At 44.1% G+C, this 127,374-nt stretch overlaps 4 protein-coding genes across 7 annotated transcripts; all 4 read left to right on the forward strand.

The window, feature by feature from the left end:
• The first annotated feature begins 18,627 nt into the window (after positions 1–18,627).
• On the forward strand, positions 18,628–40,214 carry LOC115376704 (H-2 class II histocompatibility antigen, A-U alpha chain-like). Of its 2 annotated transcripts, XM_030076465.1 has the most exons (6): positions 18,628–18,765; positions 19,037–19,282; positions 22,125–22,406; positions 23,234–23,361; positions 24,756–24,766; positions 40,204–40,214. In XM_030076465.1, the coding sequence occupies exons 1-4, from the start codon at positions 18,717–18,719 to the stop codon at positions 23,353–23,355; spliced, it is 699 nt and encodes a 232-aa protein (XP_029932325.1). In that variant the 5' UTR covers positions 18,628–18,716; the 3' UTR covers positions 23,356–23,361; positions 24,756–24,766; positions 40,204–40,214. The 2 variants fall into 2 exon arrangements, with proteins under 2 accessions (XP_029932325.1, XP_029932324.1); XM_030076464.1 differs by lacking the exons at positions 24,756–24,766; positions 40,204–40,214 and having other exon boundaries at positions 23,234–23,910.
• A 14,759-nt stretch (positions 40,215–54,973) lies between these two features.
• Positions 54,974–64,892, forward strand: LOC115376690 (H-2 class II histocompatibility antigen, E-S beta chain-like). 3 transcript variants are annotated; one of them, XM_030076445.1, is made up of 8 exons: positions 54,974–55,067; positions 56,215–56,487; positions 58,205–58,207; positions 62,263–62,479; positions 62,609–62,676; positions 63,178–63,291; positions 64,408–64,434; positions 64,503–64,892. In XM_030076445.1, the coding sequence occupies exons 1-7, from the start codon at positions 55,013–55,015 to the stop codon at positions 64,431–64,433; spliced, it is 756 nt and encodes a 251-aa protein (XP_029932305.1). In that variant the 5' UTR covers positions 54,974–55,012; the 3' UTR covers position 64,434; positions 64,503–64,892. The 3 variants fall into 3 exon arrangements, with proteins under 3 accessions (XP_029932305.1, XP_029932304.1, XP_029932307.1); XM_030076444.1 differs by having other exon boundaries at positions 64,408–64,892; XM_030076447.1 differs by lacking the exon at positions 58,205–58,207 and having other exon boundaries at positions 54,975–55,067; positions 64,408–64,892.
• Positions 64,893–76,363: 11,471 nt separating this feature from the next.
• LOC115376739 (H-2 class II histocompatibility antigen, A-U alpha chain-like) lies at positions 76,364–87,538 on the forward strand. The gene is made up of 4 exons (XM_030076514.1): positions 76,364–76,524; positions 79,085–79,330; positions 84,215–84,496; positions 87,339–87,538. Exons 1-4 carry the CDS (start codon positions 76,476–76,478, stop codon positions 87,458–87,460), a joined length of 699 nt encoding a protein of 232 aa, XP_029932374.1. The 5' UTR covers positions 76,364–76,475; the 3' UTR covers positions 87,461–87,538.
• Positions 87,539–96,831: 9,293 nt separating this feature from the next.
• LOC115376692 (rano class II histocompatibility antigen, A beta chain-like) lies at positions 96,832–114,097 on the forward strand. Its single transcript, XM_030076449.1, has 7 exons — positions 96,832–96,926; positions 100,282–100,554; positions 102,498–102,714; positions 112,569–112,636; positions 112,963–113,076; positions 113,934–113,960; positions 114,028–114,097. The coding sequence occupies exons 1-6, from the start codon at positions 96,872–96,874 to the stop codon at positions 113,957–113,959; spliced, it is 753 nt and encodes a 250-aa protein (XP_029932309.1). The 5' UTR covers positions 96,832–96,871; the 3' UTR covers position 113,960; positions 114,028–114,097.
• Positions 114,098–127,374: the final 13,277 nt, after the last annotated feature.

Below are 127,374 nucleotides of genomic sequence, written 5' to 3' on the forward strand. Positions count from 1 at the left end.
AGGGAACCCGTCTGTGTGGAGAGGGAACCCGTCTGTGTGGAGTGAAGGAACCCGTCTGTGTGGAGAGGGAACCCGTCTGTGTGGAGAGGGAACCCGTCTGTGTGGAGTGAAGGAACCCGTCTGTGTGGAGAGGGAACCCGTCTGTGTGGAGAGGGAACCCGTCTGTGTGGAGTGAAGGAACCCGTCTGTGTGGAGAGGGAACCCGTCTGTGTGGAGAGGGAACCCGTCTGTGTGGAGAGGGAACCCGTCTGTGTGGAGGAAGGAACCCTCGTGTGGAGTGAAGGAACCCGTCTGTGTGGAGAGGGAACCCGTCTGTGTGGAGTGAAGGAACCCGTCTGTGTGGAGAGGGAACCCGTCTGTGTGGAGAGGGAACCCGTCTGTGTGGAGTGAAGGAACCCGTCTGTGTGGAGAGGGAACCCGTCTGTGTGGAGTGAAGGAACCCGTCGTTGTGGAGAGGGAACCGTCTGTGTGGAGGAAGGAACCCATCTGTGTGGAGAGGGAAACCCGTCTGTGTGGAGAGGGAACCCGTCTGTGTGTGAGAGGGAACCCGTCTGTGTGGAGAGGGAACCCGTCTGTGTGGAGTGAAGGAACCCGTCTGTGTGGAGTGAAGGAACCCGTCTGTGTGGAGAGGGAACCCGTCTGTGTGGAGTGAAGGAACCCGTCTGTGTGGAGAGGGAACCCGTCTGTGTGTGTAGGACCCGCTGTGTGAGAGGAACCGTCCTGTGTGGAGTGAAGGAACCCGTCTGTGTGGAGAGGGAACCCGTCTGTGTGGAGAGGGAACCCGTCTGTGTGGAGAGGGAACCCGTCTGTGTGGAGTGAAGGAACCCGTCTGTGTGGAGAGGGAACCCGTCTGTGTGGAGAGGGAACCCGTCTGTGTGGAGTGAAGGGAACCCCGTCTGTGTGGAGAGGGAACCCGTCTGTGTGGAGAAGGAACCCGTCTGTGTGGAGTGAAGGAACCCGTCTGTGTGGAGAGGGAACCCGTCTGTGTGGAGTGAAGGAACCCGTCTGTGTGGAGAGGGAACCCGTCTGTGTGGAGTGAAGGAACCCGTCTGTGTGGAGAGGGAACCCGTCTGTGTGGAGAGGGAACCCGTCTGTGTGGAGTGAAGGAACCCGTCTGTGTGGAGAGGGAACCCGTCTGTGTGGAGAGGGAACCCGTCTGTGTGGAGTGAAGGAACCCGTCTGTGTGGAGAGGGAACCCGTCTGTGTGGAGTGAAGGAACCCGTCTGTGTGGAGAGGGAACCCGTCTGTGTGGAGTGAAGGAACCCGTCTGTGTGGAGAGGGAACCCGTCTGTGTGGAGAGGGAACCCGTCTGTGTGGAGAGGGAACCCGTCTGTGTGGAGTGAAGGAACCCGTCTGTGTGGAGAGGGAACCCGTCTGTGTGGAGTGAAGGAACCCGTCTGTGTGGAGTGAAGGAACCCGTCTGTGTGGAGTGACGGAACCCGTCTGTGTGGAGAGGGAACCCGTCTGTGTGGAGTGAAGGAACCGGTCTCCTGTCTCACACCAGGTTCTTCAGCTGGACGGGGCTTTGTGTCTCACCTCCCTCGCACTGCTGATCTATGTTGTTTGGGTTCTATGCAGAGTTATTACAGCTCTGTGTTTTTCATCAGTTTCAGTTCCCAGTTCAGTCTCCAGAGTTGGTTCTCTGGTCCCAGTTCAGTCAGCTGTTTAATTCTAATCTGGCTGCTGTTTGTCAGATTAGCTCTTCACTTTGTGAAGGCAGAGACTCCCAGCCACACACACACACACACACACACACGCACACACACACACACACACACACACACACACTGACCAGCAGCACTGAACACACTGCCACTGACTCATGTCAGTCAGACTAAAATGTTCACAGCTGCTTTTAGTGTTTAGTTCAGTTTCAGTGAACTAGAAAAACTGATTCTGTCATGTGAAATAGTTTTTAGTGTGGAACACCCTGACAGAACAGATCTGGGTTCTCAGTGGAACCTTCCTGGCTGAATAAAGGAGAAATGACATGAAATAAGAAAAATGAAATGAAATGAAATGAAATAAAGTCACTTCTGTTCGTTGCTGTGGCCGACTGCAGCTCCAGTTCACAGCTGGTCAGGGTTCGGGTTCCCATCTTAATTCTGTTCTTTAGCACAGTCCTTTTATTCATCAGACATTTTATCTGGAACAAAAACAAGATCAAAACTGAACACAAATGAATGTTTGTGGAGAAAAAACTGAGGAAAAATCAGGACGTTGTCAAATGAAATAAAATGCAACAGAAACAAACTCCTGAGCTCAGGGAGAACCGGCCCACAGGAGAACTTTCCTGTCTATAAGAAAAATAAAAACAAGAATAAATAAATAATCACACATACAAACTAAAAGAGGCTGTAATGAGGAAATAATAATAATTCACAAGGACTTTACAGAGAGAAGAGGAGGTTTTGTTGACAAAAGAATTGACTAAAACAAACAAAAATCCAAACTAAAATGTGATGAAACTAAAATGCACCTCAGCCAAACGGCTAAAACTAAATCAAAATTTAAAAAATATGGAGAATGCATCAAACAGTAGAGTGTAATAAAAAAAAAAATAATAATATAATAATAATGTCCAATAAAGGAAAAAAATCAAAAACAACAAAATAGGATGAAAAGGAGAAATAATCTGATCCCACCACCACAGACCAGCAGGGGGCATCTGAGCTCCTCCAGTCTCTGCTGCTGTTGAACTCAACATGTTGCCCCTAGCAACAGCTGACACATCCACATGCTGCTCTCTGATTGGCTACTGCTGGACGTGGAAGTGAAAATAAAGAGCTGGGACTCCAACAGGATTCACGGCCAAACGCTGCCAAATAGATTAGATCTATATTTAAAAAAAAAAAAAAAATGTAAAAATGCTGCGTTCATCATTACAAACTCATTTTCTTCAAACACAACTTTATTTGAAATTTTGGCCCAAGACACCAACAAATCACATCTGTCAGACAGAGACTTGCAACTGTCTGCTGTATAGTTCTGTTCTTAACACTGCATTACCAGCACCTTAACTGTTTTTGTACTTATTGTACATCACCCAGCACCTTAACTGTGTATTTATTATTTATTATCTGTATATTACAGCCTAAGTTAATATACACTCACACTGTTTTTCAGACTGGAGGGGAAGTGGATTCCTTAAGAGGCTGAATCAAGGCGGTTAGTTCCTTGTCCCAGTCCCGGGCGTTCAGGTTCTGCCACTTGGTTCTTAGTCTCCTGGTTTTCATACTAACTCTCCTTATCTATACAATCTATACAATCATGCATATACTTCAGCGCCATCTGTATATTGTCATGCTCATTCCATATGTATATTTTCACATCTCGTATCTCCTTTCCTTAGGTTAGCCCTTATTGTATTTTTTGAGTCTTTAGTCTTTATAGTCTCTATTGTATATTTTTAGCCTTTATTCTTTTTTTTAGTTAACTTTATTGTATGTTTCTACTGTTGCTGCTGGAACACCAGAATTTCCCTGGTTGGGATCAATAAAGTATATCTATCTATCTATCTATCTATCTATCTATCTATCTATCTATCTATCTATCTATCTAAGTCATGCTGCCCTACAGGGACATGTGTTGAAAACTAGAAAAATAAAGCCAGAAATACATCTCTAAAATAATAAACTGACTTGTGGCTGAATATTTGTGTGAACGTGAAGCTTCACTGGTGACAAGAGGAAAATCTGTTTTTGTAGCTGAGATGAAAATGAAACTAATCTTGTGATGTCCTCCTCTCTCCTCAACACTAAACACTGACATAAAATAAAATATAGATTAAATAAGATTAAATAATCTGGTCCCACCACCACAGACCAGCAGGGGGGGTCTGAGCTCCTCCAGTCTCTGCTGCTGCTGAACTCAACATGTTGCCCCTAGCAACAACTGACACACCCCCATACTGATCTCTGATTGGCTGCTGCCGGACGTGGAAGTGAAAATATAAAGTGCTTAGTGAGTACGTTTCCATGCACACCATATTCCGGTTCGGCTCAATATTCCGGTTAAGGTAACTGCGCCGCGGCAACTGGAATATTCCGTTTACATGTGACTTGGCCTGCCCCGTGTTTCGGCGTATTCCACTCTCTGACGTAGTGCGACACTCAGCCTGCAGGGGGCAGCAGCACGCGTATAGGCGTCTGGTCTGCCGGAAAAACAGACGAAGAAGTCTTCTTCTTTTTCTTCTTTTATTTTTTCTTCTTCTTCTGTCGCTATTTCTATGTTTTCTCCCATCGATATCCTCCGTGATATTTAAGTCTTTCATTAGCTGAAGGTGGACTGCAGTCTCCTGGCTCTTGCTGCTGTTCGCCCTGCCGTTTTCCCCGCTTGCAGGTAACCATAGCAACGAAGACGCCACAGAAGTCCTTGCGAGTCGAGCATGCGCAGTCGTGACTGAATATTCCGGTTCGGGGAGTTTTCGGACTAAGGTGTTTACATGCCCCAATATTCCGGTTGGAACAGGAATATTCCAGGGGGCTTATTCGGAATTCTCTCCAACCGGAATATGACCTTAATCGGGTTCGGTGCGTGTTTACGTGACACGTGCGCAACCGGAATATTGCGGATATTCCGGTTAATACAGGAATAAGGTGTGCATGTAAACGTGCTCAGTGTCTCTGGGAAGTCACACTGCAGGGAAACTGGGTGGGCAGCCACTAGGGGGACCCACGGAGGCCGACCCTTTAGCCTCCATGGGTCATGTGATGGTAACAATTTTAATTATAATCATTTAGTGGAGGTTTAAACTGCTGGGGTCAGATTGAGCCCAAACATAAAAGATGTTAGTCAATTTGAACAGAACAGGAGGGTTAAACAGGTCTAACTAGTCCTATCATAATGAACCAGCAGGGGGCGTCTGAGCTCCTCCAGTCTCTGCTGCTGCTGAGCTCAACATGCTGCCCCTAGCAACAGCTGACACACACACATGCTGATTTCTGATTGGCTGCTGCTGGACGTGGAAGTGAAAATAAAGAGCTGGGACTTTCCAGAGACGCAGCAAAGACAGAAAAGAAACTGATGAAAAAACTTGGATTGGATTTTTTAACCCTATAAAGCCATTTGTGTCATATATGATTCACATTATCAGTTCACACATTCTGTTTTCAGTTTAATCAAAATCCTGTTGTATACCTTTGGACACTTCCCCTGTTCACCTGGACCAATGGCACTTCAAGTACATATCATATACCATACACCAGAGATGTCGTGTAATAACATATTTTGAATTTTATATTTTCTTATAGCACTAAATAAAGGGTTCAATTTCAAAAATTGGAATTTTCTGGCAATTCTTTCATAATTCAGGCTTTATAGGGTTAAATTATTATTTGATATAGCAGTGTTGACTTAATCATCTGAATGTTTCTGTGAACGTGGCAGAAACAAGCGCCTGTGATATGAGACGGAGTGTGTTTGCAGCTCAGGTGAGCGCCATGACTCCACAAGCTGTCCAGGAAAGGTGAAAACACAACATGTTGCCCCTAGCAACAGGTGACACGTCCATCTCTGATTGGCTGCTGCTGGACGAGGAAGTGAAAAACAAAAGAGCCGCGACTCAAAGAGAATTCACAGGTTCCCAGTTTGACAAAATAAACCAACAAATACATCTAAACACAAATAAATACAGAAATAAAAATGAAAAATAGAAAATAGTTTCCACAGCTGTGTTGTTTATTACAAAATGATTTTGTTTACACAAACAGAACTTTATTTTAAATCTAAAATACACAGAAACATACATGGATGATCTGATTCCTCCTCAGGGATCAATAAAGTATTTCTGGTTCAGATACAGAGACACATCAGACTTGATATGATGGTGCAGACATGGAAATGCCCTTTTGGGACTGAATATTTCTGTGAATCTTTCAGCTTCAGTTCAGAGGCAGAACAAGCAGACTCTGTCCACAGCTCAGAGAAATGACATGAAGCCAGCTGAGGGTTGTGGTCTGTCCAGTTTAACCAGCAGCGTCGGTTTGAGTCTGCCCCAGTGCCTCTGAGCCATGCCTTCCGCTCTCTGCTCAACACACAACACTGATGACATCACATCACATCAAATAAAACACAGTAAATCAGAATAAAATCAATATAAAATGATATATGTGGTCTATTAAACAGGTCTAACTAGTCCTACCATAATGAACCTCCAGGGGGCGTCTGAGCTCCTCCAGTCTCTGCTGCTGCTGAACTCAACATGTTGACCCTAGCAACAGGTGACACACCCACACGCTGCTCTCTGATTGGCTGCTGGAAGTGAAAGTAAAGAGCTGGGACTTCAAAAGGATTCATGGACCAAACGCTGCCAAATAAACAATCTATATTTAAAAAAAAAAAAAAAAAAAAAAAACACTTTAAAAATGCTGCGTTCATCATTACAAACTCATTTTCCTCAAATCCTCACAACTTTATTTGCAATTTCAGCCTGAGACACCAAATAAGTCGTGCTGCTCTACACGGACATGTGTTGAAAACTAGAAAAATAAAGCCAGAAATACATCTCTAAAATAATAAACTGACTTGTGGCTGAATATTTGTCTGAACGTGAAGCTTCACTGGTGACAAGAGGAAAATCTGTTTTTGTAGCTGAGATGAAATGAAAATGAAACTAATCTAGTGATGTCCTCCTCTCCCCTCAACACTAAACACTGACATAAAATAAAATATAGATTAAATAAGATTAAATAATCTGGTCCCACCACCACAGACCAGCAGGGGGGGTCTGAGCTCCTCCAGTCTCTGCTGCTGCTGAACTCAACATGTTGCCCCTAGCAACAGCTGACACGCCCACATACTGCTCTCTGATTGGCTGCTGCTGGATGTGGAAGTGAAAATATAAAGTGCTTAGCGTCTCTGGGAAGTCACACTGCAGAGAAACTGGGTGGGCAGCCACTAGAGCAGGGCTGTCAAACTGGTGCCATGGAGGCCAAGAGGCTGCAGGTTTTCATTCCAACCAACAACTCCACCAGGTCATTTCACTGATTAGTCCCGCCTCTCTGTTTGGAGGTAGGGTGATCAGTGAAATCACCTGGTGGAGTTGTTGGTTGGAATGAAAACCTGCAGCCTCTTGGCCCTCCATGGCACCAGTTTGACACCCCTGCTCTAGGGGGACGCACGGAGGCCGGCCCTTTAGCCTCCATGGGTCATGTGATGGTAACAATTTTAATTATAATCATTTTGTGGAGGTTTAAACTGCTGGGGTCAAACTGAGCCCAAACATAAAAGATGTTAGTCAATTTGAACAGAACAGGAGGGTTAAACAGGTCTAACTAGTCCTACCATAATGAACCTCCAGGGGGCGTCTGAGCTCCTCCAGTCTCTGCTGCTGCTGAGCTCAACATGCTGCCCCTAGCAACAGCTGACACACCCTCACGCTGATTTTTGATTGGCTGCTGGACGTGGAAGTGAAAATAAAGAGCTGGGACTTTCCAGAGACGCAGCAAAGACAGAAAAGAAACTGATGAAAAAACTTGGATCGCATTTTTTAAATTATCATTTGATATAACAGTGCTGACTTAAAAGTGCATCTGAATATGTGCATTCCATGCAATACCCATACACCCCTGCCCCCTCATATGGACAGGTGCAATATTGGCTGTTCTGTGCACTATATTTATTGTAATATTACTATTTATCGCACATTTTATACTTATATACTTATATCTTTATATTCAGTTTGTGTTTACTTCTTTGTGTTGTGTTTACTTCATGTATTATTCTTGGCTCAGTGCTTAATTTCGTACCTCCTCATGTGCATGCATGTGTTGTTGGTATGACAATAAAGAATCCTTGAATCCTTGAATTTTTCTGTAACTGTGACAGAAACAAGCGTCTGTGATATGAGACGGAGTGTGTTTACAGCTCAGGTGAACGCCATGACTCCACAAGCTGTCCAGGAAAGGTGAAAACACAACATGTTGCCCCTAGCAACAGGTGACACATCCATCTCTCATTGGCTGCTGGACAAGGAAGTGAAAAACAAAGAGCCGCAACTCAAAGAGAATTCACAGGTTCCCAGTTTGACAAAATAAACCAACAAATAAATCTAAATACAAATAAATACAGAAATAAAAATGAAAAATAGAAAATAGTTTCCATAGCTGTGTTGTTCATTACTAAATGATTTTGTTTACACAAACAGAACTTTATTGTAAATCTAAAATACACAGAAACATACATGGATGATCTGATTTCCCCTCAGGGATCAATAAAGTATTTCTGGTTCAGATACAGAGACACATCAGACTTGATATGATGGTGCAGACATGGAAATGCCCTTTTGGGACTGAATATTTCTGTGAATATTTCTGTGAATCTTTCAGCTTCAGTGCAGAGGCAGAACAAGCAGACTCTGTCCACAGCTCAGAGAAATGACATGAAGCCAGCTGAGGGTTGTGGTCTGTCCAGTTTAACCAGCAGCATCGGTTTGAGTCTGCCCCAGTGCCTCTGAGCCAGGACTTCCTCTCTCTGCTCAACACACAACACTGATGATATCACATCAGATCAAATAAAACACAACAAATCAGAATAAAATCTATATAAAATGATAGAAGTGGTCTATTAAACAGGTCTAACTAGTCCTACCATAATGAACCTCCAGGGGGCGTCTGAGCTCCTCCAGTCTCTGCTGCTGCTGAACTCAACATGCTGCCCCTAGCAACAGCTGACACACCCACACGCTGCTCTCTGATTGGCTGCTGCTGGACGAGGAAGTGAAAATAAAGAGCTGGGAGTTTTAGCGTCTCTGGGAAGTCATGCTGCAGGGAAACTGGGCACCTGGTGTGTGTGTGTGTGTGTGTGTGTGTGTGTGTGAGTATGTGTGTGTGTGTGTGTGTGTGTGTGTCTTCTTCACTTTGACATTCAGAGCTCTGGGCAGGAAACACCTGAACATCCATGTTCCCCTGGTGTTCCAGCTGGTAGTCGTGCTCCTGGTACACCAGGAACCCAGTATCAGTACTCAGTGATGACCACTCAGCCTCCAATCACCCACCTGCTCACCCTCCACCCAACAAACCCCACCCCGCAGCCCCCAGCCCCCCTCCCTCCACCCTGGAGCCTCCAGCTGTCCTGTACCTCCACCCATTGATATGAGTAGAGCAGGTTTGGGAAGCGCCCGTCCACTGGACCTCTTCGAGGGCCCGGTGGTCTGGGGGCCGGGCTGGATGAAGCTCCTGTTGGAGGACGGGACAGCTGAGCCTCAGTCCAGCTGGTTGGATGTGGAGGTGGAGACCAGCGCTCTGCTTCATGGAGACGGTGTGGGCGCCGTCATCAGAGCCCTGCAGCTCATAGACCTGCTGGGCTGACATCTGAGTTCTGGTGGAGAACTGACAGCCGGTCCGGTTTGTCCTCCGGGGAAGAACGTTGGAGGTTCTCCGGGGAACTGGGAGGGGCAGCAGAGACCAGGAGCTGGGAGAAGGTCTGCTGTCCAGAGTCGGGGTGGGGGGGTGCTGAGGAGAGAGCTGAGGAGTTCACCCGTCTGTCAAGGATGTGATCTCTGCTGAGAGCTGTGAACTAATCATGTGATGGTTAACCAGCAGGGGGCGTCTGAGCTCCTCCAGTCTCTGCTGCTGCTGAACTCAACATGCTGCCCCTAGCAACAGCTGACACGCCCACACGCTGATTTCTGATTTGCTGCTGAATATTTCACAGCAGGGAGCAGCGGTGGTCAAAGTGCAGATCCTCCTGGTCAGATGTTCCTTGTCTGCAGCTGCAGGCTGCTCAGTCTGAGTTTTACTTCAGTTAAAGTACCAGAGTACTGGCTTTTAACAATACTCAAGTACAAAGTATATTTTCTTTTTTGTTGTCAACACACGGCTGTATGTTGTTCATGATGCATTAACAGAACCTCATAACTCTCTGTCTCTCATGACTGGTAGAGCCAAACTCCGTCCTGCACAAATCCAAACCTCAGCACAGGAAGGCAGTTACATCAAGCTGAGTGCTGATTAGGCTAGATCAGCTGTTCAAGCCCAGCTGGTAAAGCCTAGCTGTGCAGCTTGTTTCCAGCTGAGGACGTCTCTTCCTGTCTGTAAAAACACATCAAGCAGAAACCAGTGCGGTGACGAGGCTTCAGACAGTGACGTCACTGTCGACTGGACAGTCGACAGTAATGTCAGTCGTGCTTCAGGAAAACTCTTTGGTAAACCACAACTCAGCTTTAACCGTTAAAACAGAATCCCAGTCATCAGCCACGACTACAGCCTGAGATGTTTCCAATCCAAATGTTTAGTGTGACGTTACACCACGTGTTCCTCGGGGTCTTGAAGTTCTTGAAGGCAGAGATGAAGCAAGATGGCGGCGCGCAGTGGTGCAGCGGCTTCTCGAGCCAGGTTTAAGTATTTTTTTACCGACCTTTGAGGCCGCTTTTAGCACTAGTTTAGTGCTAAACTTGCGTGTAAGGTACAGCTCATCCGAACTGATGGTCATCAGAGACAGTTCGGTTACTACAATTTCACCGAAGCTGAAATCTGCACTCGGAAGACAGCGCCTCCTCAGGACAAAGGAGTGGCGCAGCAGAGTACGGCAAGCAGCGGGCAAGAGGAAGCGGTGTGCCCATAAACAGAAGAGGGGGAAGCGGGCGGGTGCGCTAGCCCAGCTAAAGGCTAGCAGACCGCCGATTCCAACTCTCTTTCTGGCCAACATCCGCTCACTGGATAACAAAGTGGACTCGTTACGTCTGAGGCTGAGTGTTTCTGCAGAGATGAGGAACTGTGCTGTTCTCTGCCTCACAGAAACATGGCTTAACAACAACATGCCGGACTCAGCCTTCCACATAGACGGCCTGCAGCTTTTCCGAGCGGACCGCGACCACCGGTCGGGGAAAACACGGGGAGGAGGACTGTGTGTGTACGTGAATGAAGGTTGGTGCACAAACAGTGGACTGGTGAAAACACACTGCTCTGAGGTGATAGAACTGATGACGGTGAGATGTCAGCCGTACTATTTGCCTCGAGAGTTCACCGCGGTGTTCATCACCATTGTTTACATCCCGCCGGGTGCTAATGCTAACGAAGCATTAAGGGAGTTACACAACACCATTAGCTCGCTGCAGACAAAGCACCCGGAGGCGTTTTAGGTGGTTGCGGGGGACTTCAATCACGTGAAACTGACGGACACTCTGCCCAGTTTTTACCAGCATGTCACCTTTCCCACACGGGGAGACAACACTCTGGACTGTGTGTACAGCAACGTTCGCGGTGCGTACAGAGCTCTTCCCCGCCCCCATCTTGGCCTCTCCGACCACATCTCCATCCTACTGGTGCCAGCATACCGCCCCCTGCTGAGACGGATCAGGCCAACAAAGAAGACAGTCACTGTGTGGCCCAGGGATGCAGCCTCTGTGCTCCAGGACTGTTTTCAGTGCACAGACTGGCAGGTCTTCAGAGAGGCAGCTACGTATGAGGGAGAGGTGGACCTGGAGGAATACACCTCCTCCATCTTCGGCTTCATCTCCAAGTGTGCCGATGATTTCATGTTATGTTATGTTATGTTTATTTATAATGCGCCCCCCATCCAACTATTACATTGGCCCGGGGCGCAGCCCGGGAACTAAAGAGACAATACATGACAAGAACAACAGGAAGACCCACACATTCATCTCACATACACTCCACAACACACAGCATACCAAATCAGAGACCCCCATTGAAAAGGTGAGTTTTGGCCCTGAAGGACTCGAGAGTGGGGGCAGACTTGATGTCCAGAGGGAGCCTGTTCCACAACTTTGGTGCCATTACCACAAAGGAATGGTCCCCCTGCCTCACTAAATTAGTCCGTGGGACCCTCAGGCACAGTTGGTCCTCAGACCTGAGGTTACGCCTGGGCCTGGAGGTGGAGGACAGGTCCAGGAGGTCCTTGATGTAGGCTGGGCCAAGATTGTTGAGAGCCTTGAAGACGAACATGCAGATCTTGAATTTCACTCTCTGCCTCACAGGGAGCCAGTGGAGGGAGATGAGGACAGGGGAGATGTGGTCCCTCATTTTGGTGCCTGACACCAGCCTGGCAGCGGCATTTTGGACTAACTGCAGGTGGGAGATGGTTTTGTCAGTGACCCCAGCGCGAGGGAGTTACAGTAGTCAAGTCGAGAAAAAATTAGCATGAGGACAACCCTCCGTAGGTCACTGGGGGTGAGGAAGGCTTTAATTTTGGATATGATGCGTAGTTGGTAGAAAGCAGATTGCACCACAGAGCTCACTTGTCGGTCAAAGTTGAGCGCGGAGTCGAAAATGACCCCGAGGTTCTTGACATAAGGTTTCACCAGCGTTGACAAGCTTCCTAAGTTGTTGGTGAGCTGAGTGACAGCGGTGGAGGGGCCAATCAGGAGGATTTCCCCCTTGCTGTCAATCAGCTGTAGAAAGTTCTGAGCCATCCATTCTTTCACGTCACCCAGGCAGTCCTTCAGGTGGTCCAGGTCGGTGGGGTCATCAGTGTTGAGAGGTAAGTAGAACTGTGTATCGTCCGCATAAGCAGTGGAATGAGATGTTATGGCGTTGGAAGACACAACTGAGGTGGAGCATATAGAGGGAGAACAGAATGGGACCGAGGATGGAGCCCTGAGGAACCCCACAGGAGAGGTTGGCTTGTCTGGAGGAGCTGTTTGCTATGTGGACGGAAAAAGTTCTGTTGTTAAGGTATGACTTGAACCAGAGCAAAGCAGTGTGGGAGATGCCAACCTCCTGCTGGAGGTGGTCAACGAGGATGGCGTGGTCAATGGTATCAAAGGCTGTGCTTAGGTCTAAGAGAACCAGCGCAGCACATTTTCTGGAGTCAGCAATGAGCAGGAGGTCATTCAGTACCTTTAAAAGTGCGGACTCAGTGCTGTGGCCAGGTTTGAAGCCAGACTGAAACTTCTCCAGGATGTTATTGTGTTGGAGATAAGGCCACAGCTGGCTGAGGACAGCCTTTTCCAGTATCTTAGACACAAATGGGAGCTTTGAAATGGGTCTGTAGTTGCTGAGGATGGAGGGGTCCAGGTTGGGTTTCTTGAGAAGTGGCTGGACGACAGCATGTTTGAAGCTGGATGGAACAATACCAGTAGCCAGTGAACTGTTGACAATTGACAGGATGTGTGGTCCGACAGCATCAAACACCTCTTTGAGGAGGGGAGCCGGGATGGGGTCCAGAGGGGAGGAGGCTGACCTCAGTGCGGCAGCCATCTTGGAGAGGGACGGGGAGTGTGATAGGGCAAAAACTGGGGAAAGTGGATGAGCATCCTTTAGTGATGGCTAAGTCCCAGGTGGAATGTGGGATGTTTTTTCTGATGGTGGTTACTTTGTCAGAAAAAAAGGACAAAAATTCCTCACACTTGGCCGGGGATGCATCCTGAATGGCAGAAGGAGGGGGTTGAACAACAGAGTTGATGGTCCTGAACAATACTCTGGGATTTTGTGCATTGTTGGTGATGAGAGTGGCAAAGTACTTCGCCCTTTCAGTCTTTACCATCTTCTGATAGGTCCTCTGCTTTTCTCTCAGAATCTCAAGCGAGATGTGTAGTCCGTCCTTTTTCCACCTGCGATCTGCCTGTCACCATGCCCTTCTCTGGGCTCTGATGGTGTCTTTGAGCCAAGGAGTGGCCCTGGGTTTTGGCCTCCTCAGAGTAGACGGCGCGATTGAGTCCAGGATCGAGTGACAGGAGGCGTTGAACGTGGAAGTGAGATCCTCTGGGTCAGATGAAGTCTCACCTGCCCTGGTATTATAGGCGGCCATGAAAGCAGAGGAGAATCTTGGGGCTGTCTGGGCATTGATAAACCGGGAGAGATAAGCAGAGGATTGAGTATTGACGGGGGGGATGAACAGGGATGATGTGAACAGCACGGCCTTGTGGTCACAGTCTGCATGGGCTACCATAATCTCCACGTCACTGATGGGAAGGTTGACTGAGAGGACAAGATCTAATGTATGGCGTCCTCTGTGGGTGGGGCCGGAGACATGCTGGGTCAGGCCAAAAGAATCTAAAAATTCAGTTTCAAAAGCCCTGGTAGGATTATCCACATGGATGTTGAAATCTCCCACGATCAGCACCTTGTCATGGCTGGGGATGATTTCAGTAAGAAAATCAGAGAATTGAGATATAAAATTCTTGGTTTCCTTAAAAACTTTGCTTTCCGTCGGACGGTAGATGATCATGATCAGGAGGGGGTCAGTTGAGCCCACTTTCACCAACTGAACCTCAAAACTGGAAAAAGTATGACAGTTCAGTTTTGATGTTGGTGGTGGCAGGTCTGTCGGGCCGATCAGCTGATAAATGACACATCAGCAATACGTCGGATGACGCTTCTGAGGAAGACTGGAGACAAAGTCAAAACTGTCAAGCAGGTATGAACAGCTCATTCTCTTGATTTTGTCTGAATAGAAGAAAACCAAACTATCCAAACAATTTGAAATAAACTGACGAGTCGAGATGTGATCACAGCAGCAGTCCTTAATGACACTACCGGCACAACAACTGGACTTGACTCTGGAGGGGCGAAATGCCTGAAATGCTGTAGTTCGGCGGACCAATCATAGCTCTTGTTGTCAGTGGGGGGCCTGCGTTGAGGGCTACGTGGGGTCTGCGTAGTTACAATTTTTCGGAGGTGCGCGGCAAGGCTCTGCGTCAGTTGCACAACCCCCGTAAGCTTCGCACAACCCCTGTACACTTCGTGAATGCAGAAGCATAAACCAGCCTTAACATGTCAAATGAGTTGCATATCAAAAACACATAACAAACATAACAAATGGAAAAAACACAAATGCAAAATCCACAGCAGCAGTGAACACTCGTTAGCTAACGAATTGTGTTTCACCTGCTTAGCATCGTCCACCGTAACTCTGGCAACATTCAGATTTCTGTTGTAATATTTGAGTATTTGTAGTGTTTGAGTATTTGTAGTATTTGAGTTCATGTTGTGGTTTTTGTATTTGTGTTCTTCTGTTTTTTGAGGTGTTTTTGATATGCAGCTCGAATAACAGCAGCCATAAAAACCGGCTGTCAAAAGGACGATATTTGTCTTTGAAACACAGCGGAGAGAAAGTCATCAGTTTAAAAAAAAAACAAACAAAACAATGCTCAAGTCAAATACAGATACTCAGGTAAATGTTTTTTTAATAACTTTATTTAAACAAATAACTCAGGTAAATGCACATAACTGTGCACCACCGACTGTGACATCACACCGTCGTCAGCCAATGAGGACACAGCCGCTGGGCAGGTCACATTCAAGGATTCAAGGATTCAAGGAACTTTATTGTCATACCAGCTCACATTTACACGTTAGTGGTACGAAATTAGGACTCAGGTCCTGGTATAAGAAGCCTAAGTAAATAAATAAAAGAACAAGAAATAATAAAACAACAAAGGTAAAAGTATAAAATATATAAGTATAAACAGTATATATAAAATATAAACAGTATATATATATATATATATATATATAAAAACAAATAAATATAAACAGTCACATGACCTCCTGTGAATGTGTTCATCCTGTTGTTTCAGAATTAGAAAAAAGTTGCCTGTTCCTGTTTATAAGGCAGAAGCTGGTCTTTGTGCTCAAATCTGAACCTCAGCAACAGAACAAGTTCCTTCATAAAAACATGCTTTTATTTTAGGTGAATTTTATTTTAGGTGAATGTTGGATTCACCACCACAGACATGAGTCTGGACATTATTGTTTGTGACGTGTCAGTTTGACATTTCAGGAGCTGACTTTGTGTTTAGAGTTTTAGTGAATCTGTATTTTATCTCAGTCTCTTTGAATCTGCTGCCGCTTCCTCTCCTGATTTTACTGTTTTTGTTTTGTATTGTTTTGTTTTGTTTTGTTGTATTGTTTTACCGTGTGAAGCTTTTTGTTTTCTATGTATTTGTATGAAGAGGTTAGGGTTAGCTTGACTGACTGGTTTACAGAGTGTGTTTGAACGCCACACACACCCTCCAGTCTCTGCTGAACTCAACATGTTGCCCCTAGTAACAACTGACACACCCACACGCTGATTTCTGATTGGCTGCTGCTGGACGAGGAAGTGAAAATAAAGTGTTGGGACTTTCCAGAGACACTGGTATGTGTGTGTGTGTGTGTGTGTGTGTGTGTGTGTGTGTGTGTGTGTGCGTGCGTGCCCTCAACCTGGATAGTCTTCAATCACAGCGCAGCGCCGTGCCAAACCTCATCCATGTTCCCGGGCTGAGCTCAGATCAGAACTTCAGGCTCTTTATTCAAATGACATCAGATGTGTAACTGATGTTTCAGTGAAATGTCTGTTGTATGACAGCAACATGTGAGAATTAAAAACCATACATACTGTATAAAGAAGCCCCCCCCAACACACACACACACCCCATCCATCTGATGGGTCTTTAAAAACCCCGAGGTCACCTGAGGAACCTGCTGGAACCGCTATGTCGTGTGGAGTCACCGCCATGTCTGCTGCGCCCTCTAGTGGCTCAGCAGCTGTTAGCACCTGTTCCGTCTGTCTCAACCAATCAGATGCAGCCCTGCAGCCGGACACACTGTGACGCAGGACAAAGACCAATGAAGAAGAAGTCGCTGACACAAGGAGGACAGACCAATCACACGGGGTTCACTTCGGAGACCTGGGAACCAAGCTAGCTAGAACCCTGCTCCTTTTAGCTAGCTGACGTTAGCAAACATTAGCTAGCTAGAACCATGCTCCTTTTAGCTAGCTGACGTTAGCAGACATTAGCTAGCTAGAACCATGCTCCTTTTAGCTAGCTGACGTTAGCAAACATTAGCTAGCTAGAACCATGCTCCTTTTAGCTAGCTGACGTTAGCAGACATTAGCTAGCTAGAACCCTGCTCCTTTTAGCTAGCTGACGTTAGCAGACATTAGCTAGCTAGAACCATGCTCCTTTTAGCTAGCTGACGTTAGCAAACATTAGCTAGCTAGAACCATGCTCCTTTTAGCTAGCTGACGCTAGCAAACATGCCCCCAGCAACAGCTGCCACACCCACATGCTGATTTCTGATTGGCTGTTTTCAGATTATATTGTTTAACTCTGTTCTCTAACTCTGTTCTCTAACCCTGTTCTCTAACTCTGTTCTTTAACTCTGTTCTTTAACTCTGTTCTCTAACCCTGTTCTCTAACTCTGTTCTTTAACTCTGTTCTTTAACTCTGTTCTCTAACTCTGTTCTCTAACTCTGTTCTTTAACTCTGTTCTCTAACTCTGTTCTCTAACTCTGTTCTTTAACTCTGTTCTCTAACTCTGTTCTCTAACTCTGTTCTTTAACTCTGTTCTTTAACTCTGTTCTCTAACTCTGTTCTTTAACTCTGTTCTTTAACTCTGTTCTCTAACTCTGTTCTCTAACTCTGTTCTTTAACTCTGTTCTTTAACTCTGTTCTCTAACTCTGTTCTCTAACTCTGTTCTTTAACTCTGTTCTTTAACTCTGTTCTCTAACTCTGTTCTTTAACTCTGTTCTCTAACTCTATTCTTTAACTCTGTTCTTTTAACTCTGTTCTCTAACTCTGTTCTTTAACTCTGTTCTTTAAACTCTGTTCTTTAGCTCTGTTCTTTAAACTCTGTTCTTTAACTCTGTTCTTTAACTCTGTTCTTTAACTCTGTTCTTTAACTCTGTTGTTTAACTCTGTTCTTTAAACTCTGTTCTTTAAACTCTGTTCTTTAACTCTGTTGTTTAACTCTGTTCTCTAACTCTGTTCTTTAACTCTGTTCTTTAACTCTGTTCTTTAAACTCTGTTCTTTAACTCTGTTCTTTAACTCTGTTGTTTAACTCTGTTCTTTAAACTCTGTTCTTTAGCTCTGTTCTTTAGATCTGTTCTTTAAACTCTGTTCTTTAACCCTGTTCTTTAGCTCTGTTCTTTAGATCTGTTCTTTAAACTCTGTTCTTTAACCCTGTTTTTTTTTAACTCTGTTCTTTGACTCTGTTCTTTAGCTCTGTTCTTTAACTGTTTCTATTGTTCTTTAACTCTATTCTCTAACTCTGTTCTTTAACTCTGTTCTTTAACCCTGTTCTTTAGCTTTTTTTTAAACTCTGTTCTTTAGCTCTGTTCCTTAACTCTGTTCTTTAGTTCTTCAACTCTGTTCTCTAACTCTGTTCTTTAGCTGTTTTTTAGCTCTGTTTTTTTAGCTCTGTTCTTTAACCCTGTTCTTTAACTCTGTTCTCTAACTCTGTTCTTTAACTCTGTTCTTTAACTCTGTTCTTTAACTCTGTTCTTTAACTCTGTTCTCTAACTCTGTTCTTTAACTCTGTTCTTTAACTCTGTTCTCTAACTCTGTTCTTTCTCTTCTCTAACTCTGTTCTTTAACTCTGTTCCCTAACTCTGTTCTTTAACTCTTTTCTTTAACTCTGTTCTTTAACTCTATTCTCTAACTCTGTTCCTTAACTCTGTTCTCTAACTCTGTTCTCTAACTCTGTTCTTTAGCTCTGTTCTTTACCTCTGTTCTTTAGCTCTGTTCTTTAACTCTGTTCTCTAACTCTGTTCTTTAACTCTGTTCTCTAGCTCTGTTCTTTAGCTCTGTTCTCTGTCCTCGTCCTTGTCCAGGTTCTCTGCGTCTGGGTTCCTCCTCCTGGTTCCAGCTGTGTTGTGGCTGTTTCCTCAGCAGCTCTGCTCTGTGTCTACCTGGAGACTGATGATGTCACAGAAAGCTGTGCTGTGATTGGTGGCTGTGTGTGCGAGCCAACATTTGGACAGAGAACTTGCTCCTGTTTGTGTTAGTTTCCAGCAGAGAGTGAAGTCAGCGCTGAGCCCCACACCGAGATGAAGAGCCTCCTCATCCTCTCCTGGCTGCTGTGTGTCCGAGCAGAAGGTCAGCACAGCTTCTCACCTGCTGCACTCTCACCTGACAGCTACACTACAACACAACAGCACAACAACACAACAACACAACAACACAACTAACACAACAACACAACAAACACTACAAACACTACAAACACAACAAACACAACAACACAACAAACACTACAAACACAACAAACACAACAACACAACAAACACTACAAACACAACAAACACAACAACACAACAACACAACAACTAATGCTGACGCATGTTTTCTTCTCATGGTTTCTGTCCAGGTACTCATGAGAGCATACAAGTCCTAGGCTGTTCAGCCTCTGATGGAGTGGACATGTACGGCCTGGACGCTGAGGAGCTGGAGTACATCGACTTCAAGAAGAAGGAAGCTGTCGATGCTCAGCCCAAGTTTGTAGATCATGTGGAACACACAGGATTTTATCAACAGGCTGTGGCTAATCTGGAGAACTGCAAACAAAACCTGGCAATAGCTGATCAAGCCTTAAAGAACCCACCAGTGAAACTCGGTAAAGACCAATAACATCTGACTGTCATGAGACTGTCTGTGTAACAAGAGATATGAGGAGCTGGTTGACTTCAGCAGTAACACAGATCAAAGGGTCAGGGTCAGTCAGTAACCGGTTAGGTTAGGGTTAGAATCAAAATCAGAATCATAATCAACTTTATTGGCCAAGTATGCATTCACATACAAGGAATTTGACTCCGGTAAACTTTAAACTCTCAGTGCAAATAGAAAAGTAAACAGTGCAAATAGACATAAAATAAATAACAGAAGAGAAAACAGCAGGGGCAAGAAAGAAATAAACAAGTAAACAAACAAACAACCACTATAACAACTGTATACAGGATGATGTGCAGTGCTGCAGTGTGTATGGACCCGACACTGTGACTATGAAGAGTTCATTAGAGCAACAGCCTGGGGGGAAAAACTGTTCTGTGGCGGGTGGTTCTGGCGGACAGTGCTCTGTAGCGCCAACCAGAGGGGAGAAGTTGGAACAGTTTGTGTCAAACTTTTATTCTGTCTAGCAGTCCATAAAATAATCTTAACATGCAACACAGATAAAATTTATACATTTATATGATATATAACCTCCTATAGTAACCTGTCTGTAGCAACCTGTCTATGGTAACCTGTCTATAATCACCTGTCTATAGTTACCTATCTATAGTTACCCGTCTATAGTAACCTGTCTGTAGTAACCTGTCTATGGTTACCTATCTATAGTTACCAGTAACTATAGATAGGTAACCTGCCTCATGCAGTATACAAAATATTTTTCTTCAGGCTGTTCTGCATCCTGTGTCATGTGTCTCCTCTTGGATGTCGTCTGTTAAATCAGACATTTCCATTTTTCAGATGTCTAGACTGTTGCCATGGTAACTTTTCCAGTTTTTCTAAACTGGAGTGAACTCTACTCGACCCCAGTACTAGTTGACATGTTACTCGAGTAAGAGTAAAAAAGTACTTTCTTTTAAAGGTACTTAAGTATCCAAGAGTACATGCTTTTAAATTTACTTAAAGTAAAAGTAAGAGTAAATTTCTTATTTTTCACATCAATGAATTACTGTAATTTTTTCAATTTATAGGACCTTGTAACTCGTTTCAGAGAATTAACTCTTTGAAACCTCCTGCACTGATGTGCCTGTGTGTAGAACCACAATGTTCTCCAAAGAAACACCTAGAAAAACAAATCAAATGAATGAGATCATCAGAGGATCATCAGACTGAGACTCGCAGTCAGCGGGTTCATCTCTTTCTTCTCCTGCTCCTCCATTGTCGTGCTCTTGTTTTGAGTTGTTGTGAGTCAAAAGGGCGTGGTTACTTTGGCGTTCTCCTTATATGGGCAGGGGATGACATATTTCCTCTTTTACGTAGATCCCAGTGGAGAACATGTTCTGTGATAGGTTTCCTTCTTTGACAAACAGCTTGTGTCCAATAGTATTTTAGAAAAAAAAACAAAAAAAAAACACAGCCAACCTTAAAGTAACGAGTACTTTTCAGCCTTCCTAGAAATTTACTCGAGTAAGAGTAAAATTTTTGCCTTGGAAATGTATTCGAGTAAGAGTAATAAGTATCAAAGAAATCTAATACTCAAGTAAAGTACAAATCCTTAGAGTCTGTACTTAAGTACAGTTCTCAAGTAAATTTACTCCGTTACTGTCCACCGCTGCAGAAACCCAACAGATATCGGCCAATTCCACAGACCAAAATCTGCCCTAAGAGCAGCGCAGGAGGATAGTGGCGAGGAAAAACCCTTGTTACTTTTATTAATTAATAAATGTGATATAGTGGTATTGATTACCCACCCTGCCATAAAGGGATGGCATGGTGGCGTCACTTCCCTGTTGTGTCTCAGGCTGCACAGTTTGGTGGAGCGCGTGGAGAAAAACAAACAGCAGGGAGGAAATGTAACAAAATCAAATTCCAAGCTGATTGTGAAATCTGTAAAAATGCACCTGATTGTTCTAACAGTGAATCGGCCAGACAGTTCGTTTGACTGATCAATCGCTCCCAATCTGTGGCTCATGAGTTTCTCTCTGCAACCAGATGTCCTGCCTTTCTTCAAGAACAAGTCTCTCATATCAGATCATATTTAGTTTCTTGCAGCAAAACACCCATAATATATGAATATATTAAATATTAATGAAAATGTATGTACATTAAATAATGACTGATGTTAATTTAAATTAAATTTGTCTTTGGGGCACCACCCTTTGAAAAGAGAGATGTGACAGTGGATTTGTTCAGACTCATTAAACACTAAAGCATCAGTCGGGTTTTTAATTAAAATCCCAGCAGCGTCTTCGTTCCTCCTGATTGGCTGGATGATGTGATGATGTTTCTCTGCCTATTGATTTATTTATTTATTTTAACCTTTATGTCACCCGGGTAAAACATCTGCCAGTCCAGACGATGTGATCTGCTGCACAAACCTGTCCCGCACCTTCACCTGTCCAGGTTTATTTCTGTAAAGATTTAGTCGTGTAACGGAACATCTACTTCGAATGTCTATGGATATTCTCATTTATCCAGGTCATCGTTCTCTTTGGGTAAATTGAATCGTTGGCAACTGGACTTGTGTTTGTCTTAGGAAGACGTTTCGCCTCGGTCTTTCTAACTGATGAAGCCCCTTGGATAAGAGGCGAAACATCCTCCTAAGACAAATACAAGTCCAGTTGCCTACAATTCAGTTTACCCAAAGAAAACTAAGCCGAATGGTTCGTTCTGAGTGAGCTGTCACGTTGTCGTCAGTTCAAACTTAAACACAGCAAACAGCCCAGTATCCTACTTTCCTGATCAACATGATGTTCTAAAGAGAAACAAACATGTTCCCTGTGTGTGTGCAGACGTTCCTCACAGCACCATCTACCCCCGAGACGATGTGCAGCTCGATGTGGAGAACCACCTCATCTGCCACGTGAGCGGGTTCTTTCCCGCTCCTGTCTCCGTCTACTGGACCAGGAACAACCAGAACGTGACCGAGGGAACCAGCATCAACACCCCGTACCCCAGCAAAGACGGAACCTTCACCCAGATCTCCACCCTGAAGTTCACCCCCCAGCAGGGAGACATCTACAGCTGCACGGTGCAGCACCCAGCTCTGGAGCAGCCGCTGACCCGAGTCTGGGGTGACGCACCTTTCTCACCTAGCTACCCCTGAGCTGAGCCTGCTGCTAACCTGTTAGCCTGCTGCTAACCTGTTAGCCTGACCCCACACTGCTGCTAACCTGTTAGCCTGCTGCTAACCTGTTAGCCTGCTGCTAACCTGTTAGCCTGACCCCACCCTGCTGCTAACCTGTTAGCCTGCTGCTAACCTGTTAGCCTGACCCCACCCTGCTGCTAACCTGTTAGCCTGATGCTAACCTGTTAGCCTGACCCCACCCTGCTGCTAACCTGTTAGCCTGCTGCTAACCTATTAGCCTGACCCCACACTGCTGCTAACCTGTTAGCCTGACCCCACACTGTTGCTAACCTGTTAGCCTGACCCCACACTGCTGCTAACCTGTTAGCCACACTGCTGCTAACCTGTTAGCCACCTGACACTGCTGCTAACCTGTTATGTAGCAGATTAAAGCTAAGCTAACCTGTTATCTAGCAGGTTAAAGCTAAAGCTAACCTGTTATCTAGCAGATTGAAGCTAAAGCTAACCTGTTAGCAGTTTAAAGCTAAAGCTAACCTGTTATCTAGCAGATTAAAGCTAAAGCTAACCTGCTAGCAGTTTAAAGCTAAAGCTAACCTGTTAGCAGATTAAAGCTAAAGCTAACCTGTTAGCAGTTTAAAGCTAAAGCTAACCTGTTAGCAGATTAAAGCTAAAGCTAACCTGTTAACAGTTTAAAGCTAAAGCTAACCTGTTAGCAGATTAAAGCTAAAGCTAACCTGTTAGCAGTTTAAAGCTAAAGCTAACCTGTTAGCAGATTAAAGCTAACTGGTGTTGGTGTGTTTGTTGTTCCTGCAGATGTGGAGCAGGACCAGCCGGGGATCGGACCTGCGGTGTTTTGTGGACTGGGTCTGACCGTGGGTCTGCTGGGCGTGGCCACAGGAACCTTCTTCCTCATCAAAGGAAATGAATGCAGCTGATTGGCTGTCGCTGCCTTTAATCTGCTTCTGTCTGCTGCTGATCAACATGGAGCACAGCGCTAACATGCTAGCTAACACACTGATAAAATTCAGTTAAACAAAGATTGTTTTCGAGAGATTCAGTTTGAAGTTGCTGTTGGTTCCTGTGATGCTTTAGCTTCTTACTTTCAATCAACTTTCAACACAGCGCTATCCCAAAGTCCAAAGCAACATCCAGCTCCTCGTGATGTGCGAGTCATGAACGAGTCGCTCTAAACTCAAGACTCTTTTTATTGACTCTGAAGAGCTGACTCCTCCTCTCCCTCCTGCCTGGTGAGGTGGACAGTGTGTCACTGCTGTGCAAGCCTTACATTAAACTGTAAACTTACATTAAATTGTAAACTTACATTAAATGACTTTACATGTGTCAACTAACAAGTTAGTTAATGTATTAACCAGTGACTCAGAGACTCAGAGACTCAGAGACTCGGTGACTCGGAGACTCAGTGACTCAGTAACTCAGTAACTCAGTGACTCAGTGACTCAGAGACTCTGACTCAGTGACTCAGAGACTCAGTAACTCAGTAACTTAGTGACTCAGTGACTCTGTGACTCAGAGAGTCAGTAACTCAGTAACTTAGTGACTCAGTGACTCAGAGACTCTGACTCAGTGACTCAGAGACTCAGTAACTCAGTAACTTAGTGACTCAGTGACTCTGTGACTCAGAGAGTCAGTAACTCAGTAACTTAGTGACTCAGTGACTCAGTGACTCAGAGACTCTGTGACTCAGAGACTCAGTGACTCAGAGACTCAGTAACTCAGTGACTCAGTGACTCAGAGACTCAGTGACTCAGTGACTCAGAGACTCTGTGACTCTGTGACTCAGAGACTCAGTAACTCAGTGACTCAGTGACTCAGTAACTCAGTAACTCAGAGACTCGGTGACTCAGAGACTCTGTGACTCTGTGACTCAGTACATCGTCAACCTGACTCTGTAGTGAGTGACTCAAACAAACTCCAGTCAGTAAAAAGAGTCGAACCTAGCGTCTGCTGTGACGAGCTAAAAGACGACCAGCTTTTGATGATGTTTTGATATTATGGCTTTTTCTTTCCTGTTCAATTAAAACACAAAAAGCCATTTCCTGGTCAGTTTTGATTTCTTTCTGTGTCACTGTTTGTATCCACACCTGAGCAGGTGTTCTGCTCAGTCCGCAGGCTGCACAGGTTCTGCAGCTTGGATCCTCCAGGTTTGGTGGACCAGGTGACTGGAAACTGTTTGGTGTAAAGGTATTTTTTTACATTTTTAATCTTTGTTTCAGTGTTTCACATTCTTCTGCAGCTGCTCTAGACTGTAATATACCTGCACATAGATCTAGAACAGATAGATAACAGGATACCAAGTGCCTCCTTCCTTTGTGAGTTTGATGTTGTGTTGCTGCCATCCTGATACAGCAGAGAAGCCTGGGAGTCTTAGGAACCTGATTTGTTGTTTTTATTTTACTGAATAATTTGTCAACAAATGTCAACATGATTTTAACATCTTCACATTATACCAATTATTGAAAGAAACTCATTATGAATCACCTTCATAAACTATGATTTGTGTGTATTGAAGTTACCAAGAATAAGAATATTGCTGCGTTCCATCAGCGACGTCCTTCTGAGAAAAGCTTCCAGGCTGGAGAAGCTTTGGGTGAAGTCGGTCGTGCACATGGAGCCATGAAGCTTCAGCATGAAAATGAATGATCAGAAGTTTCAGTGGCAACACAAAATTCACAGGTAATGCCTTCAGTCCCAAGCCGTTGGAACAGTTCACTGGGTAGAAATACACCATTCAAAATTTATTTTTTTCTTGAATAAATGGGGAATTTTAAATATTTAGTTTGTGGCATGATTTGAGTTTCTGTAAGGTACAGTAGGTATGAGATGGAATTAAACATATTTGTTTTTTGGGAGTTTGACTTCACTGTGTGGCGGCATAGTTTAGGAGGCAGAGCCTCACCTGGCAACCAGAGAGTTGATGGTTCAATCCCCAGATGGACAGTGTGTGTATGTGTGTGTGTGTGTGTGTGTGTGTGTGTGTACCTGGTATTGCTAATGTTGTGGGGACATAAATCTGTTTACACAGTCACGTTGTGGGGACTCTCCTCCCTTATGGGGACAAAAAGCAAGTCCCCATAAGGGAGCACCATTAATTTTAGGGTGAAGACTTGATTTAAAGCTAAGATAACTTTAGGGTTAGGTTAAGGTTAGGGTTAGGGTTAGGGTTAAGCAGGTAGTGGTTAGGGTTAAGGTTAGGATAAATCTCCAGGAAATGAATGTAAGTCAATGTAATGTCCTCTGAAGTGACGGAAACCAACTTGTGTGTGTGTGTGTGTGTGTGTGTGTGTGTGTGTGTGTGTGTGTGTGTGTATTAGACAGTGTATATAATAATAATAATGATAACATAGGGGCCATTTATCAAGAATTTCTCAAAATCGAACTTAAATCAAACTGCACCATGGGTTAGGGTTGTCCATTCTGAGTGTCCATGTTTTAAATGGTTTATTTCACAAAGACAAGCAAAGAAACAGAGAACAAAGAAATCCTGCTCTCTCCCTGTCTCTCTCGCTCTGCTAAAAAACCATACACCCACCCAGGTGCATCCTGGTCCTACACCTGCCCTCACCTGTATAGCCGTGGTGCCCAGTGTTAACAAACTCAAAATACACAAAACTAATTCTACAAACTAAATATGCCAAACAAAACAACAAAACATAAACTAAACAAATAATAAACAAAAGAAAAATATATAATAAAAATCTAACCAAAATAAAGCAATTATCTAAAATAATCAAACAATACTCATGGCTCCTACGCTCTGGCCCCTAATTGTGCATAGAATCACAATTACTTTTATTTTATACAGGAGCTATTCTCACTATAAACTATGAAATAGTTCCATGCATTGACCGAAGACGACTCTTCTTGTAGTACAAATACTTTGTTACTGTACTTAAGTAGAATTTTCACATATCTGTACTTTACTTCGTTATTTATATTTCTGACTTTTACTTTTACTCCACTACATTTCCGAAATAAAATGTGTACTTTTACTCCGATACATTTCTCTTAACCATCTTTGTTACTTGTTACTACAAAATAAAAGTTGAGTTGGTGATGTAATTCCTGTTTGTTATCATTTCAACTGCGGCCTCCAAGTGCGAAGAAGAAGAAGCTCCGCTTGCCCAGGCATGTCACACACGACACAAGCTATGATGGAAGCACCTGCAGCAGCAGACTCTGCTGCTAATGTTACCACTCCATTACCACTTCAGTCCAAGAAGAGCGAGACTGAATTCTTGCAATTTTGAAAACCAACTCCTTAAGATGAACAGACACATTTTCACTTAAGCAATAAGCCCCTTGAAGCCGTGGGTTACAGTGATTTTACAACGGCTGAGGGGCGTTCTAAGGCACGACGGCTTCAAGGGGCTTATTGCTTTTATAAAACGGTTACCCTACATATAGCCCATAAAATAACACACAAGAAAAAAATAAATAATGTATTGGTAATAATGCAACAATAAAATTGAGAACTATTCATTCTTCCACCAAGCAAGATAGAGTGGACAGAATGAACAGAGCGCAGACGGTAAGATTGCTTTTTCATCTAGCGCCATCATCATGTCACATCAGGCTATTTGGGCTCGTTAATGTTTAATTGGATATTTCCATTAATAGTGCAATTGTTAAAATAGTGTTCAATTATGTTTGGACTCCTCTTTGCAGGGACGGTGGCGAGCGTTTCGAGCCAGGTGCGTTTTTGCGCAGACGTATGCCTAATGTCGGTTGTAACAATAACAATAATAATAAAAGTATACTGTTAATTTAGATTTAAGATTCAAGATTCCTTTATTTGTCATTTGGCCCATAGTAAAAAATACACAGGTTAAAACGAAATAGATGTATGGTAATTTACCATACATCGGCGCTGTCACACTGTGTCTGCTTTGGGTGGAGATAAAAGGCAGGTGGATCAGGAGGCAGCAGGGAGAGGCACAGTGACACAGTGGGTTACCCGGCTGCTCATATATGAATCCCCTCAGGCTTTCTATGTTTTTTTTTTCGGAGGCATCTTTGTGATTTTTTTTTGTGCATTCGTTGAAAGACAGGGTGACATATTTTAGGCCATTTTCGTCGTGGCGAATGCTGAAGGAGTCGGGCTTTAATTTACGGTTGCCCTCGTTCGCCCTGCGTCCCATGAAGCTGCACGTCAAACCAGACTTTACAGACAAGCCCCCAAGGTGTGCCTGAGCTTGGTGCCTGAAAGTGCTTCATCTTCTGGCAGTCTGCCTCGGTTATGGCTTGGTGGTGGGATGATTTGTCACGTCCTTCTCGGCGGAGTTTCTTTACCACACCGGTGAAAACATTGTTGCTGGTGGTGAATTCAGCGTCTTTTAACAGACACCAAGCACCTCCTCCAACCACTCATCCAGGCTCAGGCCGCCCAGCAAATCAAAATTCACCACAAAGTCTGACATTTTGTTTACAAAAGTCTTGAAACAAATGTGACCTAACGAGGAAGTGGAGCGCAGAGTAGTTGGTTGCTAGGCAACGCTATGTTCGTTTACACTGGCGCAGGGATATTTTGTGCTGCGGTCTGCCAGCGGGTTACACTGATTTTACAACGGCATGGAACGCGGCTCAGCCAATCACATTTAAGGATGGGAAGCACCCGTCTTATAATTTCAAATAATAACTCGCTCTCATGACAGTTGTGTTGTTGCCAGTTGCCAAGTTCAGTTTGTCCAAACAGGGAGGCTGAGAGACAGAGAGCTGCTGATGGTGACAGAAGTTTAACGGTAATGTTAAAAAGTTGAAGCTTTTTTCTCCTGTACCCAGGTTGCTTTTACTGTAAGGAAGCCACAATAAATTCATTATCAAAATTCTAACTGCTCACTTAAATACTTTTACTTTTACTTCTAATACTTAAGTACAGAAAATATCAGAAAATTACTTTTGATACTTAAGTACAATAAATGTCAGGTACTTTAAGACTTTTACTCAAGTAATATTCTAAAAGGTGACTTTAACTTCTACCAAAGTCATTTTCTGGTAAGATACTTGTACTTTTACTCAAGTATCGCTTTCAAATACTTTATACAAGACTGGTATGCCATTTCGAAATGCACAGCGCAACTGGCTTGACAGGTGAATGTCAGGACTGGATGTCGGGATTGGATCCAATAGCACAATTCTGAGACAGGCAGTCTCTTCACTTCCGGCTTCAGCACAGTCAGGTCGGACCGAGACAACAAAGTCTGCGGGAAGCGGAAAGGAGGGGGGCTCGCGGTGTACGTGAACACAAGGTGGTGTAACCCTGGGCATGTAAGTGTGAAGATCTGCATCTGCTGCAGGGACATCGAACTTCTGGCCGTTAGTTTACGTCCCTATTACTTGCCCAGAGAGTTTGGACACGCCATTGTGGTCATTGTTTACATTCCGCCCCGAGCCGACGCGGAAGTCGCGTGTGACGTCATCCACTCCGCTGTTGACAAACTCACAACACAGCATCCCGAGGCGCTTGTGTTGATCTCCGGGGACTTCAATAATGTGACCCTAGACAATACACTTCCTGCTTTTTTCCAGTATGTGGACTGTAACACCAGGGGAAATAAGACTATTGACCTGCTGTATGCAAATGTAAAGGATGCATACAGGACCACCCCACTGCCTGCACTGGGAAAAGCTGGGATGTACTGCAGGGGTCGCACAGCGGGAACATCGAGGGGGTTGTAGACTGCACCAGTGACTACATTAACTTCTGTATGGACGTTGTTGTTCCTGTAAGAACGGTGCGCTGCTATGCGAACAACAAGCCCTGGATCACAAGTCACATTAAAGGCCTCCTGAACCAGAAGAAGAAGGCCTTCAAAGACGGTGATAAGCAGGAGCTAAAACGCATACAGCGGGAACTCAGAGTCCAGCTCAGGGAGGCAAAGGAGCAACACAGAAGGAAGTTGGAGCAGAAGATGCAGAACAACAGTATGAAGGAGGTGTGGGACGGGATGAAGATCATCACCGGCTGCAGATCCAGGCAGGGGGCCACCATTGAGGGGGATGGGGGGAGGGCGAACGAGTTGAACAACTTCTTCAACAGGTTTGACCACCCCATCTCACTCTCACCTCTGATCACCCTGCCCCCCACACCCTCCTCTGCTCGCCTCCCCCCGCTACAAGTGGACAGATGCGATGAGGAGACCCCCTCCCTGCCTACAATCACAGCAGCCCAGGTGTGTGGAGGGCTGAGGAGGCTTCGCGCCAGCAGAGCTGCAGGTCCAGATGGAGTATCCCCACGACTGCTGAAGGCCTGCGCATCAGAGCTGGGAGACCCTCTGCAGCACATCTTCAATCTGAGCCTGGAGCAGGGGAGGGTCCCACTGCGGTGGAAAACATCATGCATCGTCCCAGTCCCAAAGAAGCCACGTCCTGCAGAGCTGAACGACTTCAGGCCGGTCGCCCTGATGTCACATGTGATGAAGACCATGGAGCGGCTGCTGCTACACCATCTGAGACCGCAGGTGAGCCATGCCCTCGACCCTCTGCAGTTTGCGTACCAGGAGAAGGTGGGAGTGGAGGACGCCATTGTCTACATGCTACACCGATCCCTCTCTCACCTGGACAGGGGCAGTGGTGCTGTGAGAATCACATTCCTGGATTTCTCCAGCACCTTCAATACCATCCAGCCCCAGCTGCTCGGTCACAAACTGACTGATATGGGAGTAGGCTCACACCTGACGGCATGGATCATGGACTATCTGACAGGCAGACCTCAGTATGTGCGACTGGGGGACTGCAGGTCAGACACTGTGATCAGCAGCACAGGAGCGCCGCAGGGGACTGTGCTCTCTCCAGTCCTGTTCACCCTGTACACGTCGGACTTCCAGTACAACTCGGAGTCCTGCCACGTGCAGAAGTTCGCGGATGACACGGCCATCGTGGGATGTATCAGCGGTGGACAGGAGGAGGAGTACAGGAAACTCATCCAGGACTTCGTAGCATGGTGCGGTTCCAACCACCTCCACCTGAACACCTCCAAGACAAAAGAATTGGTGGTGGACTTCAGGAGGACCAGGCCTCACCCGGAGCCCATAAGCATCAACGGTGCCTGTGTGGAAATGGTGCAGACCTATAAATACCTGGGAGTGCAGCTGGATGATAGACTGGACTGGACAGCCAACACTGAGGCTCTGTGCAGGAAAGGACAGAGCCGACTGTACTTCCTCAGGAGGCTGGCGTCCTTCAACATCTGCAAAAAACTGCTGCTGATGTTCTACCAGTCTGTTGTGGCGAGCGCCCTCTTCTATGCGGTGGTGTGCTGGGGAGGCAGCATCAAGAAGAGGGACGCCTCACGACTGGACAAACTGGTGAGGAAAGCGGGCTCTGTTGTGGGCACACAACTGGAGAGCCTGACATCTGTGGCAGAGCAACGGGCGCTGAGCAGGCTCCTGTCAATCATGGACAATCCACTGCATCCACTGCACAGCGCCATCACCAGGCAGAGGAGCAGCTTCAGTGACAGGCTGCTGTCACTGAAGCTGCTCCACCGACAGACTGAGGAAATCATTCCTCCCCCACGCCATGCGGCTTTTTAACTCCACCCGGAGGAAATAACTCATTATAAACATACTGCAATACTGGTAGATAACACGTAAAGACTGGAGGGGAAGGGGTGATTCCATGAGGCTGGATCAAGTCTGACAGTTCCTGAATTCCCAGTACCGGGCGTCAGGTTCTGTCGACGGTCTTGGTCTCATGGTTTCACACTAACTCTGAACCTCGGTTGGAGCGTGTGTTCTTCAGGTTAGGTTATTTTCCACTGCTGTTTAACTGTTATTACTTCTGTTTAACTGTTAATACTTCTGTTGAAATTGTTCATATTCCTATCTTTTTATAATCCTTGTTTATAGTGTTTATATTGCTTACTGCTATTTATCATGTGTATACTGTATATTTCTTCTAAATTTGCACATTGACCTACCTCTATGCACATTTTATACACCCATGCACACGGTTTTTTCTGTTCTGTTTTTTTTGTTGCACATTGCTTTTTGCACACTGGGTTGTACTTAGGTTATTCTGCTGTACTCAGATCTTATTCTGTTGTACTTAGATCTTATTCTTTATTTCTATTTTTTTTAATTTACTTAATCTGTAATCTGTGGATACTGCTGAAAAAAATGTGAATTTCCTGCGGGATGAATAAAGTATCTATCTATCTATCTATCTATCTATCTATCTATCTATCTATCTATCTAATAACAATAGTCCATTGCAGTCAGGTAGGTTTTCAACAGGTAAGTGATCAGTGGTAGTCAACCCATACAGAATTACAACTTTTTCCAGACTGTCATGAGCATCAGCTGTACAGATTACATGGTATAGCCAAGATGTTGTGTGCCATGCCTCACTGATGTAAGTATAGCTGTCTACAGGCAGGAATTTCTTGCTGGAAAGAACCAGTTTACTGTCTATACAGAGCTGTTTTAAGTGCTGACCAAAGAGAGTTTTGTCATCAGAAATGTCAGCATTTAAATCACCAATCATAAATATATTTGCATATGCACTTTCCTTAATATAAGAACTTATAAATGCTAATCTGTTTAAATATTCATCTTCATTTTTGTAGCAATCATATGGGGTATAAGCATTCAGAATAATAAAAACATTTGCACCATGTATAACTTTAATTGCTATGCACCAGTCCACCTCCAATCGTATAATACTGATCACTGGGTCATATTTCTTGTGCCACAAAATTGCCACACCACCGGGTATTCTGCCACGCACCATTTTAATGTTTCTAAAACCATTTTATGTTCCTTTTACCATTCTTTTATAGAGAGTCTTTTAACTTTCTCTTTTATTTGTTGGTTTAACGGTCTGTCTGTGAAGGACAAGAACAGTCTTAATCAGATAGTCAGAGTCTGCTCCAGGATTATAGGAGTCCAGCTAACAGACCTGAGTGTGCTATGGAAAAAACATGTGGTCCAGAAAGCAAAATGTATTATGAAGCAGGGAGATCATGTCATGTCCAGTGGATTTACTCTAATGCCCTCAGGGCGGCGCTATTATGCACCCCTGAGGAAGACAAATCGCTACTCCAACTCCTTTATCCCTTCAGTCATCAGGCTGATGAATGCTAATTTTAAGGAGTAGGTTGTGCTTGCTGTCTTTTTACTTATTATTTATTATTATTATTATTATTATTTTCTCTATTTATTCATTTCCTGGATTGAATACTTAATTTTGCATACGAGCCATGTACAAGAAGTTGCTGCTGGGAAACCATTAGCTCACCTGTCTTACTGACAATTGAGCATTAGAGTTGTATGGCCAGTGAATAATTGTTGTATTGTTGTGCTGTGCGTGAACTGGGAGCTGTAAACTGAATTGCCCGTTTGGGATGAATAAAGTTTTCTGAATCTGAATTATTCTGGTGCTTAAATCCATTGTGAACTCTCCTGCCCCATGAAAATCAGTGTGGACAGAATTAAATTTATCAAGGTTGTGTTTGGCTAAAAACGTCTCTTGCAGGCAGAGAATATCCGTGGTCTCCAGTAGCTGGTCAACAACAACCCGATGCGCTCTGTCCCCTGCACTCTGTCCTAGGCGCAAGCCTTGTGAGTTATATGACACAACTCTGACCAACATAATTGTAGCTAGTACTAGGCATCATGCACTCTACCCCTCATTAAGTAGTTTGAGGCAACTTTTGATGTTTTTCGCATCTTTTTGCGGACCCGTGTGAGCCACAAGCTTGCGAGTAGTGCCAGGGCACAGTTCAAAAAGCAGCTTGGTGGAGTTCGCAATCCATTCCAAACCAAAATGATCCACAACCATCGAAACAATCTCGTCCTGTTTCACGGTTTTAATTTTGATAAAAAGAAAGTTTAAAAGTTCGTCTTCAATGACAATTTTACCAGTGTCTGTTTGGTAAATTTCAGGCTTTGTTCGAGTTTTACTCAAGTCCGCAGCACCTCCACCTGCTGCACCCGCCATCTTGATAACATCTTAATTTGGTTTAGCAACTAAATTAATCAACAGTAGTATTCTCTTCAGAGCTGATAAACCAGTGTTTCCCTTTTTTTTAATGCCGTGTTCCTTGTTCCTGCAGCACAGGTGGGGACTTACTCCCCAACATCGGTGGGTCACTTTCGGAGTCTTCCACAGGGATTGGAGAGTCAGAGGCCCTGACCTCAGGGGACTGCACTTGTTCTGGTTTCACAGGAAATGGGGTGCTCACAACCTGAGGTGTGCTGGGATCTGTATCAGGAACACCACTTAGCTCTCTCTTCCTGATTTGGTCAATATGTATCTTCATGACCTGTCCATTTCCGATGAGGACTGTACATGACAGAGGACCTGTGCAGCTCTCAGTTGTTCCAGGGATCCATTTGGGACCATATCCGTAGCTTCTTGTAAAAACTGGATTCCCGGGTGAAAAACTTATGAGCTTGGTGCGTTTGTCATGATTAACTTTTTGTATCCACTGTTTCTTTTCCACCTTAGACTTCAAGTCTGGGAGTAAGAGGTCAAAGGCAGACCTGGGCCACCGTGACATCAGCATTTCAGCCGGGGACAAGCCTGTAGTAGAGTGTTGAGTGATTCTGTAACTAAACTGGAATCTGGACACTTTTCCTTCCAAGCTCTAATTTACTCCTTGCATCCTCTTCATCCCCTCCTTAAAGGTCCGAACTGCTCTCTCAGCCAATCCGTTTGATGAAGGATGGAAAGAGGCTGAAGTCACATGCTTTATCCCATTTTTAGACATGAAATCAGCAAACTCAGCACTCGTAAAGCAGGTAGCATTATCACTCACCAACATCTGTGGCAATCCATGGACACTGAAACTTTGTCTGAGCTTTTCAGTGGTTCCATGAGTAGTTGCTGTATTCACAGGATACACATCCATCCATTTAGAATGGGAATCAACCAGTACCAGAAACATCTTACCCAAAAACGGACCCGCATAGTCCACATGGAGTCGAGTCCAGGGCTTCTCTGGCCATTCCCAGGGATGTAAGGGTGCTGTAGAAGGAGACATGCTATTCTGTTGACACGCATCACACTGGTGTACTTCCCTCTCAACATCCTGATCCATCTGCGGCCACCAGACATATGAGCGGGCCAGTCCCTTCATCCTAGACATCCCTGGGTGGGACTGATGCAGCAACTTTAACAGCATTTTCCTTCCTTTCTGGGGAATAATGATGATATATATATATATATTCAAGGATTCAAGGAACTTTATTAAATATAAATATGTAAATATAGAATATAAGATATATAAGATATATAACAGTATATAAATATATATATATATATATATATATATATATATATAGGTATAAACAGTATATATAAACAGTATGTGTGGATATAAACAGTATATGTGGATATAAACAGTATGTAAACTATAAACAGTATATGTAAATAAATGTAAACAGCATATATAAATGTAAATAAAAATATAAATAAAAAGATAAATAGTATATATATAATAAGTATAAATAAACAGGCTATATATAAGTAAGTGTGTAATAAATAATAAATATAATATATATATATATATATATATATATATATATATATAAGCAGTAAATATAAAAATATTGAAAAAAATATAAACAGCCTATGTTAATATAGACAGTATATACACTATATTACCAAAAGTATTCGCTCACCCATTCAAATGATCAGAATCAGGTGTCCTAATCACTTGGCCTGGCCACAGGTGTATAAAATCAAGCACTCAGGCATGCAGACTGTGAAACAAGACATTTGTGAAAGAATGGGCCGCTCTCAGGAGCTCAGTGAATTCCAGCGTGGAACTGTCATAGGATGCCACCTGTGCAACAAATCCAGTCGTGAAATTTCCTCGCTCCTAAATATTCCACAGTCAACTGTCAGCTCTATTATAACAAAATGGAAGCGTTTGGGAACAACAGCAACTCAGCCACGAAGTGGTAGGCCACGTAAAGTGACGGAGAGGGGTCAGCGGATGCTGAAGCGCATAGTGCAAAGAGGTCGCCGACTTTCTGCACAGTCAATTGCTACAGAGCTACAAACTTCATGTGACCTTCAGATTAGCCCAAGTACAGTACGCAGAGAGCTTCATGGAATGGGTTTCCATGGCCGAGCAGCTGCAGCCAAGCCACACATCACCAAGTGCAATGCAAAGCGTCGGATGCAATGGTGTAAAGCACGCCGCCACTGGCCTCTAGAGCAGTGGAGACGCGTTCTCTGGAGTGATGAATCACGCTTTTCCATCTGGCAATCTGATGGACGAGTCTGGGTTTGGAGGTTGCCAGGAGAACGGTACATTTCAGACTGCATTGTGCCGACTTTGAAATTTGGTGGAGGAGGAATTATGGTGTGGGGTTGTTTTTCAGGAGCTGGGCTTGGCCCCTTAGTTCCAGTGAAAGGAACTTTGAATGCTTCAGGATACCAAAACATTTTGGACAATTCCATGCTCCCAACCTTGTGGGAACAGTTTGGAGCGGGCCCCTTCCTCTTCCAACATGACTGTGCACCAGTGCACAAAGCAAGGTCCATAAAGACATGGATGACAGAGTCTGGTGTGGATGAACTTGACTGGCCTGCACAGAGTCCTGACCTGAACCCGATAGAACACCTTTGGGATGAATTAGAGCGGAGACTGAGAGCCAGGCCTTCTCGACCAACATCAGTGTGTGACCTCACCAATGCGCTTTTGGAAGAATGGTCAAAAATTCCTATAAACACTCTCCTCAACCTTGTGGACAGTCTTCCCAGAAGAGTTGAAGCTGTAATAGCTGCAAAAGGTGGACCGACATCATATTGAACTCTATGGGTTAGGAATGGGATGGCACTTCAGTTCATAGTATGAGTAAAGGCAGGTGAGCGAATACTTTTGGTAATATAGTGTATGTATATATAAATATGTATATATAATATAGACAGTGTAGTATAGAATGGACCAAGCCACAGAACCTGATGCCCGGGACTGGGATTCATGGAACTGTTGGACTTGGTCAGTGCAGAATTAGCTTATATATATATATATATATATATATATATATATATATATATATATATATATATATATATATATATATATATTTAAGGCTGTTCAGATAGTTGAATAATATTAAGCAATCTTCTGATATTGTTATACGAATTACGGCCCTTAATGAAGCCAGTTTGGTCCTCCTTTACTATAATTGGTAGAAGGCCCTCTAAGCGTCTTGCTAAAACTTTGGAAAGAATTTTTAAATCTACATTCAGCAGTGAGATTGGCATATATGAGGTGCAATCCTCAGGGCATTTCCCTTTTTTGAGAATCAGAGAAATATTGGCTTCTCTTAATGATGGTGGGAGGGTACTACATTCAAAGGAGGGGTTGAGCATATTTATCATAAGCTCTAATAAAAGACTATGAAAATCTTTACAGAACTTGCTACTGAGACCATCACTGCCTGGAGCTTTGCCTGTTTAAAGAAGTTGAATGGCTTCACGCAATTCTCCCGCTGAAATCAGGACATTTTATTTAGACTTCTGATCTTGTGATATAGTTGGGAGGCAGGGGCGAGCGGTCATAATAAGCTATAAATGCAGCGCATGCCCAAGCCCTTCAATTAAAAACTTCAAAATGTTGGTCTCCTAGTGTGTCCTTTTATAATATATCATATATCTATATATATATATCTATATATATAGATATATATAGATATATATATGTATTATATATCATTTTGGTTGCAAACCGCTGCCTATATACACATATCTATCTCATTCTGCTAGAGAAATGCTGGAAAGTTGACAGCTTGACGCGCGCATGCGCTCTGTGTTACCAAGTATTCACAGTAGTTTTGTAGCCGGTGTTTCTGTACGTGGGCGTTTTGAATGGAAAATAAGCTGTCTGTGAACCAGCTTTTCAGAAGACGCATGCGCAACACGAGCAGCTACGTAGCAGCTCGCTTGAAATGTTCAGCAGCAACTGCAAGTCATTCACTTGACAGCTTGCTACCGTTAACATCGTTAGCTGGCTAGGTAGTATGGGAACGTTAACGTTAGTTTGTTCTTTCATCTGCATCGTGCCAATCAAAACGGGTGAAAATACAACTTCAGTTGAGTCTTTGCGTTCTGTGCCGTTTTCCTGGAGAACTTTTCAAGTGGCCGACCGAGTCCTGACCTAGCTATCACAAAAACAACAAAGAATGGAAAGAATTCGTCTACAAATAAGGTAGGACATTGTGCTATAAGGAGCGTGTTTGTACTGTAACTGCTATTCATGACTTTCAAATGTAGTTCCAAACCTGCAACATTGAGGACCTATACAGGTGTATCATTTGTCTGATTGGCTCTACTGCATGCAATCCAATACAATCAGTATTGCCTCAAAATATCTGATCTGGCCTACAATGTGACATCAGCTGAAAGTCATGATAGGCCTTGCCTTGCTGGTTTTGCTGTCTATCTGCAGTGGTAGGCCTATATTTGTGAGGTCGGCTGGCTGAGGCCTGTCAGTGTGTGTGTGTGTGTCAGAGATGGGGACTCGAGTTTGCGACTCGGACTCGAGTCGCACTTAAGTCGCACACACAGAGACTTCAGACTCGACTCGGACTTGTGTTTTGGGACTCGTGAACAATCTTTGTTTTCTTTTTTTGGTGTAAACATCTGACGAGCTTAATGTCATTCCCTCCTTTTGTCATGGTAACCATGAATATTTGAAAAGATGAGTGAGTGTTAGTATGCTTGTCAATTGTTTGCACTGAGTGGTGTTGACATGACGTAAAAAATGGTTGGGTAATGGTAATCACATATGTTCCGCTGCCACCATCTACTGGCGTTAAACTAGAACCGCCAAGGAGTCATTGTTACCCCCCTGGTGTTTTTAAATAGGTATGTAAAACTTAGTTAAAACAAAACCCCTTACTTCTCTCAGTTCATGACTTTTCCTAAAATGGGTTCATTAATCTTCCAGTGAATTTTGAGGTCTGTGGGATAAAAACAAAAACAAATATGATCATTTATACCTCGAACCGCCGAGGAGTCATTTTCAGCAACGGCTTGCCTATAAGACGCTAGCTGTCATATCGCGAGCAAAAGGTTAATTTGATAGACAGATAGATGAACTAGATCGATTAGATTGATAGATAGAGATAACTGTGCGTAGTGTGCGTTTTCATTTTTCTCAGTTCTCACGGAACTCAGAACCACAGATAGCGCCTGTGTGTGTGTGTGTGTGTGTGTGTGTGTGTGTGCGTGTGTGCACGGCCAGCTTTTGGCATAGGCGGTATAGGCAATTGCCTAGGCTGCAGTGTTTCTCAAATGGGGGTAGGCTACGCGTACCCCCGGGGGTAGCTACTTGGAGGAACTCCAGGGGGTACTTGAGATTTTTTAAAATTCTACAACACGTAGAGGCGGCACGGTGGTGCAGTGGTTAGCACTGTCGCCTCACAGTGAGAAGGTCCTGGGTTCGATTCCCACCCAAGGTCCTTTCTGTGTGGAGTTTGCATGTTGTCCCCGTGTCTGTGTGGGTTTCCTCCCACCATCCAAAGACAGGAAGGTCAGGTGAACTGGAGAAGCTAAATTACCCCTAGGTGTGACTGTGTGTGTGAATGTCAGTGTTTGTCTGTCTGCCCTGTGATGGACTGGCGACCTGTCCAGGGTGTTTCACTGCCTTTGCCCTATGGAAATTTTTTTTCCAGCGGATATTCTAGTTACAACATGATTGAGCTACCAGAGCAGTTTTGTGTTGCTATGTTTGGTATTTATTCAGTTTCGGGGTACTTTGCCTGCTAAAATAATTCATGGGGGGTACTTCACTGAAAAAAGTTTGAGAACCACTGGCCTAGGGCGCCATCTGCTGGAGGGGCGCCATCTGCTGGAGGGGCGCCATCTGCTGGAGGGGCGCCATCTGCTGGAGGGGCGCCTGTAGCGGCCAGAGGGGCGCCAGCAGCGGGATTGTTGACCGTCACGAGGCATGGAAAGTAATTTTCTCTAGAGCGCCAACATAGGTAGAGCCGGCACTGTGTGTGTGTGTATGTGTGTGTGTGTGTGAGTGCGAGAGAGAGAGAAAGAGAGAGAGAGAGCACACTCCAGTTTATCCAGCGTTATTTATTTAAAAATGTTGTTTTCTTCTGCGATAATTAAATTAGCCAATGTCACTGTGTTAACTGTTTCATTGTTGTTGTGTTGTTTGTTTTTAGTTTACATTTTGACTTTCAACATATTTTGAGATTTTGACTTTGTAATAAAACAATTGTAAATAGCGAGCAATCCGTTTCTTTCTACCAACAACGTGTTGTCATTTAAAGTTGTTTTTTTTTTTGTTCTGTTTTGTTTTTTTGTTTTTTTTTACTTTTGCTTAATGGTCCTTTCATAAATAATTAAATTAGCCTATTTAAATGTGTTAATAATTTGTATTGTTTGTTGCAGTCTGATGTTGTAGTTTATTGATGGGTGAAATAAACCCAACTGCAAAATGAATAATTAACTAATAAATTGATATTTTTAAAGTTTTTTTTTTTTTTTTTTTTTTTTATCAAGCACTACTTATTATTAAAAAGAGAGGACAAAAATGAACAACTTTGTTGCTTCAAGAAAGTACATCCATGTGATTGATGACAGCGTGGAGCCGGGGGTAAAAATGACCCCTCTCGGCGGTTCTACGGGTATTGGAATGTTGGCGGTTCTACGTAGAAAAATACAGTTATACTGTCGGTTTACAGGCAGGGTACAGGCTTATTATTGACCACGTAACGTCAATGTTACAGGTTTATCAGGTTACCATTACACTGGGTTTGAGTGAGAGGATAGAGAAATGTGTTAATTTATAGCAGACTTAAAAGATGTCATAGAGATCCAGTGAAGTGCAGCATACAGTTACAGTACCAGACACTTGCATGATTTACCAGCATTTGGCTGGTAAATGGGGTTAATTTTGTGTCCAGCAGATGTAGCCTGCTATAACTGTGATTGGAAAAATGATTAGTTATTATTATTGATTGAATGATTAGTTATTACTTTTTATTCAGAAATAAAAGATTGGTATATAGCCTGCAACATTAGCTTAGAACCAGTTCTTTTCTCAGAAACATGTGGTTCCAGATGGGTTTTGCTATACATAAAAATGTTAGCTAGATCATCCAGATCTTATTACTATAATTAAGAGCCTAACTAATTTTCCATGTTGTTCATCTACAGATTTTCTGAATTCAACAAAGCAAAAAACTGGGCAGTGGAGAGGGACCGAGCAGCCTTGATTCTTTCTTCACTCAGGCAAAAAGTGTGCAGATATACAGCCAGGGCCATCCCAGACAGAAGGCCATTACTGAATCCATAATACAAGATCTCATCATTTCATGCAATCTGCCTCTGTCTTTGATTGACAAGCCTAGCTTCAAGAAGTTTATGTCAGTGGTAGAGGAGAAATACTGCCCAGTAAGTTGAAGCACCATAACCAGACGTCTGAGTGAGCTAGCAGCAGACAAAGAGTCCAAGATCAAATCCAAATTAAAAAAGACAGACAATGTGTCTGTCACTGTTGATATTTGGACTGACCGAAGCATGCCTGGCTTTTTAGGGCTAACAGCCCACTTCATGGAAATAGAGAAAAACAGCCCAAGCCTGCAGACAGTTCTCTTAAGTTGTGAACGATTCACAGGGTCACATACTGGAGAACGAATAAGTGAGAAATTTGAGGAGATATGTGACAACTTCAATATAAAACACAAATTAGATTACATTATCTGTGACAACGCATCAAATATGAAGAAAGCCTTCACAGTTTGTTTCCCCTCTGCAACAACAACTTTTGTGAAAGCTCTCCATAAGTCTCTGCAACACCGTTTCCAGGGGATGTTTGCAAATGTCAGAATGGATGACTCAGCTCAACCTGCAGGAGATCTTCCATTTGGAAATGTGGTCTACATGATGTCTGCACTACTAGACCCATCGTTCTGCTTTTTTTTTGGCTAGAGCAAGATGTCCTTGCACCAGATGAAGTCAAGAGTGAGGTGAAGGAGATGATAATAGGTAAGTGAATGCACACCATTTCCAAACACATTATCATCACATTATGCATCTTTCAGGGCTTGAATTTTTCAGGCACCAAATTAATACTTAATTCAATACATTGTATACATTTCCTCCTCCTCCCAGCTTTTCAGTCACACAAATCTTTTCTCGCTTTCAGTAACATCAGTAAAATCTCATTTAGACTTACTTATCGTTAATTAACTTAACCATCACCACTGTGAATAGTGTATATCAATCAATGTCATAATATTGTAACTAACCATGATTTTTGTGCAACTTTTTCAGACCTTGTTTTGGCTGAGGCTCAGAAAGTCACCATACTTGCTGAGAGCAGTAGTGGAGAGGATGAAAAGGATGAGCCACCTGCTAAAATTCCATGCCTTTTCACTGGCTACAGGAAGAAAAGCAAAAAGAAGGGTGACCATGTATCATCTGGGGGGTGGGTGGGCAGTGAGTATCAGACAACAGGGGATAGTAAGATGCTGAGCTGTCTGATACTGCATGTAGGTGGTGTTGTAGACTGATATAAAGTGTATGTGCTATGAGTTCAAGATCCGTGTGGCCTGGGGAAAGAAGCTCCTTCTCAGCCTCTCAGTCCGCTCAGCTTTGATGGAGCGAAGCCGCTTGCCTGAGGGCAGCCACTCGAACAGTCTGTGGTTGGGATGATGAGTGTCTTTTAAAATCCGATTTGCCCTGGACCTGCACCGCTGGGTGTAGATGTCCTGGAGGCCGGGCGGTGCCGTGTGGGTGTAGATGTCCTGGAGGCCGGGCAGTGCTGTGCGGGTGATGCGCTCAGCACATCGTTTCACTCTGTGCAGGGCCTTCCTGTCCTGGGAGCTGCAGCTGCCGTACCAGGCATTGATGCTCACAGAAAGCACAGACCCCACTGTGGCGGCGTAGAAGGTTTTCAGCAGCGTGGTGGAGATCTTAAATTTCCTCAGCCGCCTGAGGTGGTACAACCGCTGCCTAGCCTTCTAGATTCTGAGCGGAGTATAGTGGATCCTCTGCCTCTCTCGCCTGAAGTCGACCACCACCTCCTTGGTCTTGTCGACATTCAGGTCCAGGTTGTTGTCCTCACACCATGAAGACAGCAGCTCCACCTCCTCCAGATAGGCCGCCTCATTGTTATTAGAGATCAGACCTACCACCACTGTGTCATCCGCAAATTTCACAGTGATGTTGGATCGGTGTGTCGCTGTGCAGTCATGGGTGTACAGGGAGTATAGCAGAGGGCTCAGTACGCAGCCTTGGGGGGCCTCAGTGTGGAAGGTACGGGAGCTGGAGGTGTGGGCTCCAACCTTCACCACCTGTGGTCTGCCAGTCAGGAAGCTCTGAACCCAGGAGCAGAGTGAGGAACTCAGCCCCAGGTCCCTGAGCTTGGTGACCAGTCTGTGGGGAACTATGGTGTTAAATGCTGAGCTGTAATCAATAAACAGCAGACACACATAATTCCCCTTACCAGTGTCCAGGTGGGAGAGGGTGGAGTGGAGGACATGGGTGATGGCATCGTCAGTACTCCTATTGGGGCGATAGGTGAACTGAAGTGGGTCCAGGGAGTCCGGCAGTGATGAGCAGATGAAGTCTTTGATGAGTCTCTCAAAGCACTTCATCACCACGGAGGTCAGAGCTACAGGGCGGAAGTCATTTAGACCGGCTGGGTTGGTCTTTTTGGGCACAGGGATGATGGTGGACTTTTTTAGGCAGGTGGGGACGACAGAGTGGGCCAGGGACAGATTGAAGATGGTGGTGAACACCGGAGCTAGCTGGCTAGCACAGGATTATAGCAGACGCCCGGGGATGCCGTCTGGGCCGGCTGCCTTCCTGCTGTTCACTCGCCTCAGAGCTCTCCTGACGTCAAAGCCAGCGAAGAAGGTATTAAGCTCTTCTGCCAGTGAGGAGTCCACCACAGCCGAGGTGTTCACTCGTCCTGTATAGTCCGTAATCGTCCTCAGTCCTTGCCACATGCGTCTGCTGTCGCGGTCGCACAGTTGTTCCTTCACTTTATCCCTGTATCGCCTCTTAGCTGCTTTCACCGCTTGTCTGAGCTTGTAGGCTGCCGCTTTGTACGGTGACATGTCTCCGGTGATGAGTCCCTCGTTGTAGGCAGCGGTACGTGCTTTCAGAGCCTCGCGGATAGACTTATCCACCCACGGTTTCTGATTAGGAAAAACCTTCACAGTCACCATAGGAATAGTATCATCTAAAAGCTTGGATATAAAGCACGTAGCCACTTCCGTGAACTCGTTGAAGTCCCGAAACATGTCCCAGTCTACGTCACTCAGCGTGTCCTGTAGTGTGGCCTCTGATTGGGCAGACCAGCGTCTGACCTCTCGCGATACCGGGGCTTCCTGTTTTAGCCTTTGTTTATATTTTGGTAAGAGGAAAATGGCGTCGTGGTCAGGCTTACCAAAAGCCGGCAGTGATACGGCTTTGTATCCGTTCTTGAATGGAGTGTAACAGTGATCCAGAGTGTTGTCACCCCTCGTGGGACATGTGACGTGCTGGAAAAAGTTGGGCATAACCTTTTTGAGGTTCGCCTTGTTGAAGTCGCCGGCCACGATGACGGCTGCGTCCGGGTGTTTAGCGTGTTTGTTGTTTGTTGATGGTATCATGCAGAGTATTGAGAGCAGTGTCCATGTCCGCCTGTGGTGGAATGTAAACAGCAAAGATGATGACCGCAGAGAACTCCCTGGGCAGATAGAAAGGGCGACAGAGGATTGCCAGATGTTCGAGGTCCGGTGAGCAAGAGCGCGACAGAACAGAAGCATTCCCTGGATCACACCAGTTGTTGTTGGTTAGGAAACACACTCCACCACCTTTAGATTTACCGGATTCCTTCGTTCTGTCCATGTGAAACACTGTGAATGTTTCTGCTGGGCGAACGGCGTGGTCCGGCACCTCCGGCGTGAGCCATGTCTCCGTGAAACAAAGGATGTTGCAGTCCCTCACATCTCTCTGGAAGCGGACCCGGGCCCTGATGTCGTCCAGCTTATTATCCATGGATTGGACGTTAGCCAGCAGGATACTGGGAAGAGGAGGATGGTGTGCTCGTGCTCGCAGCCTGTTTCTGACTCCGGCACGTTTCCCTCGGTGTTTTTTCCTGCTTCTCCTCGGAGGCCTTTTCCCCTGGTTACACTCCGCGTCCCGCAGGATCTCCTTCGGCCAGGTGGAGCTCTCGTGTAAAACTTCAGAAAAAAGGTAAGTAGACCTGGTAGCAATGTTGAATAGTGTGCTGTGGTCGTAGGTAATTAAGCCAGAAGAAAGAGAGGTCAAAGAACTAAAGAAAGCTAAGAAAGTAACAAACAAAAAGCACAGTCTACGCGGAGCAGTCACGACGGCGTCTGGACTCATCCGTGCCATCTTTGTCTTAGCAGTGGAGAGGGTATTCAGTCACGGAGGCCTTATAATGCACCCTCACAGAGCCAGGCTTAGTGCAAAGACATTGTCCAACTTGATCTTTTTGAAATGTAACCATTCTGTTGCATAATACTTTTCTAGGTCTTACAGTAGACCACTGGAGGACACCTACAAGTTTGTTAAATGTATTGTGGCCCATACCCAGTGTATTAAGAGAATAATAAGGTAAACCATTCTGATCTAATTACAGGTTTATTATTGTTAAACAAATATTTTGTTCTAGGCAAAACAACACAGGTGATTGTTTCCACAAAAATGTTACTGTTTTGTTAGTAAAGGAGTCAAGATAGCCAATAACTGTATGTTCATGTTAAAAGAATACAGTTTCCTTTCTACGAAAGCTTTCATTGTGTGTTTTCTTCACATTGCATTGCAATAGCCTGTGTAAAGTGGTCATATAACAAACAACTACTCAGTACTGACACTGTATGCTAAATGATAAAGGAGTGATGATAATATAGTAAATACTTTGAATTTATTAGATATAGCTGTGCATTATTATTATTGTTAGCAGACCGGACGGCAGCACATGAAGGCTCATTACAACCAGTAGACACATGGGACTTTTATTTTTTAGAGACTTGAGACTTGACTTGGACTTGCAAAAAAAGACTTGTGAACATCTCTGGTGTGTGTGTGTGTGTGTGTGTGTGTGCGCACGCTCAGGCCTATGTTTGTGTGTGAGAGCTCCGCGAGGCCTGTGTGTGTGTTTTGAGCGTTTTTGTAACTGTTGGTTGTGTCACGATCCGGCTCATAGATCATGACAAACAAGAGGAGAGTCGCGGAACTATAATGTTCAAACAAATAATTTATTTACAAAATATATAACTAAGGGTAAACATAATAAAATGAGGTGTGGAGAGTAGGAAGATCAGTGTGTCTGCTGATGAATGCATGTGTGTGTATGTGTGTGTGTGTGTGTGTGTGTGTATGTAAACTCAAAACAAAAGGCCGTAGCCAAACCAAACAAAAAGAGCCCAGGACCCAGGCAGGACGGTCTGGTCAGCAGGAGAGGAGGGAGAGGGAATGGTTTAAGACTGCGGCTTTTATGGGGTTGTAAGGGAGACTGGCCAGGTGCTCCCGATCACCTTTGATGCAAACCCCGCCCACCTGATTACCTGCAAGGACACGAACAAGACAACACAAGGGGAAAACAAGGCAGGCCCTACAGGCAGGCGGCCGTCACAGTTGGTTGGTCTGCCGTGGCCTTGTTCAGAGTTTAGGGCTGTGTGGTGAGAGCGTTTTGGTCCACCAAGGCCAGAGTGTGTCTGATCTGATGTGTGTGTGTGTGTGTCTGTGTGTGTGTGTGTGTGTGTGTGTAGCCTGCCCGATGGGAAGTTGGGCATGTTTGTGTGTCATTTCATTGACCTTGTAGGCTAGCTGGTGACATTGCTGTGTGACATTGCTGTGTTTGCAGGCTAGCTGGTGACACTGCTGTGTGTTTGCATCGCCCTGTGGCACGTCCCAATAGTTCTGATCTCATGGTAAATTCCAACATTTTGTTGGTAACATTGTGAGCATGTTCATGTGTCATTTGCTCGACTCTGTAACTGGTTATTACTGCATCATCCGTCTGTTCTAATAATTTCCGCTTTCATTTACACTGTAAATTCCAACACATGGTTGTTGGTAACATTGGGGCAAAATGCACACGCGTGTCTATCAAAATCGAGTTGTCGAATTGATATAGTATAGTTAAAAACCATATTATGCATTTTTATTCATAAATAAATGCCCCCAAAATTTTCAAGCTCGCGCCCTTGCGGGCACTCGCATTAAATTGGGACCACAGCATGACTACACAAAAACGTCACCGCTCGCCAGTGTTGGGAGATAAAGTTCGGAGAAAAAAGCTTCCATTAGTGTTTTGGTATTGCTAGCTTGTTCAGACTATTATAATTTTGTATAAAAATTTCTGAAAGCATCATTAATTAGTGTAGAATCAGAAGAGCAAGTACCTGATTCATTTAAAATTGACTCAATAATTTGTGAGGCCCTTTGCTTTTTTGTACCTTTTTTTTTTTTGTACCAAGTACCTTCCTGGTTTGTCCCCATGTTCAAATAATCTTTGCTCCGCATATCCTAATTTTTCCCCAGCCTTCTTTGTTAACAAAGAGTCTTATGTGGAGCAAATAGCAGTAATTTCCTTTAATTGCTGTAGGATTTTTTTGACATATTCCTTCTCTGATGGGGGGGTGTTGGAGTTGGGTTTGGGTGTGTGTGTCTGGGTGGTGGGGGGCGAGTCAGGTGCAATGCGGGACTGCGTTTTCCTGGAGTGTCTTTTCTTTCCTTTCTTCCTTTCCGCACCGTCATTCTTCTAATTTTCCCCTGATTTGGGGGATTAATTTATTAACCTCAATTTGATCACCTCTAACCTTTTCTTCGGCCTCCTCTCCTCTCCTCCACAGGCAGACACACACATGCGAGTGGTGACACCCCCGCGCTGGCTCGTTATCCACCAAAGCTGTCTTGTACCGTTAGCGCAGAGTGATTGACAAGTGACAGTGACAGCTGCAACAGCCTGAGGAAATGGGTGGGACATACCCACCATCACCATCAACTAGGACGAGGGGGCGTACACCCTCTCGCACACCTGGGATTCCTTACTCCAAAGACCATCTAAGGTGAGGGGAGTGTGATCGGCCTGACAGACTCTGACAGGTCTGTTGGGCCGATCAGCTGATAAATGACACGTCAGCAATACGTCGGATGACGCTTCTGAGGAAGACTGGAGACACAGGCGAAACTGTCAAGCAGGTATGAACAACTCACCTTTTATTTGTCTGAATATAAGAAAATCTAGCATATCTTAACAGAAGACAAAATTAACTTAATCAATTACATCATCAGATCCTTTTCGTTTGCACAGAACCACGGCTGAGAGATCCTGGAAAAACATGATGCTCAACTCCTGTTACTTCACAGTCCCCTTGGGTCTTGCGGCGTCCAACACCCTGTGTTTGTCAACAAAGTTGTGAAACCTGATTAGGACTGGCCGCGGTTGCTAGTCCCGGCTTTGGAGCTAGCGTGCAGTGGGCTCTTTCAATTTTCAGGCTGCCAGCTTTCATCTCCTGCCCGAGCAGGCTGGGTATCCAACTCTCGAAGAACTTTGTTTGGTTAGTGCCCTCTGCATCTTCTGGTATGCCAAGAACACGTATACTTTTTCTCCTGCCTCTGTTCTCGAGATTGTCGATATGCTCGGCCATGCTTTGTATCTGGTTTTCAAGCACCTGGATCCGCATCTCCGCCGTCGCGGAGGTCTGTTCAGCCGCAGAGATCCTGTTCTCTGCCTCAGTGGTTCTCTCCTCAGTTTCTCTCAGCTGCCAAGTGTGGGCCTGTAGTGTTTGGGATAAAGGCCCCAGCTTTTCCTCAATCACTCTGGTTATGTTTGCTGTTATTTCCTGCATAGTTAGATGAAAAGCCAGGTCAAAGACATCCTCGGTGTTAGCTATTAGCAGTTGTTGCTCCTCTTCCACTGGGGAAAAGTCAAGCAAGCTAACATTAGCCTCTGGTCCACTCGTCTTGATCGATTTTCCACTCTCTTTTAGTGCCATCTTGTCCCGGCTTCTCAGAAAATACTCATCAATACTCATGTTAAAATGTGTGACCTTAAAAAATGTTGTGAATCTTGAATTTGGCAGAGTTATGTAGGAAATATCAGCACAGTGGTGCGGAGCTCAGAAAAGTCAACCACTCTCTACTCCGCCATCTTCCCCAAAAACAAATGGGATAATTTAATAAAATGAAAATTTGATACCTCCCAATTTGTTGACTATTTCTCTGAGAAAATGGAGCCAAAACATTTTGTTGCTGAGACAGAAATTAACCAGAGAGTGACTTTGGCTTTGCTTTAATATTTGCTGTGAAGCAGGAACGTTGAAGGCAACAGAAATCTGATGCACGGGGCTCGACGAGCTGCGCTGACAGGAAGTTGAAATCACACCATAAATTCCATCGCCGGCTGGATGGATGAGCTTCAGGTTCAGTTAGATCATTAAATCCACAGGTGACCGCATCGCTAACCCTAACCCTTGACCTGGACACAACTGCAGTCTGCAAGCCGGGCCTGCAAACACTGCTCTTTCTGTGAAGACTGAACACTTTGATCTTCTATGTATTTTCTTTTTTTCAGACATATAGGGCCCTATCTTGTGCCACCCGCTATCCGCTGCCACTACCCGCTACCCGCAAATTGCGGATTTAGGAACTTCCGCTATCCCTAAACGGTATCTTGCGCCACCCGCTACCCGCTATCCGTTATGCCGACTCCGTCATTTGCGCCTGGAGGTGCGTCCGTGGGCGTGTTTCACGCGCTATCCCTAAAGTTGCTATCTTGCGCACACACTTTAGTTTGGGCTGTTAGGAGAGCGCGCCCAGGCGGCTTCAATGCGCGCCCCGACGGAGCCTCGCCACGCACACGGTCGGACTGATACCGGGACGCCGCCGGAATGGACTGAGTATATTACTCATATAGACTGTTTAGAGGAAAGACTGTTTTAATTGGACACTTACGCCAGCACGTTTTATTGTTTTATCATAAGCCAGCAGCTGTGCTATATTTTTATTTTTCATATTTTATTTGCCCAATCTACCTTGTCAATAAATTAGCTTACACATAGTTCCACCTCTGCCTCTTGTGTGTGTGTGGTGTGTGACCCGGGGATTTTACTCAATCAGTACAACCTTGTGACACGTCCACTTGGACACATGTGGCTCCACCTCCTGAATTAACTCGCCTATAATATAATATATAATATGTATATAAAGCCACCTTGCTTTAGCCTCAGTAGAAACCCTCTCCCTCCCTCTCTCCATCGCGGGTTTAGGATTTAGGATTTAGGATAGCGCAGCCTGCCCTTAAAGGCAATGGCACCTGGCACACTGATTGGTTTAACTGGTGTAACACCCAAAACACGCCTATGCATAATATAGCGGGTAGCGGAGGTGTTTTGCGGATAGCGGGAGGTGCACAAGATAGCAACTTTTACGGGGGAACGCCTCTTCCTAAATCCTCAATCCGCAAATAGCGGGTTTAGGGAGTCTGGCGCAAGATAGGGCCCATAAGGTTTATTTATTTACCTGACATGTTTTGGCGTTTGACTTCCGCCTTCATCAGAGTGTCACTGGGTGTTGGTGTGACGCATCTTTATCAGCTGTTGTTTTGTGGAAGGTGTGACCAACCTGTCAGATTTTGACAGGTCGGTCACGCCTTCTGCTGACCGCTCGCCCCCTGCAGGATGCCGCTCCAGGCGTGGGAGAGCATATATGCTCCCTCGTCCCTGTTGATGGTCCTCGGGCCTCGCTTCCTGATCTCAATTGCCTCCCTGATCCAGCGCTGGTGTTTATTTTCTTCCGTGCGGATGACTCTGGCCTTCTCCCAGTCCATGACATGGTTTTCCCGTTTACAGTGATCCGTTATAGCTGATTTGTAGTTTTCTTGTTGTGCCTTTTCTTTTTTTGTTCTTCCTTGTCTTGTTGCTGTCTCCTTCTTGCATTTCTTTTTGTGTTCTTTTTTCCTTGTAATGAAACTCCTTCCTGTCTTTGGATGCGCTCTGTGATCCCCCTGACATACGGTAATGTGATGGCTCCTCTGTGTTCTTGTTTACTTTTTTGTTTCTTCTGTGCTTTGATGTTTCTAACCTGTTGTGCACCTTTTTCTATTGCCCACTGTGGATACTGGCATGCCTTCAGTGCGTGTTGTATGTGTTTTTCCTCCTGTGTTCTGTCCTCCAGGTCCGTGATTATTGTTGTGTGCTCATGTAGTGTCCTGACGACCGATAACTTGTGCACTGTGGGATGTTCGGATGTCCAGAGAAGTTATTGATCAGTGTGTGTGGGTTTTCTGTGTACTTTTATTTTGATGTCTCCGTTGTCTGTGTGATGTATGTTCAAGTCCAAAAATGATATTGATTGTTCTATTTCCTCTTCGTGTGTGAATTTGATGCTGCCAGTGGTGTCTATGGTGTTGAGATGATCCGTGAGCTGTTGTGTGTGTCCTGTCTTCACTTTCTCCAGGATGTCATCCCCATACCGTTTCCATAGTGATGGTTTATATTCCTCCGGTGCTGTCGACAGTGCTTTTTGTTCCAGGTCCTCCATGAAGAAACCACACATAATGGCTGATAGTGGGTCCCCCATGGCAAAACCTTCCTTTTGACTGTAGATGGTGTTTCTGAACTGGAAATATGTGGATGTGGCAATGAAATCGAGGAGCTGAGTGATGTCCTGCACTGTGAGGTTTGTGCGTCTCTTGAGCGTCCTGTCTGCTTTTAACCTGTCCTGTACTGTCTGTATGGTGGCCTGCGTGGGTGTTTTTGTGAACAGGGATATGACGTTGTGTGATATTAGCACTTCATTCTGTTGAACTTTTATGTTGTTTAGTTCTTTTGCCAATTCCTCTGAGTTTTTGCAGTGTTGGTCTGTGAGGCCCAGTAGTGGTTTGAGTATTTCTGTGAGTGCTTTTGATAAGTTGTATGTTACTGATCCGATACTGTCTACTATGGGGCGTAGTGGTGTTCCTGGTTTGTGTATTTTTGGTGTGCCGTATATTCTGGGGACAACATTAGCTGTGGGTACTAGATGGTTGTATGACTGTTGGTCTATTTTCCTTTCCATGAGTAGTGGTTTGAGTAATGCCTTGAGTTTCTTTTTCTTGTTTTCAGTTAGATCTTTTTTCAGCACCTCATAAGCGCCATCGTCCAATAACTCCAGCATTTTTTGTTCGTATTGGTCTGTGTCCATTATGACAGTGGTTCTGCCTTTGTCTGCTGGGAGGATTGTGATATCTTTATTTTTTGCTAGTGTTCTCATGGCTTTTTCTTCCTGCTTTGTGATGTTGCTAGGTGGTGGTTTGGCTGTTTTTAATATACCCGCTATCTCATTCCGTAGTGTTGCTTTTTGTCCTTGATCCTGTATTTTTTCACATGCTAATTCCGTTGCTAAAATGAAATCATCATATGGTATGTTTTTTGGTGTGATGGCATAGTTAAGTCCTTTGGCTAATATGCTGCGTTCTGCTTGTGTGAGTTCGTACCTTGACATGTTGTGGATCCATTTGTCGTTGATTTGCGTGTGGTCCGGTTTTATCTTCTTTTTGTGTGAGATGAGTCTGTCCAGTTTTCGGATGTGTCGGCTCTTTGTCATGATGAATTCCTGTTCGTGTACGTTGTCCAGGTGTTCATGTAGTGCAGTCTCCGTGTCCTTGTTTATAGGGAACCAGCATTTGAAATTTTCCGTTTTTTGTTGTACCTCGCTGTTAATGTTGTTGAGTTTGTTCGTTGTACACCGTATCCGTTCTTTGACCAGAGTCATCTGCATTTTTCTGATCATTCGTTCCGCGTTCCTGGTTGGGATCGGGTTCTTGATTTTCAGGCTGGCCGGAATGACCTCCTCATCCCGGCAGCGCAGGTTGAATCTCAGGTGGTTTCTGTAGCGCGCCCGTTTTCGCATCAAACTTTCCAGGTGGCGAAACTCCTTGATGCAAGTATCTCCGTAACTTTCACGTAATTGTTTGATTGAGTTCATTATGTCTTTTCTTACTTAGATCTTCTATGTATTTTCTTTTTTTCAGACATATAAGGTTTATTTATTTACCTGACATGTTTCGGCATTTGACTTCCGCCTTCATCAGAGTGTCACTGGGTGTTGATGTGACGCATCTTTGTCAGCTGTTGTTTTTTGTGACCAACCTGTCAGATTTTGACAGGTCGGTCACGCCTTCTGAACACTTTTAATGTCGACAAAACTCTGATGGGTCTGTTCTACAGATCTGTGACTGAGTCCATTTGGACCTTTTGTCCCATCTCTTGGTATGGAAACCTCTGAATGCACAATAAAAACCCTCTGTCCGGCGTCATGAGAACAGCCAGTAAGATAACTGGCAGCTCTCCTTGTTGGAGATCTGGAAGCTCTCCAACAGAGGTGAAGGTTGGTTTCAGCCAGCTGGGATGGGACCGTCCCGTCCCGTCCTGTCCTATCCCGTCCCAGAGGAACTTGTTATTCTCCATCTGGTTGGAGGTCCAGGCTGCCCAAGACAAAGAGCAATGGGTATAAATTCTCCATTGTTACAAGTGCAGTTAATGCACTCAGTCACCTTTAAGACTTGATTGCACTTTCCAGCAGCACTGTAGCACTTTATCTGTCTTTTTATTTTTTTTATTCATTTATCATTTATGTATTTCCAATGAGCTTTTTAATGAGCATTTGCATCTTTTGCATCTTGTATTTGGTCAGGTTGTTTGCACTGTCTTGTGGTTTTTATGTGTTGTGTTGTGTTGTTGTTGTTGTTGTTGTTGTTGTTTTAAACATTTTTTAACCATTGCTGTAAATCAAATCTCCTCTGACCTGAACTTCAGGCAGGGGTCTTTTCTGTTGTCACCATGGGTGGACTGGCCATCGGGCACACCGGACATTTGCCCGGTGTACCGATGTGCTACGTGGGCCGACAGTCCCCCGACACTTTTTTTTTTAAAATTATTATTTAAATAGCTGACCGGCCCATACAACCAGTAAATCAGCGGCCCGATTGACACTGGGCTGGCCCAATCACATTGCTAAACAACCCCTTTTGCGTAGTTTGGTCCCGCCTGCATAATTATTTTGGCAAATAAAGTCACTGCAAGAGTTTGTTTACTCAGCACCGGGCCGGCCCTTGAGACACGCTGCTCTGCGGCCCATTGGTTATTTGTCTTCACTGACACGGGGCTGGCCCAATCATATCACGAGCCTGTGGCTCGGTGAGCCGGTGTGCAGAGCAACGCGGGTCGAACGTTATCTCATAGGATCAACTGAGATGGAGAGAAAACGCAAAAGAGGCGCAGAGAAACTGCGAGAAAAAAAGCGGCTGTCAATTTTCAAACCGATCGGACTTTTTCACTTTCGGAGTTTTTCATAATTTATCAGCATGAATAAAGTGTGAGCCCAAACTACGCAAACGGTGGCAGAGCGGATAGTGACTCCATCTGCCATGTGGGAGACCAGGGGTTCAATTCTCCCATACAAGAGTGCATTTTTACTTTATTACCTCACTTTGTTGTTAACCATGACAGTGAAGTGATTCTTATCATTCTGCCTGTCACTGGCTAGATGACACACACAGTGGTATTTAGGGTTTCTGTAATTTTCATTTCTGTACTCTTTTTGAATTTGTGTTGTAACCCAGGTGCTAAATTGTTATCATTATTATTATTGTTATTATTATTTTGCCTTGTTTTTTTTTTTTTTTGTTTTGTTTTGTTTTGTTTTGTTTTTTTGCCTTTTTTAATGCCTTGTTCTAACTTTATGGGGAGATATATATACCAATCGAATCAGATTCAGATTTAAAGGATTTGTGTGGTATACTTTGTTTGTCGCCATGACCTTCCTATGTGCAGTTTGGGCTCATTCTCCATTCATGTTGATGGGCACCTGCACTTACCAATCTGAAATAGATGCCCAAAAGGTGTTGGCCAGTTGTGGCCTGTTCAATAGAATAAAAAAGTTCCAATTCATCTATTGTATTTTATTGTTCCACTATAGTACTATAGGCCAGTATGATTGGGGCAGCCAAGTAATTTGACATATTTGAACAATTTTTTAAAAAGTAACGTAATAGTTGATTTTCCTGGTAATTAATTACTTTGACAACGATGTTACTCAGTTATTTTTTAGTAGAAGTAACTAGTAACTATAATTAATTACTTTTTCAAAGTAATGTGCCCAACACTGCTGATGACAGCTAACTAATTGCATGGCATTATGGTTTTAAAGAGTTGCACAGTTGGTAAACACATTTAAGAGCAAAAAGACCAGAAAGGTGTGCGTTATCGAATGTGGTGGGCCGGTCTGGTCCAAAATGCCTGGGCCGATTTTTTGTCCCAGTCCGCCCCAGGTTGTCACGGTACAGGCTTTTCTCAGAACTTTAGAGCTAAAACACAGGAAGCCAAAGGAAACTTTTCAAAAGGACCAAAGACTGAAAACTGGGAGGTGTGAGACACAGAACAGCGAGGGAGGACAGGAAACATGACAGACAGGCTGTAACTCCATGTATATCTCCCATGATGCTCTCTGTGTGCCTCCAGCAGCCGTCAGGTCGTGCAGTCTGCCCGGCAACAGGTGATGCTGGTCATGTGATCAGCGTGTGGCTCCTGGGTTGGTTTTTGTAGCAGGACTCAGTTTGAGCTCTGTCAGTGTTTGTTCAGTCAGCAGAGGAACATGGCTTCATCCTTTCTGGGCTTTTCCCTCCTCTTCCTCAGCCTGAACGCAGCAGGTAGGACCACTACTGCTACCACTACTGCTAAAAGTACTGCTAAAAGTACTGCTAAAAGTACTGCTACCACTACTGCTAAAAGCACTGCTACCACTACTGCTAAAAGTACTGCTACCACTACTGCTACCACTACTGCTAAAAGTACTGCTACCACTACTGCTAAAAGGACTGCTACCACTACTGCTAAAAGTACTGCTACCACTACTGCTAAAAGTACTGCTACCACTACTGCTAAAGTACTGCTACCACTACTGTGAAAAGTACTGCTACCACTACTGCTAAAAGGACTGCTACCACTACTGCTAAAAATACTGCTACCACTACTGCTAACACTACTGCTAAAAGTACTGCTACCACTACTGCTAAAAGGACTGCTACCACTACTGCTAAAAGTACTGCTAAAAGTACTGCTACCACTACTGCTAAAAGTACTGCTACCACTACTGCTAAAAGTACTGCTACCACTACTTCTAAAAGTACTGCTGCCACTACTGCTAAAAGGACTGCTAAAAGTACTGCTACCACTACTGCTAAAAGTACTGCTACCACTACTGCTAAAAGTACTGCTACCACTACTGCTAAAAGTACTGCTACCATTACTGCTAAAAGTACTGCTGTCACTACTGCTACCACTACTGCTAAAAGTACTGCTACCACTACTGCTAAAAGTACTGCTATCACTACTGCTAAAAGTACTGCTACCATTACTGCTAAAAGTACTGCTGCCACTACTGCTACCACGACTGCTAAAAGTACTGCTACCACTACTGCTAAAAGTACTGCTGCCACTACTGCTACCACTACTGCTAAAAGTACTGCTACCACTACTGCTAAAAGGACTGCTACCACTACTGCTAAAAGTACTGCTACTATTACTGCTAAAAGTACTGCTACCACTACTGCTAAAAGGACTGCTACCATTACTGCTAAAAGTACTGCTGCCATTACTGCTAAAAGGACTGCTACCACGACTGTATTTCATCAGTACTTGAATAACTACTTCATCAATACTTCATTAGTACATGAGTAACTAGTTCATCAGTTTGAGCAGATCTTTATCTGTCTCTCTTTCTCTCTCGATAGATACATAGATAGATAGATAGATATAAATGTTTAATCAGGTTAATGTTGTGTGTTTTGTCTCCAGATGGATTTAAACAGTATACGCTGGATCGCTGTGTGTTCAACTCCTCTGAGCTGAAGGACATCGAGTACTTTCGCTCTTATTATTACAACAAGGATGAGATCATCAGGTTCAGCAGCTCAGTGGGGGAATATGTGGGCTACACTGTGTTTGGTGTGAAGAGCGCAGAGAACTGGAACAAGGACACTGCAGGGCTGGCAGCCATGAAAGCTCAGAGGGAGGGCGTCTGCAAACCCAACATTGAGGTCCTCTACCCAAACATGCTGACTAAGAAAGGTGAGCTGCTCTCCTCTCTGCACCATCACCATCATCATCATCATCATCATCTATAAATAAAACATCACAGAGTAAAACCATCACTACACACCTCTCACTGGTCACAATTATTGATTATTGATTATTGATTATTACAGTATTGTGTTTAAGTGAAAACATTGGTGTGTTTCTACTGTTTTAACTTCAGTTTGAAGAAAGTTTCGATGAGCATGATCAGTCTCTGTTACGTTTCTACACTCAGAGTTTCTCCAGCATCTCATCCTGGTATTTAATGGATTCATGTTCAAATTATTACTGTGACTAAACTGTTTTCGTAATTTGTTTGACCTCAAGGTTTATGTGTATATATATATATATATATATATATATATACACACACACACACATATATATATATATATATATATATATATATATATATATATATATATATGTGTATATACATAAATCGTATCTGTGTTTTTAAAAAGTGAAAATATTTCTCATGAAGGTTTCTTTTCTGTAAATCTGAAGCAGACTGAAGTGCAGTGGCTCCCTCTGCTGGAAAGACACTGTTACAAACAATAGGGCTTCGCACTGTTCCAGTGCTCGGGCCCTAATTACAAATTACCCTCTGAAAATATATTCAGTGATTTACTCCAAATATCACAATATTATAGAGATGTAATGTGATTACTCTCAGTGAGTTTTGGATTACCTCAGTGACAAATATGAAGAAAAAATGAAAGAGAAGAGAACCAACAGCAGACCGTCCTCTGCAGTACCATAAATCTAAATCTAAATCTAAATCTAAATATATGTAAATACAGACAGCAGGCCCATCTGCAGTGCTGGTGGAAATGAATCATCGACAGCCTGTTGGATTTTCATCTTGTTGTCTTAACCTCACTAATTAAGCTAAATCTAATAAATATAATGAGTTAAATATAGTAGATTAATAGTTTGATTAAAATCATAGAAGAGATAAACACAGACCTGTTTCCTTAACAACCAGGACAGACTCCTATTTAATATTACTGTTTAAACAAATAGATAGATAGATAGATAGATAGATAAATAGATAGATAGATAGATATACTTTATTGATCCCAACCAGGGAAATTCTGGTGTTACAGCAGCATCAGTAGAAGCATCAGTAGAAACAAAAAGAGATATGAGATGTGAAATATTCAGATGGTAATGAATATGAAATATACAGATGGAATTAAGTATATACATGATTGTATAGATAAGGAGAGTTAGCATGAAACCCCAAGAACCAAGAACCAAGTGGCAGAACCCGACGGCAGAACCTGACGCCCGGTACTGGGATTCAGGAACTAACCGACTTGATTTGGCCTCTTAAGGAATCACCACTTCCCCTCCAGTCTGAAAAACAGTGTGAATGTATATTAACCTAGTAATGTAATATATAGATAATAAATAATAAATAAACAGTTAAGGTGCTGAGTGATGTATAATAAATAAACAGCATAAACAGTTAAGGTGCTGGGTAATGGAGTGCTAAAAACAGAACTATACAGCAGACAGTTGCAAGTCTCTGTCTGACAGGTGTGATTTGTTGTACAGTGTGATGGCTTGTGGCAGGAATGATTTCCTGTATCTGTCCCTTCGACAGCGGAGCTGGAACAGTCTGTTGGAGAAGGAGCTCCACTGTCTGTCCAGTGTGTGTGTGTGTGTGTGTGTGTGTGTGTGTGTGTGTGTGTGTGTGGTGGAGAGGGTGGTCAGGGTTATCCATGATGGTTAACAGTTTGTTCAGTGACCTCCTCTCCACCACAGCCTCCAAAGTGTCCAGTTTGCAGCCGATCACGGAGCCAGCCCTCCTGATCAGTTTATTGAGTCTGTTGGTGTCGCTGGCTCCGATGCTGCTCCCCCAACAAACCACGGCGAAGAAGATTATGCTGGCCACAACAGACTGGGAGAACATCTCCAACATCTTGCTGCACACGTTGAAGGATCTCAGCTTCCTCAGGAAGTAGAGTCTGCTCATCCCCTTCTTGTACACAGCTTCGGTGTTGGATTTCCAGTCCAGTCTGTTGTTGATGTTGACGCCCAGGTACTTGTAGTCCTCCACCTCCTCCACATCCTCTCCCAGAATGCACAGTGACTGTGAAGCCGTCCTCTTCTTCCTGAAGTCGATCACCATCTCTCTGGTCTTGCTGACATTCAGCCTCAGGTGATTGCGTCCAGCCCACTCCACAAAGTTATCTACCACTGCTCTGTACTCCCCTTCCCTTCCCTCACTTATACACCCAACAACAGCCGAGTCATCAGAAAATTTCTGCAGGTGGCATGACTCAGAGTTGTACTGAAAGTCTGTGGTGTATAAGGTGAAAAGGAAAGGGGACAGTACAGTCCCCTGTGGAGCTCCTGTATCACTGACCACCGCTTCAGACAGAACACTGCCCAGACGAACAAACTGTGGCCTGCCTGTCAGGTAGTCAGTAATCCAGGAGACAATGGAGGTGTCGACACCCATCACCCACAGCTTCTCACCCAGCAGCAGTGGCTGGATGGTGTTGAAAGCACTGGAGAAATCAAAGAATGTGATTCTCACAGTGCTGCCACCACCATCCAGATGCATATGAGCTCGTTGCAGCAGGTAGATGACGGCGTCATCAACTCCCAAATGGGGCTGGTAGGCAAACTGTAGAGGGTCTAGCCGCTCCTTCACCTGCGGCCTCAGGTGGGCCAAGACCAGCCTCTCCAGCACCTTCATCAGATGAGATGTGAGGGCAACTGGTCGGTAGTCGTTGAGGTCCGATGGAGTCGACTTTTTTGGGACAGGAACCAGGCAGGACGTCTTCCACAGCACCGGGACTCTCTCCTGACTCAGGCTCAGGTTGTAGAGGTGTTGGATGACAGAAGACAGCTGGCTGGCACAGGTCCTCAGGATCCTGGGGCTGATACCATCAGGTCCTGCAGCCTTCCTCTGGTGGAGTCTCTCCAGCTGTCTCCTAACCTGGCCCGTAGTCACAGTCATGCGGGGGAGGGTGCTGGTGTCTTCAGTGGAGGAGGAGGTAGAGGGGGGTGGGGAGGAGAGGTGTTGCACAGGAGTGCTCACCACAGGGGGGAGAGGGGGGAGGGGTGGATGCGATGGGGGTGTGTGGGGGTCTGAATGTGTGAGGGAGACAGACGGCTGTGAGCTGAACCTGTTGAAGAAGACGTTCAGCTCGTTGGCTCTCTCCAGGCTGCCTGATGGTTGCCTTTGTCTCCCTTTACATCCGGTGATCTGCTTCATCCCAGTCCACACATCCCTCACACTGACTATGTTTCCATGCACACCATATTCCGGTTCGGCTCAATATTCCGGTTAAGGTAACTGCGCCGCGGCAACTGGAATATTCCGTTTACATGTTAGTTGGCATGCCCCCGTGTTTCGGCGTATTCCACTCTCTGACGTAATGCGACACTCAGCCTGCAGGGGGCAGCAGCACGCGTATAGGCGTCTGGTCTGCCGGAAAAACAGACGAAGAAGTCTTCTTCTTTTTCTTCTGTCTCTAGTTCTCTTTTTTCTATGTTTTCTCCCATCGATATACTCCGTGATATTTAAGTCTTTCATTAGCTGAAGGCGGACTGCAGTCTCCTGGCTCTTGCTGCTGTTCGCCCTGCCGTTTTCCCCGCTTGCAGGTAACCATAGCAACGAAGACGCCACAGAATTCCTTGCGAGTCGAGCATGCGCAGTCGTGACTGAATATTCCGGTTCGGGGAGTTTTCGGACTAAGGTGTTTACATGCCCCAATATTCCGGTTGGAACAGGAATATTCCAGGGGGCTTATTCGGAATTCTCTCCAACCGGAATATGACCTTAATCGGGTTCGGTGCGTGTTTACGTGACACGTGCGCAACCGGAATATTGCGAATATTCCGGTTAATACAGGAATAAGGTGTGCATGTAAACGTGCTCATTGTTCTGCTGGAGTTTGGCCTCCAGCTTCCTCCTGTAGCTATCTTTGCACCCCCTCAGTTTCTCCCTGAGTTCGTGCTGCACTCTCCTCAGTTCCTCTCTGTCTCCAGACCTGAAAGCCCTCTTCTTCTTGTTAAGGAGTGCTTTCAGGTCGCTGGTGATCCATGGCTTGTTGTTGGGGTAGCAGCGTACAGTCCGGGTTGGTATGGTGGTGTGTTCACAGAACCTGATGTATTCTGTGATGCAGTCCGTCATGTTGTTGATGTCCTCCCCGTGTGGCTCACAGAGTACATCCCAGTCCGTTATCTCAAAGCAGTCCTGCAGTGCCTCAGCAGCCTCCTGAGTCCACCTCCTCACCGTCCTGGTGTGAACAGGCTGCCTCTTAACAAGGGGGACATACTCGGGGGTTAACAGGACCAGGTTGTGATCTGATCTGCCAAGGGAAGGAAGGGCTGTGGTGTTGTATGCATCACTGGTGTTTGCATACAGCAGATCCAGGGTTTTATTTTCTCTGGTGGGGCAGTCAACATACTGGTGGAAGGTTGGCAGTATTTTGTCCAGTGAGACATGATTAAAGTCTCCAGTAATAACAGTGAAGGCATTGGGGTGTTGAGTCTGTACCCTGGCAACCGTGGATGTGATGACGTCACAGGACGTCGGCGCATCAGCTGATGGGGGGGATGTAAACAGCGATTACAATGGCGGACGTGAATTCCCGCGGCAGGTAATACGGACGCATTCCCACAGCAACCAGTTCAATGTCCGGGTTACAGAGACGTTCCTTCACATGCACATGTCCGGGATTACACCACCTCTCACTCACATACAGTGCAATCCCTCCTCCCTTCCTCTTACCGCTACTAATTACATCTCTGTCTGCACGAACAACGCTGAAGCCGGGTGCCGCCACGCTGTGGTCCGGGATGTGCGAGTGCAGCCATGTCTCAGTGAAACAAAACACACTACACTCACCATATTCCCTCTGAGTCTTAATCAGCGCGGCGAGCTTGTCCGTCTTATTCCCCATACAAACTGATAGTAAATTATATGTAAATTAAATGTTTTTTACTGAAAATGACTAATGAAATGCGGGATGCTGTTTTTGTGGTGCAGGAGGCGGGACAAGCGTCCCGGGTTGGGGCCCATCCCCCCACAGCGTCCCGGGTTGGGGCCCGCCCCCCCACAGGGGGCCGGTGGGCACCCCACACCCGACTGTCAGGTTCTCCTCCTTTCCTGGTTAAACTCAGAGTCTCAGGGCTGCTGCCTCCATGCTGCAGTGGCACTGGCAGTGGACGAGGCTCTGTGGTTACAATACCAATACAATATCATGTAAAAACATTATGAAATTATTTTAAAAACACAGTCCTGAAAAATAATCCCTGTTTTCTCAAACTGAACTGATAATCTGATCATGTGTTGTTGTTTTGTTCTGTTTTGTTCTGTAACTGAATTGGAGCACAGAGACTTTGTTGTATTCTGATTACAAAATACCTGTTACTATGTTCCATCTCTGTCTGAGCAACTACACTGACACTACTGCAGTACCTACAGCTGCTACTATTACTGACACTACTGCAGTACCTACAGCCACTACTACTACTACTACTACTACTGTTATTACTACTGCAACTACTGCTGACACTACTGCAGTAACTAGTTCCAGAATTGGAACAAGTTGGAAAATTCCTGGTTTATTCTACCAGCAGCGCCCTCTGGTGGGACTCAAACCCACATGATAATAATAACAATAATAATAATAATAATAATAACAATAATAATAATACTGATGATGATGATGATGATTTTGATGATGATAAGAGTAATAATAATAATGATGATGATGATGATGATGATGTTTCTGGTCCCAGTGCCCCCCTCTGATGTCAGGCTGCGCTCCGTGACGCCCCCTGGTGGGAAACACACCCACATGCTGATGTGCAGCGTCTACGGCTTCTTCCCCAAACACATCAGTGTGAAGTGGCTGAGAGACGGAAAGGTCACGACCTCTGATGTCACTTCCACTGAGGAGCTGGCGGACGGTGATTGGTACTACCAGATCCACTCCCACCTGGAGTTCACGCCCAGGTGAGTCCAGAGGCCTCAGAGCAGCTCAGCTGAGCTTCAGCATCAGCACACACCAACACCTGACTGTGTGTGTGTGTGTGTGTGTGTGTGTGTGTGTGTGTGTGTGTGTGTGTGTGTGTGTGTGAGCAGGTCTGGAGAGAAGATCTCCTGCATGGTGGAGCACATCAGCCTGAGCGAGCCTGAGATCAGAGACTGGGGTAACTACAGAAAGTCTTCACACCCCTTCACTTTTTCCACATTTTGTTACGTTTCAGACTTTTTCTAAAACCGATTTGAGTAAAGTTTTCTTTTAAAAATCTACACGAAATAGCCCATAATGACAAAGTGCAAACATGTTTTCAGACATTTTTGTAAATTAATTAAAATGTAACTTTACTCAAATCGGTTTTAGAAAAAGTCTGAAACGTAACAAAATGTGGAGAAAGTGAAGGGGTGTGAAGACTTTCTGATGACACTGTACCTGTCTGTCTTTTTGTCTGTCTTTCTGACCTGTCTGTCTGTCTGACCTGTCTGTCTCTCTTACCTGTCTGTCTGTCTGACCTGTCTTTCTTTCTGTCTGACCTGTCTCTCTGTCTGACCTGTCTGTCTTTCTGTCTGTCTATCTTACCTGTCTGTCTTACCTGTCTGTCTGACCAGTCTGTCTGACCTGTCTGTCTGTCTGACCTGTCTGACTGTCTGACCTGTCTGTCTGCCGTCAGATCCGTCTCTTCCTGAGTCTGAGAGAAACAAGATCGCCATCGGAGCTTCAGGTCTGATTCTGGGTCTGATCTTATCTCTGGCTGGATTCATCTACTACAAGAGGAAGATGCAAGGTCAGTCCGCTGGACCAGTTCAGACCAGGTCAGACCAGGTCAGACCAGTTCAGACCAGTTCAGACCAGTTTAATTTGTTTTGTTTAGGCCACTGGACCAGCTTATACCTTTGTTCACCAGTCCTGGTCAGTTTGTACAGGTCTAAACCAGTTTGTCCATCACAGTAACGAGCGTCTCTCCTCTGGTCTTTACATCAGGACAGATTCTGGTTCAGACCAGTTTAAACCAGTTTGTCCATCACAGTAACGAGCGTCTCTCCTCTGGTCTTTACATCAGGACAGATTCTGGTTCAGACCAGTTTAAACCAGTTTGTCCATCACAGTAACGAGCGTCTCTCCTCTGGTCTTTACATCAGGACAGATTCTGGTTCAGACCAGTTTAAACCAGTTTGTCCATCACAGTAAGGAGCGTCTGTCCTCTGGTCTTTACATCAGGACAGATTCTGGTTCAGACCAGTTTAAACCAGTTTGTCCATCACAGTAAGGAGCGTCTGTCCTCTGGTCTTTACATGAGGACGGATTCTGGTTCAGACCAGTTTAAACCAGTTTGTTCATCACAGTAACGAGCGTCTCTCCTCTGGTCTTTACATCAGGACGGATTCTGGTTCAGACCAGTTTAAACCAGTTTAAACCAATTTCTCCATCACAGTAACGAGCGTCTCTCCTCTGGTCTTTACATCAGGACGGATTCTGGTTCAGACCAGTTTAAACCAGTTTAAACCAATTTCTCCATCACAGTAACGAGCGTCTCTCCTCTGGTCTTTACATCAGGACAGATTCTGGTTCAGACCAGTTTAAACCAGTTTAAACCAGTTTGTCCATCACAGTAAGGAGCGTCTGTCCTCTGGTCTTTACATCAGGACAGATTCTGGTTCAGACCAGTTTAAACCAGTTTGTCCATCACAGTAACGAGCGTCTCTCCTCTGGTCTTTACATCAGGACGGATTCTGGTTCAGACCAGTTTAAACCAGTTTAAACCAGTTTGTCCATCACAGTAACGAGCGTCTCTCCTCTGGTCTTTCCGTCAGGACGGATTCTGGTTCAGACCAGTTTAAACCAGTTTAAACCAGTTTGTCCATCACAGTAACGAGCGTCTCTCCTCTGGTCTTTCCATCAGGACGGATTCTGGTTCCCACAAACTGAGGCAGGAATCCTGAAGCTTCATCCTGCTGAGGGAAAAGGCAGCTGGGAGTTGCTCTGCTGTGTTTTCAGTGCTGCCCCCTGCTGGAGAGGAGGACATCCAGGATGGAGCTCAGCTTCCTGCTCACAGCCTCAGCAGCAGCTGTTTGAAACCTTTAGTGCCTTAACAGATTCTTATATTTCTGTCTTCTTTCTGGAATCATAATGCTCTGGGAAACGCTCTGTCACTCTGTTTTTCTGTGTCTCAGAAAAAGTGAAAAAATGGACAAATGTCTCATGAAAAGCTTTTAAAACTCAAAAAGTCTCATGAATATCAAACCTGAGTTACACAGCTTTAATAAATGGTGTAATAATTACTGCTTGATGCTTATTGGCTGTGATTTGGTCAAATTATTAACTAATTAACTGATGAATAAATAATTACTTTGTTCACATAAGCAAAGTACAAGCTACAGCATGTTTTTCTTAAACATTAATCACGTGTTCAAAAATCAATAAATTATATTGATCCAAGTATCTTATTTGTTGTCTTAGTCATTTCTTGGTCACTTGTTATGCCAGTTAATCATATTTAAATACAAAATAAATCACTGATAAATGTTTAACACATTGGGCTCTAGTTTCCCGGCGCAGCGCGGGGTGGCGCAGTGAGGCGAACCCCGCGCAGAGCTAGTTTCGACCGGCGAAACGGCAGAGGCGGACAGTCTCCAAGTTTCGCAGACGGAGGTTCGCCGAGATGGGAGTGGTGGCGCAGCGGGGGGAGGTGCCAACAGATTCGGCTTGGCGCAGTGACAGTTTTGTGCCAAAAGGCTTCGCCGAGGTGCGCCAAAAGCTCGCCTCCTGAAACCACGTCTACTTTCCGCGCAAGGCGGAGCGAAGCCGGTGCAGTGGAAGTTTGGCTGCCTGGCGCACATCACCAAAACCTCACGATCAGCACAAACGGTGCCAATCTCCTTTTATCTGACATCAGCTGTGACGGGACAGTTGATATGGAGATATATGTATGTGCTGATTGTGATCGTAGCATTGAATAGTGTTTTTTTCGGTATTTATTGCATCGTTCATGTGCCTGACACTCCGGAAGCCCGCCTGTGAGGTTTTGGTGACGTGTCCGCACTGCTCGCCAGTCTCCGCTCCGCGCCTGTCTCCTGAGCTCCGCTCCGCCTGCGGCAATAGACCTCCATATCAGCTGTGTAAACTTTCATTACGCCTTCACGCAGCGCATTTTAAAGGCAAGGACAGGGGCTCATTTGATTGGTTAAATGTGAATCGGCTGTGTCAAACCCACTCCACGCCTTCTCTCCTCCCCTCCGCCGGTAGGAGGGACGGCGGAGTACTTGCGCCACCGAGAACGGCGTGCCAAACTTGGAAAATCCGCCTGGCCACACCCAGTTGGCGAAGCGCATCTGCGCTACGCCCCCGCCTCGCCTGGTCTGCAAAACTAGAGGCCATACAAGTAAGAACAAAAAAGGATGAATAAAAGGAGGACAAACATTTAGAATTTTAAAAGTATTAATAATTTATTAAAAGTGGTAGCCTTAGCACAGTCAAGTATAAATTGTACATAGAGGAAACATAGAAGGAAGCCCCTTTAATTTGCCATAAAAATGGTGCCTAAGCTGTTTAATGTATCCTGGGATACTAGCTTTCCTCAACAGTAGCCATGCTATATCTAACCAGCAGAGGCTGCAGTGACAAAAAAGTTCTGGTGCCGGAAGCCTGGAAGCCATCACCGCTGTGGAAATGTCCATTAGGCCAGCGCAGCAGCCCTCATCCACTGATGGTATGCTGATATACTGTCGTCAGTTCCTTCCCTGGCTACTAAAGGGACTGCACATTATTTAGAATAAGGGCTCACTGGAGGCTCATGGAGTGCTCTGAAATAAAAAAAAAAAATAAAAAAACTGTGACCCTCCCTCTCACTAACATCTATTTTTCCTTGACCAGCTCCAGCTGGTTAGTATCATTTTCCAACTTGCTGAAAATTTTTGGTCTCGTAGTGTAGGTCTCGTAGGATGTGTCATCACTTTCATTATGTCAGCTAACTCACCTCCAGTTCTCTTTGTAAATCCGACTGACCTAACCAGGCACACGTCCCAAATCCCAGTTGTTGTTTTCTTCTTTTCATATGAACGTATGCATGTGTGAAGAAAAAATGTGGTCACTTGATGTGCAATAGTTGTCTTACTTAGTCGACAACAAGCAAACAGTAACACTTCAACATCAGTGAAGCTGGGCTCACTTGTAATTTTCTCATAATTTATTTTAAATATATAACACTTTTTTGTATGTTTTTTTTTTTTTTTTTTTTTTTTTTACAAATGTTTTGTTTGTAATTACTTTGTATTTGTATTTACTTAAAAAAAAAAAAAAAAACTCCTCCACTTAGGTTTACTAATTTCTAGTATTTTTTCTCCTCGAAATTAAAAAAAAAATGTTTTTTTTTTTTTTGTAACTTTTGTAACTTTTGTAACAATTTCTTGCTTATTTTGGGGTCATTTGTTACTAATTTGCTTATCATTTATTCCCCATTTCTGAAAGAAATGTAGTTGCTCAGTTTTCAAAGGTTAAAATACTTACCTTCCAGTAATTTCTTGATAATTTGCCTTTTTTTATTATTATTTTTTTTTTTTTAGTAGGTGTTCCTTTGCAGGTGCTCATGCAGCATCACATGCACATCTGTCCTACAGCAGTCCAAGAAATGTTTATCAAGACCAGTGGGGAGTCTGTCAATTCCAGGAGCTCAACCAGAGGTCATTTCAATCTCCATCACGGCAGCACCTCCATGCAGAGGTTAGAGTGTGAAGCAGCATGCTCCTCTTGCTCCAGCTGTGGTAATAGCTCAGTAGTACATTGTTCATTGCAGGTCTCAGCTCTATAGAGCTTGGTGTAAAAATACACTGCATGAGGCCTCAGTTCAAATGGCCAGTACTATCTACCACTGGGAAGGTGGAGATGCACCATCTGCTGCCTCTTGGCCACAGACCTTTCTAAATCAAAAAAGTACACTTTTTCAGCTGCTGGATGAATCTGTGTCTGCTGATCCTGACTTGGTCTTTGTGCAGCCAGTTAAGCCTGGACGCTCGTGTTTTGGATTCGTTGAGCTCGGCTCACTCACTTATCCCAGATGTCTTAATCCTACTTTTGTGCAACGGGCCCCTGCTGAAACTGATCCTGGATCAGTGCGCGCACGCGGCTTCCTCAGATAGACCCCGCCATCGATCACAGATTCACCGATCCACCATGGCAGCGAGAGCAGCGTATTTCTCCCCCTCTGAGGCAGAAATCCTTACGGAGGCTTACGAGGAGGTGAAAGATCAAATAAAAAAGAAGGACAACACGGCCACTGTTATCAACAACGAGAGAAAGCGTGGAAAAGTACTGCAGACCGCCTGAATGCATAAGTAGTGAGCAAATACACACTCACTGTTCCGCTGAAACCATCACAATTACAATCCAAATAGTTAATTAACATCTCCGAAAACGTAGCTGTACTCTGATTATTAATCAGTTGAAATTGTAAGTGAAATTGACTGCAGATGTGAGTGAAATTGTGTAAATGTAACTCCATCAGACTGTATAACAATTTGATAAATAGATGAGCTCACTGACTGAATTGAATTTCCCTTTAGGATAAATAAAGTTCCTCTTATGTTATCCTTATATTTGCTCCTCATGCTCCATGCTCCCCTGCATGCACATCAAGATAAAATCCCCTCAGGTGCCCATCAGGTGGGTTTTGTGAATAGGAAATCCTTTCACAGCATTAATGTTTAGGTGAACATGACTTTTTGATATTGTCAGTTAATGAACACTGTACATTGCTTGTGATGTCAGTTGATTGGTTTAATAGTCTTCATCTTATAATTTCAGATGGTCTGCAATGCTGACTGTCTGATCAGCAATGTTGTGGCAAAGTGGCCTGGCTCAGTCCATGACTCCCGAGTCTTTCAGACCTCTGGAATCTATCAGCACCTATCACAAGGTGAGCCACACAACCTCTATTAATAACCACTTTTTACATCATGGCTGTGTCAAGAATGTCACGCTATTTATGAGGTTGTGATGACGAGATTTTGTATTGACAGGTGAATTCTCTGGTGTGTTGCTGGGGGACAGGGGGTATGCCTGCCAGCCTTTTCTCCTGACACCACAGACCCCCAGGGGGCACAGCAGGCCTTACAGTCCTGCCCATGCCAGGACAAGGGCCAGGACTGAAATGACCTTTGGCCTCCTGAAGGTGCTTTCACTGTCTTCAGGACTTAGGGGTCAGGACTTTGAGGGCATGTGACATCACTGTGGCCTGTGCTGTCCTCCACAGTGTGACCTGCCTGAGGAAGGAGAGGGCCCCCAGAGTGCCATCACACACAGACTGGGACAATCCTGCATCTTCCCTGATGACTACAGTGGTCGGCTGCTCAGGGACCAATATGTGTTAAATTATTTTAGTTAACATTCATGCTTTAAATTTAAGTTAAATATGTCCTGCAGTGGCAGAGATGCATGCTGTGAATTTCAGTTAAATATGGCCTGCATTGGCAGAGGAATTAAAAAAAAAAATGTTTAATTGTATTTAAACTGATTTGGCCTCTTATGTCGTTTGGGCTGTATACTGTGTGTATACAAGCTTGCTACTGCATCCATTCATTTGTCTGTTCATTTGTTGTGTATGGATTTGTCCTGCATTTATTTCAGTGTGCAGACATGCAGGGTGTGTTACATACAGACCTTTGAATGTGTCTTTATTCTTGTATTGTATAATATGCTTTGATTCTGTGCTTTCTATCATGTAGAGTCACTGTGTGAAGGAGCTGATTGTTTACCTGCTTTGATTTATCCTTATTTAATAAAGGAACATCATGTTACTCTTTGATGTGTATTTATATTTATATGGGATGTGTATTTTATAGTCTATGGGAAACTGTAAGTTATCTAATGATTGCAACATCTAAAATCATCATTTATCATCAAACTAATGATCACAAATGTTTAAATAATGACAGTGGATCTAGTTTCAACACCTTCCTAAAATAATCGCCAAAGTCATTTTTTTTTTTTTTTTTTTTTTTTTGTCAAAAATGAGTTTTTTGTCTAAATCATCTCCTCTTGATGCTGGCCACCTCTGGTAAAATCACCAGCATCAGAACAGGTCATGCCATCATGCCAACTGTGACTTTGGTAGTTTTATTTTGCCTAAGGCAAAAAAAAAAAAAAAAAAAAGTGACTTAGGCAATTATATGTTTTTAGTCTATTTTAAGCATTTCAAGATGGCAGCGGTATCAAGAAGAAAGAAAATTTTCTCTGCCAGTGAAGTTATTTCAATGATCCAGGGCTCATCCTCAGTTGGTAAGTGATGAGGTTTAGTATAAATTTGGCATATAACATATTACAGTTGCCTAAGTCAACAAAGGCATGTTCAGAAATTTGCCTAAGTCATTTATTTATGTTATGTCACATAATTGACTGACATTGTTTTTAGTATGTCAGTAGTCATCTTTTTTTATATAACATTTTTGAGTGAAATTATCAATAAATATCATAGTTCATTTTTGGTGAATTTTTTTGTGTCTCTTGAAAAACCTGAAAAAATGACTTAGGCGATTATTTTAGGAAGGTGTCGATGTGATAACAATGCGTAGTGGGCAGTGGAATAATGTTTAGTTTCCGTTTGTGGTGACTGCTGACTGAGATAAGGGATGAGATTAAATAAATCCTGGAACTCAGCCTGGTCTGGAGCAGGCGAGCTCCACAGAATATATCTCCATGGTAACTTATATCAAAACATATCCAGCTATCCACTATCCCACTTTGTGCAACCGGATCAAGGATAAATTAATCCAGGATAACCAAGATATCCCGGCTTAATCCCTTATCCTAGTTTTGTGCAACAGGCCCCTGTTTTCATTCAAAAGAAATAGTTTTCAAAACAAAATATTTTCAGTCCTTTTTCCACAAACAAAATCTTATCAGTCCTTTTTCTTTTCCTCACAATATTTATTTCAACAATAACAACCAAAAAATGGTTAAGTCTTTTTCTTTTTTCTTTTTTTTTTTTTTTTTCCAAAAACGCCACCACAAAATTCCCAAACAAAAATCACGCTCTTCTGTGAGGTCTCTCAAAAAATAAAACAAAAGAGAGGAAGCAAACAAAAATGCGTACTCACGCCGCACGGCACCACAACAGTCAAATGTCTTGGGTCAGGTGTATATTTTTTCCCAACCTGTGCCGGACCACACACAGCAGGGGGAGGGAGAGGAGACGGCCGTCTCACGGATCTCCCCAAGGACTGGACGGGAGACTCAACTTCGGGTCGATTTTGCCTTGGCCTTTACCGGAGTGCTGCTCTGCTTTTCTCCAAAGATCTTCCCTACTTCACGTCATTTCCTCGCGACCTTTATGCACCGGCTTGCAAAGGGAATTTGTGACATTGTTACAGAGGAAAGTTGCATGATAAGTTGCATGAAAGTGTGTGACCGTGCATGTGCTCATATAGGCTTGGCAGCCGCTTTGCAGCAGAAACATCACAGAGGAAAGACAAATGGAGGACGAGCGTCAGTCCTGGTCAGACGAGGACGTCAGGGCTCTGCTCGCCGTCTGGACAGAGGACACTGATCCACACTGTCTGACCACATGAGGACGTTAGGAGTTAGGACAGAGAGAGAGAGCTTCAATCCTTTGGTTTGATAAAGTGTGTGTGTCTGGAGTGGAGTTTGAGAATGATGTAACACTAAGTCGAAGAGGGGTACATTTAGTCAAGTTTGAATATGGTCTGATCCACTGCAGTAGCCAGCTACTGCTGTACCTGCTCTCAACCCAGAGAGGTTTTTGAGTGTGTGTGTGTGTGTGTGTGTGTGTGTGTGTGTGTGTGTGTGCGTGCGCGCAATTGCCTAATTTAGATTATGCCAATTTCTGTTTTGTCTGTCAATGTTAGGGGGTATTAAAAATGAGGAGAAAAGGAAGAGTTTATTTTTATTTCTTAAGAATAAAGGTGCAGATTTTTATTTCATCCAAGAAACCCACTCTTCTGAGATTGATGTTTCACACTGGAGTCAATGGGAAAGAAATGTGTGGTTTTCTCATGGCAGCAATCGCTCAGCAGGGGTCGCCATCCTACAGGGGAAAGTTGGTGGGAAAATTCTAAAGCATGATACCGATAAAGATGGCAGATGGATCATTCTGTTGGCAGATATCAACCAATCTCTTGTTATTCTGATAAATATATATGCCACCAATAATAAAATGCTCAATAACATAATTTTCTCAACAATAGAGAATAAGGTTAATCATTGGCTGACATTGTTTCCCTCTGCTGGAATCTTATGGGGAGGAGATTTCAACACAGTATTTGGCCTCCCAAAACTAAACAGATGACAGAATTGGAAAATATTTGCCTGAGAATGAATTTGACTGACATATGGAGATACAGACATCCACAGGAAAAAGTATACACTTGGAGCAATAAGGACAGATCCCTCCAATCCCACATAGATTTTTGGTTAATGTCAGCAGAACTAGAAAATAAGGGAAACTTAATCAAAATAGAACCCACAATACTGACAGATCACAAAGCTATAACAATTCAATTCCATGTTGGATCTGATAGGCAGAAGTCGAAGAGAGACTATTGGAAATTAAACCAAACGCTCTTGCCAAATAAAGAATTTGTAAAGGAAAGCCAAACAATCACTGATAAATGCTGGCAACAAGCAAACGTGCAAAAAAATTTGGGCTATACTGGGAACTAATGAAATATGAAATAAGAAACATAGCCATACGATTAAGCAGAAGGATCAGCAGATACAATAAAGAAAAAGAACTACACCTTATCACCCAAATTATTCCATTATCAGAGAAAACTGACCCCACCAGCAATGAAGTGGAAGAATGGGATTACTTGCAGACTAAATTGGATAAAATTTATAAGGAAAAGGCTGGAGGTGCCTTCATCAGATCCAGAAGGAAATGGCTTGAACAGGGGGAAAAGTGCCCAAAATATTTCTTCAATTTAGAAAAAAGAAACCATGAAATATCTTCCCTGAGCAAACTGAAAATTAATGATATTGTATGTGAAGATGAAAACTTAGTCTCACAATATGTAGTGAGCTTTTATGAGAGGCTGTATCTGGCTGACCCCTTGAATAAAGATAAGATGATGTTATTCCTTGAATCCATACAACCAGATAGTAGAAGAATAACTGAAGTTTTCCAATTAAGATGTGATCAGAAAATAAGTATAACAGAGGTGCAAAAATGTATTGATGCCCTTAAGGATAACAAAGCTCCGGGGAATGATGGGTTAATAGGGTAATTCTATAAATGCTTTAAACAATCAATTGTTCCATTTTTAGTTGGACTGTTTGAAGAGGCTCTGGAGAAAGAGGAACTCCCCCACACTCTGAGACAGGGGTTGATAAAACTAATCCCAAAGCCAAATAAAGATAAGTTAAGAATTGAAAACTGGAGACCGATTAGTCTACTGAATAATGATGCAAAGCAGTTCACTCTCCTCTTTGCCAAAAGATTAAAAACAGGACTAGCTGATATTATTGATGATGAACAACCTGGGTTTATGCCAGGAAGGAGCATTGCTAATAATATTCGTCTGATATTAGATTTGATAGATTATAATGAAATTATACCAGATGAAATTCTTATTCTATTTGTTGACTTTTACAAAGCATTTGATACAGTCAGTCACCAGTTTATGTTTAAAGTCACTGAAAGCTTTAGCTTTGGAAATAGATTTCTAAGGGCATTAAAAACACTTTATAAAGGAAGTCACAGCTCCATTAAGGTAACAAATGGTACAACGCCCAGATTTAATATCAGTCGTGGAATCAGACAAGGATGCCCACTAAGCCCATTTTTGTTCTTGCTGGTCACACAGGTCATGGCAGCACATATTAAAAGAAGCCACTTTCAGGGTATAAGGGCGTTAGGTAGAGAATTCAAATTAGCTCAATTAGCGGATGACACAACAATTTTTTTGTCCAATCAAAATGAACTTGACACAGCTGTGCACTGCATCAAGGAATTTTCTGAGGTCTCTGGTTTGACAATGAACCTTAGCAAATCTGTTCTGTTTCCCCTGAAGCATTGTGATCTGGTAGAGCTGAGTGAGATTCCCATAAAACAAACTGTGACATACCTGGGTGTAGAACTTGACAAAAATGAAAACAGGCGCTCGGAGGTAAACTTTGAGCCAATAACTCAACAAATAGAAAGAAAATTCAATATGTGGTTAATGAGGGACCTGTCCTTAAAGGGCCGGACGCTGCTATCTAAAGCTGAAGGAATGTCAAGATCTGTATATTTGTCTGTAGGACTAGAAATGCCTGCTGCAGTCTCCAAGAAACTAGATCAGATATTATTCAACTTTATCTGGAAGAACAGGAGTCATTACCTAAAAAAACATATTCTGTGTAACGCCAAGAGGGACGGAGGCTTGGATGTCTTAACTTTTGAAACATTGAACAGTTCTTTTAAGATTAACTGGTTAATTAATTTAAGCAGATCAAAGAACAACTTCTGGAACTCTTTTTCCACACATGTATTTAATTCATTAGGCGGATACACAACTTCTCACCAACCAGCTACTACATATGGAATAATGAAGACATCCTTTATAAGAATAAATCACTGCTTTACAAGGATTGGATGGAGCATGAAATTTTATTAGTTAATCAGCTTCTTAATGACCAAGGTCTTTTACTTTCTTATGAAGAATTTTTGTTAAAATTTCAGTTGCCAGTTACTCCAAAGAATTGTGCTGTGATTTTTGATGCACCACCACAGGGGGCGCTGCAGCTTCTGAAGGGGACTGAAAGGAATACTGCTGTTGCAGAAAATTACAAATGTGAGATTTTTGTTGGTGAAGAAGAAATTACCAAGAAATCCTGCTCTAACAGATCACAGAAGTTGCTTACACTCTACAACTTTGCCCAGAGGACAAATTTACTCGTCTGCTCGATTTGAAGAGATGAACTGGCATAAAGTGTGGCTGGCTGATGAGAAATTCTTTTTTAATAACAAGGTAAAAGAAGTTTCATTTAAAATATTGCATCAAATCTACCCTGCAAAGAAAACACTTGAAAGATTTAAAATAGATATTGAATATTTGTGTGATTTCTGTGGACTTGAAGATGAAACCATCGCTCACTCATTTTATCAATGCACACACAGCAGAACTTTTTGGGAAGATGTCCAGCATTTTGTACAAAGAAATAGGCTACAGAAAGAACGATCATTTTTCAGGAAAAAAACATTTTAATTTACTTTGATGATCAGACTGTAGACAAACATATACGTTTTTTCTGTCAGTTAATCTTGAGTTTGGGAAAATTTCATATCCATAAGAACAAATGGGCCAAATCTAAACCAAACATTGTACTCTTTAGAAAAGAACTGCTCCGCTATGCTGCCACAATCAAAGACATTAGAAATCAGAAAGCTGCTAAGGCATACGCTATCATGGAGACATTTTGTGGAAGTGATCTGTAAAGTCCTTTTCTGTTGGTTATTACTTTTTTGCTCATGGCACCAAGTACCCCTTGTGTGTTTGTAAATATGTATTGTTATGTGTGGGTTGATAAATAATAATAATAATAATAATAATAATAATAATAATAATAAAAAGTCGACAATAAACATTTTAAAAGATCTGGTCTGAGAAGCACATCTGATCTGACTGATCAACCCAACTAAGCCGAACCGGGCCTCCAAGTCGGGCTTCATCCAAACCTCAGCTGCCCCGGCTAACGTCTGCCGGCGGCTAATGTCTGCCGGCAGCTCGGTGGGCTTCTGCCCGCTCGCAGGACGTCGGAGTCGTGATACAGGCCTCAGGTTCTCTGCGTCTGTGTTCCTCCTCCTGGTTCCAGCTGTGTTGTGTCTGCAGACCCGGAGACTGCAGATTCAGGCCCGCAGTTTTGGGACCCGCAGTTCTAGGCCCCTCGCAGCGCCACCTACTGGACTGGACCCGCAGTACAGGACCCGCAGTTCTAGGCCCCTCGTTTTTCCGCGACAGCGCCACCTATTTCATCGGAGACAAGTAATGACAGACGATCGGAGTGCAAGGATTCAACGTGGAGTCAAGTTATGGAATGGCCTTAGTGATGATTTAAAATTGTGTAGCTCTCTTTTGAGGTTCAAAAAAATATTGAAAAGTAGAATAATAAAGCATTACAATGTAAACTGACTGCAGTGTGAAATTAACCCTTGTATACCCTAAGGAAAAGTTCCGAATCCCACCCTTTGACCAAAAAAGTACAGTTGTATAGCAACTGCAAAGCAACTGCAGAGAAAAATGTCTGGCTACGCCCATGAAAAAAAGCCGTTAGAATCACAAGATCCCTGGCCTGTTTCCCTGGCTTGTCCATGCGCGTGCACGCAAGACAGTGCATGCACGCATATGTGCGTGCACGCACGGCTTTGCATGAGTGTGCCTGTACACATAAGAGCAATGAAAAAAAGTCAGGGGAATCACACAGGCTCCTGTTCCTGCTCCTGTTGTGCATATGTGTGCATGCGAAAACATATTGAGGTGTAACAAACCTTTAGTCAGTTGTTAGTATGTAGTATTTTGGTGTGATAAACGTTAAACCAGTGCAGGATTGGGGTACAATAAATATTTAAACTGTTAGAATTGAAGGTGTAATAAGCCTTCAAAGCTTCTCCTTTACTGATCCCCGAGGGAAATTCTTGCAGTTTTGCAGTCATCCAGTAAGTGGCGCTGTCGCGGAAAAACGAGGGGCCTAGAACTGCGGGTCCTGTACTGCGGGTCCAGTCCAGTAGGTGGCGCTGCGAGGGGCCTAGAACTGCGGGTCCCAAAACTGCGGGCCTGAATCTGCAGTCTCCGGGTCTGCAGACATATACTACTGGTTTCCTCAGCAGCTGTGCTCTGTGTCTACCTGGAGACTGATGATGTCACAGAAAGCTGTGCTGTGATTGGTGGCTGTGTGTGCGAGCCAACATTTGGACAGAGAACTTGCTCCTGTTTGTGTTAGTTTCCAGCAGAGAGTGAAGTCAGCGCTGAGCCCCACACCGAGATGAAGAGCCTCCTCATCCTCTCCTGGCTGCTGTGTGTCCGAGCAGAAGGTCAGCACAGCTTCTCACCTGCTGCACTCTCACCTGACAGCTACACAACAACACAACAACACAACAACACAACACAACAACACAACACACACAACAACACAACAACACAACAACACAACAAACACTACAAACACAACAACACAACAACACAACAACACAACAACACAACAAACACTACAAACACAACAACACAACAACACAACAACACTACAAACACAACAAACACAACAACACAACAACACAACAAACACTACAACACAACAAACACTACAACACAACAAACACAACAACACAACAAACACAACAACTAATGCTGCACTCTCACCAGGGGCCTATTCCATCAAGCTGGCTAACGGGATAGCCTGGCTTATTTCGATGAGTCTCGCTAATTTAAGTGAGAGTTCCGTTCCATCAAAGTGTCTTGTATAAGTTGCAGCTCAATAACCATGGCAACTTAGCCAGCAGAACTAGCCTGCTCCGTGGCGGCTTACAGCCAGGCTTAGCTCAGCTGCTGTCAGAGAATGTCCGACGGACGCAAACAGACCCCAAATGACGGCTCCGTCACGTCTGTATTGTTGCCCGGGCATCACATATTCAATTTAATTAAATTAAAATTTAATTATGTAGCACCATGTCCGTGTTCGGAAATATAAATTCAGACTTAGCTTATTTCCCACAATGTGACCAAGCATGAATGTACGTGTTTACTTAATAAAAATAAACGTAATGAAAATCATGTGTTAACACTGTCAGTCTCCGAAATCAACCGAATAAACAATCAATTACTCAAACAAATTTTATTCATATAGCACAAGTCATACATCAAATGCAACAACAAGCGTTGAACATAAAAGGGTTGAAAAGAGCATGAGGTTAAATAAAAAAGACGTCTTATTTTATTTCCCACCCGCAATTTGCGATGACCTGCCTCTATTCTGCCCGAAGCCAACAGGTCAGCTGACAGGTGAGGGACGTAAGAACACATATTTCAGTTAATCCCAATTGGATTCATGGTCATCCCACTTTTTGAATGATCCCTTTATATTTGGATTTTTACATGTAGCTTACCTATAATTTCATATATAATATAAATTCCTAAGTTTTGAAATAATTTAGCCTATTAACCATTAAAAAAAACAACAAAACAAACTCAATAATCATCATTTTGTTCAAGCTGTGAAGACAAAGAATGAAAGAATTACCGTATTTCACCAATTAATCACCAGGCTGCAAATAGCCGCCTGGTTCTTATAAACGCCTGGGGTCTGCACCCATTTTGCGTATTAAACGCCCACCCGAATAACCGCCGGGGCGATTATTTGCATTATATTGAGGTAAACCCAAAATAAGGCTATTCACCTTATTTTTGCAGAAGTAAACAGTTAGCCGCACAATAACTGTGCGGCACTTCCTTTTTCTGTCAAAATAAGAGCGCTAGCTAACGTCAGAACAAAAGGGTGTACCGTAATCTTAAATCGACCGACTGAAAATATGTTGGACAGTAGCTGTCATCACGATAATGACCTGGTGCAAAAATAAATAAAGGCCTGCAGCGAATAGCCGCCTGGTTCTTTTAAACGCCCGGGGTCCAAGTCGATTTTGCATATTAAACGCCCGGGCGATTAATTGGTGAAATACGGTAAATACAGTCCAAACCATGGCTTTCTGTTGTGTTTAAATTTATAGGCTACTTAGCCTACTTCCTTCTCCAGTTTTTTGATTTCCATATCCTGACGGTGTCGCGCCGGTCAACAATCCTGCTTCCGGTGCCCCTCTGGCCGTTAGCGGCGCCCCTCCAGCAGATGGCGCCCTAGGCAATTGCCTATACCGCCTATACCAAAAGCCGGCCCTGTTTGTGGTGATTTCCCTATATTCTTCATATAGTTCCATCAGCAGTGTCTGCTCCGCCGCTGAAAATGTCGAGGCTCTCCTTTTCCCCTCCTTTTGAGACAGCTGTATCTTCGTTTCGACAATCGACTGTTCTGGGCTGCTTATGTGCCCCGTGAACGCGCACACCTGAGGCTCGTTCAAACGTGGCTAGAATTAGCGCTGACCTGACGCGGCTGAATCGCGTTAGTGGAACGGGTTGAGGCTTTAGTAAAAGTTGACGCTAATTCAAGCCAGGCTATATCACGTAAGCGCAGCTTTCTTTAGCTGCTTTCATGGAATAGCCCTCTGACATCTACACAACAACACAACAAACACTACAACACAACAAACACAACAAACACAACAACACAACTAACACAACAACACAACAACACAACAACAACACAAACACAACAACACAACAAACACAACAACACAACAAACACAACAACACAACAACACAACAAACACAACAACACAACAACACAACAAACACAACAACACAACAAACACAACAACACAACAACAACACAAACACAACAACACAACAAACACAACAACACAACAACACAACAACACAACAACAACACAAACACAACAACACAACAAACACAACAACACAACAACACAACAACACAACAACACAACAACTAATGCTGACGCTTGTTTTGCTCTCCTGTTTCCTGTCCAGATCTTCATGATGGCATGTTTATCGCTGGCTGTTCAGCCTCTAATAAAGAGTACATGGTTGGCGTGGACGCTGAGGAGGTGTGGTACGCCGACTTCAAGAACCACAAAGGAGTCGTTACTCTGCCCAAGTTTGCAGATCCTTTCAGCTTCCCAGAATTTTATGAAGTGGCTGAGGCTAGTCAGGAGGTCTGCAAACAGAACCTGGCAACACTTGATCGTGCCTCAAAATACCCCCCAGTGAAACTCGGTAAGACCAACAACATCTGACTGTCATGAGACTGTCTGTTTAACGAGAGATATGAGGAGCTGCACTAACACAGATCAAAGGGTTAGTCAGTAACTAGTTAGGTTGGGGTTAGTCAGTAACTACTTAGGTTAGTGTTAGGAACTAGTTAGGTTTGGGTTGGTCAGTAAGTAGTTAGGATTGAGTTAGTTCGTAACTGGTTAGGGTTAGGGTCAGTCATTAACTAGTTAGGTTGGGGTTTGTCTCTAACTGGTTAGAATATGGTTAGTCCGTAACTAGTTATGTTGGGGTTAGTCAGTAAATTAGTAGTTAGGTTAGGTTAGGGTTAGTCAGTAACTGGTTAGGTTGGTTGGTCATGTGAAGGAACTGATCAGTCTGTTGTCCACAGTCCAACAAGAAGCTGTCAGGTTGTTTTTCAGCTGGAGGACAGAAAAACAAGTTCACTGTGATTTTGTTTCCCTGCGTGTTTTTGGAGCCGTGGAACAGAGATGTGTTCTCTCTTTTCTCTTGAGGAACAGAACAGAAAAGTGGTTCTCCTGCCTCGTTCCAACAGGATCACATTAAAGCTACAACAACAAGAGAGCAGGAAATGCCTGCACTCCAATTCAAAATAAAAGTCCTCTGGTTGGTGACGGTTAAAACAGTTTTATTTATGCTAGCAGTCCATAAAATAATCTTGACATGTAACACAGATATAATTTATACATCATATGATATGTACCTTCCAATAGTAACCTGTTTATAATCACCTGTCTATAGTAACCTGTCTATAGTAACCTGTCTATGGTAACCTGTCTATTATCACGTGTCTATAGTAACCTGTCTATGGTAACCTGTCTATAGTAACCTGTCTATAGTAACCTGTCTATTATCTCCAGTCTATAGTAACCTGTCTATAGTAACCTGTCTATAGTAACCTGTCTATGGTAACATGTCTATGGTAACCTGTCTATACTAACCTGTCAATGGTAACCTGTCTATTATCACCTGTCTATAGGAACCTGTCTATGGTAACCTGTCTACAGTAACCTGTCTATTGTAACCTGTTTATACTAACCTGTCAATGGTAACCTGCCTATGGTAACCTGTCTATAGTAATCTGTCTATGGTAACCTGTCTATAGTAACCTATCTATGGTAACCTGTCTATAGTAACCCGCCTATGGTAACCTGTCTATAATCACCTGTCTATAGTAACCTGTCTATGGTAACCTGTCTGTACTAACCTGTCTATGGTCACCTGTCTATGTTAACCTGTCTATACTAACTCGTCTATGGTAACCTGTCTATGGTAACCTGTCTATAGTAACCTGTCTATAATAACCTGTCTATGGTAACCTGTCTATAGTAACCTGTCTATGGTAACCTGTCTATAGTAACCTGTCTATAGTAACCTGTCTATGGTAACCTGTTTATACTAACCTGCCTATGGAGACCTGTCTATAATGACCTGTCTATAGTAACCTGTCTATAGTAACCTGTCTATAGTAACCTGTCTATAATGACCTGTCTATAATGACCTGTCTATAGTAACCTGTCTATAGTAACCTGTCTATAATGACCTGTTTATAGTAACATGTCTACACTAATCTGTCTATAACAACCTGTCTATAATCACCTCTCAATAGTATGAATGAATGAATGAATGAATGAATGAATGAATGTAGGCTTTATTTCAAACATGTGAATGATATAAATCACACTTGAAGCACTTTAGTTGATACTTTGTATGTTTGAAAAGGAGTAGGAAGAAGCATCGGCTTATTAATTCCTACCCCTTCTCCACTTAGTACCTTAGTACTAGTACTAGGATATCTTACTTCCCGTGTGTCTTTTTTTTTCACATACTCCCAACACAAACAGGCAAACAATCATAAAAAAACAACACCATAGCTGCTCATGTCAAAATAAATAAAATAAATAACAATTATGACAGAATGTTAGAACCCTAGTGCTGGTCATACCCCTCTTCCTCCCTGTACCTTGTGAATACCATCTGTTTATACCGCTGTTTGAATTTGCTCATGGTTGGACATTGTCTGAGCTCCCCTGCTAGTCTGTTCCACAGTTTCACTCCACATACTGAAATGCAAAAGGTTTTTAAAGTTGTACGTGCATACCGATGTTTTAGCTTCAGTTCCCCCCTCAGATTATATCCCCCTTCTCTCTGAAAAAAACATGCTTGAATATTTACTGGTAATAGGTTGTTTGTTGCCCTGTACATGATTTGTGCTGTTTGAAAGTATACCAGATCAGGTAGTTTCAGTATTCTTGATTTTGAGAATAAGGGATTAGTGTGTTCTCTGTAAGCAGTGTTCTGAATTATCCTGATAGCTCTTTTTTGCAGAATCGACAGTGGTTGTAGTATAGATTCATAAGTGCTGCCCCAAATCTCTGCGCAGTAACTCAAATATGATAGTATCAGTGAACTGTAAAGAATGTGGAGTAATTTGTGGTCCAGAAAGTGTTTTGCTTTACTTAGTACTGAGATGCTCCATGACAGTTTGTTTTGAACATGCTTAATGTGAGATTTCCATTATTTATTCATTATTGTTATTTTTCATCCATAATTACACCAAGAAATTTATTTTCATGAACTCTTATAATGTCAACACCATCTATCTGTATTATTGCTTGAGTGTTCCTTTTACAGTTACCAAATAGCATGAATTTAGTTTTGTTTAAATTTAAAGATAATTTGTTTCTGTCAAACCACCTCTTTAATTTATACATTTCTTCAGTGATACACCCCAGAAGCTCCTGTAAATTTTCCTCTGTGCAAAAAATGTTTGTGTCATCTGCAAATAACACCAATTTCAATATATTAGAGACGTTACATACCGTATTGATCTGAATATAAGACGATATTTTTTCCATTGAAAATGCCCTGAAAAAACGCCCTCGTCTTATATTGGGGGTCTAAGCAAATACACATGTATTGTACTTGCATATGTTCCGTGCTTGAATACAGTACACTGGCATGGTTGGAAGGGGTGTGCTCCAGCACGGTACGGGCGTTCATGCACGAGCACATAAACGGTCAAGCACGCAGCGGGCGAACGTGGATACAACGTAAATCATGCAACTTTCCTCCTGCCTCCGCAAAATCAATTAATGCGCAGCTCGATTACCGGCGAATGGCTGCGTCGCGCAATCAATAATCAACCATGTTGTCTGTGTCGCTGTCCATGGTGCTGCTGCAACCGCGTATAAACAAAAGTTGATTTATGATGAAAGGTATATATGGCAGTCTGTGTGCGCCCACCCGGTCAGGTCTGCCGGATCTGACAGGTGCGCGCGGTGCCAGCCGAGGCACCGGCTGGCATCAGGTGGGCCGGCCGGTGTGCGCCGCCACCCGGCTGAATGTAGCAGCCAGCTGACATGCAGCTCCGGCTGTCAGTTGGACGCTCTCTGAAGTTACCTCCAAAACTGTCAAGGTAAATAAACATCCCTTAACCCCTTAACCCTGGCCCTGAGTGCAATGTGAGACGGTGGCGGTCTCAGAAAGAAGAGCTAAAAAATGCCCACAGCCAGAGAAGGGCTTTTCATGGTCCACAAACTGGTCGATTCAACGAGACTGACAGGAGGGTGTGTGATTTTGTGAATGAGAAACGTAGTGAAGGACTGCCCGTTACGAGGGCTGTGATGCAGCAGAAAGCACTTGAAGCTGCCACAGAGCTCAACATACCCCGCACTGAGTTTAAAGCTAGCAGGGCTGGTGTTGCAGAATGCAGTGGCGGATTTAAGAAATTTGGGACTCAAGGCAAAGGCAGGCATGGGGCCCTCTGAGATGAGAGGACAACACACAAAACAGGGGCCCTGAGACACACATAATACGATAAGCATTCTGCTGGCATTTTAGCAAAAGTATTGTAAAAAAAAAAACATAATTAATGTGCGCAAATAAGTAATAACTGTATTAACCATAAGTGTATGAGGAGTTTTATGGGGCCCTCAGGCAACCGCCTAGTTTTGCCTAATGGTAAGTCCGCTCCTGGCAGAATGTCTATACAAAAAGTATTTTTCCAAAAAAGGGTCTTGAAAAAGAGGGGTCGTCTTTTATTCGGGTCAATACGGTATATCATTTATGTACAGAATAAACAGTTTGGGGCCCAGCACCGACCCCTGGGGGACGCCACAGGCAATGTCCAAGCACGTTGAGCTGTAATCTCCCAACTTCACAAATTGTCTCCAGCCCTTTAAATAACTCTCGACCCACTGCAGAACTATCCCCCTGATCCCATACTGTTCCAGTTTATTGATTAATATGTCATGATTGATTGTGTCAAATGCTTTCTTGAGATAAATGAATATTCCGATTGCATACTGTTTATTTTCTAAAGCGTTAGGGATTACTTCAATTGATTCCATCAGTGCCAGTGATGTTGAACTGTTTGGTCTGAATCCGTGCTGATTATCAGATAGTATTTTATGTTTGACTATGACTTTGTCTAATCAGTTATTGAATACTTTTTCTAGAATTTTTGAGAATTGTGGTAGTAATGAGACGGGTTTGAAATTTATGAAATGGTGTCTATCCCCAGATTTATACAGCGTGACCCCTCTATAGTCACCCGTTTATAGTAAACTGTTTGTAATCACCTGTCTATGGTAACCTGTCTATGGTAACCCATCTATGGTAACCTGTCTATGATAACCCATCTATGATAACCCGTCTATGGTAACCTGTCTATAGCATTGAAGACAAGAACAGAAAAGTGGTTCTCCTGCTTCGTTCCAACAGGATCACATTAAAGCGACATCAGCAACAACTGCTGCTGCAGCTCACACTTAAACACAGCGAACAGCCCAGTGTTCTACTTCCCTGATCAGTATGAGATATGACGTTCTAATGAGAAACAAATATGTATTCTCTGTGTTTGTGCAGATGTTCCTCACAGCACCATCTACACCAGAAACCGTGTGCAGCTCGACGTGGAGAACCGCCTCATCTGCCACGTGAGCGGGTTCTTTCCCGCTCCTGTCTCCGTCTACTGGACCAGGAACGAGCAGAACGTGACCGAGGGAACCAGCATCAACACCCCGTACCCCAGCAAAGACGGAACCTTCACCCAGATCTCCACCCTGAAGTTCACCCCCCAGCAGGGAGACATCTACAGCTGCACGGTGCAGCACCCAGCTCTGGAGCAGCCGCTGACCCGAGTCTGGGGTGACGCACCTTTCTCACCTAGCTACCCCTGAGCTGAGCCTGCTGCTAACCTGTTAGCCTGCTGCTAACCTGTTAGCCTGACCCCACCCTGCTGCTAACCAGTTAGCCTGACCCCACCCTGCTGCTAACCTGTTAGCCTGCTGCTAACCTGTTAGCCTGACCCCACCCTGCTGCTAACCTGTTAGCCTGCTGCTAACCTGTTAGCCTGACCCCACCCTGCTGCTAACCTGTTAGCCTGCTGCTAACCTGTTAGCCTGACCCCACCCTGCTGCTAACCTGTTAGCCTGCTGCTAACATGTTAGCCTGCTGCTAACCTTTTAGCCTGCTGCTAACCTGTTAGCCTGACCCCACCCTGCTGCTAACCTGTTAGCCTGCTGCTAACCTGTTAGCCTGCTGCTAACCTGTTAGCCTGACCCCACCCTGCTGCTAACCTGTTAGCCTTATGCTAACATGTTAGCCTGCTGCTAACCTGTTAGCCTGACCCCACCCTGCTGCTAACCTGTTAGCCTGCTGCTAACCTGTTAGCCTGACCCCACCCTGCTGCTAACCTGTTAGCCTGACCCCACACTGCTGCTAACATGTTAGCCTGCTGCTAACCTGTTAGCCTGACCCCACCCTGCTGCTAACCTGTTAGCCTGCTGCTAACCTGTTAGCCTGCTGCTAACCTGTTAGCCTGACCCCACCCTGCTGCTAACCTGTTAGCCTGCTGCTAACATGTTAGCCTGCTGCTAACCTGTTAGCCTGACCCCACCCTGCTGCTAACCTGTTAGCCTGACCCCACACTGCTGCTAACATGTTAGCCTGCTGCTAACCTGTTAGCCTGACCCCACCCTGCTGCTAACCTGTTAGCCTGCTGCTAACATGTTAGCCTGCTGCTAACCTGTTAGCCTGACCCCACCCTGCTGCTAATCTGCTAGCCTGACCCCACCCTGCTGATAACCTGTTAGCAGAGCTGCCAACTTTTCAAAAAACCTTGGAGTGAGATGGTGGTGGTGGTGGTGGTGGTGGTGGTGGTGGTGGGGGGGGGGGGGGGGGGGGGGGACTCTCCATTCATGTTGATAAATTACGAAAAACAGCAAAGTCCGATTGGTTTGACAATTGACATGCTGCTTTTTCCTGCACAAGATGGTCAGTATGGATGGATTTGGGGGGCTCTGTCAGGAAAGGGTCCTTGGAATTGTCCTAACTTTTAACCCATATAGGGCGCCCCTGCATAAGATTATTATAAAGAGACAATACGTTGCACACGGGTAATACCATTAATATCTTAATGTAGGATATTTACATGAAACGCCCCGATGGATCAGGTTAATTTCATTTGAACAACAGATTTCCTGAGCATTTATATGGGCTACGCAAACTTCAATCCACATGATAAAAATTAATCCACGGACAACCAAAGTAACATTTGACTGTTTAATTAAATCAACTTAAAATTACTCTGGCACAGTTGGGGGGGGGTGTGCTCCAGTACGGTACGGGCGCTCATGCACGAGCACATGCACGGAATGTGGATACGACGTTAATCATGCCGTCCTCCTGCTTGTTTAATGCACGCAGGATTAACTGCGAATCGCGACATTGCACATTCAATAATCAACTGATAATAATAATTAACCAGATCCGGCAGACCGCACACACAGACTGCTGTAGGCTACTTTCATTATAACCGACTTTTGTTTATACGGTTGCAGCAGCACCATGGACAGCGACACAGACAACATGGCTGATTATTGATTGCGCGACGCGGCCATTCACCGGTAATCGCGCTGCGCATTTAACGATTTTGCAGAGGCAGGAGGAAAGTTGCATGATTTACGTTGTATCCACGTTCGCGCTGCGTGCGTGACCGTGCACATGCTTGTGCATGAACGCCCGTACCGTGCTGGAGCTCAACAGATAGATCTCAGATGGATCTCAGGCTCAACAGATAGATCACAGATAAACAGAACCGTTTTTAGTCAAAAGGGAAAAAAAGGCTCTTGATGAGCACTTCAGCGTGAGAAATCGGAGGTGTGGCGTGAGAGCGTGTGAAGCCAATCAAATGCGTCTCACAGCCAATGCGTGAGAGTTGGCAGCTCTGTGTTAGCCTGACCCCACACTGCTGCTAACCTGTTAGCCTGCTGCTAACCTGTTAGCCTGACCCCACACTGCTGCTAACCTGTTAGCCTGCTGCTAACCTGTTAGCCTGACCCCACCCTGCTGCTAACCTGTTAGCCTGCTGCTAACATGTTAGCCTGACGTGACCCTGCTGCTAACCTGTTAGCCTGCTGCTAACCTGTTAGCCTGACCCCACCCTGCTGCTAACCTGTTAGCCTGCTGCTAACCTGTTAGCCTGACCCCACACTGCTGCTAACCTGTTAGCCTGCTGCTAACCTGTTAGCCTGACCCCACCCTGCTGCTAACCTGTTAGCCTGCTGCTAACATGTTAGCCTGACCCCACACTGCTGCTAACCTGTTAGCCTGCTGCTAACCTGTTAGCCTGACCCCACCCTGCTGCTAACCTGTTAGCCTGCTGCTAACATGTTAGCCTGACGTGACCCTGCTGCTAACCTGTTAGCCTGCTGCTAACCTGTTAGCCTGACCCCACCCTGCTGCTAACCTGTTAGCCTGCTGCTAACCTGTTAGCCTGACCCCACCCTGCTGCTAACCTATTAGCCTGACCTGAAACTAACCTGTTAGCAGATTAAAGCTAAAGCTAACCTGTTATCTAGCAGATTAAAGCTAAAGCTAACCTGTTAGCAGACTGAAGCTAAAGCTAACCTGTTAGCAGTTTAAAGATAAAGCTAACCTGTTAGCTAGCAGATTGAAGCTAACTGGTGTTGCTGTGTTGTTCCTGCAGATGTGCAGCAGGACCAGCCGGGTATCGGACCTGCGGTGTTTTGTGGACTGGGTCTGACCGTGGGTCTGCTGGGCGTGGCCACAGGAACCTTCTTCCTCATCAAAGGAAACGAATGCAGCTGATTGGCTGTGGCTGCCTTTAATCTGCTTCTGTCTGCTGCTGATCAACATGGAGCACAGCGCTAACGTGTTAGCTAACACACTGATAAAATTCAGTTAAACAAAGATTGTTTTTGAGAGATTCTGTATTAGGTTGCTGTTCCTGTGATACTTTAGCTTCTTACTTTCAATCAACTTTCTATACATTTCCCATCATGCTTTACAGCGTGACAAACCAAAATTGACACAGCACTATCCCAAATCAACACCCAGCTCCTCATGATGTGCGAGTCATGATTAGGGTGGCCATACGTCCGGATTTAGGCCGGACAGTCCGGAATTTAAATGCCTTGTCCGGCGTCCGGCGCAGCTTCAAGCCGGACGCTTATTTGTCCTCCTTTTTGGAGTTGCACTTGAACGCAACGCTGCATATCGTCCAATGGTGTAAGACAGGCCCGGACTGTACATCGGGAAAAACGGGAGATTTCCCGAAGCGCCTTCCTGTCAGTGCCCCGGTGGCCTGCCCGTCTTTTTTTTTTTTTTTTAAACAGGTCACCAGCCAGGCCAATCAGCTGTCGGTCCGGTCGGTCTTTCCTTTTTCGTCATAGACTTTTAAATTAGAATCCAAAAAGTGCATTCATTGGATGCGCGTTAGTTTTTCTCCTCCTGCGCTGCTGTGTGCTCATGCCGGGGTGTGTGTGTGTGTGTGTGTGAGTGTGTGTGTGTGAGTGCGTGTGAGTGTGTGTGTGTGTGTGTGTGTGTGAGTGTGTGTGGCGCTGTCTGAAGCGTAGCGCAGCGAGAACAAAGTAAAAACAGCAGAGCACTGACATAGATTGTGTAACAAAGTGAAGAGGTGCCACTCCGCTCTATTTTCACTGGCTAACAGCAGCACACTGGCTTAGCTTGTCTATTCAGAGAAGAGGTATCACTTCGGATTATTTTTCAATCTATGTTATCACATGCATACTACTGCTCATTCATTGGTAGCTGAATTGTTAGGTCTGTTTGATAAGCAATTTACATTTTTAAAATAATAATAATAATTTAACATATTGTTAAATTAAAAAAAAAAAAAGCCAACATGATGCAGGTCAAAGACTAAAAAAAGAATATTGACTAAAACTAGACTAAAATACTTTGTAATTTAGTCGACTAAAACTAGACTAAAAAGCCACGACTTTTCGTCGACTAAAATGTGACTAAACAAAAAAGAATACAAGTTGACTAAATATGACTAAAACTAGCCGACGAAATTAACAATGCTCCAAAATGTAGAGGATGTGGGTTTTTTTGAACGTTTTTTTTCTTCTCTCCTGGATCTGAGCTCATACTCACTTATACTTGGGGGGGATTTTAACTGCTGGTTGGATCCCGTGCTGGACCGTTCCTCTCCCAATCCAGACTCAATCAGTAGGTCTGCCTCATTCATTCAGTCCTTTGTATCTAATTCCGGTGTCTCTGATGTGTGGCGTTTCCTCCATCCAAATAAGAGAGAGTACTCCTTCTTTTCGCACGTCCACCATACCTTCACTAGGATTGACTACTTTTTCATTGATAATGAACTGATACCATTGACACGTTGCTGTGCTTATCAGGGCATAGTGATATCAGATCACGCTCCTGTTGTATTGTCTCTGGCACTGCCTGGACTTCCTCAAATTAAAAAACACTGGCACTTTAATTCAACTCTCCTGTCAGACAATGATTTTGTGAAATTTATGGAAGAACATACAGTACAGGCCAAAAGTTTGGACACACCTTCTCATTCAATGCGTTTTCTTTATTTTCATGACTATTTACATTGTAGATTCTAACTGAAGGAATCAAAACTATGAATGAACACATGTGGAGTTATGTACTTAACAAAAAAAGGGGAAATAACTGAAAACATGTTTTATATTCTAGTTTCTTCAACATAGCCACCCTTTGCTCTGATTACTGCTTTGCACACTCTTGGCATTCTACTATACTATAACATGTCATGCTACCACATACTATGCTATGACATGTACGGATGGGATGGCATGTTGCTGCAGGATGCTGTGGTAGCCATGCTGGTTCAGTGTGCCTTCAATTTTGAATAAATCCCCAACAGTGTCACCAGCAAAACACCCCCACACCATCACACCTCCTCCTCCATGCTTCACAGTGGGAACCAGGCATGTGGAATCCATCCGTTCACCTTTTCTGCGTCTCACAAAGACACGGCGGTTGGAACCAAAGATCTCAAATTTGGACTCATCAGACCAAAGCACAGATTTCCACTGGTCTAATGTCCATTCCTTGTGTTTCTTGGCCCAAACAAATCTCTTCTGCTTGTTGCCTCTCCTTAGCAGTGGTTTCCTAGCAGCTGTTTGACCATGAAGGCCTGATTGGCGCAGTCTCCTCTTAATAGTTGTTCTAGAGATGGGTCTGCTGCTAGAACTCTGTGTGGCATTTATCTGCTCTCTGATCTGAGCTGCTGTTAACTTGCGATTTCTGAGGCTGGTGACTCGGATGAACTTGTCCTCAGAAGCAGAGGTGACTCTTGGTCTTCCTTTCCTGGGTCGGTCATCATGTGTGCCAGTTTCGTTGTAGTGCTTGATGGTTTTTGCGACTCCACTTGGGGACACATTTAAAGTTTTTGCGATTTTCCGGACTGACTGACCTTCATTTCTTAAAGTAATGATGGCCACTGGTTTTTCTTTAGTTAGCTGATTGGTTCTTGCCATAATATGAATTTTAACAGTTGTCCAATAGGGCTGTCGGCTGTGTAGTAACCTGACTTCTGCACAACACAACTGATGGTCCCAACCCCATTGATAAAGCAAGAAATTCCACTAATGAACCCTGATAAGGCACACCTGTGAAGTGAAAACCATTTCAGGTGACTACCTCTTGAAGCTCATGGAGAGAATGCCAAGAGTGTGCAAAGCAGTAATCAGAGCAAAGGGTGGCTATTTTGAAGAAACTAGAATATAAAACATGTTTTCAGTTATTTCACCTTTTTTTGTTAAGTACATAACTCCACATGTGTTCATTCATAGTTTTGATGCCTTCAGTGACAATCTACAATGTAAATAGTCATGAAAATAAAGAAAACGCATTGAATGAGAAGGTGTGTCACACACAGACATTTTGGATTCCGACGCCCCCTGAACGCACCTGACGCTGCGACGCTGTGACGCTGTTTCCTGCTTCGTAAGGTCGCTGCTACCTGTTCTCTCTCTCTCTCTTGCTCAAACTAATCTTTAGCCATAATATTACGTCTCTTCTGTAGCTGGTAGATTTTATAACTTGATTACCTTGCTATTGTGATAACCCTGCTACTTCTTCAGAGTCGATAGACTAGCGGAGCTAATCGCACTCTGTTTACTGGCTTATGTACTAGCGCTAGCGTTAGCCTAGCTGTTAGTTAGCTCTGTGTTGCTGCAGTAAATCCAGCCTTGGACAATGATGGTGTGCAGTGACTGCTCCGCTTTCTCAGATAGGATGTCTCTACTAGAGAGACGTGTCCGTGATTTAGAGCAGCTACTTTCGGCTAGGAATACGCTAGACATCACAGGCACTCCAGATAGCCTCAGTCCCGGGCCTGATAGGCGGCCCGCTAGCGCTAGCACTAGCTTAGCCTCGTCGGCAGAGGCGGCGGGGTTTGTCCCTGTTCGCCGGCGTGGGAAGGCTCGCAAGAGCAAGTCACCGGTTGTGTGGCCTGGTTTGCGGTCGCCCCTCCCGACTGCAAACCGGTTCTCGCCCCTCTCCAGCCCCGTTGGTAACCCCGTGGGCCAGCGTGTCTCTCCCACTCCTGTTGACAGGGTAGAGCAACGCACGCTAGTGATAGGAGACTCCATCACCCGCAATGTTAGACTAGCTTCGCCAGCTGTGGTTCATTGCTTACCTGGGGCCAGAGTCTCCGACATAGAGGATAATCTTAGGGTGCTGGCAGCATCGAGGAAGAAACAGGGGACCCAGGCACACTACACCACTAGCTATAAGAACATTGTTATTCATGTCGGCACCAATAATGCTAGGATGAAGCAGTCAGAGATCACAAAAGCTAGCTTAGTCAGGACACTTGAGCTAGCTAGAAAGATGTGTCGGCATCGATTAGTTGTCTCTGGTCCCTTACCGGTGAGGGGTAATGATGAGATGTACAGTAGGTTAACCTCGTTGAACCGCTGGCTGGCCCGTCACTGTGCTGAGCACGGTTTTAGCTTTGTGGATAACTGGCCTTCCTTCTGGGGCCGCCCTCACCTGCTGAAAGCGGACGGCCTTCATCCTACTGGGGAAGGCGCCGCTCTTTTGTCTAGCAATATAGATAGAGCTTTAGCTTCTGTTTGACACTAGGGATTTAATACTCGGCAGGTGGCAGGTGATTAGAGAGCCTGCTAGGTATAGAATTAGTGTGGGTGTGGAGTCATCTAGTGTAGTTAAGGTGATTGGTCAGGATATCTCTCATAGTATAGATAATCAGACTACTGGCTTGGCTTACGACATGGAGACAGTCTCCCTACCCCACTGGCCCGCTCACAGTCTCCTGGTTGGCCGGTATATGAATCTACAAACTACCCCTTCTACTGTTGTGGTACATTCCTGTAACAAAGCACCTTATAGACTACAAAACCATACTCCTAAAGTTATTAAGCCTGTGCTTACTCATCGTCCTAAGCGTAAAGGTTTGGGACGGTCAGCTAATCACACTAGATGTTTGGTCCCTATTAATACCTCAGCCAGTGGTGGGTCTTCAGATCTGCTCACCACTGGTCGTGGCAGGAAGAACCTAAAATTTGGTTTTATAAATATTAGATCTCTGGCTACCAAAGCTTTACTCATAAATGATCTAGTACTTGATCATGGATTGGACATGATTGGTCTGTGTGAGACATGGTTGAAACCAAATGTTTTCCTGCCCCTAAATGAGGCTACTCCACCTAATTACTCCTATGCCCATGTAGCCCGGGCTCATAAACAAGGCGGTGGTGTTGCCTTAATTTACAAAGATATCTTTAATCTTACATCTAATCTGGAAAATAAATTTAAATCCTTTGAGGCTCTTGTCTTGAGTTCATCTTCCTCAGCCATGCATAGCCTTTCTCCATTTTATTTGGTGGTGATCTATCGACCGCCTGGTCCTTACTCTCAGTTTTTAGATGAGTTTGGTGAATTTTTGTCAGGCTTAGTTACCCACTCTGAACAGATCTTGGTTTTTGGAGATTTTAATATCCGTATAAATAAGGCTGATGATCCACTGAATAAAGCATTTTCAAATCTTATTGATACATTTGGATTTACTCAGTCTGTTCAAGAGGCAACTCATTGCAATGGTAAGATCCTTGATCTGGTCTTGTCTAAAGGGATTGTTGTTTCTGATCTGACTGTCTTATCAGCCGCATCTGCTGTGTCAGATCATTTTCTTGTTAAATTTGAGGCATCACTGGCCTGTCCTGTTAGTGGTGGCACAGATGTAATCACTAGTCGCCATATTGGTCCCTCTGCTGTTGCTGCGTTTAGCCGGCAGTTGCCTGGAGTTTTGGCTCCTCTCACTGTAGAGACAGGCTCTGTTGAAAACCTTACTAGTTCCCTCAATGTGGCCCTCTCCAGTCTCCTTGATACAGTTGCCCCGCTCTCTACCAGACCGAGCCGCCTGAAGAGATCCACACCTTGGTTTAATGAAGAGATACGAGCTTTGAAGCAGGCCTGCAGGAGATTGGAACGACAATGGCGAAAATCGAAGTTAGTAGTTTTTTACCTATCCTGGCATGATAGTTTATTGAAATATAAGCACGCCCTAGCTGTCGCTAAAGCAGCCTATTTCTCCCGCTTAATCGCCACTAATAAACATAATCCTAGATTTCTCTTTGAGACAGTAGCAAAGCTCACGAAAAAACAGCCATCTGCTACTAGCTTATCACTTACAGCAGATGATTTTCTGGACTTTTTTGGCAACAAGGTTGAGGAAATCAGGCAAAAAATTAATTCTGAATCCGCTGCAGCTCCTGCGGACTCATTGGCAGTCGCTAGCTCACCAATAGTCCCTACTATCTCGGTTTTTGAGGCTGTCTCACTTGATACCTTATCTAAGCTTGTGATAGCCTCTAAACCGACAACCTGCTTTCTTGATCCGCTACCTGCCAAGCTTTATAAAGAATCCTGGCCTTTACTGGGCTCTACAATGCTAGATATTGTTAATTTATCTCTTAGTACTGGCATTGAACCCAGCAGCTTTAAGACAGCTGTGGTCAGACCGCTTTTAAAGAAACCACATCTTGATTCTAGTTCTTTAAATAGCTATCGCCCAGTTTCCAATCTCCCGTTCATGTCTAAAGTGCTCGAGAGAGTTGTGTTTCAACAACTCTCCACCCATTTGGCAGTGAATTAGCTGTATGAGCCTTTCCAATCAGCTTTCAGGGCCTGTCACTCCGCTGAGACAGCACTTACTAGAGTTGCCAACGATCTTCTGTTGGCTATTGATGCGGACTCTACCTCTGTGCTTTTATTACTGGACCTCAGTGCAGCCTTTGATACTGTTGATCACTCCATTCTATTAGATAAACTAACTGAGAATTTTGGTGTCACTGGCCTGGCTCGTGCATGGCTTAACTCATACTTATCTGAAAGAACACAGTGTGTCATGTACAATAATACTAGATCCAAATTCTCCAATGTTAAATGCGGGGTACCTCAGGGCTCAGTCCTGGGTCCTCTTCTCTTTTCCCTGTACATTTCGCCACTTGGACAAATTATACGTAGCCATGGTATTAATTTCCATTGTTATGCTGATGATACTCAGCTATATTTGCCCATAAAGGCTGATGATCCCACAGAGATCAATAGATTAGAGGTCTGTCTGGCTGCGGTAAAGAATTGGATGTCACTAAATTTCCTGCTATTAAACTCAGATAAAACTGAGATGTTAGTAGTCGGCCCTCCCAGACATAGACACTGTTTTGAACAGTTAACAGTTCTACTTGACAACTGTGTGATTTCACAAAGTGTGGCAGCCAAAAATCTCGGTGTTACTTTTGATCCCTGCTTATCCTTTGACAGGCACATTAAGGATATCACCAAGACTGCCTATTTTCATTTACGTAATATAGCACAAATTCGGTCTTCCCTGTCCATGGCTGACACAGAGACCTTAATTCATGCATTTGTTTCAGCCAGACTTGATTACTGCAATGTTCTGTTTTCAGGTCTCCCACGGGCCAGCACCAAAAGTCTCCAGATGGTTCAAAATGCTGCAGCTAGGGTCTTAACTAGAACTAGAAAATTTGATCATATTACTCCAATTCTGGCCGCCCTTCATTGGCTTCCTGTGCATATTAGATCTGACTTTAAGGTGCTTCTGTTAACCTACAAAATCTTAAATGGGTTTGCCCCATCTTATCTTTCAGATCTCCTTAAACCCTACATTCCATCGCAGGCTCTCCGCTCTCAAAATGCGGGGCTGCTTTGCTTACCTAGGATTAAGAAGAAGTCAGCAGGTGGCCGGGCCTTTTCCTATCGAGCCCCGCTGCTATGGAATAACCTCCCTGCTGACATCAGGCAATCTGAATCTGTTGATTCTTTCAAATCTAGATTAAAAACTCATCTCTTCGGCCTAACTTATGGTTGAACAGTTAGTGGTACGGTGGGCTGGTTCTCTGTCTCAATGAAGTAACCCAAGCACTCACCTGCCGACGAGATTATGAGATTATTGCTCTCACGGAGCTAATTATCAATTAGTCTTCTCCAGATAATTAATGTGCCACCTTTGTCTCTGTGTGAGTGTGTGTGAATGGTTGATGTGTGTTTGTCCGAGTGCATGCTCTGTCTATTTTAGATCCAGGTCGTCGTGGTGTAGGTGGCTGTGTGGCCCGGGTCCCTGGCTGCTCTGGTGCATCCAGCTTCCCTTGGCGTCATCATCCCTCATCCGCCACCTATCTATTCCCATACATTTTATTGTTTGTTATCTGTGTTTACAACATCTATTGCACGTCTGTCCGTTCTGGGGAGGGATCCCTCCTCTGTTGCTCCCCTGAGGTTTCTTCCTATTTTTCTCCCTGTTAAAGGGTTTGTTTTTTTTTTTTAGGGAGTTGTTCCTCATCCGATGTGAGGGTCTAAGGACAGAGGATGTTGTATTTTTCTGTAAAGCCCTTTGAGACAAATTTGTATTTGTGATTCTGGGCTATACAAATAAATAAAATTGAATTGAATTGAATTGTGTGTCCAAACTTTTGGCCTGTACTATATATATATATATATATATATATATATATATATATATATGTATATATATATATATATATATATATGTATATATATATATATATATATATATGTATATATATATATATATATATATATATATATATATATATATATATACATAAACATAATCATTTGTTTTGACCACAGACTGTAGGATTTTGACACAAGAAGTAAATAAGACGAGCTGTCAGTCTGCTTCCTCCCGGTTAGCGTGTTTACACTGGGGTCCTACTAGCGCCGTGCGCCATTGGTTCATAATGTCAAAGCTACAATCAGCTTGTTTCGTCAGCTTCAGTTGTCCCGCAACCTACCTGAGCAGAGCGACAAATAAAAAGTCAAATTTGTCAAAATATATGATCAAACCAGAGCTGCCAACAAATCCCAGTCGGAATCTCTGACTAGAACACCCCCCAGAGTCGGATTTCCCACTTGTAAAGTCGGTAGAACCGGACCAACTCCAACTTCTGATGTTGCATTCCAAGATGGCAGCTCTGCGCATCAGTGAAAGCAATAATAATATAGTATTTATTTTTACTTTTGCCTTATTTATGTCATTAAACCAGTCGTATACACAACACTGCCGGGCCTCTATCTCCGACCTACGAGGTTAATGGAACGCACCATTAATCGATGTTATCTTCCACTCGATACAAAATGCCTGCGACCCCGTGACGTAGTTTTGACAGTTATGTCGCGGCTGTCAGATTCGTATTCACAAAGAGGAAAACACAAATACAAAATTGCAATCCGTATTCATAATTTTGTAAAGTTGTAATTTTATGAGTTGTATTCTCACAAAGAAAACACATTTTATTGATTTGGCTCAAACAAGAGTTTACGAAAATGTTTTATTTATTTACAAAATTTTTATTAATGCACAACTATAGACTAATATGCACACATTTTAAATATGTGCACGAATTTTATGTGCACATTTTAAATATGTGCACGAATTTTATCTGCACACACACACATCTTTTGACAGCAACCTTACCCCATAGAGGGAGGACAGGAAACAAGACAGACAGGCTGTAGCTCCTTGTATATCTCCCATGATGCTCTCTGTGTGCCTCCAGCAGCCGTCAGGTCGTGCAGTCTGCCCGGCAACAGGTGATGCTGGTCATGTGATCAGCGTGTGGCTCCTGGGTTGGTTTTTGTAGCAGGACTCAGTTTGAGCTCTGTCAGTGTTTGTTCAGTCAGCAGAGGAACATGGCTTCATCCTTTCTGGGCTTTTCCCTCCTCTTCCTCAGCCTGAACGCAGCAGGTAGGACCACTACTGCTAAAAGTACTGCTAAAAGTACTGCTACCACTACTGCTAAAAGGACTGCTACCACTACTGCTAAAAGTACTGCTAAAAGGACTGCTACCACTACTGCTAAAAGGACTGCTACCACTACTGCTAAAAGTACTGCTAACCACTACTGCTAAAAGTACTGCTACCACTACTGCTAAAAGTACTGCTAACCACTGCTGCTAAAAGGACTGCTACCACTACTGCTAAAAGTACTGCTACCACTACTGCTAAAAGTACTGCTAAAAGTACTGCTACCACTACTGCTAAAAGTACTGCTAAAAGTACTGCTAAAAGTACTGCTACCACTACTGCTAAAAGGACTGCAGCCACTACTGCTAAAAGTACTGCTACCACTACTGCTACCACTACTGCTAAAAGGACTGCTGCCACTACTGCTAAAAGTACTGCTACCACTACTGCTAAAAGGACTGCTACCACTGCTGCTAAAAGTACTGCTACCACTACTGCTAAAAAGGACTGCTACCACTACTGCTAAAAGGACTGCTACCACTACTGCTAAAAGTACTGCTACCACTACTGCTAAAAGTACTGCTACCACTACTGCTAAAAGGACTGCTACCACTGCTGCTAAAAGTACTGCTACCACTACTGCTAAAAGGACTGCTGCCACTACTGCTAAAAGTACTGCTACCACTACTGCTAAAAGGACTGCTACCACTGCTGCTAAAAGTACTGCTACCACTACTGCTAAAAGTACTGCTACCACTACTGCTAAAAGGACTGCTACCACTACTGCTAAAAGTACTGCTACCACTACTGCTAAAAGTACTGCTAAAAGTACTGCTACCACTACTGCTAAAAGTACTGCTGCCACTACTGCTAAAAGGACTGCTAAAAGTACTGCTACCACTACTGCTACCACTACTGCTAAAAAGACTGCTACCACTACTGCTAAAAGTACTGCTACCACTACTGCTAAAAGGACTGCTACCACTACTGCTAAAAGTACTGCTGCCACTACTGCTAAAAGTACTGCTACCACTACTGCTAAAAAGGACTGCTACCACTACTGCTAAAAGTACTGCTACCACTACTGCTACCACTACTGCTAAAAGTACTGCTAAAAGTACTGCTACCACTACTGCTAAAAGTACTGCTACCACTACTGCTACCACTACTGCTAAAAGTACTGCTAAAAGTACTGCTACCACTACTGCTAAAAGTACTGCTAAAAGTACTGCTACCACTACTGCTAAAAGTACTGCTGCCACTACTGCTAAAAGGACTGCTACCACTACTGCTAAAAGTACTGCTACCACTACTGCTACCACTACTGCTAAAAGTACTGCTAAAAGTACTGCTACCACTACTGCTAAAAGTACTGCTAAAAGTACTGCTACCACTACTGCTAAAAGTACTGCTACCACTACTGCTAAAAGTACTGCTACCACTACTGCTAAAAGTACTGCTACAACTCCTGCTAAAAGTACTGCTACCACTACTGCTAAAAGTACTGCTACCACTACTGCTAAAAGTACTGATACCACTACTGCTAAAAGTACTGCTACCACTACTGCTAAAAGGACTGCTGCCACTACTGCTAAAAGTACTGCTAAAAGTACTGCTGCCACTACTGCTAAAAGTACTGCTGCCACTACTGCTAAAAGTACTGCTACCACTACTGCTACCACTACTGCTAAAAGTACTGCTACAACTCCTGCTAAAAGTACTGCTACCACTACTGCTAAAAGTACTGCTACAACTCCTGCTAAAAGTACTGATACCACTACTGCTAAAAGTACTGCTACCACTACTGCTAAAAGGACTGCTGCCACTACTGCTAAAAGTACTGCTAAAAGTACTGCTGCCACTACTGCTAAAAGTACTGCTGCCACTACTGCTAAAAGTACTGCTGCCACTACTGCTAAAAGTACTGCTACCACTACTGCTAAAAGTACTGCTACCACTACTGCTAAAGTACAGCTGCCACTACTGCTAAAAGTACTGCTACCACTACTGCTAAAAGTACTGCTACCACTACTGCTAAAAGTACAGCTGCCACTACTGCTAAAAGTACTGCTGCCACTACTGCTAAAAGTACTGCTACCACTACTGCTAAAAGTACTGCTAAAAGTACTGCTACCACTACTGCTAAAAGGGCTGCTACCACTACTGCTAAAAGTACTGCTACCACTACTGCTAAAAGTACTGCTACCACTACTGCTAAAATGACTGCTACCACTACTGCTAAATGTACTGCTACCACTACTGCTAAAAGTACTGCTACCACTACTGCTCAAAGTACTTCTACCACTACTTCTAAAAGGACTGCTACCACTACTGCTAAAAGTACTGCTACCACTACTGCTCAAAGTACTGCTACCACTACTGCTAAAAGGACTGCTGCTAAAAGTACTGCTACCACTACTGCTAAAAGGACTGCTGCTAAAAGTACTGCTACCACTACTGCTAAAAGTACTGCTACCACTGCTGCTAAAAGTACTGCTACCACTACTGCTAAAAGGGCTGCTACCACTACTGCTAAAAGTACTGCTACCACTACTGCTAAAAGTACTGCTACCACTACTGCTAAAAGACTGCTGCTAAAAGTACTGCTACCACTACTGCTAAAAGTACTGCTACCACTACTGCTAAAAAGACTGCTGCTAAAAGTACTGCTACCACTACTGCTCAAAGTACTGCTACCACTACTGCTAAAAGGACTGCTGCTAAAAGTACTGCTACCACTACTGCTAAAAGTACTGCTACCACTACTGCTAAAAGGACTGCTGCTAAAAGTACTGCTACCACTACTGCTAAACGTACTGCTACCACTACTGCTAAAAGGACTGCTGCTAAAAGTACTGCTACCACTGCTGCTAAAAGGACTGCTACCACTACTGCTAAAAGTACTGCTACCACTACTGCTACCACTACTGCTAAAAGGACTGCTGCTAAAAGTACTGCTACCACTACTGCTAAAAGTACTGCTACCACTACTGCTAAAAGTAATGCTACCACTACTGCTAAAAGTACTGCTACCACTACTGCTAGAAGTACTGCTACCACTAATGCTAAAAGTACTGCTGCCACTAATGCTAAAAGTACTGCTGCCACTACTGCTAAAAGTACTGCTACCACTACTGCTAAAAGTAATGCTACCACTACTGCTAGAAGTACTGCTACCACTACTGCTAAATACTGCTACAAGTACTGCACAATACCTCATCAATACTTCAGTAACTACTTCATCAGTACTTCATCAGTACATGAGTAACTAGGTCATCAGTTTGATGATATTTCTATATTCAGTGGTAAATCAGTAAATGTTTAATCAGGTTAATGTTGTGTTTTTTGTCTCCAGATGGATTTAAAAATTATGCGGTTGGTCACTGTGTGTTCAACTCCTCTGAGATGAAGGACATCGAGTACATTTGCTCTTTTTATTACAACAAGGATGAGTTCATCAGGTTCAGCAGCTCAGTGGGGGAATTTGTGGGCTACACTGAGCTCGGTGTGAAGATCGCAGAGAGATGGAACAACGACACTGCATTTCTGGCGATGGCGAGAGCAGAGAAGGAGACAGTCTGCAAAGTCAACATTGAGAACTGGTACCCGCACACGCTGGCTAAGAAAGGTGAGCTGCTCTCCTCTCTGCACCATCCTCCTCCTCCTCCTCCTCATCATCATCATCATCATCACATCTGTAAATAAAACATCACAGAGTAAAACCATCACCACACACCTCTCACTGGTCACAGTTATTGATTACTGATTATTACCGAATTGTGTCCTGTTACAATTACAAATTACTCCAAATATCACAATATTACAGAGATGTAATGTGATTACTCTCAGTGACTTTGACTAGAGTTTGTTTTGTAAAACTGGAAGCTGAGCACAGCTCCCACTGTGCGGTTCCCCGACAACAGACCACCTTCCATCAATATAAATATAAATATAAATATATGTAAATACAGACAGCAGGCCCATCTGCCCCTGGTGGAAATGAAGCTGCTGATCTAAATCATCGACATCCTGTGGGAGTTTCATCTTGTTGTCTTAATCTCACTAATTAAGCTAAATCTAATACATATAATGAGTTAAATATAATAGATTAATAGTTAGGTTAAAATCATAGAAGAGATAAACACAATCCTGTTTCCTTAGCAACCAGAGGCCTGTACCATAAAGCTGGATTTGGGCTTGAGCTAACTTCAGGCTTAACCCTGCTGGCTTTTCAGTACCATGAAGGTGGTTTACTTTTTATCGGGCTACATTGCCGTGGTAACATACGCTGGACACCTAACCTGCTCCGGAGCAGGTTAAGTTCAGAATAAGAGCTCAGCAGGTAGAAAAGCCCCGCCCACTGACCAATCAGCTCTCTTGGAAAATGGCCTGCCCATTTTCCCTTTCTTCTTCTTTTATAAAATTAAAATTAATACATTTTACAATTCTTCTTGTATTTTTCTTTTACTCATGACTACACCGTTTTTTTTTTTTTAAATGTTTTTAAAAATAAATGAGGGCAATTTAATTCAGAGGGTTAAATAAAAGCCTGATAAAACCCAGGCCAGCCTCTGGGCTCCTTTATGTTTCCATTAGTTTGCTCATATTTAGTATTTAGGCTGGCTGCCCTGAAAAGTCCACATGAGAGTTGATGCCAAATGTTTTACAGTCTTTAAGTGACAGTGAAATAATATTTTAACCAGCAGAATAAACACGAGGCGTCAGATGCTTTATAAAATGAAATATCAAAACCAGTTGAATCAAAGTGACGATTCTGCTGAAGCTCAAACTGAGGGCAGCGGCCCAGCGAGGGTCGCCCCTCACTATGAGAGAGGGCCAGTTCCTCTGCAGGAGTGTACGGCTGAGTGGGAGACACATTCATTTACTGAACACACAAATGTTACTGCAGTCAGATCTACTCGTGCTGTCATGGTGGGGAAGTCAGATTATAATCGCACTAATTTACACACTGACACAGTCGGAGATTTTTTTCCAGCATTCCTGTGTTGCTTTTTGCCTGGATGATGGATTTATATTCCTCATATTTATTTCAGATTATTGTCTGCTCCTCCACTGCAAAGTATACGGCTCGGGTGGATTTTTCCTTGTCTGCGATTGGTTGTATGCAGCAAACTCCGCCCTTTTTATGTGAGCGCGCACAGATCTAGATTGGAAAAGCCTGGGTTCAGTTAGCGAGCTGAAGCTTCATGGGACTGAACATCAGGATTGTGGATGTCTGGTTAAGTGAAGCCAGATAAGTAAGAGAAACCCCGGGGATGATAATCCAGCTTTATGGTACAGGCCCCTGGAGTACAGAGACTTTGTTGTATTCTGATTACAAAACACCTGTTACTGTGTTCCATCTCTTTCCGAGTGACTATACTGACACTACTGCAGTAACAAGAGTCACTGCCACTACTGCTACTACTATAGACTAGAATAGGAACAAGGTTGAAAATCCCTGGTTTATCCAGCAGTAGCGCCCTCCGGAGGGAAGTCACACCCACATGATAATCATGATACTACTATTACCACTACCACTACTACTACTAATGATGCCTCTGGTCCCAGTGGCGCCCTCTGATGTCACGCTGAGCTCGGTGACGCCCCCTGGTGGGAAACACACCCACATGCTGATGTGCAGCGTCTACGACTTCTTCCCCAAACACATCAGTGTGAAGTGGCTGAGAGACGGAAAGGTCACGACCTCTGATGTCACTTCCACTGAGGAGCTGGCGGACGGTGATTGGTACTACCAGATCCACTCCCACCTGGAGTTCACGCCCAGGTGAGTCCAGAGGCCTCAGAGCAGCTCAGCTGAGCTTCAGCATCAGCACACACCAACACCTGACTGTGTGTGTGTGTGTGTGTGTGTGTGTGTGCGCGTGTGTGCGTGCGTACGTGTGTGTGCGTATGTGTTTCACAATTAGCACTTTTAGATATCAGGTCTCTGGCTGGTAAATCCTTCATAATCAATGATCTTATTAACAAGCACAAACTTTATAAGAAAGGCCAGAGCAGACTCTATCTGCTCAGGAGACTGAGGTCTTTTGGAGTGCAGGGGGCACTCCTGAAGACCTTTTATGACACCGTGGTGCCATCAGCCATCTTTTATGGAGTGGTCTGCTGGGGGAGCAGCATCTCGACGGCTGACAGAAAGAGACTTGATAAACTGATCAGGAAGGCCAGCTCTGTCCTGGGACGCCCCCTCGACTCAGTGGAGGTGGTAGGTGAGAGGAGGATGATGGCTAAGCTGTCATCCATGATTGTGAACGACTCCCACCCCCTGCAGGACACTTTAACTACACTGGAGAGCTCCTTCAGCGACAGACTGCTTCACCCAAAGTGTGTGAAGGAACGCTATCGCAGGTCCTTCCTTCCTGCAGCCGTCAGACTCTATAACAAGCAGTGCTCCCAGTAGACCACACACTCTCCAGGACTGCACTGACTGCACTAGAATGCACATTCTCAGCACCTTAACTACCCCCCCCCACCTCCCCTCCCACGTACACACATACACACACACACACTGCACTACTGCACACACATAAAGACGGGAGGGAAGGGGAGATCCCATAAGGCTGGATCAAGTGTGACAGTTCCTGAGACCCAGGTCCGGGAGTCAGGTTCTGCCACTTGGTCTCATGGGTTCACACTAACCCTGAACCTCCGGAGTGTGTTGTCCCCCAGGTTTTGGGTTTTGTTTTTTGTTTTCTTCTGTGGTTTAAATTGTTCACATAGTATTTTTCTACATTCCTTGTTTACAGTGTTTACATTGCTCTGTGGTACTGTTATTATGTGCTTGCCTTGAAAAGGCAACACATCTTAAAATCTTGCATATTTCTTCTTATTAGTGGGCAAGCTGACAGCTTGCACACTCATGTTCTTCCTACTATTTCTTTATTAGTGGGCAAGCTGTTTGCTTGCACACTTACGTTATTCGTCTTTTGGATTTCTTTCTTTACCCTGTTTTTTTGGACCGTAACTCCTCCTACAGCTTTCATTTTAGGCCCACACAATGAATTGGGAAAATGTGTGGCCCCATTGGGAGAGGTGTGCTATTACTTTTATAAGGAATCCGACTCACGGAATTCTCAAAATTCCAATTTTCCCGACAATTTCGGCCATAGGAAATGAATGGCCAAAATTTGGAAGGCTCCAGAGCCCAGAGCTTTGGACCTGCGTCCACGCACCAAATACGAAAAACGTGCGTCTTGTGGAGAAGAAGCGGTGTGCCGATTTTCAAACCGATCGGACTTTGCGATTTTTCATAATTCAATTTTAAAATCGCAATTTTGCCCTCATTGGATATAATGGGAAATCGGCAGACACTCCTGCATTTTCAAATCCTCACAGCTCCCTCATTCTTTGGCTCACAGACTCCATTCAAAGCTTAAATGACTCAGCAGACCTTCAACTTCAAAATTTTTCATGTCTGCTTTAGTTTGCCATAAAACACAGTTTAAGTTTGGAGTTATTTTTGAGCCGCCTCTGACTTTTGAATGAGTGTGTATTGCGTGAGCTAGAGTGGCATTCCTGAGGGCTAGAGTGGAGCAGCCCTTAAAATTCGCCTAAAACTTTTGTCTTTAACTTGCTCTCCTGGCCACAATTTTCACTCCACATGCATAATTTTTTGGAAGGTAGTAGGAAAACTAGTTCTGCTTTGAAAAATGCAAATACAAAAGCAAAGTAGCTTCAACTTTTTAAACTGTGACCCTTAACGAGGCAGGAGTGCCAGCTCTCTCCCCCATAGACTCCCATTATATCTGGAATGCAAAGTCTCGGGAGAGAAGCAGAAAGACACACTTTTTCAACTCGCTCTAAGTGGGCATTTTTGGGAGTTGGAAAATAATTTTGACACAGTTTGAAAGCCCAAAGCCTTACCTTTCTCATGATACCTTTTATTTTCTGCTCGGATTTACTGTCATTGAGAAAAAAGCAGTAGTTTGACCACTACTTTTAGGCGATTTTCTCCCAAGCACCACCGTCACTCATGCTGTGTGCTTCATAAAGCCTCATTTCTGGCTCCGCCCACACAAGCCCCAGTGGCTCCGCCCACACAAGCCCCAGTGGCTCCGCCCACACAAGCCCCAGTGGCACAGTGGATAGTGTCTCTGCCTGCCATGCAGGAGACCAGGGTTCAACTCCCCGCCTGGGCAAGAGACACAACACTACACAACCCACAAACAGCATAGGGCTGCTGATTTAGCACATGTCCAGGCGCTCGCAAGGCAAGCACATCAAAGTTTCTTCAGAAACTTTATAAAGTCTAGTCTGTATATACTGTTTATTGTGTAAATTATGCTTCATATCTTGCTATCCACTTTGCTGCTGTGATGCGTGAAATTTCCCCACCGTGGGACTAATAAACGAATATCTTATCTTATCTTGATTTTATGTTTTTAACTGAAACGTGGCTAGGTCAGGAAAATAGTGCAGCAGTTTTGATTGAGACAATCCTTCTAAATTTTAGTTTCTTTAGTGAAGTGAGAATACATAAGAGAGGAGGCGGAGTTGCCACCCGGTTCAAGGACAGCTTCCAGTGTAAGCAAATGTTTTATGGTCAGTTTGACTCCTTTGAATATGTTGCCACTCAGTTAAAAACTCCCTGTCGAGCAATTTTAGTGACCATCTACAGACCCCCCAAATATAATGCAAGGTTTTTTGATGAGTTTGCAAAATTGCTGTCTATTGTGTGCATGGATTTTGACTGTGTTGTTTTAGTGGGAGATTTTAACATTCATGTTGATAATCTTACAGATGGTTGTGCTAAGGAACTGTTAAATATCCTGGATAACTTTGGGCTTTCTCAGCATGTCACAGAATCAACACATAACAGAGGACACATATTAGATCTAATTATTTCCAAAGAAATAATTGCTTTATCTGACCATTACTGTGTTTCGTTCAAAATGACCACCCCTGCTAATAATATGAAAAGTGAAGCAGAGGTGATCAGTAAGCGTTACATAAATGATAACACCTGTGCATTATTCACCCAGGGTTTTACACCATCACCAACCCTGCCCTCAGCTCTAGTTGATGACCTTGTAAACAGTTTTAGCTCCAGTGTTATGACTGTTATTGATTCCATTGCCCCAGTTAAGACCAAAGTTTTGTCAGGAAGAAAAAAGGCACCCTGGAGAAACGCCACACTGGTTAAAGAACACAAAAGAGTATGTCGACAAGCTGAACGCAGGTGGCGAAAAAACAAACTCCAGGTACATTACGACATTTATAAAGAGAGTCTTTGCATCTATAATCAGGAACTGAAGAATGCAAGGCAATCATATTTCTCAGAGATTATTAATAGAAACAGTAATAATGCCTGCACACTTTTTTCTGTAGTGGACAGACTGACCAACCCCACAGCATCACTCCCTCCTGAGCTACTGTCCGACAAGTCATGTAATGACTTTGCAGCCTTCTTCACAAACAAAATATTGCAGATAAGACAGGCAGTGTGCAGTTCCAGCTCAGGAATGATAACACTTGTGCCTTCCTGTCCTCCAGCTAATCTAGGACATTTTAGCCTCCTTGATTACACAACTCTAACAGAAACAGTTTCAAAATTAAAGCCCACAACATGCTGCCTTGATATTCTGCCTTCAAACTTTTTTAAAACCATTTTTAACAGCATAGCTTCGGATGTACTGCAGATAATAAATGCTTCTCTTAAAGCAGGCCAGTTTCCCCAAGCCTTGAAAACTGCGGTAATAAAACCTCTTCTAAAAAAATCAAATCTGGACGCCACAACAATTAGTAACTATAGACCAATATCAAATCTGCCATTTTTGGGGAAAATCATTGAATCTTTTAAACACATTTCAGTCTGGATTTCGGCCACACCACAGCACTGAGACTGTACTTATCAAAGTCTTAAATGATATTCATCAGAATAATGATGCATGCAAATCCTCTGTCCTGGTAGTACTAGATCTCAGTGCTGCATTTGATACAGTTGATCATAATATACTACTTAGCAGATTGGAAAAGTGGGTGGGACTCACCGGCACTGTGCTACAATGGTTCAAATCTTACCTACAAGATAGGGACTTTTTTGTGTCAATTGGTAACCATAAATCTGAGCGAACTACGATCACATGTGGGGTTCCTCAAGGATCCATTCTCGGACCACTTCTATTCAACATCTATGTGCTACCCCTAGCCCAGATTATGGAACATCACAACATCTCCTATCATACATATGCCGATGACACACAACTCTATATCTCAGTGTCATCACATGACTACAGTCCTTTACTCTCATTGAGTAACTGTATTCATCAAATCAATGACTGGATGTGCCAGAATTTTCTCCAGCTAAATCCAGAAAAGACAGAGGTATTCATTTTTGGCCCAAAAAATGAAAGGGCAAAGATCAGCACTCACCTTGGCTCTATGTCACTGACAGCTACGAATCAAGCCAGAAATCTTGGTGTTATTATAGATAGATGGATAGATAGATAGATAGATAGATAGATAGATAGATAGATAGATAGATAGGTATACTTTATTGATCCCAGACTGGGAAATTCACATGTTACAGCAGCATCATCAATAAAAACAACAAAAACAACAAAAAATAAAATAAAAAAATTAAAATTAAAATTAAAATTAAAAGTATATACAATAGAGACTAAAGATGTGAAATATGTACACTAAAGACAATAAGGGCTAAGTACAATAAAGTGGCCTGAGAATATAAGATGTTTAAGTGTTGAAATGTAAGAAATGTAAGATATACTGATGAAAATAATAAATATGAAAAATGAAATATACAGATAGTAGATGGTATGACACAGGGTAAGCTTGACACCATGGTACCAGGAAAACCAAGTGGCAGAACCCGACGCCTGGTAATGGGATTCGGCGACTGTCCGACTTGATTTGGTCCCATGGAATCACCACTTCTAATAAATAACAGTTAAGGTGCTAAGTGATGGATGATAAAATAAAATAAACTAAACAAGTAAGTAAGGTGCTGAGTAGTGGATAATAAATAAACAAACACTTTAAGGTGCTGGGTAGTGGAGTGTTAAAAACAGAACTATACTGCAGAGAGTTGTGAGTCTCTGTCAGACAGGTGTGAGTTATTGTACAGTGTGATGGCTTGTGGCAGGAATGATTTCCTGTATCTGTCCCTTCGACAGCGGAGCTGGAACAGTCTGTTGGAGAAGGAGCTCCGCTGTCTGTCCAGTGTGTGGTGGAGAGGGTGATCAGGGTTATCCATGATGGCTAACAGTTTGTTCAGTGTCCTCCTCTCCACCACAGCCTCCACAGTGTCCAGTTTGCAGCCAATCACAGAGCCAGCCCTCCTGATCAGTTTGTTGAGTCTGTTGGTGTCTCTGGCTCCGATGCTGCTCCCCCAACAAACCACGGCGAAAAAGATTACGCTGGCCACAACAGACTGATAGAAGATCTCCAACATCTTGCTGCACACATTGAAGGATCTCAGCTTCCTCAGGAAGTAGAGTCTGCTCATCCCCTTCTTGTACACAGCTTCGGTGTTGGATTTCCAGTCCAGTCTGTTGTTGATGTTGACGCCCAGGTACTTGTAGTCCTCCACCTCCTCCACATCCTCTCCCAGAATACACAGTGACTGTGAAGCCATCCTCTTCTTCCTGAAGTCAATCACCATCTCTCTGGTCTTGCTGACATCCAGCCTCAGGTGATTGCGTCCAGCCCACTCCACAAAGTTATCCACCACTGCTCTGTACTCCCCTTCCCTTCCCTCACTTATACACCCAACAACAGCCGAGTCATCAGAAAAGTTCTGCAGGTGGCATGACTCAGAGTTGTACTGAAAGTCTGTGGTGTATAAGGTGAAAAGGAAAGGGGACAGCACAGTCCCCTGTGGAGCTCCTGTATCACTGACCACCGCGTCAGACAGAACACCGCCCAGACGGACAAACTGTGGCCTGCCTGTCAGGTAGTCAGTAATCCAGGAGACAATGGAGGTGTCGACACCCATCACCCGCAGCTTCTCACCCAGCAGCAGAGGCTGGATGGTGTTAAAAGCACTGGAGAAATCAAAGAATGTGATTCTCACAGTGCTGCCACCACCATCCAGATGCATATGAGCTCGTTGCAGCAGGTAGATGACGGCATCGTCAACTCCCAAATGGGGCTGGTAGGCAAACTGTAGAGGGTCTAGCAGCTCCTTCACCTGCGGCCTCAGGTGGGCCAAGACCAGCCTCTCCAGCACCTTCATCAGATGAGATGTGAGGGCAACTGGTCGGTAGTCATTGAGGTCCGATGGAGTCGACTTCTTCGGGACAGGAACCAGGCAGGACGTCTTCCACAGCACTGGGACTCTCTCCTGACTCAGGCTCAGGTTGTAGAGGTGTTGGATGACAGAAGACAGCTGGTTGGCACAGGTCCTCAGGATCCTGGGGTTGATACCATCAGGTCCTGCTGCCTTCCTCTGGTGGAGTCTCTCCAGCTGTCTCCTAACATGGCCCGTAGTCACAGTCATGCGGGGGAGGGTGCTGGTGTCTTCAGTGGAGGAGGAGATAGAGGGGGAGGGGGAGGAGAGGTGCTGCACAGGAGTACTCACCACAGGGGGGAGGGGTGGATGCGGTGGGGGTGTGTGGGGGTCTGGATGTGTGAGGGAGACAGACGGCTGTGAGCTGAACCTGTTGAAGAAGACGTTCAGCTCGTTGGCTCTCTCCAGGCTGCCTGATGGTTGCCTTCCTCTCCCTTTACATCCGGTGATCTGTTTCATCCCAGTCCACACATCCCTCACATTGTTCTGCTGGAGTTTAGCCTCCAGCTTCCTCCTGTAGCTATCTTTGCACCCCCTCAAGTTCTCCCTGAGTTCGTGCTGCACTCTCCTCAGTTCCTCTTTGTCTCCAGACCTGAAAGCCCTCTTCTTCTTCTTGTTGAGGAGTGCTTTCAGGTCGCTGGTGATCCATGGCTTGTTGTTGGGGTAGCAGCGTACAGTCCGGGTTGGTATGGTGGTGTTTTCACAGAACATGATGTATTCTGTGATGCAGTCTGTCATGTTGTTGATGTCCTCCCCGTGTGGCTCACAGAGTACATCCCAGTCCGTTATCTCAAAGCAGTCCTGCAGTGCCTCAGCAGCCTCCTAAATCCACCTCCTCACCATCCTGGTGTGAACAGGCTGCCTCTTAACAAGGGGGACATACTTGGGGGATAACAAGACCAGGTTGTGATCTGATCTGCCAAGGGGAGGAAGGGCTGTGGTGTTGTATGCATCACTGGTGTTTGCATACAGCAGATCCAGGGTTTTATTTTCTCTGGTGGGGCAGTCAACATACTGGTGGAAGGTTGGCAGTAGTTTGTCCAGTGAGACATGATTAAAGTCTCCAGTAATAACAGTGAAAGCATTGGGGTGTTGAGTCTGTACCCTGGCAACGGTGGAGGTGATGACGTCACAGGCCGTCGGCGCATCAGCTGATGGGGGGATGTAAACAGCGATCACAATGGCGGACGTGAATTCCCGCGGCAGGTAATACGGACGCATTCCCACAGCAACCAGTTCAATGTCCGGGTTACAGAGACGTTCCTTCACATGCACATGTCCGGGATTACACCACCTCTCACTCACATACAGTGCAATCCCTCCTCCCTTCTTCTTACCGCTGCTAATTACATCTCTGTCTGCACGAACAACGCTGAAGCCGGGTGCCGCCACGCTGTGGTCCGGGATGTGCGAGTGCAGCCATGTCTCAGTGAAACACAACACACTACACTCACGATATTCCCTCTGAGTCTTAATCAGCGCGGCGAGCTCGTCCGTCTTATTCCCCAGAGACCTCACGTTCCCCATGATAATCGCCGGTACCGCTGGGCGAAATCTCCTCTTCTTCGCCTTCAGTTTGGCTCCAGCCCTGCACCCCCGGCGCCTCCTCCGCAGCTCCTCCGGGATGTCAGGCCTCGCTCCGGGCAGCAGCACAGGTTTACGCAGTGCAATCAGCTGGTCGTGAGTGTAAACAATGCGCTCACCGTCGCGTCTGTGACCCTCCGCTGCCATAAGTGCACAAGACTCCAAAAGAACGGCCAGAAAGTTTAAAAAGAGAGAAAAAGTCGTGTCCGTAGTGATTGGACAATGACTGGCAAAAAAAGTACAGGTAGCATTACAGAATTAAAAAGAAAAATACGAAAAACTAAGACACACACAGGAGCTGCTGTAACAGGCTGCCACCTCGCATGGCGCCAGACTCAACTCAACCCATTGACTCAACTTATTGACTCAGACCTGAACTTCAACAGCCATTTAAAGTTCATCACTAAATCTGCCTATTACCACCTGAAAAACATTGCTAGAATTAAGGGGTTTCTGTCTAAAGAAGACATGGAAAAACTTATTCATGCATTCATTTTTAGTAGGTTGGACTACTGCAATGGCATATTTACAGGCCTTAACAAAAAATCAATCAGACAGCTGCAGCTGATTCAGAACGCTGCCGCCAGAGTCCTTACAAACACCAGGAAACTGGACCATATTACACCTGTCATTAAATCACTACACTGGCTTCCTGTGAGTCAAAGGATAGATTTTAAAATCTTAGTGCTGGTCTACAAAGCCCTGAATGTCTCAGACCAAAATACATGCTTGATCTACTGGTTCCCTACGATGCATCTAGACCCCTTAGGTCATCTGGAACTGGTTTGTTGTGTGTTCCAAGAACAAGAACCAAGCAAGGTGAGGCAGCATTCAGTCATTATGCTCCTCACCTATGGAACAAAATTCCTGTAGATCTGAGGTCTGCTCAGACTGTCAGCTCCTTTAAATCAGGGCTAAAAACACTGTTGTTCACTGAAGCGTACTGTTAGATTAAATACTTGCCTGTACTGCCTGTACTTTTTAACTACTCACTGCTGATTTATGCCTTTTATTATTCTACTTCTTTTCTTGTCCTGACTGTTCTATTTGGGTTTATTGTTAAATTGGCTGCAAATGTCAGAGACTGAGCCCGAGCTGAAATCTCCAATAGGAGAGGTTTCAGAGTCTCAAGATGGTTCAGAGACAGGGACAAGAGATCCCAGCTGAAGTCTCTGACAGAGCCGGTTTTGAAATTAAACTTAAATGTTGTCTAAGAGCACTTTTTGGTGGCAAGGAGTCGCAGGAGTGATAAGGCCTACGGGCCCTTACCCGTATAGGTTAGGCAGGTTTACAAATGTTCTATAGTTTAACTATAATGACTGTGTATGCAGTGCTTTTAGATGCAATGTATTGAGCAGGAACCTGTTTTTATTCTGTGTTACTGTATTTTATTATCGCTATCATTCTCAATTTCTACTTCCCTTTTTTATTGACTGTTTTTACTGTTTTAAATTGTGTCTTGTTGCTTTTAATGTCTCTGTAAAGCACTTTGAATTACCTTGTGTTGAATTGTGCTATACAAATAAACTTGCCTTGTGTGTGACTGTGTGCGTGTGCATGTCTGTGTGAGTGTGTGTCTGTTTGTGTGTGTGTGTGTGTGTGTGAGAGTGTGTGTGTGCGTGTCTGTGTGAGTGTGTGTGTGTGGTGTGTGAGTGTGTGTGTGTGTGTGTGTGTGGTGTGTGAGTGTGTGTGTGTGTGGTGTGTGTGTGGTGTGTGAGTGTGTGTGTGTGTGTGTGAGTGTGTGTGTGTGTGTGTGTGTTGTGTGTGTGTGTGTGTGTGTGTGTGAGCAGGTCTGGAGAGAAGATCTCCTGCATGGTGGAGCACATCAGCCTGAGTGACCCACTGATCAGAGACTGGGGTAACTACCTGTCTGTCTGTCTGACCTGTCTGTTGCTGTCTCTCTGACCTGTCTGTCTGTCTGTCTCTCTGTCTGACCTGTCTGTCTGTTTAACCTGTCTTTTTGCCTGTCTTTCTATCTGTCTGACCTATCTGTCTGTCTGACCTGTCTGTCTGTTTGACCTGTCTTTTTGCCTGTCTTTCTATCTGTCTGACCTGTCTGTCTATCTTACCTGTCTTTCTGTCTTACCTGTCTGACCTGTCTGTCTGTCTGACCTGTCTGTCTGACCTGTCTTTCTCTCTGTCTGTCTGACCTGTCTGTCTGTCTGTCTGTCTCTCTGCCGTCAGATCCGTCTCTTCCTGAATCTGAGAGAAACAAGATCGCCATCGGAGCTTCAGGTCTGATTCTGGGTCTGATCTTATCTCTGGCTGGATTCATCTACTACAAGAGGAAGATGCAAGGTCAGTCCGCCGGACCAGTTCAGACCAGTTCAGACCAGTTTAATTTGTTTTGTTTAGGCCACTGGACCAGCTTATACCTTTGTTCTCCAGTCCTGGTCAGTTTGTACAGGTCTAGACCACCTTAGGCCAGGATGGACTGTTCGCTTTCAGACTATTTTAGAGCAGTTCAGACTAGTTCAAACCAGTTTAGACTGGTTAAGACCAACTCTGACCAGTTGATATTAATTTAAAACAGTCCAGACATCAGTACGGATGCTGGTTTAGACCAGTTTAAACCAGTTTAAACCAGTTTGTCCATCACGCTAACGAGTGTCCGTCCTCTTGTCTTTGCATCAGGACAGATTCTGGTTCAGACCAGTTTAAACCAGTTTAAACCAGTTTGTCCATCACAGTAGCGAGCGTCTCTTCTCTGGTCTTTACATCAGGACGGATTCTGGTTCAGACCAGTTTAAACCAGTTTGTCCATCACAGTAACGAGCGTGTCTCTTCTGGTCAATACATCAGGACGGATTGTGGTTCAGACCAGTTTAAACCAGTTTAAACCAGTTTGTCCATCACAGTAACGAGCGTCTCTCCTCTGGTCTTTACGTCAGGACGGATTGTGGTTCAGACCAGTTTAAACCAGTTTAAACTAGTTTGTCCATCACAGTAACGAGCGTCTCTCCTCTGGTCTTTACGTCAGGACGGATTCTGGTTCAGACCAGTTTAAACCAGTTTAAACCAGTTTGTCCATCACAGTAACGAGCATCTCTCCTCTGGTCTTTCCGTCAGGACGGATTCTGGTTCAGACCAGTTTAAACCAGTTTAAACCAGTTTGTCCATCACAGTAACAAGCGTCCCTCTGGTCTTTCCATCAGGACGGATTCTGGTTCCCACAAACTGAGGCAGGAATCCTGAAGCTTCATCCTGCTGAGGGAAAAGGCAGCTGGAGTTTCTCTGCTGTGTTTTCAGTGCTGCCCCCTGCTGGAGAGGAGGACATCCAGGATGGAGCTCAGCTTCCTGCACACAGCCTCAGCAGCAGCTGTTTGAAACCTTTAGTGCCTTAACAGATTCTCAGGGTGCTTTCAGACCTGTCCCGTTTGGAGCAGTTGTTCCGAAACAGGGAGCGTTTCCCCCTAAAGATCGGTTCGTTTGGACATATGTGAACACAGCGATCGCTCTCGGATGTGGGACAAAACAAGCGGGCTGAGATCGCCTAGAAGAGGTGGTCTCGGCTCGCTTCCATTCGAGCCCTGGAGCGGTTCGTTTGCAGTGAGAACATAATCGACACAGCAACCGACACACTCACTCAGAACTGTGGTTCAACCAGCGTCAGAGCCCATCTTCGTTGGCAATTCCTTGTCGCGGCTCGTCTTCTTCTCAGTAGATGCAGTATGATATTATTTTCCCTGCTCAGTCTTGATTCCCGGTAGAACTGGATGTTTTCCTCGGTTACAGAACACCGGTACATTAACCACAGAAACACACAGACACAAACAAACCAGCCACACACGCTGAAGATGCTCCATGTTTTTTGTTTTTCCCGGGGTAAGAACGGAAGAGGAAGCTTCTTCTTTCGGGGTAATTTCTGACCAATGAGAGAACGGTTGGTTCGCGCATGGCATTTGTTTACAGCTTTGAACCGCTACAGACGGTTGCCCTGTGAACACAAACGCCCCAAACGAAAAACGAAACAACTGGATCGATTTAGCCCCTGAATCGGAACAAAGCAAACGGGCCACAGGTCTGAAAGCACCCTTATATTTCTGTCTTCTTTCTGGAATAATAATGCTCTGGGAAACGCTCTGTCGCTCTGGATGTTTTTCTGTCCCAGATAGGAAAATGCAACATGGGCCAGATGTGGGCCAGATGTACTCCAATATTCGTTCTAAACTGGTGAAACGGATCAGCTCCAGTGTCTTTTTGCACAATGGGCCTGATACGATGTAGACTCACCTGTCAGATCTGCAACAGTTTTGGGCCAGAACTGGTCCAGAGAAGCAAAAACCAAGTTAATATACGACCCCAATCTGGCACAGATATGATCAGCACTGGGCCGGATGTGGTCCAGATTTGTACCAAAGCTATTTTCCATATCAATGGACGAATGGTCCATTTTATTAATGTATCATACTTTAATTTGTTTAAATGGGCAATTAAGTTTGTCTATCTATTATGAGCAATAATGACAATACTTCCCTTCATTAAAGTGCCATTTATTCATGGTAACATTAGGCACCACAACATTGTACAAACTGCAACTCGCTACTTAACAGGTTTCTTTGTTCACGCCTTCTCAGGGTGGAGTTAGAGACAACCCTTGTTTCCATCTTGTACTTACGTCGTCAGGATTCAGCACAGGAACAGAAGAAAGGAAGGATTTACACTGTTTTCCAACTCTAGGGCCTCAAAAATCAGCAGGCATGCAGTACAAGTTTTAATAGTTCAGTCATTCTGACAACATGTTTGTCTCCCACCCAAAAAGCTAGGTGAGGCTACAAACAATATTTTTCAACATATTAATCCCTAAACATGGCTTCACACATGAGGCGTTTTTGAGACTGTAAAAGTTAAAGAATATCAAGGGCCAAAAATACATAAAAACATTGAAATTGAACGCTGATATTTTACAGGCCTTAGTTTCGGGACCAAAACATCATATCGACAAACTCTGAACAAAAACTGAGTCGGTGCTGCAGCCACTTTCCTGGATTCTAACGGATTTGACACCGAACAAGCGTTATCCTTTGGTGGCCAAATATGCTAACAGCTAGCGCTTTTGTAACGCTCAATTAAATGATTTCTAACAGGTATGCAGTTCTCTTACAACAGAAACAGAAACGATAAGTCACTAATACACCTGTGTTGTTTTAATATAGTGGTTTAGTGTTTTAACTACATCAATGCAACTAACGTTAGCTAAGTAACGCTAGCAATGCCAAATAATCTCCAAGCTAATGCTAACTACACTAACAACGGAATATGTATATATGCAAAATATTATGCCGACACCACATATCAAACAAAAGCCAGAGGCTAACGTTACATCGTATGAAGCTGCTTTGAACTGTAAACTCGCCGTTTATAAGCAGAAGGCAGCACATGTTCCCAGAGCCCGACGAGCACCGGGGGGCCTCTCCTCTATGCTGTCCTGCTCCGGCCGCCGTCACACTGACCCTGTCGGAGCCACACCGCCTCTTTGACTCGCCGCTGTGCAGCTTTCTTACTTTCTTTTTATGGCGGTTGACATAAAAAGATATGCGACGTGTCTTTCAGTTGCCAAATACAGGACGATTCCTTATTTCAGGGGATGGTTGGCAAACCTACGTTGCTCCGAACAGCAAAATGGATCTGATTTGGTGCGTCTGTGTCTTTCTTCCCAACAGCTTGGATTTGGATAATGGATCTGTAACAGATTTTGAGCGAGCCTGGCCCAGTACAGTGGATAAAGCCATGACATGCGGTCTGTATCTGGCCCAGATCTGTGATCCATGCTTCTGATATGTGGTTTGGATTTGGCCCAGCTCAGTAATATGATATATGGTTTGGATCTGCTGTATGGGAGGTCGGGGGCAAAGCTGGTGCAGAGGTGTGTAACGTCGTGGCTGCTATGCAGATCTGGTGACTTGAGGGCGGATCCGTTTCGGAGTGTACTGCTGTGTGGGGTGTCTCAGGAAAGTGAAAAAATGGACATATGTGTCATGAAAAGCTTTTAAAACTCAAAGTCTCATGAATATCAAACCTGAGTTACACAGCTTTAATAAATGGTGTAATAATTACTGCTTGATGCTTATTGGCTGTGATTTGATGAAATAATTAACTAATTAGCTGATGAGTAAATAATTACTTTGTCCTTATAAGCAAAGTACAAGCCACAGCGTGTTTTTCTTAAACATTAATCATGTATTCAGAAATCAATAAATTATATTGATCCAAGTATCTTATTTGTTGTCTTAAGGGGCGCTCACACTGAAAGCGACAGAGGCGACTTGAGCGACGAGCTGCCATTCATTTTCAATGTACGCTGGCGACTAGGGGCGATTCGGGCGACAGCGGCGACGAGCGACGGGCGACGAGCGACATGAGCGACGAGCGAATTGAGCGACGCGATGCGAGCGAAAAAAGTTGAGAAAATCTCAACTTTATGCAAATGAGGAGTGGCGCGACCGAGGCGACGGCCAATAGCGAGCCGATCTGGATTCCCACGGCGGCAAAATTTGACCGGAGGAGGAGGACCGATCATGGAGGAGAAATTAATAACGGTGGTCTCCGGATTTCCAGAGCTATATGACCCAAGCCTGCTTCTATACAGGGACAAAAACAAAAAAAACGATGCCTGGAGGAAGGTCTCTGAGATTGTGGGGATATCTGGTAAGTTGTAGGTTACTGTATTTACCTGTAAACAAGTGCAAATCTATTATTTTAGCTGTCTCTATACAGGAGAGGTGGGTGACTTTGTGTGTTGCTTCTCTGTAGCCGATGATTGTAAAAAAAAGTGGAAGAACCTGAGGGACACATATAGGAGAGAGAGAAAGAAAGAGAGAGAGAGTTGCAGGAGTGGGGCAGAGGCCTCAACTCATCGGCCATGGCGTTATAGCCAAATAATGGGATTTTTAAATCCCTTCCTCGAGGGCCGGGCCACCAACAGCAACTATCCTTCAGTTGTCAGGGAGATGCAGGGAGATGCAGGAGAGGAAGAGGAGAGGGGAGAGGATGCCTTATTCAGCCAGCTCAGCAGTGAGGCAGATCTGTTTACTCTCTTTCTGGAGCCTGTACCCCCTGAAGCTCCATCACGTTTGGATGGAGAGGAGTAGTTTTTTTTTTTTTTTATTATAATGTAATTAAAATTTTTGTTTCACACCTTGTTTTGTTCTGTGTGTAATTTAGAATAGTTTTTTTTTTGTTGTATTCTTGTTGTATTTGTTCACTTGTTCAGAAGTCATCATTCATGATGTTCATTGTTAAAAATGTTAAATAAATACTTTCTAATCCAACAAATGTGTATTTTTATGTGGCAAAAAGAAGAAAATAGTGAATGAATAAATATAACAATGTAATGCATGCATATGCACCCAAGTGTGGCAATATTGTACTATTACAACTTAAATGAGAGAAGGTTGAAAATATGACTGCAATTTCAATTTCAGTTACTAGAAAAACACAAGATTAATATTTGGAATAATAATGATGCATGGAATTGACTAATTCAGATAAAGTATATGGTGTAAACTGTCGATGAGACAATGAAGAAAAAAGCAACAGGAAGACAACTCTTTAGTTTAATGTGGTTGGTTCTTAAAAGAACCTTTTTAGTTGTAGTCAGGGTTTAAGAACCCTGTCTACGAACTGGGTTGCCATGGCACTGCACCCTCAGCTGAGAAGTAGGAAGCACACGTCTCCCTCACATGGATGGCCTCCCGTGCAGCATTGTTGCTCCCCACTCTTCTCAGGTCTTGCAGCACTGACATCTCCTCCTCTGATGCTGGCACTGGTTCTCTCATGGTTGTGGCGTTTTTCCTGATGTAGTTATGCAGGATACAGGTTGCCTTCACACATGCATCTGCATTTTCAGGGCTCACCTCAATGACCCGGCGGTACATGCGCCACTGGCTGCTCAAAATACCGAAGGTATTTTCAACACACCTCCGTGCTCTTGACAGCCTGTAGTTAAACACCTTGTTCCGCCGGGAGAGGTTGAGACCTGGAAAAGGCCTCATGAGGTCCCTGCGGAGGGGGAAGGCTTCATCCGCCACAAACACATGGGGCTGGGGTCCCAAGTGCTCTCCTCCTGGAAGCAGGGCATCTTCAGGGACTTGGAGAGTGCCACCCAGCAGTGCCTGACCAAAGGTGGAGTTTGCCAGGGTCCCCCCATCACTGGTCCTCCCATAACTGCCGACATCCACCACACGGAAGCAGTATGTAGCATCTACAACTGCCAAGAGGACAATAGAGAATGTCCCCTTGTAGTTGTAGAAGAGTGATCCAGAGTTGTTTGGAGCCTGGATCACTACATGCTTTCCGTCGATGGATCCCAGACAGTTTGGGAAGTTCCAGCGCTGGGAGAACTCAGCAGAGATGGCTTTCCAGTCATCTGCTGTTGGGACAGGCATGTACTCTCCCACCAGGCATTCCCAGATAGCCCTGGCTACTTCTGCCACAATTCCACACACTGTGGAATGCCCCACACGATAGCTGTACGCTATGGTGCGGAAGGAATCCCCAGTTGCAAGGTATCTGTTTAAAGAGAAAAGAAATTCTGGTGTTAGAATGGTGATCATATAATTTTTTAATGAGCCACACACACACACACACACACACACACATACAGTTGCACATTTTTGTATGTTGTGCACACAAACCAAAACCACACACTATAGGGGGGAGATGTGATAGGTTAAACATTAACCTAAAGCTAAAGAAGAAAATATTTTACTATATAGTAGTATTTAATGTCATTTTTAACATGCTGTTTTATCAGTAAACAATCTGTTTATTCGTGCAGTTTTTTTCCCAATTAATATCGAAACACACAAGGCTATAATACACATTTACTGACAGTGAATACTTCAATGTTATTTACGTATTATTTACGACTTGTGATCTTACAAAGCACCATGAACGCAACATAAAACGTATCTGACAGCTTTGATTTTCTCTCCGCTGCACACACACAATACTAAATACTGTAGCGACCCTGCAGTGATGTTCCTGTAAATAATATTGAATTGTTCTGTGTTTTCTGACTCTCAGTGAATGTGAATTATACGAGCAGGTATGTGGTAGCATGAAAAAGCGAGCGGTGTGTGTGTGTGTGTGTGTGTGTGTGTGTGTGTGTGTGTGTGTGTGTGTGTGTGTGTGTGTGTGTGTCGGGGGATGGCTCACCGCAGACAGATAGCCAGGCGTTCACCGGGACCAATGGCTCGGCGACAGTTTGTGTCCATCCTCTGGATCCGCGGACCCACCTTGTTGAGGAGGTCATCAAACTGGCTTTTATCCAGCCTGAACTACCACTGGAACCAGGCATCATCCAAGCGGAGCTCCTGGACCAGTCGGTGAAATTCACCGTGGAGATGCCGGGTTCTCAGGATGTTATGGACCCACACGGACCGACGGCCCCTGGCTCTCCGTTTCTGGATCATATATCCCGCAGCAATGCACAGAAGCCTTCCCAAAGTACGATCCATGGTGAAGGAGTGAAACAAAGTAATGTATACACTTCCAAATAAACTTCCGTTGACACATCTGCCCCGCCCCCTCCGTCGCTTCTATCACTTCCATCGCGCCTGCAGAAAACTGCAAAGAAAACTGCAGGCGACGCGAAGGGAGCGAACTGAGCGACCACAGGCGATTTTGTCGCTTTCAGTGTGAGCGCACCTTTAGTCATTTCTTGGTCACTTGTTATGCCAGTTAATCACAATTAATAACAAAATAAATTATTGATAAATGTTAAACACATCATGTGTAATGCTGATGTTACAGAGATTAAAAATCAGTTAATTTCAGTTTGAAAGGAGACACATGAACATTGATTTTGCTCCTGTTAGGTTGCAGCCAGTGTTTACCAGTGTTCCCTCATATAAAGTTAATAATCAGTTTCTATGGAGTAAATTAATGTTATCTGGATGCTTTTAGAGTTTCAGTGGATATTTAAAATAATTAGTAACATCTGACAAAATGTTGATATAAATGCAGATTTTCTTGGTGTCTCATCAAGTTCATCATCTGATGATCATATCCAAAGGCCATGAAATGACTTGAAGAAAAACAATCAGTTAAAAAACTATAACACAATTCATACTAACTGCACATTCAAATAATCCAATGTAGTATATAAACTCTCATTATTACTATATTTGTATTTATTTATATTTAGCATTGCAAACATATACTTCAACTTTAGTCCAAGGGCCCACACTGTTTTTCCATATTCAACAAAGTACTTACACTTTTTTAAATAAGCATTTAACAGCTGCAACTTTTTAATGTCTGATCAGTTTATTGAACTTTACAACCTGAAAACGTGCAATTTTCAACATAATGTGAATGTCAGTTGCATCTTATAATGACTCACTAAAAGTGTTACTGAGTATTTCAAAGTGTTTTTATCTTGAAGCTCAAACAGCATCAGCACAGAAGCTGAAGAAGGTCCTCCCACCACTTTTATTTATTTTACACTCCAGTGAGTTTCTGAGTCAGCGTGAAGGCAGACACAGCGTTTAGTCTGCAGACAACTGTGGAGGAGGGTTTTACTGACTGCTGACTGCTCGTCTCTGAACATAAATGCTTTCAAAACCAAAGAAATGATCACTGACTTGAGGAAAAAGCCTCCTGAGTTTCCTCATGGCTTGGTGGTTGAGGCTGTGCAGCAGCACAGATTTCTGGGTGCAGATACAGACGACAGCCTGACGTCTGAGGCCAACACAGATGCAGTTTGTGCTGAAGCCCACCAGCAGGTGAACTTTTATCAGAGAAGTTTTAATGCTGATGTGTCTTTTATGAAATATTTTATTCTTCTTTTATTGAGTCTGTTTTAACTTTCCCTTTTATCCGCCGGTTTGAGTCTCTCACTTTGAGAAATAAGCTCAGACTGAACAACACTGTAAGGATGTGGTAAACCTGCAGGGCTGAAGCTTGCAGAGCTCTCCCTCCTGCCAGAGCAGCAAGGACGGCCAAATCCATCCTGAGCTGAGTCAGTCCTGGTCCCTCAGGTGCAGACGCTGCCGTCTGGCTGCAGGTTCATCGGACCAAAGTGTTGGACTCAGAGCTACAAGGCCTCATTTGTCTGTTGGCCTCATTAACAGCTTGATGTGATCTGACCCTTATAACCTTTAGTAGCTGACACCTGTTTGCTGGGTATCCTCTGCAGGTTGTCTGGTGGATTTTGTGCATTAGCTGTTGTCTTTACGTGTTTATTTATCCTCTGGTAGCTGTACAATGAATTGCCCCCTAAGTATAATAAAGTTTACTTACTTACTTACTTAAAGGTCTGAACAGAGCCGGTGATGAGCTCCAGCAGACGGGTCAGGGTCAGGGTCAGGGTCATGGTTAGGGTCTGAGGTGGCGTCTCCGGGAATGTCTGGAGTAACGAGTCGGCTTCCACCCGGGCATGGAAGCACCGGTGGAGGTGTTGGTGGAGCCAAGACCAGATAGCTTCTTGTCCAGAGTCTGCTATGGAGAGGAGGTCGCTAAATGTTCTGCTCTGGAATTTTCTTAGTGGCAGGTAGTTCACAAGGTTCTTGAAAGAACTTGAAGTGGAACAGCATTTAGAATAGCTCGATTGGTTCGTTTTGGATCATGCAAGAGGTAAACAAAGTGATGCTTGAGAAACCAAGTCAAGTCAAGTCATGTTTATTTCTATAGCACATTTACAACAGCTTAGCTCAACCAAAGTGCTTCACAGTAAAAATAAATGCACAGTAAAACACAAATGCACAGGCATGGGTAAAACAGCAAAAACAAACAAAAGACAATTAGTCTAGTAAAAGTGCAATTTGCAAAAAGTGCATTGAGAGAACGGGAAACCAGATGAGTCGATGATGAGTTGATGATGGTTTTAAAACAAACTGACAGCTGGGGGGCACCGGTGGCTCACTGGTTGAGAGCGTGTACCGTGTACCAGGGCTTAATCCTGATCTCAGCAACTGGGGTTCAAATCCGACCTCAGGTCCTTTGCTGCAGGTCATCCCCTCTCTCCCTGCCTTTCCTGTCTCTCCACTGTGACTGTCAAATAAAGCTGAAATGCTGAAAACATAATCTTTTAAACAAACTGACAGTGAATGAGCTGCTGTGTCAGATCATTTTCTTATTAAATTTGAGGCATCACTGGCCTGTCCTGTTAGTGGTGGCACAGATGTAATCACTAGTCGCCATATTGGTCCCTCTGCTGTTGCTGCGTTTAGCCAGCAGTTGCCTGGAGTTTTGGCTCCTCTCACTGTAGAGACAGGCTCTGTTGAAAACCTTACTAGTTCCCTCAATGTGGCCCTCTCCAGTCTCCTTGATACAGTTGCCCCGCTCTCTACCAGACCGAGCCGCCTGAAGAGATCCACACCTTGGTTTAATGAAGAGATACGAGCTTTGAAGCAGGCCTGCAGGAGATTGGAACGACAATGGCGAAAATCGAAGTTAGTTGTTTTTTACCTATCCTGGCATGATAGTTTATTGAAATATAAGCGCGCCCTAGCTGTGGCTAAAGCAGCCTATTTCTCCCGCTTAATCGCCACTAATAAACATAATCCTAGATTTCTCTTTGAGACAGTAGCAAAGCTCACAAAAAAACAGCCATCTGCTACTAGCATATCACTTACAGCAGATGATTTTCTGGACTTTTTTGGTAACAAGGTTGAGGAAATCAGGCAAAAAATTAATTCTGAATCCGCTGCAGCTCCTGCGGACTCATTGGCAGTCGCTAGCTCACCAATAGTCCCTACTATCTCGGTTTTTGAGGCTGTCTCACTTGATACCTTATCTAAGCTTGTGATAGCCTCTAAACCGACAACCTGCTTTCTTGATCCGCTACCTGCCAAGCTTTATAAAGAATCCTGGCCTTTACTGGGCTCTACAATGCTAGATATTGTTAATTTATCTCTTAGTACTGGCATTGTGCCCAGCAGCTTTAAGACAGCTGTGGTCAGACCGCTCTTAAAGAAACCACATCTTGATTCTAGTTCTTTAAATAGCTATCGCCCAGTTTCCAATCTCCCGTTCATGTCTAAAGTGCTCGAGAGAGTTGTCTTTCAACAACTCTCCACCCATTTGGCAGTGAATCAGCTGTATGAGCCTTTCCAATCAGCTTTCAGGGCCTGTCACTCCGCTGAGACAGCACTTACTAGAGTTGCCAACGATCTTCTGTTGGCTATTGATGCGGACTCTACCTCTGTGCTTTTATTACTGGACCTCAGTGCAGCCTTTGATACTGTTGATCACTCCATTCTATTAGATAAACTAACTGAGAATTTTGGTGTCACGGGCCAGGCTCGTGCATGGCTTAACTCATACTTATCTGAAAGAACACAGTGTGTCATGTACAATAATACTAGATCCAAATTCTCCAATGTTAAATGCGGGGTACCTCAGGGCTCAGTCCTGGGTCCTCTTCTCTTTTCCCTGTACATTTCGCCACTTGGACAAATTATACGTAGCCATGGTATTAATTTCCATTGTTATGCTGATGATACTCAGCTATATTTGCCCATAAAGGCTGATGATCCCACAGAGATCAATAGATTAGAGGTCTGTCTGGCTGCGGTAAAGAATTGGATGTCACTAAATTTCCTGCTATTAAACTCAGATAAAACTGAGATGTTAGTAGTCGGCCCTCCCAGACATAGACACTGTTTTGAACAGTTAACAGTTCTACTTGACAACTGTGTGATTTCACAAAGTGTGGCAGCCAAAAATCTCGGTGTTACTTTTGATCCCTGCTTATCCTTTGACAGGCACATTAAGGATATCACCAAGACTGCCTATTTTCATTTACGTAATATAGCACAAATTCGGTCTTCCCTGTCCATGGCTGACACAGAGACCTTAATTCATGCATTAGTTTCAGCCAGACTTGATTACTGCAATGTTCTGTTTTCAGGTCTCCCACGGGCCAGCACCAAAAGTCTCCAGATGGTTCAAAATGCTGCAGCTAGGGTCTTAACTAGAACTAGAAAATTTGATCATATTACTCCAATTCTGGCCTCCCTTCATTGGCTTCCTGTGCATATTAGATCTGACTTTAAGGTGCTTCTGTTAACCTACAAAATCTTAAATGGGTTTGCCCCATCTTATCTTTCAGATCTCCTTAAACCCTACATTCCATCGCGGGCTCTCCGCTCTCAAAATGCGGGGCTGCTTTGCTTACCTAGGATTAAGAAGAAGTCAGCAGGTGGCCGGGCCTTTTCCTATCGTGCCCCGCTGCTATGGAATAACCTCCCTGCTGACGTCAGGCAATCTGAATCTGTTGATTCTTTCAAATCTAGATTAAAAACTCATCTCTTCGGCCTAACTTATGGCTGACAGTTAGTGGTACGGTGGGCTGGTTCTCTGTCTCAATGAAGTAACCCAAGCACTCACCTGCCGACGAGATTATGAGATTATTGCTCTCACGGAGCTAATTATCAATTAGTCTTCTCCAGATAATTAATGTGCCACCTTTGTCTCTGTGTGAGTGTGTGTGAATGGTTGATGTGTGTTTGTCCAAGTGCGTGCTGTCTACTTCAGATCCAGGTCGTCGTGGTGTAGGTGGCTGTGTGGCCCGGGTCCCTGGCTGCTCTGGTGCATCCAGCTTGCCTTGGCGTCATCATCCCTCATCCACCACCTATCTATCCTCATACATTTTATTGTTTGTTATCTGTGTTTACAACATCTATTGCACGTCTGTCCGTCCTGGGGAGGGATCCCTCCTCTGTTGCTCCCCTGAGGTTTCTTCCTATTTTTCTCCCTGTTAAAGGGTTTGTTTTTTTTTTTTTAGGGAGTTGTTCCTCATCCGATGTGAGGGTCTAAGGACAGAGGATGTTGTATTTTTCTGTAAAGCCCTTTGGGACAAATTTGTATTTGTGATTCTGGGCTATACAAATAAATAAAATTGAATTGAATTGAAATTGGAAGGTGGCAGGGAGCTGAACTGGCTCTGGATGTCAGTAATGCTGTTAGAATAAGCAGGAACATCACAGAGAACGTTCTGGTGTGTGGTGAAGTGCTGGATCAGACGGTGCCTGAGCCGGGCGATGGACGGGGAGTCGGGGTCGTCTCTGTCGATGAAGACAAAGCCTGCAGATTGTCTTGAGTTGCTGAGGGTGTGAAGTCGACATGAGGCAGCATTTATGAAACTAGATGGCTGCAGCTCTGATGCTGTAGCTTTCAAAGAAAGAGGGACGTGATCAGGAATTCACTCACAAACTTCCAGCGGCCGTCCTGCTGCAGAACATCTTCAACTGTGGAAACACTTTTCCTTGACCTCGATGGAAAACGTCACGAGGAGAACAACACGGTGACTTCATTACCAAGACTGGCCTTTAAATAAAAAAGGAACACGGGCTGCCCGTCACAAAAAAGAGTCCAGACGCTTGTTATATATAAAATGTTTGTTCACGCTCATATTTACCCACATGAATCCCAGTTAGTATGAACATAATTGTTAGATTGCTGCAGGATTACAGGTGGAACATGTATGGCTTCCCAATCTACCACTGTACATGTCATCACTGTCAAGTTTCAAACACGTTGAATTAAAAACATCACCTGGACAAAAACGTCTCAGGTCTGTTTTGTTGAAAGACAAACTTCTGTGTTCTGATTTATATTCTGATTATCAGGGTTGGAAGAAGAACCGCCGCAAAACTCAGGAAACACCATGAAATGTGAACGCTACTTTAAATGTGGATGCTGCAAGGGATTGTGGGAGGGCATCACCTGTCCTCAGGTAAAGGACGCTCCAGTGTCTCCTCTGCTAAAGGAGACAGATTCAGATTAACTTGAGTTCAGGGAAAAATCTCTGACATTATCTTAGTGGTACACAGTGTTTGTGTTTTTTAATACTTCATGTTCATGTTAATGTGTGTCCTGTCTGTCCAGGTGAGGGACAGTTTCTGTCATGGTGGACAATAAACATATTTCATTTAATTTCATTTCTTATGGGGCAATGGGCCTGGCCTGCTCATTTATTTATTTATTTATTTATTTATTTATTGCCTGCAGTCTCGTCACCAGGGGGCGCACTGGATGCCACATTCAGTCAGATCTGGCTACAGCCCCTCCTCCCCCACTCATATGTTCCCTCATGGTATGACAGAAACTAGTGCATCTCAATAAATTAGAATATCATCAAAAAGTTGATTTATTTCAGTAAATCAATTTAAAAAGTCAAACTCATATATGATATTGATTCATTACACACAGACTGATATACACTACTCACAAAAAGTTAGGGATATTCGGCTTTCGGGTGAAATTTCAGGATGAACCTAAAATGCATTCTAACCTTTCCAGGTGAACTTAATGTGACCTTCTGTAAACTTTTGAATGCACATGTCCAACTGTTCAATGTTTCAGTACTTTTGCACAAGTTGCTGTTCTCTAACAAGGAGCTTAACGGCAAAATTCACATCAGGTGTTTGATGCTCCAGCTCATCGAGGTCGTATCATTAGGGAACGGCTGCTGGAGACTGGGGTACCTCAGATGGAGTGGCCTGCACTTTCTCAGACCTGAATCCCATAGAAAACCTATGGGATCAGCTGAGTGGCCGTGTAGAGGCTCGGAGCTCTGTACCCCAGAACCTCAATGTCCTGAGGGCCGCCCTTCAAGAAGAGTGGGATGCCATGCCTCAGCAGACA

This window comes from Myripristis murdjan, chromosome 18 (assembly GCF_902150065.1).
Source record: "Myripristis murdjan chromosome 18, fMyrMur1.1, whole genome shotgun sequence".
Classification (NCBI taxonomy): Eukaryota; Metazoa; Chordata; class Actinopteri; order Holocentriformes; family Holocentridae; genus Myripristis; species Myripristis murdjan.

Bases quoted from the DNA above. Each gene is read 5' to 3' on its own strand.
- LOC115376704 (XM_030076465.1), top strand. From the start codon at position 18,717: ATGAAGAGCCTCCTCATCCTCTCCTGGCTGCTGTGTGTCCGAGCAGAA. The intron at 19,283-22,124 runs GTAAAGACCAAT...GTGTGTGTGCAG, and splicing joins GAACCCACCAGTGAAACTCG to ACGTTCCTCACAGCACCATC. The intron at 22,407-23,233 runs GTGACGCACCTT...TTGTTCCTGCAG, and splicing joins GCCGCTGACCCGAGTCTGGG to ATGTGGAGCAGGACCAGCCG.
- LOC115376690 (XM_030076444.1), top strand. From the start codon at position 55,013: ATGGCTTCATCCTTTCTGGGCTTTTCCCTCCTCTTCCTCAGCCTGAAC. The intron at 62,480-62,608 runs GTGAGTCCAGAG...GTGTGTGAGCAG, and splicing joins CACCTGGAGTTCACGCCCAG to GTCTGGAGAGAAGATCTCCT. The intron at 62,677-63,177 runs GTAACTACAGAA...GTCTGCCGTCAG, and splicing joins GCCTGAGATCAGAGACTGGG to ATCCGTCTCTTCCTGAGTCT.
- LOC115376739 (XM_030076514.1), top strand. From the start codon at position 76,476: ATGAAGAGCCTCCTCATCCTCTCCTGGCTGCTGTGTGTCCGAGCAGAA. The intron at 76,525-79,084 runs GTCAGCACAGCT...TTTCCTGTCCAG, and splicing joins GCTGTGTGTCCGAGCAGAAG to ATCTTCATGATGGCATGTTT. The intron at 79,331-84,214 runs GTAAGACCAACA...GTGTTTGTGCAG, and splicing joins ATACCCCCCAGTGAAACTCG to ATGTTCCTCACAGCACCATC.
- LOC115376692 (XM_030076449.1), top strand. From the start codon at position 96,872: ATGGCTTCATCCTTTCTGGGCTTTTCCCTCCTCTTCCTCAGCCTGAAC. The intron at 96,927-100,281 runs GTAGGACCACTA...TTTTGTCTCCAG, and splicing joins CCTCAGCCTGAACGCAGCAG to ATGGATTTAAAAATTATGCG. The intron at 112,637-112,962 runs GTAACTACCTGT...CTCTGCCGTCAG, and splicing joins CCCACTGATCAGAGACTGGG to ATCCGTCTCTTCCTGAATCT.